Source organism: Chiloscyllium punctatum, chromosome 5 (assembly GCF_047496795.1).
Source record: "Chiloscyllium punctatum isolate Juve2018m chromosome 5, sChiPun1.3, whole genome shotgun sequence".
Lineage (NCBI taxonomy): Eukaryota > Metazoa > Chordata > Chondrichthyes > Orectolobiformes > Hemiscylliidae > Chiloscyllium > Chiloscyllium punctatum.
In genome coordinates, this window is record NC_092743.1 from 118,336,340 (window position 1) to 118,480,518 (window position 144,179).

At 40.8% G+C, this 144,179-nt stretch overlaps 2 protein-coding genes across 6 annotated transcripts in view; one reads left to right on the plus strand and one right to left on the minus strand.

Annotated features, from left to right (window-relative positions):
* Nucleotides 1-10,802: 10,802 nt before the first annotated feature.
* deptor (DEP domain containing MTOR-interacting protein) lies at nt 10,803-87,787 on the minus strand. 4 transcript variants are annotated; one of them, XM_072571200.1, is made up of 10 exons: nt 87,626-87,787; nt 86,691-86,804; nt 53,684-53,862; nt 51,406-51,529; nt 44,950-45,128; nt 40,145-40,327; nt 34,153-34,290; nt 28,360-28,430; nt 27,876-27,980; nt 10,803-13,391 (listed from the first exon to the last, which is right to left on the minus strand). In XM_072571200.1, the coding sequence occupies exons 2-10, from the start codon at nt 86,774-86,776 to the stop codon at nt 13,263-13,265; spliced, it is 1,194 nt and encodes a 397-aa protein (XP_072427301.1). In that variant the 5' UTR covers nt 86,777-86,804; nt 87,626-87,787; the 3' UTR covers nt 10,803-13,262. The 4 variants fall into 4 exon arrangements, with proteins under 4 accessions (XP_072427301.1, XP_072427302.1, XP_072427303.1 ...); XM_072571201.1 differs by having other exon boundaries at nt 87,491-87,626; XM_072571202.1 differs by lacking the exon at nt 87,626-87,787 and adding an exon at nt 87,398-87,445.
* A 17,220-nt stretch (nt 87,788-105,007) lies between these two features.
* The window catches only part of dscc1 (DNA replication and sister chromatid cohesion 1), a 40,445-nt gene continuing 1,273 nt past the window's right edge, over nt 105,008-144,179 (plus strand). The window contains exons 1-9 of one of the 2 annotated variants that reach the window (XM_072571206.1): nt 105,008-105,774; nt 112,304-112,472; nt 114,576-114,710; nt 116,208-116,298; nt 119,501-119,639; nt 126,418-126,470; nt 129,955-130,109; nt 134,609-134,757; nt 143,335-144,179. The exon at nt 143,335-144,179 is cut by the window's right edge and continues 1,273 nt beyond it. In XM_072571206.1, coding sequence (XP_072427307.1) covers nt 105,581-105,774; nt 112,304-112,472; nt 114,576-114,710; nt 116,208-116,298; nt 119,501-119,639; nt 126,418-126,470; nt 129,955-130,109; nt 134,609-134,757; nt 143,335-143,440 — 1,191 coding nt within the window. In that variant the 5' untranslated portion in view covers nt 105,008-105,580 and the 3' untranslated portion in view covers nt 143,441-144,179. Of the gene's footprint in view, nt 105,775-112,303; nt 112,473-114,575; nt 114,711-116,207; nt 116,299-119,500; nt 119,640-126,417; nt 126,471-129,951; nt 130,110-134,608; nt 134,758-143,334 lie in introns of both variants that reach the window. The other variant, XM_072571205.1, reaches the window with a different exon arrangement.

Here is a 144,179-nt window from a genome sequence, read left to right on the forward strand (position 1 = left end):
AATCTATGGTGGAATTGTAGAAAGTGGCCATGGTGCAACATACAGTTAGGATCTCCTTTCTTGCCTGTGCCGAATTTCCAGAATAAATTACTGAGTGATTTTAATGTAATTATGGCACTGCATGATGTTAAACCTTAGCTGAGCTCAGTTACAAAGCCTGTTCACAATCCAACTTCTGTTCCCATTCTATAAATCATGTCATACATTCAGCATACAATAATCAACCTTGCCTTAAAACGGCGGTGCTTGGACCCGACGTAGTGCACCAGTTGGAGGACGCTCAGGTGTGCGGTGGGATCCCATCCGCCCTCACCCCGGCCCGGACGGAATTTCACATTGGCCCCAAGGTCCCGTACTTCCCACGGGAGCCTGTGCCCCACAACCTGAGCTGCCTCCGGAATTTTAATTTTGTTTCTTTCAAAGATGTAAAAAGGAAGGCCCTGTATAGACTGCTGCTGCACACCGTCCACCTCTTCTCCCTCATCCACCGTCCGGACACGCCTTGGCGTGCCCATTTGCCACTGGGCGGTGGGGATCCCTAGTGGAGGGCTCTCTACGTGGGAGTCCTCCCCCTTACTCTCGGGGATCTGGGGTGGAGAGCGCTGCACGCAGCAGTCCCCTGTAACCGCAGATTGCGGTGGTTCACGGACTCCCAGCCCAACTGCTTGTTTTGTGGTGCTGTGGAGTCTGTGGACCATGTCTATATTGGGTGTGGGCGTTTGCACTCCCTTTTTGATTTTCTGAAAAACCTTCTCCACTTCAGTCCCACGTTCCTGATCTTCGGGCACCCGGTACGGAGGAGGGAGGGCAGGTCCGAAGACCTCCTCGTGGGTCTGCTCCTGGGCCTGGCCAAACTGGCCATCAACAGGTCCAGGCAGCAGGCCGTGGAGGGGGTCGTTAGGGCCGACTGCCTGCCCCTCTTCCGGGGTTACGTTAGAGCCCGGGTGTCCTTGGAGAAGGAGCACGCGGTGTCCACCAACACCCTGGAGTCGTTCAGGAAGAGGTGGGCGCCGCAGGGAGTGGAGTGCATTATTTCCCCATTCAACTCTATTTTGATTTAGTCCCTACCCTCCCCTTCACTGTTTTGATCACGCAGCATTGCCCTTTGATGTGAAGGGCAGTGCTTGTCACTGGCCACTCGGGTGTTTTTCATATCTTCCTGGTGGTGGCAATTGAATACAGATTCGTGCACTTTGTGTCTTTCACTGTGTCTCACATCTACACACACACACACACACACCATGGGTGCTGGGGAAAAATATGCACTACCGCAGTTAGGCGGTAGTATGGGGGTTAAAATAAAAAAAAACAGAAGATTTTGGAAAAAAAAGGAAAAATACAATAATCAACCTTCACACGATATATCAAAGGATACGCTTTTCAGCGATTCTGAATTTATGGTTTATCGGTAAATCTGAATAGACCATCATATTGGCCCCAAATTTGTTTGAAACAAAAGGTGAAATGTTCCCAATGTCCGTGAATGTGTTTGGTCAAGTGACATTATTAGCATATGGTCTTCCATCGCTCAGAATGAATTTTTCACACAATCTTCTGTTCTTCACCTCAATAACTGGAACTGAGCTTTTTTTGAGCACCTTGCTAGGGGAAATCATGCAGCTGGAAGCACTCACTGATGCCAAGATGTTCCCATTTTCACTTCTCGGCCACCATTCTTAAAGTCCACCCAGCGGTGCACCACTTCTGATACAGCAAGCCAGGAATGTCACCTCAGGTCATGGTGCTCAATTGTTATCACTGGGGACATGACTCAGATGAAAGGAAAAGTCAATCACCACTTTGCAGACAGAGACCTAGAGGTCTTGATGGTGGAGGTGGTGGATAGAACAATCTTTTTTTCTGTGGACTGCCACAGGAGGCTGCACCACCAGACCAAGGGAGCCTGGATCCAATGCTATGTGCAGTGTGAAGCAGGATGTCCATCAGGACAGGAATGTCATCAATGATCTTCTGCATTTCCGAGGATAAGTGCCAACATCATCTCACTGCTACCTCACACTTTTAGGACCACCACCCTTTCTAACTCTGCCACCGCACAGATAGCTCACCGAGACTCTCAGACGACAGCTCTCAGTATTACATGCATCATGGTAAAAACAATGACTGCAGATGCTGAAAACCAAATACTGGATTAGTGGTGCAGGAAGAGCACAGCAGTTCAGGCAGCATCCAACAAGCAGCGAAATCGACATTTCGGGCAAAAGCCCTTCAATCAGGAATAAAGGCAGTGAGCCTGAAGCGTGGAGAGATAAGCTAGAGGAGGGTGGGGGTGGGGAGAGAGTAGCATAGAGTACAATGGGTGAGTGGGGGAGGAGATGAAGGTGATAGGTCAAGGAGGAGAGGGTGGAGTGGATAGGTGGAAAAAAAGATAGGCAGGTCGGACAAGTCCGGACAAGTCAAGGAGACAGTTACTGAGCTGGAAGTTTGAAACTAGGGTGAGGTGGGGGAAGGGGAAATGAGGAAACTGTTGAAGTCCACATTGATGCCCTGGGGTTGAAGTGTTCCGAGGCGGAAGATGAGGCGTTCTTCCTCCAGGCGTCTGGTGGTGAGGGAGCGGCGGTGAAGGAGGCCCAGGACCTCCATGTCCTCGGCAGAGTGGGAGGGGGAGTTGAAATGTTGGGCCACGGGGCGGTGTGGTTGATTGGTGCGGGTGTCTCAGAGATGTTCCCTAAAGCGCTCTGCTAGGAGGCGCCCAGTCTCCCCAATGTAGAGGAGACCACATCGGGAGCAACGGATACAATAAATGATATTGGTGGATGTGCAGGTGAAACTTTGATGGATGTGGAAGGCTGCTTTAGGACCTTGGATAGAGGTGAGGGAGGAGGTGTGGGTGCAGGTTTTACAGTTCCTGCGGTGGCAGGGGAAAGTGCCAGAATGGGAAGGTGGGTCATAGTGGGGTGTGGACCTGACCAAGTAGTCACGGAGGGAACGGTCTTTGCAGAAGGCGGAAAGGGGTGGGGAGGGAAATATATCCCTGGTGGTGGGGTCTTTTTGGAGGTGGCAGAAATGTCAGTGGATGATTTGGTTGATGCGAAGGTTTGAAGAGTGGAAGGTGAGCACCAGGGGCATTCTGTCCTTGTTACGGTTGGAGGGGTGGGGTCTGAGGGCGGAGGTGCGGGATGTGGACGAGATGCGTTGGAGGGCATCTTTAACCACGTGGGAAGGGAAATTACGGTCTCTAAAGAAGGAGGCCATCTGGTGTGTCCTATGGTGCAAATGGTCCTCCTGGGAGCAGATACGGCGGAGGTGGAGAAATTGGGAATACGGGATGGCATTTTTGCAAGAGATAGGGTGGGAAGAGGTGTAATCCAGGTAGCTATGGGAGTCGGTGGGTTTGTAAAAAATGTCAGTGTCAAGTCGGTCGTCACTAATGGAGATGGAGAGGTCGAGGAAGGGGAGCGAGGTGTCAGAGATAGTCCAGGTAAATTTAAGGTCAGGGTGGAATGTGTTGGTGAAGTTGATGAATTGCTCAACCTCCTCGCGGGACCACGAGGTGGCGCCAATGCAGTCATCAATGTAGCGGAGGAAGAGGTAGGGAGTGGTGCCGGTGTAATTACGGAAGATCAACTGTTCTACATAGCCAACAAAGAAACAGGCATAGCTGGGGCCCATACATATGCCCATGGCTACGCCTTTGGTCTGGAGGAAGTGGGAGGATTCAAAGGAGAAATTGTTAAGGGTGAGGACCAGTTCGGCCAAACGAATGAGAGTGTCAGTGGCAGGGTACTGTTGGGGACGGCTGGAGAGGAAAAAACGGAGGGCTTGGAGGGTCTGGTCATGGCGAATGGAGGTGTAGAGGGATTGGATATCCATGGTGAAGATTAGGCGTTGGGGGCCGGGGAAACGGAAGTCTTGGAGGAGGTGGAGGGCGTGGGTGGTGTCTCGAACGTATGTGGGGAGTTCCTGGACTAGGGGGGATAGGACAGTGTCAAGGTAGGTAGAGATGAGTTCAGTGGGGCAGGAGCATGCTGAGACAATGGGTCGGCCAGGATGGTCAGGCTTGTGGATCTTGGGAAGGAGGTTGAACCGGGCAGTGCGGGGTTCCCGGACTATGAGGTTGGAAGCTGTGGGTGGGAGATCTCCTGAGGTGATGAGGTTCTATATGGTCTGGGAGATGATGGTTTGGTGATGGGGGGTGGGGTCATGGTCAAGGGGGCAGTAGGAAGAGGTGTCCTCGAGCTGGCGTTGGGCTTCAGCGGTGTAGAGGTCAGTGTGCCAGACTACCACTGCGCCCCCTTTATCCGCTGGCTTAATAGTGAGGTTGGGATTGGAGCAGAGGGATTGGAGGGCTGCGCGTTGTGAGGGTGAGAGGTTGGAGTGGGGGAGGGGGGACAACAGGTTGAGGCGGTTAATGTTCCGGCGGCAGTTGGAAATGAAGAGGTCGAGGGCGGGGTGTCCAGGTGGATGCAGTGTGTTGGAGGTGGGCGAAGGTGTCCTCGGAAGGTGGGCGGGAGTCCTGATTGTGAAAGTAAGCTCGGAGGCGGAGGCGACGGAAGAATTGTTCGATGTCGCGTCATGTATTAAATTCATTGATGCGTGGACGGAGGGGGATGAAGGTGAGTCCTTTGCTGAGGACAGATCATTCGTCCTCAGTGAGTGGGAGGTCTGGAGGGATGGTGAAAACTCGGCAGGGATCTGGTGTGGGTGTGGAGCTGGGATTGGGGTCGGAGCCAGTACCTGGAGTGGGTGTGATGGTGGGGGGGGAATGGGGGTGGAGGCATGAGCAGGGGTAATGTTGCCCTCGGGGTTCTGGGGTGTGGGGATAGTGACAGTGGGGTCTATGGGGGCCGTGTCAGCAGAATGCAGGTGAGTGGCGCTGGTGGGGGCGGAAGTGGTGGTGATCATGGCAGTAGGGGTGGCGGAAGTCACTGAGCGTGTGGCATCAGCGATGATGTGAGGGCCGGAAGTGGCTGTGGGAGTGGCCATGATGTGGGCGGAAGTGACATCATCACTCAGCGTGGGGGTGGTAGCTGCGTCAGCCGCATGGCTAATGGCGTTTCCGAGGCCAGGGGAATCCTCTGGAATGTTTGAGGAGCGCTGGTTATGGAGGTGGGTGGATAACAGTTTGTTGTACTTCCAGTTTTTGATGTTTGAGATGGAATTGAAATACTGTTTGTTGAGAGTATGAATTACATGCATCATGTCCACTCACCATTCTCATCTATCTCCTCCACCAAAACTACTAACCGTTCCTGCCCTCTGAGCTTCCAACTCACTCACTGGGTATGGCACAGTACCTCTGCTGCCCTTGGCCACCACTCAATGCCTCACTTTTTTTCAGAGCAGGAAGTATAGGCCAAAACCATGTATTGCTGCCTCCACAACATCTAGCTGACCTACCTGTAATCTCTGGAATGGTTACACATGACCTAGAGGACTGCCCTGGCCCACTCTCTGGACTACACCGACATGGATCCCCAGAGCAAGCAAGTGACTGCTCCTGGTTAACCTTTAATCTGACAAGTCCCTTGACTGACTGCAGTGGCATATCCACACTGACTGTAGTCCTCTTGATTCCAATAAAGACTGCTCCCAGTTGACTTTCACATCTCGCTATTTGGTTGAAACACATGCAATGAAATACATGTTTCAGGGGTGACAGTAAGGTAGCACAGTGCTATACAGTGACATGTCCATCTCTTGGTAAATCAGTGCTTTCCATCATGACAAGCTGTCTGCCTTTTGTTCTACAGTACAAGTCCATGCAAGTCAGAGAGGCTGGCAGCCTGTAACTGTGCACAGAAGACCCTATGCACTAAGAAAGCAAGCCACAAGATAAAATCCGCGTCGCTTTGCAAAAGCAGTCCCTTGATGTTAAATTTCTCGAGTTTTAAGAACATGCTGCATTTTCATAGTAAAATGATTTAAATCGTGCAGAAATATAAATGCAACATTTCATGATGGAATTCATCTGTCACTGGTGATATTTATGATTCAACATTGCCAATAAAACCTCAGAGATCCAGAAAATGAAAAATCAAAACTGAAAATCTCTTCCAATAATAAACTGTACATGGTTTTTAAAAATTTTAATTATTTTTTATATGAACTCACCCTTAATGCTGACCATCTGTTTATTGCTCACTTTTTCTAATTTGACTCTAATTCACCCAAATTTCTTCTCTATCATACTTGCCGTTACTTTCTCTACTCTTAAGAGTATTGGTTATGGAGGTGTCTTAGTCCCATTGCTCACTCCGGTGTAAGACGTTTTCCACACCGTGTTAACACCTTCTGCAACTCCAGTAATGTATAGTCTAGACATGTTTGAACTGAAGGGTGTGGGAAAAATCCAACTCATGCAGCAAATTGTAAGATATCAGTGCTGCAGCAAATTCTAGCCCAAAAATGACAGTTTACCATTGTCCAGGAACCTGCATTTTACAGTTGTATTAAAACTTATATTCTATCCATTTAACATGACTTTTTTTGCTGATAGAATGCTCTTATTTTGAGGTAACCATACATTATGTCCACGATATGCACCCTCTTGAGTAGCTTTCCCAATCCTACCCTGACTAACATCATGATGTTCTCAATGATGGAATCACACATATCTGGAAATTACAACCAAGTTTAAGCTACACATTACAATATAAATAAAGTCAAATATGTGCCACATTGGGATGATTGTATGCCCTTCTGAAAATATTTATGAGTGCTAGTATCTGTAGTTGACTTCCTGGGGAAGTTACTGATTTCTCTGCCCCGTGGCCTTTGATAAGCATAGGGGCAATTCTGTTAGATGCTGCAGGGCTTTGGGGCCAAAGGCAATTAGTATGCATCTCAACCAATTATATCAAGTCACTGGCAGAGGTCATGAAGGTCTCCCTCAGAGTGCCCTGAGAGAAACTCCTCACGTTTTACACTTAAAAGCTCCTCATTCATCTTGGTGCAGTGGTATATCCTTGCTTCTTGCAGATGGAGGTGCCCCTGGACAGATGTTCAGGTGTACTATCCACCTCTCACTGACTTACTACCACATTGTGATGATCTCCAGATTCATATAAACAACATGTACCCCACTTTGTGGTCTCCAGGGGGTTTCTCCATTCATCAAGCCCTCCATGGAAGGAGGAATGCATTCATAACATAGCAAAGATTTTGGCCCAGGTGGAGTCCTCCATCATAGACACATGCCTGCTCAATCTGTGGGAGAACACTCCCAACTTTGGCTCCAAATCCCAAAATGTTAATAAGGAGAACTCTGCAGGCTCATTAGAACGGATTTTGCCATTGTCATTTCCAACTTTTGGGTCAATGCCAAGTGGTCCCATCTAAATTAATTTTTTGAGCCATTTTTAGCAGTTTAATGCAACTAAATAAATTGCTAAGCCATGTCCAAGCAGAGTTAAGAGCCAACTACATTGCTATGTTTGTGGAGTCAGATATAAGCCATATTAAGTAGTGACAGCAGATAATAGGAGGGATGTGATAGCACTGGAGAGGGTGCAAAGAAGACTTACCAGGATGTTGCCTGGACTGGAGAGTTTCAGTTATGGAGAGATTGGACAGACTGGGTTTTGTTTTCTTAGAACAGAGGTGATTGAGAGAGAACGCAACTGAGACATATAAAGTTAAGAGGGGCATAGATAGGGTAGACAGGAAAAAATGTTTCCCCTTGATGGAGGGATCAATGACTGGGGCATAGATTTAAAGGTTGGGGGTCGACGATTTGGAGATGAGAGGAAAAACTTTTTTACCCAGACTGTGTGGGAATCTGGAACTCACTGTCTGTAGGGATGATAAGAGGCAGATACCCCCATAACATTTAAGAAGTATTTAGATGTAGGTTTGCCATGCCAAAGCATACAAGGCTATGGTCCAAGAGCTGGACAATGGCATTCGAATAGTTAGATATTTGTTTTTTGACCAGCATGGACACAATGGGCCAAAAGGCCTTTTTCAACACTGTAGATCTTCATGACTGTATCATTGCCTTCCCTAAAGTAGATGCTTAGAGCTGTTTCTCTTGGATGATAGTCGAGAATGAGGGATCAACAGATATGGAGAGATGTCTTCGCTCAGACGGGCTATAAATCCATGAAATTCTCTTCTGCAGAGCCTATATGTGCTCAGTTGATCAATGTACTCAAGACCAAGATTAAAAGATTTTTGAACACTATCATAATCAAGAAATACAGGAATTACACAAAAAAGTGAAACTGAAATCATAAGTGAAGCTTTGTTGCCCAGCCTCTATTGCAACTATATCTTTCCTTAGGTAAGGAGACCTAAACTGTCTACAATACTTCATTATTGTGGTCCTGATCAGGTCTCGTCAAGGCTGCATACAATTTCAGCAAGACATCTTTTTGTCCTGTAATCAAATTCTTTTACAATAAAAGCCAACATACCATTTGTTTTCATCATTGCTTGCTGCACTGTTGTTAGCCTTTATTGACTCATGAATAAAGACACCCAAGTCCCTTCAGACATCAAACGTTGCCAATCTTTCACCATTTAAGAAATTCTCTGCAGTTTTATTTTAATCTATCAATTTGAATAACCCCACATTTTTCCAAATTATAGTCCATCTGCCCCCCTCACTTAGCTGATCAAGATCACCTTGACAGCTCACTGCATCCTTCCCACAACTCCTATTCTCATTTAGCTTTGTGTCATTAGCAAACTTGTTACCATTAGATCATTCAAAGTATTAAATTATTCTTTATGTGAAAGAATGCTTCCTAACAGCACCTTTGAACAAATCTTTGGCCAGTTTATGGCACTTAGTTTACAGCTTTACACTAAATATTGTCATGAGTCATGTCTCCTAACAAATGACTTCTTTTCGAACTTTAACAATCTGCGATTCTGAACAATTATGCATTGGAAACACAGTATTGAGATAACTTTGACTTTAGGCGATATCAGATTCACCACATTTTATGTCTCTCTCCTGTGATCTGATATCCTTTATGTCAAAGCCAAACTAACCACAAAATATAACCAATGTGCAGAGAGAATTAAAGATTGCTTCAAATCAAAAAGTGCTGACTTGAATTGCTACATTTAGAACACAAACAGAGCCAGCTAGTTTATCTGCAACCAGCTTTCTGCAGTGAAAGCATGTCACATTGGAACAAGAATAGATCTTTCCAAGAACTGATTAGCACACAGATTTATTTCACATTTTTCACTACAACGGTTTGTGATGACATACATTTGATACAGTTAATATCAGCTGATAAAAAGCCACATATCCATATACAAAAATAAACTTGTATCTAAACTCTGATTAATCCTTTGTAAAAAGACAGGCATTACTATCAGTCGGAGCTAAGGTTAAACATTTGTGGGTATTTTTCAAGTCAATTCTAGACATAGCCACAAAATATTTAAACGGAATCTTAAAACTTTAGAAATAACCTGTAGAGGAGACTTGCTTCTTACATGCAGATATGGAAATAACAAAGTTGGAAAATATTTCAGCAATGAGAATGAGGTTTAATTTACATTAGTGCATTGAGTCTAATGAAAATTTAGAATTAGGAGTAATTGCTTCTGCAGTCCCTGAATTCCTAATGTTATTCAAAATCCTAGCTTTAGACTTACCAGAAAAGAATTGATGTGAACATGCATGGAAAGATTCAAATTCAACTGGTTTCATAAATCAGATTAATAAACACCTCAGGAGGCTTATAATTAGCACCAGCACAAAGGATTCTGATTTAAGTTTTAAGTATTTAAAAAGAAGCGTAAACATTTCTTATACATACTTAGTCATCTTTACACAAGTTGCCAACAAGTTATTTTACATAAGCCTACTCATGAGTGAAATATTTTCCTACCAGATAGAATTTCCTGAAATATAAGGCTGGAAGCATTAAGCCTGTAAAATATCCCACATATCAGATCATACTTAGCATGTGATTAACTTAAGTAGGTGTAATTTAAACGGCATCCAATAGGTTAAAGTAATATATCAGACAAAGTTTGCCATACAGTCCTCCAGGACTTTACTTGATTGACTGGAATTGTCAGAGTTCAAAACAATATAAGATTTATGAAACCAGCCTCACATTTTGTTTAAAATCTAAACAGAAATAAAAGTTCTCAAGTAACATTACAGAATTTATTTTGAGATAGACACCGGTTGAATAATGAATTAATTCACCCTGTTATAGGATTATCTCTGGTACTCTCAAATTTATCTCATTGATTTGAAATCTAATGCCCAACAAAAGGCACCATCTAACTTATCAGCTGTATCGTAGACATAACGTACCAGGATATACTTAATCACGTCCATTATCTATCTCAATAATATTAAATCATAGGTAGCACTACTTTATAATTCTTAATCCTCTAATGCTTCTGTTGTTTCTTAATTTAGTCCTCAAGCTTGAACATCTACTTGTTATTTTGTGTCATGTTATATCCTGTGGTGACTAGAAATACCTATTCAAACCAGGATACCTTGATTTTCCATTTTGTGCTTGAATGCAAAACTAAAAACTTTTAACATCACAAAAATATTGACCCTTTCCTTTCCCAGTAGAACAGAGCCAACGAGGTAGATAGATGCGTTATGTAAAGATTGCAGAGAAAACTTCAGAACATTCATGTTTCAGTCCTTGTTCATTACATACATGCCTCATCTGTAACGTGAGCTTGACAAAATTTTAGATAAATTTAAGTCTCAAGATGTGACATTTAATTCACTTTTAAAAGGGAGTAATTTGGACGAAATTTAGCAAACCAAGGTATAAAGAAAGAAAATAAACAGAAAAGCCAACTGAAAATATTAAACATAAAAACTCTGGTACCAATGAACATGTTGTACCAAACTGTGTTTAATCCTGCAGTTCAATGTAATTTTAAACTCATATACAAATATTGTTTCCTCTACTTTTCATCAAAGCCAGCAGATAACAGGACTGACACCTCCATCTACATGGTAAGGTTACTTGTTGGTCCGCTAATACGTTTCTTACAGCAGACTTTAACAGATCTAGAGTGTTTATTCAAGATTGCAGGCAATCCACAAATTAATTCAACTGGAGTTTAATTCAGCGTTCTTTCAATAAAAATATTATAGGTAAGATCCAATGCAAATATGATTTGCTTTATTCCATTTTTTGAAGCTGAACAATGCAATGTCCTTGGATTCACTCAATTTTTCCAATAAGTAAAATGAGTCATATTCAGAAGAGTTTAAATTTGACATTCTGTTTACATTAAACATTTTTTGTTATTCATGCCCTGTTCGTTTGGAGTTTAGACACTGTCTCGGGACATATTGATACTTGAGAGTGACCTGTTGACTTATTAAAAAAGAAAACTTTGCTAAAATGTTATTTTCCAATACATTGAAATTACATCAATACAAAAAAAAAGTGGCAGATGTAGGAAACTGTAGATTTTTCACCAAGAGAAAGTGGGCAGAATGGCCCCAAACCCAAACAACCCTTTGAATGGAAAGTCTACCAGATCACCTGCCTAGTGAACACTTCAGGATTACCTGATAGGGTGTCAGGTGGGATCACTTCCCAGGGCAGCAGTATCCCACCCCACATGAGTGGTGGCCAATCCGAGGCTGGAAGCTGCTTGTGAAAGAGTTAACCAGATGGTTGCACTTCAGTCCCATACTCCTGATCTTTGGACACCCGGTACAGAGGAGGGAGGGCAGGTCTGAAGACCTCCTCGTGGGTCTGCTCCTGGGCCTGGCCAAACTGGCCATAAACAGGTCCAGGCAGCGGGCCGTGGAGGGGGTCGTTAGGGCCGACTGCCTGCCCCTCTTCCGCAGTAACGTTAAAGCCCGGGTGTCTCTGGAGAAGGAGCACACGGTGTCCACCGACACCCTGGAGTTGTTCAGGGAGAGGTGGGCGCCGCAGGGAGTGGAGTGCATTACTTCCCCCTCCAACTCTATTTTGATTTAGTCCCTGCCCTCCCCTTCACTGTTTGATCACACAGCATTGCCCTTGAGGTGAAGGGCACTGCTTGTCATTGGCCACTCGGGTGTGTCCTTTCTTCAGTTTCCACCACCAGAAGATTCATGCACCTTGAGTCTTTCACAGTGTCTCACACCTGCTCACACACAACATGGGTGCTGGGGAAAAAATAAGCACTACCACATTTAGGTGGTAGTGTGGAAAAAAAAGAAAAAAAAAGTTAACCAGAAGTGCAGGAGCAGCAGGAAAGAAAGGGGTCAATGAGGGAGATGGGTCTATAGGGAAGGGGAGCTTAGAATCAAGGGCAGGACTGTGGCTTTCACAGCCATACCCTTGGCTATATTCACTATTCCGCCCCACAGCCGACCATTTCAAATTGGGGCAGATTGAGGATGCACAAACCCAGCAGGCGGACCACTCCATTCTAGTATTTGGGAAACCTGCCAGGAGTCTCAGCTTTGGGAAATGTTGTCGCTTTATAGTGGCTGAAAAGGCCCTTAAGTGTTTGTTAATTGACCACTTTGGAGTCCCAGTTGGTGGCAGGGTGGGAAGGAATTGCTCAGCAGAACCCAATCCTATGCTGGTCGGAAGATGACAAGGATCGCCCTGATGTCAATCCGTCCAATTATCTTCCCCTCTACTTTTCAGGAGAGGGAAATTCTGGGCAGTGTTTACTTCTTTTGTAATCAATATCACATTGTACAACAATAATTTTGATGTTATGAAACCTCATTTTTTTCTAAGACCCTGTTTTACATATAAGAGTGACATTTATAAGTTCTCAACTAACTCTTGATATAGATCACACTCAAAAAATTTGTACATATTTATTTACTTACAGTGAAAGAATAAAAAAGACCAACAAGGGACAACTCAAAACTATTTGCTTTTTTTGGTTTTCAAACTATTAACAGGAATCTACGTTTTCAAGTGTTGAGGTATTTCTTCCACATGTATGATACAACTCATCTAATTATACCCTACCTCCCATGAGTAATGGGAAATGTCCATTTAGAGAGACAAAATGTGTAGGCCACTATAAAATGCACCAGCAGAAGTCACTTAGTGCATTCAAGTGTCAGTTCATTACTGCAACACAAATTGTATACCACACAGCTCATATTCCAGTGTCAATAAAACTTTAAACATTTATGCACTGAGGCAATTGTAAGCAAATTAAATCATATACAAACAAGGCAATGTTTTAACACCTGAAGCAAAGAGCTATGTTGTGCATTCTCTTATTCTGGCATACAAAAGAACAGGTGCGTATTTCCAAATTCTTTTTTTACCTTCCAGTCCAATGCATGATTAGTAGCATGCATTCAAACGACCATTTCTTTTTCAGAAGTTAATTTCCTCCATGACTTCCATTACAATGGTACGTTGGCCAGTTAGAATAAGATTGCTTACAGTTCTATAATCTACATGAAGAACATTCAGGCCATTCACAGAGACTACAACTTGTCGAACCTAAAAATGAGAATCAAAATAGTTATCATCAAATGTCAATTCAATATCTTGTGGAGTTTAGGACTTCATAAAATCTTTGGAAGAACAGATTCACAAGTTCTAATTTTCTACTTCATGAAAAGTAAGCCTTAAACAACAATTTTCTTTAAAATCCAAATGTGAGATCATACAGCAATGTACGTCATTTTCATTATTCATTTTGGTTTACTTATAGATTGAGTTGGAATATGCAAACAATTTCACCACCATCTTATTCAAGAACAGTTAGGGATGGGTAATAAATGCCACCCTTGCCAGAGACTCTCCTATCCAATGAAAGAGATAAATGAGTCATTCAAACCCAGAAGGTGATTCATAAATGGAAAATGTGTTGGACAATTGCAGCTGAAATAGCTGCCACATCCTAACTCTTCAATGTAAAGTTCTAAGGTGAAACAAATCGGTCTTGGGGAGTTCTCAAATGTTTGTGCTGTTGTGATTGACTTGATGCTCCCCTGCTGGTGAGTTGGAAGGTGTGGTGAGGCATAAAAATCCAATGGACAACCTATCCGCTCCCCACCTGCTGGCTCCTGCTGAAATGTTGACCAGGTCCATCTCCCTCGCAGCTCTGTGACTTTCACAGTTCCTTATATTTGTTTGTTAACTCTTTCATGGAAATGTAACATTACTGGCAGGGTCAGCATCTGTTCCCCATTCCTAACTTCCATTTGAACTGAAAAACTCTCCAAGCTATTTTGGAGGACAGTTAAGACTGAGCCACATTATTATAGGGTTGGAGTCACATGTCGGCCAGAATAGGTAAGGATGGTATACAATGTCCTCCTCTAAAGGTCTTCAGTAAACTGAATACATTTTTTACAATCAATGAATGTTTCATAGTCATCTTTACCCAAACTTTACATTCCAGGCTTATGAGTTGATTTTAAAATCTCATCAGCTGTTGCGGTAAGATTTGAACCAGTTTCTCCACTGGTCTGGCCTCTGGATTATGAATTCATTGGCATTACCACCACACCATCATCTTCCCTAACGTCCTCAATATTTCCCCTGACCTTATGTAAAGTGAATTGAATTGGCTGAAGACTGACATCAGTGATGCTGCTAATCTCAGGAGTAGGTCGGGCTAGTTGTTTGGGTAATATATCAATCTGCAACCTCAGGGCCAGCACATTCCTACTCTAGCACTGCCATCAAGTCAGAGGATCATAGAAGAGTGCAGAAGGGCATACCAGGCCAGGGCAGCTCCAGACGTACCTAAAAGTAAGGCGTCCAGCAGTATATAACACAGGACTACCTATGTATCAATCGGCAGAAGCAAGAAGTGATAGACATTCATTAATTAAAAGCAAAGTACTGCAAATGCAAGGAATCTGAAATAATCGCAATGTACTAGAGAAACTCAGCAGGTCTGGCAGCATCTGTGGAGAGAGAAACAGTTAACATTTTATGTCCTGTATTATTCTTCTTCACAGCATCTTCTACTCAACTTAAAATATTAATTCTGTTTCTCTCTTCACAGATACTGACACACCTGCTGAGTTTCTCCAGAATTTTCTGTATTTGTTGTTGATAAATATTTCTTAGCGATTCCATGATTAGAGGATCTGATTTAAGCTCCACAGTCCTGCCACATCTCGTCAGGAATAGTGGTGTGGAAGGTAGAGGACAATTATACAATATACCAGAGGAGGCTCCACAAATATCCTCATCTTCAGTGATGAGTGTCTAGAACATCAGTGTAAGAGATGAAACTAAAGCATTTGAAACACTCTTCAGCCAGAAGTGCCAAGTGGATTAACCATCCCAGTCTCCTCCAGAGGTCCCTAGTGTCACTGATACCAATCTTCAGCCAATTTGATTCACTCCACATGATACGAAGAGGCACTGGATACTACAAAGGCGATTGGACCTGACAACATTTTAAGCAATTGTACTGAAGATGTGTGCTACAGACTTGGTGTTCCCAGAGCCAAGCTATTCCATACATCTACAGCACTGATATCCAGTCAACAACTTGGAAAATTGCCCAGATATGACCTGTACACAATAGCAGGACAATTTCAACCCAGCTAATTACTGTCCCATCAGTCTACTCTTTATCAATAGTAAATTGGCAAAGGGGTCATCAATAGTGTTATCAAGTAGTACTTGTTTCACAATAATCTGCTTACTAATGTAGTAAATAATGGATCAGCTAGTGATGCCCACATCCCAACAATGAATTTGTATAAACTGGTTGGTGTTGAAGCCTTTTCTATAAATGGTTTTGGTTCCTAATAGGCTCATACCATGCTCTTGGTGATGCACATTGAACACCCCTGTCAAAATCCACTCGGTGCCCTTGTTTGTTCTCCTCAATGCTTCTTCTAATTGATCTTCAACATGGACCTCTCCATTAGCTAAAACAGTAATCAGCAAGAGCTTTTCTTGACCGTGTTTAATATGGTGCCATGAGACATCATGGGACCCAGAAAACTCTGGAGTCCTGGGGCAATTCCCTCCTGGGTATAAACCACTGTGTCACATACTATGGTAGATACAGATGTCACTGAGACAAGACGTACTCAGGGATAGTGATGATGGAGTCTGGGACAGGTATGATTTGGTGATTATGGCTATGTCAGACTGTTGTTTGACTTAGCCACTGGGATTGTTGTTCCAGTTTTGTGACACAAGTTCCCAGACATACAACCAAGTTACATGCTAGTCGAGAGTGTGGTGCTGGAAAAGCACAGCAGGTCAGCTAGGAGCAGCAGAACTGACATTTCGGGCATAAGCCCTTCATCAGGAACATGAGTGACATGCTAGCCATTTCAGAGGACACATAAGAGTCACCACATTGCTTGGGTGTGCAAGCCTTTGTAGGCCAGGTCTCATAAGGTCAACAGAATGCTTTCTCTAAAAGATGTTAATGAAAGATGTGGGGATTTCCAAAGATCTGCTGGTCATTTTCACCATTACTGGGACTAGTTTTCAATGGCAGATTTATTAACTAATTGAATTTAATTTCCACCAACTGCCATGGAGTTAACCCCATTATTTGAGGGAGTTGTGCGAGAGAGGGGAAGAGAAAGAGAAAGAGAAAGAGAAAGAGAGAGGATCTGCGATCCAGTATTTTGAGGGATGTTAGTGAAGTCTATCATTTGGAGCAAAGTGAGTCAGCATTTGCTGAAGGCTGACATGGATTTATTAAGGGTGTGTCTTGTGTAATCAGTCTAATTGATTGAAAACTAAACAGTAGAACTAGACAGAGGAATGCCTTTAGATGTTGATTGAATCGACATCCAAAGGCTCTTGATAATCAACTCCGCATAACAGACTTAGAACCAAAATTAAAGTTCATGAAATTGAGACATACAAGATAGTCAGAGGGTTAGATAGGGTGGACAGGGAGAGCCTTTTTCCAAGTATGGGGACGGCAAACACAAGGGGACACAACTATAAAGTGAGGGGAGATAGGTATAAGACAGATGTCAGAGGTAGTTTCTTTACTCAGAGAGTAGTAAGGGTATGGAATGCTTTGCCTGCAGCAGTAATAGATTCACCAAGTTTCAGTGCATTTAAGTTGTCATTGGATAGGCATAAGGCCGTACATGGAATAGTGTAGGTGGGTTGGGCTTCAGATTAGTATGACAGGGCGGTGCAACATTGAGGACTGAAGGGCCTGTACTGCGCTGTAATGTTCTATGAAGGAAACTGTACAGTAGAAAACAAGAGAGTAGGAACAGTATATACATGAGTTGTGTTCTTTGGAAGATCCTGTGCTGGGTCTTCAATATCTCAATAAACTAAAGAATGAAAGAACAGAGCAGAGAGCCATAATTTTGTACCCAGTAGTGGCAATGTCGACAAGTCTGATCAGAACACACAGTTTTGTCCATCAGTTCTCAAGTTCAGCACTTTGAAAAGACACAGTCTTGTAAGGGATGCATTGCAAATTCACCAAAACTTCATGGGTTGGATTATGATGGGAGATTTCACAGACTGGGCTTCAATTCCCTGGACTGTAGGTATAGGAGGATTTGATTATGGCTCATTGGATTTTGAAAGGAATGAAGAATGGATAGAGTACAGAGTGAAACATTTCTCACTGATAAAGTCTAGCACAAGGGGATACAAGTTTTCAAAATCAAAGCCAGGGCATTTAGGAGAGAAGTTAGGAAATCATTCTTTGTCCCAAAAAACAGTAAGGTGCGGTTCAATTAATTGTAATTTAATCAATTATAATACTGTAATTTTAAATCTGACATTGTTGTTGAAGTTTGGTTAGTAAAGAACATTAAAGAATATGGAACCAAGGCAGGTGAATGGAGTTAAGGTACAGATCACCCATGGTCTTATTGAATGGCTAGAGGAGCTGAATGGTCTACTCCTGTTCACAAATGTTGACAAGACAATGTTGAAAACCTAAGAAAGGTGAAAAAGAATTACCTATAAACAGTCTTGAATAAAACCTGTGCACTAAAATCCACTCTACACACTGGAATCAAACTGAAGCAGAAAAACTAATGGCCTGGATAGGATTAAGAAGCAGGACGAGCTTACCTTTGTTCAAACAGGAGGCCACTGCCAACAGTGCAAGTGTGCAAAAGAGTCTTTCAGAAAGATTAATGCTAGGGAAAGTAAAGCCAGCCCAGATCACCGTTCCAAATTTCATCTCGAGGCTCCAGTGCAAGTGACTGCTGCTATCAAGGGCAGGGTAATACTAGTTACAATGACCGGCACTGAATAGCCTGAAGACAGAATCTGTCAAAGACTATGAAACATGGCTACTGAGTGCAGTACTGAAAGTTTGAATTGATGATCACGACTATCACTTAGAAGTGACAATGTAGATAAAGACAATTCATTTTAATTCCAGTCTTTGTCAATCAGACAGGAATTTTGGTCTGCTTTCAGTTGCAGAAAAAATGAAATTCACGACAGCAATGTTGACTGATTTCTCTCCACAGATGCTGCCTGACCTGCTGAGCTTTTCCAGCAATTTTGGGTGCTTGACTTTAATTAAGTTCAATTTTATAATATTTTCGGCAGTTATATACTCTTTATATACTCATTGTATTGTGTACCGGCATTTGTTTCAATGCATGTATTGGTGGGCTTGAAGAACAGTGAAAAGTGAAAGTTTTTATGATAGTGCGGTTCTGGAGTTCAGGAGAATGGACACTAAGGGAAGGAAGGTGTTGACCAGATTAGGAATAGATGTTGATGCAGAGTGACTTGCGGGATTGATTTTCAAGGTCAGGTTGGCATGAGTGAATGATTGTAATTAGATTAGATTAGATTACTTACCCTTCGGCCCAACAAGTCCACACCGCCCCACCAAAGCGCAACCCACCCATACCCCTACATTTACCCCTTACCTAACACTATGGGCAATTTAGCGTGGCCAATTCACCTGACCTGCACATCTTTGAACTGTGGGAGGAAACCGGAGCACCCGGAGGAAACCCACGCAGACACGGGGAGAACGTGCAAACTCCACACAGTCAGTCACCTGAGGCGGGAATTGAACCCAGGTCTCTGGCGCTGTGAGGCAGCAGTGCTAACCACTGTGCCACCTCTCTTGTGATGATCCACCCACATCATCAAAATCTGGGGTGAACTGCTGATGCAGCCATATCCTGATGGAGTTTTATTTGATGTGTAATGTGAGTTGTTCAATCACAGTCTATGACTCATATTTATCCTGTTAATTCTGGGTGTGTCAGTACAAGTCAGACATGTGTTGCAGATCGTCTTCATGTTCTAATGTTGCATAGCGAAGTTTATTGCTCTTATTGTGGCTTTATTCTCTTCGTACGTCTCTTGGATCTCTCACTTGTCAAATTGTCAAAAAATGGGTACTGTCAGAAAGTTTGTAACATAAAATTGGATGGTCTAGACTGGATCACTACAAGTATTTTAATGTGTTTTGTTTTTAAAACAAAATTTTTGTGAAACAACAATTCTGAATGCTCCTAAGGCATAATAAAAAGGTTTTAAAAGTTTTTGGGGGACAGGGCTCAGATGCATGCAGATAAATAACTAACAGCACATAAACAAGGTGCAAGATTCATCCTGAAATGCCCAAAATAGCCAGCCTGATATTGTGTCTTGCAATTGCTTTCAATGATAAGAGATGAACAGTTACAGTCAATGGTCCAATATTGCAGGCTGCTGATGAAAGATAAGTATGTGTAATGTAAGTGTGTTGGTATCAATGAGAACCTCACTTACAGCCAATGTCACTTAGTCTGACCTGCCTGAAAATGCTGACCAACTCTATGTTACTGCTATTCCAGATACTCCATACAGGCTACAACAGTGCCAAATGTGTTTGACTGAAGCAGTTAACACAAATAATTGAAAGATAACATGGAAGAAACAAGAAAACATGCACCAATTTTGGACATAAATCTAGCTTGTCAGGAACATAAAATATAGAACAGTACAGCATAGGAGCAGGCTCTTCAGCTCACTATGCCAACCATGATGTCATTCAAAACTAATCTCATGTGCTCGGTATCCTTCCATCCTTTACCTGTTCATGTGTCTGAGAATGCCTCTTAAACATTGATGCATTTGGTTCTGCCACTTCCCCTGGCAGCATGTACCAGGCACCTTCCACCCACTGTGTGAGAAAAGTTTTTCTTACACATCTCCTTTAAATGCCTGACCTATGTCCCCCTTGAATATAACATTTTCAGCTTGGAAAAAAGGACTCCAACTACATACCCTATTTGTACCTTATAATTTTATATTATTTTATCAGATCGCTCCTCAGCCTCGGACAGTCTAACCTCTCCTTGTAGCCAATACATTCCAATCCAGGCAACATCCTGGTAAACCTCTCTTGCACCCTCTCCAAAGTCTCCACCTCCTTAGGCTGTGGTGACCAGGACAGCACATAATACCCACAATGGGACCTAACTGAAGTCTTATAAAGCTGCTAGGAGAAAGTGAGGACTGCAGATGCTAGAGATCAGAGCTGAAAAATATGTTGCTGGAAAAGCGCAGCAGGTGAGGCAGCATCCAAGGAGCAGGAAAATCGATGTTTCGGGCATAAGCCCTTCCTGACCTGCTGCGCTTTTCCAGCAACACATTTTTCAGCTCTTATAAAGCTGCAACATGATTTGCCAACTTTTATACTCAATGCCAGAGCGATGAAGGGTCACAAAGTGTGGCGCTGGAAAAGCGCATCAGGTCAAACAAAATCCGAGGAGCAGGAGAATCAGCATTTTGGGCATAAGCCCTTCATCAGGAATGTGGAATATGCCCAAAACCTCAACTGTCCTGCTCCTCGGATACTGCCTGACCTGCTGTGCTTTTCCAGTGCCACACTTCGGACTCTAATCTCGAGCATCTGCAGCCCTCACTTTCTTCTAGCCTGACTGATTAAGGCAAGCATGCTGTAACCCTTCTTTACCATCTTACCCATTTGTGGTATGAACATCAATCAATCACGAGGATTATACAATTAGATAGTACAATTTGACATTAATATGTTTTGATACAGTTTTTAGCTCCACTTGAATATCCAATTTGCTGGAGAAATTGGGTTAATAATTTATCCTATCTACGACCCAGGAGAAGACATTACTGCTATCTGGACCCACTTATGTCAGGTGGCAAATTATTCGTGTATAATAGCAACTGTCGGCAGGCAATGCGACTATAGTTAAAACAGATAATGTTCTTATTTGTAGCCTACAATTGTCCACTGTCTTCGGTCACTGACAGGAAAGAGAAAAATCAGCCTTGCTAATTAAGGGTACTGGGCCCCATCATAACATTTTCCTGTAGCATTTCCTGCAAATTTCACACTTCCTTTTTAAAATAATAAAACAGAAATTCTGGAAAAATTCAGCAGATCCAGCAATATCTGTCCAATACAACCTCTTCTGTAAATTGAGGGTGAGGTAGAACAATAGGGAAGGTCAGAGATCGAGGGTGAGAGAGATTAAATACCAAAAATGTTGCAGAATCAAAGGCAAATGGAATGGTAATGGTAGCAGTAAAGAAACAAAGCGTTCATCTATACACTCCGTTAATAGTGCAATGATTCTTTTTCTTATTCTTCCACAGCATTTAGTCATTGCCGGCTTGACCAACATTTTGCTGCCCATCCCAAATTACATGTGAGGAGATGAAGAAGAGGTGTTTGTTCATAACTACTTCTCATGCCTACTTCATTCAAAGTTGCTGATCATAGCTTTGCAAGCATTAAACTTGCCTTTTCATTTTAATCCATCTCTGATTTAATCCTGAAAGTCTCCCAAAGTTAGTTTTACCAGGGTTCTTGGTATAATAATCTACAAAACAGATTACGAGCCTTCACAGTGCCTCCTATGAAGAAAACAGGAACAAGAGGAAGCCATTTCGACACTCCTGCCTGTTTCATCTTTCAACTGGATCATCACTGATTTGCTCCCAAAACCTCGCCCTCTTTCGTGAACAAAGCTAAATGAGCCTCAGATTAAAAAAAATAGCAATTGCCATTGTTGAAAAAGGTCAAATTTCCATCACCCTTTGTATGTGGAAATGTTCTCTAATTTTACTTCTGAAAGGTCTGGTTCTAAATTTTAGACAATCCCTCTAATCCGAGATGTACCAACCAGCAGAAATTGTTTCTCTCTGTCTACCCTATTTATCTCTAATAATATCTCAAAACTTCAACCAAGTAACTGTACTTCATGGAATTTTGGACAATCAGAGTTCATGTAATCTCTCCTTGTAAACTTATTCTTGGAGTCCAGGTATCATTCTACTACATTGAACTTGCTCCAAATCCAACATACCCTTGCTAAGGTTGAGTACTCACAACTGCTCTCAAGGCTCCAGCAACAGTCTAACTAGGATTAACATAGCTGCATGACTTATACTCCTCCCTTGTTTTTTAGTCATCGGGAACATTGGAAGTAGGAGCAGAAACTGGCCATTTTGCCAATCAAACCTATTCCTGGTTGATCCTGCTGCCTCAATGCCATTTTCCCACATTATGTCCATATATCTTGGTATCTTTACTATCCAGATATCTTTTGACTTTTGTCTTGAACATACTCAATGACTGAAACTGCACAACCCTCTGGGGTGGAGATCAGAATTAGCTTTACTGTCACATGCACTCAAAGGAGTACAGTGAAAAGTTTACAAGCCACCGCTGATGGCATTATCTTAGGTCAGAATTCAAGATTATGAAGATTCAAGAGAAATTCATCCTTATGGTCTGTCTGTCGTGTCTATCTCTTATTCTGAGACTATGGCCCCAATCAGGAGTATGGTCTATCCAGCGACTGCCTGTGAAGCCTTTGAAGAATTCTGAGTTTTAGGAGATAAGGTTTGATACTTAAAGCATAGGTTTTATGTTAAACTCTCTTCGTGGCAAGTATATGTCCCCTGAAGTAAGGAGACCAAAACCAAAGCACAGTCTCAATGAGGAGGAATTTCTTCAGCCACACAGTGGTTAATCTCTGAATCTCATTGATACAGAGGGCTGTGGAGGCCAAGCCACTGAGTATATTTCAGACATAGATAGATAGGTTCTTGATTGGTAAGGGGATTAAGGGTTATGGGGAGAAGACAGGTGAATGAAGTTGAAAAATGTATCAACCATGATCGAATGGCAGAGTAGACTTGATGGGCTGAATGGTCTAATTCTGCTCCTACGTCTTATGGTCTTATAATTAGAGTGCACAGGTGCAGCTGGGGTCGTCTTTGTAATGGAGAGAATTTGTTGTGCTCTGGATTAAAAGGGATACTGAAGTTCCAAACCGTCTGCTGCAGCCTCAACAGTGACCAGGGAAGAGAACTCAAGTCAGTAACAAGGTTACAGAGTTTGTGATGTAAGCTGAAGGCAGCATTTAGCTACAGAAAATAGAGATTCAAAAACTCCACATCTGATAAAAACAGAAGCAATGTTAGGGCTGAGAAAGATCGTGGAAAGATACAGCTGGCTATCAAAAGTATGTGTGGAAGGGCTGTTTCAATGTCAGGAGAGATGATGTTCTGAAGGGGCAAAAAAATTATTCACTTCATTGTAATTAGTTATTCCTTCCCCCATTATTAATTTATCTTATGCCACCATTTCATATTTCACTTTTCTCTTGATTCCTCACTAGTAAGTTGATGATTAACTAAGGTGGTGTCTGAAAATAACTAATCTCCCCCTCAACACATTTCTCTTTCCAATTTAAATCTTAGCCATGGCACCAGACAGACATTTAGAACACTTCCATCTTGACAGGAAAAGGATATGCTCTCAATCTGCATCACCACAGAACATCTGGCAGGAATACCAAGTGTTCAAGTGTCACACAATGGTTAAAATCTGTACCAATTTCAAAATATGTGCAATTTTGTCTGAGGCCTGAATGATAATTTGCAAATTTTTCCATCCAATTACTCATCAAATAAGACTTTGTGAGCTTGAGGCAACACAGCTTCAAAATACAAATCGAATAATGCATTGTGTTATATGGCATAGTATTTTATACAGCAGTGCACTGACCCTGAGCAATACAAAGCAAAAACACTAGTTACATTAGGTACAAGATGCCTAGCATATATTGTCTGTGCATGATAGATAGTGTGAAGAAAATAAAGCATTCTTCATGAACGTAGTTATTATGGTTCCAAAGTTTTCTTAGCTGGCATTTGAATGAACTCACCCACTATTTACTTAATAATATTCCCAATTTGTAGTGTTCAAATGAAACATTTACTTTCTATGATATAATGTTATAAAACAGCATCTTTTGATCTATTAATGCATTTTCTAGGAAGAACATTGACAGACAATATAACTCAAAGGTACAATTCTAAAGCGTGTGCAGGAGCAGAGGGACTTGGGTATATATGTGCGCAAATCACTGAAGGGGCAACACAGGTGGAGAGAGCAGTTAATAAAACATACTAATCAACCCAAGGATGCTGTAAGGGCTAACAGGACAAGAACAAGGAAGTAAAGCTGAACTGGCATAATAAACTGGTTAGTAAATAGAGTACTGTGTACAGTCCTGTGCGCCATACTACAGGAAGGATATGAACACTTTGAAGAGCATGCAGAAGAGATTCACAAGAATAGTGGAAAGTGAGGACTGTAGATGCTGGAGGTCAGAGTTGGAGAGTGTGGTGCTGGAAAAGCACAGCAGGTCAGACAGCTTCCGTGGAGCAGAAGAGTCGACATTTTGAGCATAAGCCCTGACTTGCTGCGCTTTTCCAGTGCCACACTTTGACTTACAAGAATAGTTCCAATGAGAAACTACAGCTATGAGGATAAATTGAAAAGTGTGGAACCATTGTCCTGGGAGAGAGAGGATAGATTGGGTCATTCTCCTTGGACAGAAGAACAGCTAACAAGAAATCAGATAGAAGTTTGCAAAATCATGAAGGGTTGAATAGAGTAGACAAGGAGAAACTGTTCCCACTTCTAAAAAGGTGCAGAATAAGAGGGCATTTACAGTCATTTGCAAAAGAATCAAATCCAAGGCAAGCAAAAGGCTTTCACCCAGAGTGATTCAGACCTTGAATGCACGGCCTAGGAGGGCGGTGGAGACAGGTTCAATTGAGACATTCAAAAGAGCATTGCTCTACGTAAGTAATTACCCAATGTGCAAAGCTTGGGGAAAAAGACAAGAGAATAAGTCATGGTAGTCATTTGGAGTGCCAGTACAGAAACAATGGGCTGAATGGCATCCTTCTATACTGTAACAGTTCTGTGATTTATTGAGAACGCAGTGCATTGAAGAATACATAAAAACAATATTCTTTAATGACAAACCTTGATCATTTGGCCAGGACCTACATTATACATAAAATATTTACTTTCATTTTACTCTTTGATGGAGTGAGCGAGTCATCAGCAAGGCCAGCACTTACAACCCATCCTTCAACTGCCTTGCGGAGCTACTGTAAGTCTGCATAATTCGAGGGCATACATGGTTACATAACATCATAGAATTCCTACAGCGTGGAAACAGGCCATTCGGCCCATTGCGTCCACACTGACCCTCCAAAAAGCAACTCACTCAGACCTACCCAGGTAACCCTGTAATTCCCATGGCTAATTCACCTCGCCTGCATATCCCTGGATACTCAGTAATTTAACATGGCCAATCTACCTGACCTGCACAACTTTGGACTATGAGAGGAAACTCACACAGATACAGGGAACAGTGCAAACGCTACACAGATAGACACCAGAGAGTGGAATCAAACCTGGGTCCCTGTAAGGCAGTAATGCTAACCACTGAACCCCAGTGCCACCCTATTTGTGCCCATTTATTTTATCAAACTATTTGCAATAGAAACCTTACTTACAAAGATTCATGAGATTACTCAAAAAAGATATGTCGGCCAAAAAAAATCTCTACACATAACAAATTATGCTGAGATGCATGGAGAAAAATATTGGTTGGATAGCTGTGGATTAGCTCAATTGTTTGGCAGGCTTCTCAAGTATCATTATTTCAAAAGCACATTCCACTCAACTTTAGTTCCATTCAGTCAATCTGTAAAATGTATTTTAGATTTAATTTGAAACAAACTATAATGACAGTGTTACAATAGTAAAGGAAACTGCTGATAATCTCAAGAATGTTACTGATGAGTAAAGTCCTACATTACATCCTTGTTGTGCTGAATTAGATGCTTTTGATTTCGGTGCTGTTAGGGGCACAATAGTTGGCCATTGCAACAATTTTTTTTGGTGGGGTGGAGAGACTGGGTGGGGGGGTGGGGAAGAAACCCACAGAAATGCAGCAGAGTGGCTCAGTGGTTAGTACTGCTGCTTAACAGTGCCAGTGACCCAGGTTTGATTCCAACCTCGGGCAACTAGCTGTGTAGAGTTTGCACATTCTCCCTGTGGCTGCGTGGGTTTCCTTCAGATGCTCCAGTTTCCTTCCACAGTCCAACGATGTGCAGGTTAGGTGGACTGGCCATGCTAAATTGTCAATAGTATCCATGGATGTGCAGGTAATGTGGATTAGCTGTGGGAAAATGCAGGATTATAGGGTAGAGGGATGAGTCTAGGCAAGATGCTGTTCAGAGAGTTGGTGTGGACTTGATGGGCTGAGTGGACTGCTTCCACACTGTAGGGATTCCATGATTTAAATGAAAATAAAGATGTAAAAGTTAGGTCATTATCCAACAACAATTACAAGCAGAGCTGCTGGTGGAGTAAGTTCATTGCTACCTCAGGATTGCCAATATTAGCTCCATGGTTGAACATTTCATTGACCATGCTCTGACAAATCAAGGCCACTCAGACAAGGTATCAGAATGCAACCGGTTCCATGGGAATGATCATGCAGTTAGCACCTCAGTAGGAAGCAAAGACAAACTGAAAAATGTAACTTGTATACTTCTAGCAATGAGTTTGGACATGTGTAAGTAATGAACTTGCACCAATTCAAAATGTTATATCATAAACAAAGCTATTAGTTAGAATTAATTTTATTCATCCAGTTGACAGATGAGAAGCATAAGGATATTGTGAAATTTGAAAGGGTTCAGAAAACATTTACAAGGATGTTGCCAGGGTTGGAGGGTTTGAGCTATAGGGAGAGGCTGAACATTCTGGGGTGGTTTTCCCTGGAGCGTCGCAGGCTGAGGTGTCACCTTACAGATGTTTATAAAATCATGAAAGGCATGGGCAGGGTAAATAGACAAGGTCAATTCCCTGGAGTGGGGGAGTCCAGAACGAGAGGGCATAGGTTCAGGGTGTGACGGGAAAAATTTAAAAGGGGCAACTTTTTCATGCAGAGGTGGTGGAGGCTGATACAATTACAACATTTAAAAGGCATCTGAATAGCAAGAGCTTAAAGGAATATGGGCCAAGTGCTGATAAATGGGACTAGGTTAGGTTGTGATATCTGGTCGGCATGGACGACTTGGACCGAAGGGTCTGTTTCCGTGCTGTACATCTCTATCACTATGAATGATGAGCAGAAATGATTTATCTGAGCATCTTTATTTGAAACCCAAAAACTCAATGTCATAAGTATAATAGAAAATCATCTGGAAAGCTGAATTCTAATTGCCATGCTGTCAATCTGAAAAGGTATTTCAGTCAACAGCTCTTAAATCAAAACTTACTTTATACGGCAATGATAAATGGCCAATTACACGTGTTCACGAGAAACATTGATTGACTGCAGCCAAGAATTAACCAAGACATGAAAATGGGTTGCCATAACTTCCTTGATTCTCATTCTCCAGTTCTATCTACACAGCAAAGGATTTTGTACATTTCTTTAAAAGTCTTATTTACTTGCTCTGCAGCTCTAAAGATCTGCATATATGAACATCCAAATGGCTGAGTTTCTGAACTCCTTGAAAATTGTACCATACAATTGTACATGTTGAACTTTACGAAAGATTTGAGCTGAAGCTAAAACCTTAAACGAAAGAGCACAAACATGGAAAGAAATAGCCATATACTTGATGAAATGAGTCAACATTTGGCCATCTGTATTTAATGTGCTTTACAGAGAAAAATATTACCTTCATTCCAGCTACAGCAGCAGGGCCACTGGGATCCACTGCTTGAATATGGCATGGTTTATTTCCACGTACGACAAATCCCCAGCCAACTGCATCACCCACAATCTGAAAATAAGCCAGTTTTGCAAAACTTTAAAATAAACAGGCATATTAAAAATGCATCGAAAGTCAGCTTCCAAAAAACAAATTTCCAATGTTTAATATGGCTTCTGTACTCACAAAATGCTTATTTTTGAATGCAATGACCATCTTTGCAATAAACTAAGCATAAATGTTAAAAGTCCGGTTTGATGAGCCTCTTAGTATTTTCAAAATGGACAAATGACTCATGTGTAGATTGGGCCTTTAATAAGCATTTCAAGAATGCAACACTACTCAAATGTAACAAAGTGAAACTATATCATACCTCTGAACCAGCACCTGATTAATCATTGCAAGGTGCAATAGATTGGGGAGTTGTACACCATTTAAAGCATGGACTTACTGTAAGCGTCTTCTTCGTATAGGGTGCCCCAGGAGCTAAGAGCTCCTCTGTTGTCACTGGTCTTTTTAACACTGAAACAAAACACAGAATTCTTAAGCTGTACATGTGATTCATTGCCCACTGTCTTCAATTCATTCCAGCTCAGTTCAGCCACTTTTACACTTAAATTACAATTAGAACAATTCTTTAGTCAGGATTATGAGAGGAAATCAGTCTTTTTTTTATTATTATTTAAGTAGTATTTAGACATTACTGTAATGCAGCAACAATTAACACTTCAATTGTACCTTTAACGTAATGAAACGTCCCAGGCATTGCACAAGGGATTAGAAGAGAAACATTAGTTCCGCTGAACAAAAAAATCTGGTAACAGTGTGCACTTTCAGAAGTGCTTTAAAGATGGCAAGCAAGGGGGAAAGGTGTACTGAGGGAATTCCAAGGCTTCTGGCCTTGGCAACTGAAGACACAGCCACGAATGGTGGAGAAATTAAAATCAGAATTAAAAGGAACTCAGATAACTCAGAGGGCTGAGTGGTTGGAGGAGATCACACAGAGTTGGGGAGGCACAGAGTCCTAGTGGGATTTAAAATGAGGAAGTAAAATTTTGAAATGAAAATATTGCTTGATCGAGATCTAGTTCAAGTCAACACACTCAGACGGTAGGGAAACAGGACTTGCTGCCAATTAAGATTCTGACAGAACTTAGAAGATCTCAAACTTACGGATGATAGAATGTGGGAGACAATCCAGGAATTTGTTGGTACAGTCACATCTGGAGGAGACAAAGACTTCGATAGCAGGCGAGGTGAGACGGAGGCAAAAATCAAGCAGTATTAAAGGCGGCAATGGCAAGTCGTAGTGATGTTGTGGGTGCATGTTTGGAGACTGATCAAGACAAAATATGACACCAAGGCTGTACAAACAGATTATATGTAACTTCATCTCAGAGCAGGAGCAGAATGGGCGAGACAAAGGCTCAGTGGTTCGCACTGCTGCATCACAGCACCAGAGACCCAGGTTCAATTCCAGCCTTGGGCAACTGTCTGTGTAGAGTTTGCAGATTCTCTCCATGTCTGCATGGGTTTCCTCCAACAATCCAGAGATGTGCAAACGAGGCGAATTGACCATTCTAAATTGTTGGTGGCATTCAGGGATGTGTAGGTTAGGTGCATTAGTCAGGGGTATATATAGGGTAGGGGAATTGGTCTGGATGGGTTGCTCGTTGGAGGATCAGTGTGGGCTTGTTGGGCCGAAGGGCACTGTAGGAATTGTGTGATAGAACTGGAGTCAGTGACCAGGGGAAAGTAATTTGGACTGGGTACCAAAAACAATTATTTCAGTTTATAAAATCTTTACTTGGAGGAAGTTTCTGCTCATCTTGGACTGAGTGTTGAATTGTCAACAGTAGAGTAGTTGAGAGATGTGCTGATGAGGTCGAACTGGGTGTCATCAGCATACCTGCAAAAAAACCAGCAATCTATCTTTGGATGATGTTGTCAAATGCAAGCATCTAAATGTGAAATAGGAGGGGAATAAGGACCTATCCTGCAGGGACAGAGTACCATGAACAGAAGCTTTGTAAGTGATTAAAAAACTGAAAGAAGTGCAGACGCTGAAAATCTGAAACAACAACAGAAACTGCTGGACAATCTCAACAGGGCTGGCAGCATCGGTGTAGAATAAGCAGAGTTGACCAGTGACATTTCTTTGTAAGTGATTCTCTGCTTACAATTAGATAAGCATGGAACTAGATGAAAGCAGTCCTCCCCAATGGAGGAAGGGGTTACAGTCACCATGTCAAAGGCGGCACAACAGCTTGAAGGATGTGGAGGAAAGCTTAACTTTGTCACAGTCACATAGGATGTCATTTTTAAACTCTGATTACAGCAGTCTCCATACTATTATAGGGTGGAGACCTGACTGGACTGGAGGGATTCAAACACAGTTCTTGGAACGATAGGAGTTGATTTGGGAGGCGATAACATGTCCAGAAATTTAGGGATTGGGATCAGAGTATGGAAGGATGCAAGGGTGAAGTGAGGTTTTGTTTGAGGATGGGGATACTTCACAATTAAAAGAAAAAAAAGGGACAACACTTGAAGAGAGCGAATAGTTTACTGTATTGGCGAACATGGTGATCGGAATATAAATTGGATGATCGGAAGTGTAATGGGAATAGGATCAATGGAACAGGAGATGGGTCTTATGGACTGGTTGGGCTCAGAGATGTCATGTGGGGAGAAAGCAGAAAGACTGGAGAGAGAAGTGAGTCCAGGGATAGGGCAGGTTGTGCAATAAAAAAGTATAGCCAGGCAGGCTAGTGGAAGGGAGTGACATAGCAAAGGCAGCTTATCGTAATACCTCGGATTTCGTAACAAAGCAGTCCATGAGTTGCTTCCAGCAGGAAGTGCAAACACAAGTGGAGGATGGCAGAGAGATGGGTTTAAGAAGATGGTTTTAAAGTGGCTTATATTATAATGAAAAGATTCATTAGAATCATTCATTAGATTTTATACTAAATGTTACAATGTATTACCTGAAAAAATTACACTTCAAAAATACAAATGCTCAATTTAAAAAAAATGAAAATAAATGCTAATGGTGCCCAAGACCTTTTGTATTGAACAGGCTTATACAAGGCACAACAAACAAAACTGGACAAAATCAAATAAAAAGATAACAATAAATGACCAAATGTTTTCCAAGAAATGGAGTATTTTAGAAGTGGAGACAGAAATGGAGACAAAGAGATTGTGGGGAGGAAATTGCAGAGCTATGGGCTAAGGCAGCTGAAGGAGGATCTTTAAAATGAATTCGAATTGGGAACCATTGTAAGTCAGTGAGTAGTGGGTGACTTGCCTCTTCCTCCGCTACATTGATGATTGCATTGGCGCCACCTCGTGCTCCCACGAGGAGGCGGAGCAATTTATCAACTTCACCAACACATTCCATCCTGACCTTAAATTTACCTGGACTATCTCTGACACCTCCCTCCCCTTCCTGAACCTCTCCATCTCCATTAACAACGACCGACTTGACACTGACATTTTTTACAAACCCACCAATTCCCACAGCTACCTGGATTACACCTCTTCCCACCCTACTTCTTGCAAAAATGCCATTCCATATTCCCAATTCCTCCGCCTCCGCCATATCTGCTCCCAGGAGGACCAGTTCCACCACAGAACACACCAGATGGCCTCCTTCTTGAGAGACCGCAATTTCCCTTCCCACGTGGTTAAAGATGCCCTCCAATGCATCTCGTCCACATCCCGCACCTCCGCCCTCATACCCCACCCCTCCAACCGTAACAAGGACAGAACGCCCCTGGTGCTCACCTTACACCCTACCAACCTTTGCATAAACCAAATCATCCGCTGACATTTCCGCGACCTCCAAAAAGACCCCACCACCAGGGATATATTTCCCTCCCCACCCCTTTCCGCCTTCCGCAAAGACCATTCCCTCCGTGACTACCTGGTCAAGTCCACGCCCCCCCTACAACCCACCCTCCCATCCTGGCACCTTCCCCTGCCACCGCAGAAACTGTAAAACCTGCGCCCACACCTCCTCCCTCACCTCTATCCAAGGCCCTAAAGGAGCCTTCCACATCCATCAAAGTTTTACTTGCACATCCACCAATATCATTTATTGTATCCGTTGCTCCCGATGCGGTCTCCTCTACATTGGGGAGACTGGGCGCCTCCTAGAAGAGCGCTTTAGGGAAAATCTCCGGGACACCCGCACCAATCAACTACCTCGCCCCGTGGCCCAACATTTCAACTCCCCCTCCCACTCTGCTGAGGACACGGAGGTCCTGGGCCTCCTTCACCGCCGCTCCCTCACCACCAGACGCCTGGAGGAAGAACGCCTCGTCTTCCACCTCGGAACACTTCAACCCCAGGGCATCAATGTGGACTTCAACAGTTTCCTCATTTCCCCTTCCCCCACCTCACCCTAGTTCCAAACTTCCAACTCAGCACTGTCCCCATGACTTGTCCGGACTTGTCCTACCTGCCTATCTCCTTTTCCACCTATCCACTCCACCCTCTCCTCCCTGACCTATCACCTTCACCCCCTCCTCCACTCACCTATTGTACTCTATGCTACTCTCTCCCCCCACCCCCACCCTCTTCTAGCTTATCGCTCCACGCTTCAGGCTCACTGCCTTTATTCCTGATGAAGGGCTTTTGCCAGAAACGTCGATTTCACTGCTCCTTGGATGCTGCCTGAATTGCTGTGCTCTTCCAGCACCACTAATCCAGAATCTGGTTTCCAGCAACTGCAGTCATTGTTTTTACCTGGTTAAATCTTTCTGCAGCCTCCCCGCCTCCTTAGTATTACCTGCCTGTCCACCTAACTTTGTATCACTGGCAAACTTCACCAGAGTGCCCCCATTTTTTCTCAATGTTAGGCTGGAAGAAATTTTTGCACATTCAGTTCCAGATGTTGGACAAGCAGCCTGACAATTTACAAATAGCACAAGAGTCAATAGAAGTGGTGGATGAAATACAATTGGACATTGTCAGCCTTTGAGAAGAAACTAAAGTTTCATTTTAGCAAGAACAGCAGGTGAATGAGAAAGAGGAGGGGCCCAAGGATAGATCCTTGAATGAATGTGGGAAGTAATGGTGACAAAAGGAAATAGGTTGTCAAAGAACAGAATTCTACCAGAAAAACAAATAATCTTGGTTCAAGATTAAAACAAATCATATTAGAGCAAGCAGCAGTTAATAATAAAGCTTTTCAAATGTGAGCTGTTGAGATTAAATAATTCAAAAACAGGCACTTGTTGCATAATAGATTTAACATTGAACCAGTCAGATTGCATTGTTTCAAATTCTGGAGAGATTAGGGACATTTAAGCAACTACTGGACAAGCACATGGATGGCAGTAAATTGAGGGGTGTGTTGGTTAGGTTGATCTTAGGTTGAGATAAATGCTCGGCATGACACTGTGGGTTGAAGGGCCTGTACTGTGCTGTACTGTTCTCTGTTCAATGAGATACTGATAATGGCATGCTGATGTATCCTCTGGTATTTTCGTGAAAAAGTATGGACTATATTTAGAACAATATGATAGTTGTAAATGGATTGATTCAATTTAGCATCTGTAGCAATGGATACAGTGGAACCATTGACGCCCTTTATATACTTATCCCTCAGGAAACAAATTAACTTTTCTAATTTTAAATGTTTAATGTTATCAATTAATTGGATGGCGAATAAGCAAGTTGAGTTTCACATCATTACTTTTCAACTGATTTTTTAAAAATTCAAAAGAAAATCTTTGGTAATGATGTGCAGACGTGTTGGAACGGTGTCGATGAGATGGTGAGATTGTTTCTCAGACATGTTCTTTCAAGTTGGTGGTGATGCAATGTTCCAGACATTATTATGGGAGCATTAACTGCCTTCCTTTTTAAAAACCTTTAGATCCTTCTGGCTGAATGCTTACTGTTTTAATCACTGACATCCACTTGGGTCAAAATACAAAGCAAAACACTTTCCTACATTAAGTTCTATCTGCCAAGTTTACAATTCTGTGGTGTGGGATGAATTGGCACTTGTACCATTCAATACAAAGAATGGAAGAACAGGGAAAAAAAACAACTTAATCATTAGAAGACTCAACATTTCACTATAATCATACACACAGAGAAGGTTAACAAATCACAGACCGTGTCATGCGCTTCATCCCCCTTAAAAACTACAACTGCGAATCAAAGAAATCTGTGATTTGTAGCTTCTCACATCGTGCTATCAGCAACTTCACATGGTCACAGCGCTTACCAGATTTGGGGTTGGACAACACAGGAGGGCTGCTGCTGGGAGTGGGGCTGCTGCTGTAATAACCACTGCTACCACAGCTGCTGCTCATGCTACACCGTCGAACCGCAGAAACAATCTTGATTTCCTTTGTTGGGCTCACTGCACGAGAGAAATCAAATGTCAAGTTAAACAATAGAGTTTTCGTGGAACTTTACCAAGTTGACAAGTAGGAAAAAAAAAATGCTGGCTATTCTGTATCAATTCAGTAGGGCATTCTAGTTTGTTTAAGTTACAAGATCATATATGTTTCAGTGAACTATTTAGCATGTTCTCAAACTCAAATTATTCAGCTTGATAATCAAACCAGACCAAAAAAAAAATCACAAGTTCAAATTTCAGTCCATACCAGGGTGGAAGATTCCAATCTAATTCAACTGCAAGAAGTAGTGTCACAGCATGGGGCTGTGGAAATGGTTAAGAGTTCACAATCTTTTTAAAACAATGCAGTTCTAATTGTAGATGTCACTCTACAGTCTGGAACGTACTTCTGTCTCCAGCTGTTCCCAAGAACGTGGGAACAGGGATAGGCGATTTAGCCCCTTAACCTTCTTCTCTTTGCCTGACCAAATGTGATCATGGCTGATCTGTGACTTAGCTCCTTTGCATCATATTGTGGTTTAGAAAATAAATTTTAAATATTAAATACTAAACTGATGAACCATTGACTGCAACTTGCGGAAGCTGGCTCCAAACACTTATTACACCATGCCTGTAGAAGTACTTAATAATTTTGCAACTTAAAAATCTGGTTCTAATTTTTAAGATAATTCTTGATGCACCAACAAGCACAAATAGTTCCTTCTATCCATTCCATCTATTCCCCTTGATATCCTGAAAACTTCTATCAGCATTTAGTACTGACCATCTTAATGTTGTATCTCAATAGTGTTACCACGCCATAGTCTCCAATTGAGTTTGCACCCGGTAAGTTTGCAGATGACAACAAAATTGAAGGTGTACTGGACAGTGAAGAAGGTTATCTGAAAGTGCAATGGGAGCTTGATCAGAAAGGCCAATCGGCCGAGGAATGGCTGATGGAGTTTAATTTAGATAAACGTGAGGTGTTGCATTTTGGGAAGGCAAACCAGAGCAGGACTAATGGCAGGGTCCTGGAGAATGTTGCTACACAAAGAGACCTTGGGGTGAAGATTTACAGTTCCTGTCGGTAGAGTCACAGGTACACAGGATAGTAAAGGCAGCATTTGGCACACTTGCCTTTATTGGTCAGTGCAATGAATATAGGTGTTGGGAGGTCATGTACAGGACATTGGTTAGGCCACTTTTAGAATACTTCATTCAATTCTTATCTCCCTGCTATGGGAAAGAAGTTGCTAAACTTTCACAGGTGCAGAAGAGATTTCCAAGGATGCTGCCAGGGTTAGAGGGTTTGAGCTATAGGGAAAGGCTCAATAGCTGAGACTAAAGCAGAGACTGAGGAGTGACCTTATAGAAGTTTGCAGAATCATGATGGGCATAAATAGGGTCAATAGCCAAGGTCTTTTCCCCAGGGTCGGGGGGCCAAAACTTGAGGACAAAGGTTTAAGGTGAGGGGGAAAGATTTAAAAGGGACCTGAGAAGCAACTTTTTCACACAGTGTATGTGTATGTGTATGGAATGAGTTGCCAAAGAAAGCGGAGGAGACTGGTACAATTACAACATTTGAAAGGCATCTGAATGGGAACATAAATAGGAAGGGTTTGGATGGACATAGGCCAAATGCTGGCAAATAAGATGGGATTAATTTAGGATATCTGGTTGGCATGGACAAAATAGACTGAAGGGTCTGTTTCTGTGCTGTACAACTGTATGACTCGAACTTGTTCCTTACATACTAACTGTTTGCTTAAGTACACCTATTTGATTTATAGGAGAAGAAGGAGGACTACAGATGCGGGAGATCAGGGTCAAAAAGTGTGGTGCTGGTCAGGCAGCATCCGAGGATCAGGAGAGTCGATATTTCAAGCTTAACACTCTTGAAGAAGAGAGTGTATGCTCAAAATGTTGACTCTCCTGCACCTTGGATACTACCTGACTGGCTATGCTTTTCCAACACCACACTATTTGGCTTATATACTTGAACACATCCTTAAATCGGTCATGTTTCATTCACATGTTGTCTCTGGTTGAATCACTTGAAGATTTTCGTGTAGTGCCTGAAGCACAATATTTGATTACTATTCTTTTTGTTTTTGAACTATTATCTTGACTAACCTTTCAAACATCTTTTTTAACTAATTTCAGTGATCGAGCCTCCATGATATTGTTGGTAGAGAATTTCAGGCATTCACTACTCTCTGGGATAAGAGATTCTTTTAGGTCTAAGTTTTAAATATATTTCTTCTTACTCTGTAACCATGACACCAAGTGGAAATATCTTCTCACATCTACTCTGTCAAGCCCTCTCAAAATATTCAAAATGTTTCAATCAGATCACTCTTATGGATCAGGCCAGGCCCCCTTGAAATATTTTAAGAAGGTAGCCTAGACCCTCACTTTCTCTTGTTTTAAAGCCAGATGTGAAGTGGAAACACCAGGTGTGATGCAGCTGGTTAAAACACTTGGCTTTAAGCAAAAAAGAATTTGTTTAAACACTACAGTTGAAACACAAACAAAAGAAAACAGAGATTAGAATAACAACTATTGGAAGACTTAACCGACCTGATATAGTAACTTAACTAAGGAACTGTTCCAATCCAATAACGTCCCATAAACACACTCCTACGCAAAACGCAAATTGAAATACAGATTCTTACAGGCAAGAAGGAAGAATTTCCGTACAGATTTCAGAGAGAAAAGTCAGAAAAGAATCTTAACTGAAGCTTGGAACTTTCCCTGGACTCCAGCATCTTCCGACTGCTACAGCTAAACCAAACTAGAAAGTACCTGAACTGGTTGACCTGGCAACTCCCCTATCATTATTAAACTAGATAAATTCTACCTTTACAAACTCTCTTCAAAAAATCAAGGTCAAAATAATCTTTTTAAAGTGACAATTACAATCACCCCTCTCATTCCTCTAAACTCTAACGAATAAAAGGACAAGCCTGATTAAGCATTCTTGATAAATCAACCTTTTCATCTCATGAATTAGCTGAGTGAATTTCTTTTGAACTGCCAGTACATCCTTCCTTAAATTCATTCACCAAAGCTGGACACAGTACTCCAGGCACAGTCTCACCAACATCCTGTACAATAGTAACAAAACTTCCCTTTTTTTAAACTCCAATATCACCATCTCCCCAGCAATAAAGACCAAAATTCTACTTGCTGCACCTGCATGTTAACGCTTTGCATTTCATACACTAGAACACCCAGATCCCTCTACACTGCAACCCTTTTGGGTCTGTCCCCATTTAAGTAATAGTTTGCCTTTGATTCTCCTTCCCAAAGTTTTAATTGTTCTACCTGCACTTTTCTATATGAAACTCCATCTGCCAAGCTTAACCCCATTCACTCAACTGATCTATATGCTCCTACAGATTCCTTATATACACACATCACAATGTGCCCGCCCATCTTTATACTATCAGCAAATCTGGAGACATTACACTCTCCAAGTTAAGAATATTGATGGTAAATAGTGGAGGCCCTATGACTAGGGTCTTTGGACTTTCACTGGTTACAACCTTCCAACCTGAATCATACTCATTGATCCCAACTCATTACTTTCTGTGTGTTAACCAATCCACAATCCATGCTAATACCGGATTTCCAAAACTGTCAACTCCTATCTTGTGCCTTTTGTGTCGCACCTTATTGAATGCCTTCTGAAATTCCAAATACACTACACTTACTGGTTCCCCTTTATCTACTCTGCTTGTTGTAGCCTCAAAGAACTCCAGAAAATGTGTCATACATGCTTTCCCTTTCATAATACTATTTCGAGTCTGTTTGATTGCTTTAATCTTTTCTCTATGTACTTTAATTTCTTCCTTAATAATGGACTCAAGCATTCTACCAATGGCAGATATTAGGCTAACTGTCATACAGTTTCCTATTTTATGTCTCACTTCCTTCTTGAACAGAGGTATCATATTAGCAATATTCCAATTCGAAACTTCTGGAATCCAGTGTGTTCTGGAATATCAATGCCTCCAAATCCGCTGCAACCACTTCTTTTAGAACCCGGGATGCATCAAGTCCTGGCAACTTGTCTGCATTTAGTCCAATTAGTTTGTCAAACACTTTTTCCTTTGTGAAAGAGAGTGTAACATAACCTTTCCTAACATTAGCACCTTGCTTATCCGATATCTTTGGGATGTTTACAATGTCATCCAGATAAAGACGGATGCAAAATATTGGTTTAAGTTAGCTCCAATTTCCTGATCCCTGTTATCAATTCCCCGATCACATTCTCCGGTGGTCCCACATGTACTTCAGCTGCTCTCTTTCTATCTATCCAATAGAAACACCTGCTTTTTAAAAAGATTTCTTGCTAATTTACTTTCATTTGCAATTTCCTCCCCTTTTTCAAAAGCTTTTTAGTTATCTGTTGCTGGCTCCTAAAATATCACAACCCTCTGGATTTCCCCCTAGTTTTGCCTCTTTAATGACCAGCTGCCATCCTTGAGATTAATGTGCTTTTTCACGTGGACCATTTTGAACCAATGACTCTTAACAAACAGCAATACAGGTTTAGGTTGGAATATTGTGTAACTTAGACGTTGTAGAAACCCTAGATATTCACCCTTTCCTTAAAGTAGAGACATCAAGGGTAATAATAACATCCATGTACCAAATAAGATGAAGATCTGGTCAATACAGTTCAGAGCAGTAAACGTATACATGGAATTCAGATGCAGCGTAGGGCTGGGCTAGTGTGGTTGCATTAGCTTCACTGCTCCCTTGATTCATTTGGCAGCTCACTCCAGAGATCATTTTGCAATTGTCTGAAGTTAAAGAACATTTACTAAAGCTGGATAAGTGGAAAGTGAGAGGCCAGAGAAGAACTACATCAATGCCAAGTATTCTTTCTGCTGCCAGACTACAAAAAAAATTCCATTTTTCTAATCAATCTTGTAATCAGCTATTCACAGATGCTTTTTAGATTTGTTCAATTAACATTTTGGACATTGCACTATAGTAGATTCTGACCGTGAAAAGCAATGGACCTGGGTGGGTTAAATGGCACTTCTCTTCATGTTTTCTTATGGGGGATGTTACTGCCATTCTCACAACAAAGACCAAATATATTTTCAAACATAGATGTACAAAAATGAAGGAAAGAATGCTTCAGTAAACTTAAATTCATGAAAGCAACAATTAAGAAAACACTCCTTACAAATTTAAGTTCACAAAAGCAACAATTGTAGATGAGAAATTATTAGACAGTCACTAGTCCAACTGTCAACCAGAATGTGACTTAAAAGAAAATTTAATTTTATTAACGCATCAATCATTCTAATACAAGATTTATTTACCACAAGAAATTTCAAGTGAGTGATCGATGCTGAATCTGGGATATCTTTCCACAAACATTTACAATGTGCATGACACACTTAACAGCTGCTTTCCACACCAAAACCATAGTAGTCCATGCCTTCTTTGTGTGTAAGTTCATCCGCATAAAAGACAAATGTTACTTTCGGAACTAAAATCTTGCACCTGTTTCAGAAGATGCAGCTCAGTTTCTTCATTTTCCAGAATAGCAGACAGCACTGTGTTTTATCATAGTGCATTGTGGGAGGGGAGGTCCCAGGGAGCGAGTAGGGTGGTTATGCAAAAGGAGCAAAAAACGGAGGGAGAAAAAAATCATGGAAGTGAATGGTACAGCTTTTATACCTGCAGGTATTTTGAAAGCCCAACTGATCTGCAACTTCATGAAAGTGACCACTTGTCTAAATCAGCCTCCCAAATGTAGAAGATAGTAGACAGCAGGCCTCAAAGCATTTATTGTAAAACACCAAACAGAACAATAAAATCATAGAGGAAATTTAGAGTAAATAGTTTTTACCTGAGAGGAAGCTGGTGTTAGGATTGTCAGAATTCTGTTTTCGTAAACAGAAAGGGCTTTCATGACTGTCAGGTGCCAAAGACACACTCCCATTCAGCAGCTCCACCAGTCTTCGCCTTCTGCGAAAGTTCATGCGGAACTGGTACAAGAGGTTACCATCCACAAAGTGATGTTTGTTGGCCACTGTGTGCAGAATAATGGGAGAGGGTGAAAGTGGTAGAATTAATTGCACTGGTAATACACAGGCTGTTTGTCAAAGCAACACAACACAATTTGAACTCTGAAAGGACAGTTAATACAAAGCAACAGCCACAAAGGCACAATGGGAGAAAAATATTAAAATGACTCTTTTTATGAAAGCTGCTGTTGTTCAGTAGTTCTGGACTGAACATCATCGTTATGGAAATTGCTTGATAAAATTTAGACAATGCCAGTTAATTATACCGTATACCTTATTTCTCCTATTACACGTGACCATGTAAACATTTCAAGTACTTAGAGACACACATTGCACAATTGAGACTAAATGCCTGAAATTCAAAAGGCTGTGTCGTCAAAAAATTATTTCAAAACCAAATGAATTTAAGACCGAATCATAACTTTTTGTTAGGTTGAAAACAGCAATATTTATACGTGTATGTACAGTAGAACCCCCATATCTGTGGTTTCAGTTATCCATGGTTTATTGCAACCCGAAAATATTATATGGAACATTCCAGAAATAATTCTGGTGGGGAAATAAATTTCCCATTTAAATGGGCGGGTTTGCTGCTATCTGCAGTTTCGGGCATCAACGGTAGGTCTTGAAAAGTATCACCCGCTTCAATGATTTAGAAAATAATCTTTTTCAACTCTGATGCCTGACCTAAATGTTCTTCTCCCTCTAATTCAATCAAGCTGGAGTCAGCTTTCTACACACATCCCCATCTCTGACAGTTGCATAAAATCATCTTTTTGCACATGAATGGCTAATTGTAGCAGATTCTCCAGAAATGCATCCACACTCCCACCCCCCCCACCTCTTCCCACCCAATCCTGATTAAAATTCACCAAAATTCCGACATGAAAAAATATCACAATTGCAGCTGCAAATTTTAATTTAAGCTGCTTTAAAAGAATATAAACTGGACTTCTGTTTACTGTAATCAATGTTCTAAAGAGAAAGGCATTTGATAACAATTTCAGGGATAACTATTCTGAGAACATATGGCACATTATTTTCCACCTGTACCACTGTTTATATTCCTATAAAACTCTGACTCGAACAGCAAGTGAATTACAAGTTGAATCACTGTCTCAAATAGTTTGTGCATGAGCAGTTAAAAAATGGACAATGGAAGTGAATGGGTCCTTTCCCAAGACAAGAGTAGGCTGTTTAGAAGATAAAAAGGCCTGGCATTTTAGTTCAGTCAGCCAATCATGGATGGATTGCAGTAGGATGCTATGTTAATCTTAGCATTGGAAGGGGGAAGTAACAGCCCCCAAGTTCCTGCTCACTAGCCTGCAGCTGCTCCTCTCATATATAGATAAATATCAGGCTTAGCTGTGAAACATTCCAAGCCTTTGCCAATTGGCACATACCAACTGATACATTGTAAGGTTACATTGTTCACAAGTGAACTCTTACAACGTATTGTGATGGTACATGTGGAAACACCAATACCAAGCAAACAAATCTCCAGCCCCAGCTGAAAGACTGAATCACATCTCTGGGAAACATTGTAAAATAAAATGGATTTGGCCAGCAAATAACAGTTATGAAGAAAACAAATAATATCTTAGACCAATGCGGAAGTTGGGATACAGGGAGGCGGAAGGAGTAAACATAGATGGAGATGGACCACAAAATAAAAACCACATCCACAAAACTGACCCTGAACTTCCTGGTTTGCTGCCACTTCAACGTACCATTGTGTTCCCAGCCAACATCTCTGTCTCAGGCCTGCTGCAGTGCTCCAGTGAAGCTCAGTGCAAGCTGGAAGAACAGCACCTTCTTTTCCACTTGGGGACCCTGCAGGCATCAATGTCGATTTCAAATAATTTTAGGGTCTGAGCACGTTCTCCCATGTCCTTAACCCAACCAGGCTTTGCTGTGACATGGGCTGCTACCACAAACAACCCATTATCAGCCACTTATGGTAACCATTATAAGCTATACATTCTCCCATTGCTTCATCTGGCCAACTCTTTTCCTATCTTTGGGCTCCATCTCCGCTACCATTTACTAGGCCCCACCTATCTTCAGCGTATATACTAACCTTTTCCTAGCTAAAATCAGGACTGAAGGAGGGTCAGTGGACCCAATACATTAACTTTACTTTATTTTTTCCACAGTTACCAAAATTCGAAGTGCCTTATATTGTTTATCATGTGTTTAGATTGCTGTTTGATCTACGGAAAGGCTTGTGAAGTATTGTTGTAAGATTAAGAAAAAGAACCGCGGATGTTGGAAATCAGAAACAAATATAGAGATTGCGATAAAAACTCAGCAGGCTTGGCAGCAACTGTGGAGAAAATTACTTTTTAAGAATGGACACAGCGGGCAGACTGACAGCATTTCCCTGGGTGACAGTCTGCCAAGTAATTAAAGAAGTAAACAAAACAGCTCTTCAGATTACATTTGCACAGTAGCACAATAAATGCCTGGAATTGGCTGCGAGAACTGAAGCACAGAGGGCAACAAATGTGCTAACAACACAAAATCAAAAGACTGCAGATGCTGAAAATCTGAAATAGAAACAGGAAATGCTGGAAATCTTAGCAAGCAGGACTGAGCAGCTGTAAAAGGAAACAGCATCTATTTCAGGCCAATTTAAAAGTGAGTACCGAGGATACTTGAAGTCTGAAATAACAAAGAAAACCTTGGAGAAACTCAGCAGGTCAGGCAGCACCTGTGGAGAGAGAAACAAAGTTAATATTTTGAATCCCATGATTCTTCTTTGGAACAGTTTCAGGTTGATGATTCTTCATTTGGACTCACATAAATAGCCATGCAATTTGTTTTTGAGCAAGTTAAGGGGCAGGTATTGGCAATAAATGCTGCTGTGCTAATGCTCTCTATATCTCAAAAACAAATACAAGAGGGTGCGTAAATTGGATATGCTGTAGCAACACCAGCGTAAATGTTAGATACAATATTGCAAATTAACTCATGAGACTCAATCTTGGGAAAGCAAGTAAAACCAGAAAAAAAAAGTAACTGCACAAACCTGGAATTGAGCCACTACTTAGGAAGTTGTCAACTGTTTGGAAGCAGCTCTTAGGCTGTATCCCTGTCAGGGGTACAGAGTCCAAAACAGGCCTGGGTGCCGCAACAGTCAGACTACCCTGTCGCCCTATTCCTACCTCAATGTGCGTTGCATGGCTGAAAAACCAATTTCTTTTTACTTCAAATATTCGAAACATTGGTGCCTCCATCTGACACAACTGTCATTGCAGGCTGCCGCTTCCTTGGAGTTGGAAGACATCTGATTAACTCACTAGCTTTGAGGGCCTACCCACTGTCCTCCAACTGGATTACAAACCTTGCCCTTTGACTGTCTCAGAAATGCAAAACCTGTCATTTCCCACAGTGTGGAGTTCTAACGCACATGTCAATCGCGGATTGGGTTGCAAAGCCCATAGGGAAACCCCTGCCCTTGATTCCAGCGATGACCACCATGTTGATGTCAAACCTCAAGTGGCTGAGTTCAGGAGAAGAAAATGAGCCAATGAGTTTGCTCCCAATTATTATTGATTCTCATGAATATAGTTGCAATCTTTAGGCATATTTATAATCTCTTCATTTACGACACAAGTATTTCACTTTCAACTTGCTGCTCTGTAACAACCCTTTTGAATGCCCAGGAAATGGTCTTCAGATGATCAACTGATTCACTGCACAATGATGAAAAATAGTAGTGTGTGATTTTTTTAATTGAAGGAACCAATTTAGAGCCACAATATCCATGGCAGTGTAATCCAAGCCATGCTAAGACATTACTATTGAATCACCATCTGCAAATCTTGCCGACACTTATCTCTGCAAGTGACTAGGAGGCAACATTTTAGACTTGCAAAGTTGTGCAAAGGATTATATAGTATATCTGAAGTTTTGTGAACAATTTTCTGCACGTTACATTGCTTACATTGTTTTACTGCAATTAAAATCCTATGAAGTACAAAATACAACAAAGATTTATTCAAAATAAAAACGTCTTCCAGGCGTAAATGTGGCTATTTGACTCAAAGGTGGTGTGAAGAACATATACCAGTCAACACACTCCAACAGTTTTCTTGTTTTTCTGTTTACGTATTACCCTGAAAATATTAATTCATGGTTCAGAACTTATGTTCTGCACATCCTAGCATATTCTCAATATATTACAGAAGGCAAAGAGGCAATGACCTCTTCACTAAATATCCACACATTTCAGTTGTGTGAAGCAGAAATTGGAAGGAGGAATCCTGGATGAATTTCTGCTTGGAAGCCTTGGGACTCCTTGGTAAATTGCAATAGCACACCAGGTTGAGATCAAAGTCAAGCTGGGCTTCCTCATCATTTAAACAGAGAGCTTTTGTGAAACTATTATACATCAACCAGCAGATAAAGGCCAGGCCAGGGTTGGGGCAGCTCACAGGTAAGAGACAACTTGGTCTAACTCCTTCTAATCGACTTGTTCAGAGGTGTTATTACACACCTCTGGAGCAGGTGGGACTTGAACCAGGCTTCTCTGGCCCAGGGGCAGGGACACTAGCACTGTGCCATACGGGGGGAGAACTGCTTTCCATTGCATGTCAAAAAGAGTAATTAACCAATTTCTCACCATGTTGAATAATGCCATGTTCCAGCAGTCTACAACAAAGCTGTTCCCCTTCACTCCTTAACGCAACCTCTCCTTCTTGTATCAGCCAGTCGATAAATTCACTTGCTACAAAAGCACGTTGATATTTCACTCCTTCTTCCTCCCTTGTCTGCAGCAGATAGTTCTCAGTGGTCATCAACCTGTCATGACAAAGTTACAAATACAAGTCTTGGTTTTAAAAAGCTGTGCCTTTGCAAACAGAGAGGAGAGACTAATGCGCTTCAATCTAAGCCAAAACTTAAATCTGCATAGAATTTTCAGGATGCCACAATAAATTGTTCTGGAGTACGGTGATACACTTAGTCCATGAGTTGGTGTGGCAATTAGTCGAAAAAAAAGGGGACACATTTATAATCTCTTGGCTTAGAAAACCTGGATGGAAGCTCTGGTTACAAGGAGATGTATGATGAAATGCTTTTGATTAAATAAAAAAGTACAAACAACATTTTAAAGCTTCAATTTATTGATTTCATGCACAGGCACCTAAAATTTTACTTTCTTAAAAAACACAGGCAATTTCAGACTTCACATGCAGGAATTTGCAAAGAGAGACCCCTGCTAATTTTCCTCACCTTTGCTTGTACTATCAAAATGAATTTTGACAAGGGACAAAAACAAAAGAGGAAAAGGAGGAGAAAGAGAAAGGAAAATTTATAAAGTACAGGACATCAGCACAGAAATAAACTCCTAAACCAAATAAACTAAAAGAATACTGTTCACATTCATGACAATTGTGAAAAATGCTTCCACTTTTCCACCAAAAGCAGTCTGTACTTTCTTTCATTTACGGAAAATGGAAATTGTTGTTAAAATGAAACTTATTGCACCCTCACTAACAAAGTCAGAAAGGAGACTATATTTTTAAAAAATTTTCAAATCATTCAGAACAGAAAAGTCAAACTAAGCTCATTTGTTAATACCACAATTCAGTAGCTCAGAGCTTTTTGGGACTGATGAATAAGGTTTTATTTACAATTCAGATGGTCGACTGTTTTCAGATTTAACTTGGGTTCGGCCCATATCTTCCTAAAGAATGGGATAATCTTCATTGTTTTAGAATAGACATGAATTGCGAATCAAGACATATGGACTTCTGACACAGTTGACTCTATAGGAGGTGCCCTGGAAATTGAAATATCTGACAGGCAATTACCCAGTATTTGGAATCCTACAAGAATGTTCCCTCCTTAACTCACTGCTGACCAGCTAGCTTCTAGCCCACTAACCATCCATAGATACCTTCAACTCCCCCTCCCACTCTGCCGAGGACATGCAGGTCCTGGGCCTCCTCCACTGCTGCTCCCTCATCGCCCGACGCCTGGAGGAAGAACGCCTCATCTTCCGCCTCAGAACACTTCAATCCCAGGGCATCAATGTGGAATTCACCAGTTTCCTCATTTCCCCTCCCCCCACCTTACCCCAGTTCCAACCTTCCAGCTCAGCACTATACCCATGACCTGTCCTACCTGCCAATCATCCTTCCCACCTATCCGCTCCACCCTCCTCTTCAATCCCCTTCACCTTCATCCCCACCTCAATCCACCTATTGCCCTCTTAGCTACCTTCTCCCCAGCTCTACCCCTCTCCCATTTATCTCTCCACCCCCGGAGCTTCCCAGCCTCATTCCTGATGAAGGGCTTTTGCCTGAAACGTTGAATTTCCTACTCCTCAGGTGCTGCCTGACCTGCTGTGCTTTTCCAGCACCACTCTAGATTAGATTAGATTACAGTGTGGAAACAGGCCCTTCGGCCCAACAAGTCCATACCGACCCGCCGAAGCGAAACCCATCCAGACCCATTCTGCTACATTTACCCCTTCACCTAACACTACGGGCAATTTAGCTTGGTCAATTCACCTAACCTGCACTTTTTTTTGGATTGTGGGAGGAAACCGGAGCACCCGGAGGAAACCCACGCAGACACGGGGAGAATGTGCAAACTCCACACAGAATTGCCCGAGGCGGGAATTGAACCCGGGTCTCTGGTGCTGTGAGGCAGCAGTGCTAACCACTGAGCCACCGTGCCGCCACAATCTTGGCTCTGATCTCCAGCACCCCCCTTCCTCCTGAAGAAAATTAATGCATTCCCCACTCTGACCTGACTCAACTCTACCTCCCCATCCTGACCCTGTCCCAACTGCTCCACCACACTCTTCCATATTGCAAACAGGATCCTGTCCTCTTCCCCATACTATCCCATGTCTTTATTTAATTACTTACCACCTTAGCCATCCTCTAGCCTCCCTGCCTTACCCATATACCTGGCTCACTGATCCTTCACTCCATCACCTTAACTCACCCTCTTAGCCACTTACCTCATCCAACCTTTGGAAAACATCAACATTGAACACCGATTTTTAATTAGCGACTGTTAAAAGGGTTATGAAGAGCAAAGTGGAGTTGAGGCTGAGATGAGATCAGCCATTATTGTACTAAATGACAGAGCAAACTTGGAGGGGCAAAATTGCTCACTCGGTTTCTCATACTTACGTTACATTCTTAAGGTATGAAACAAGGGCTCATTGAAACTTCTACCAGTCTTTCAGAACAAAACAGGATTTCACTGTGGTGTCTAGCTTGTTTCCAAACTTTATGGCGCACAATGGATTGCAACATTTTCTTATCCTGTTTTTTTCCCCCAATAGAATGAGTTTGAATGCAGGGTTATTTAAAAATCTTTAATGTTTTTCCAATTGTATTAAAATGATTTTCAATGCCATTGCATGGCTGCTGAGAATTACAATCGGGGAAACTAGGTGGATGGCAACAGATGATACATGGGGGAATGAGGTGACATTGGGGAAGTGAGAGTTTGGAGACATTTATGATGCCTTTAAAACAATGCTGCCTTCGAAATAATGCTTCTAAATCCACATTGACCTTATTTTTTTAAGCAATCTTCCAATGACCCGTGTTACTAATTACTGACTCCAGATTGAAAATCAAGCACTTAATTTACTCTGCGTGTGTAATGTACTTGATAGTTAATTAACCTCACAACAGAAACACTTTCACAAACAGGTCACCAACATGGAACAGTAACTCGGATTCTCTTTTCAGGGATACTGCCTGACCTTCTGAATACTTCCAACATTTTTAATTTGCCCCAAAAAAAAATTCAGAGCTGAATGTTATATTTTTTTGGCTAAGTCTGAGTTGCATTTAGTTTTCACGTGATTTTTCATTGTGAGGTCCAGCAAGTTTTCTCATCCTACCTTGTCAAACTTGTTCATTAAATTGCCTACCCCATCCTACAGAGTCTCTCACATCCAATTCCCGTCCTAACTTACCACAACTCAGAAAAAACTACTCAGCAGATATCCAGCCGAAGACTGGGGGGGGGGGACAATGTCAGCTACAGTCAGTGGAAACAGTATGTGCACATGGGCTTGGTGTACTACTTGCACATTTGGCCCTGCTGGATGACAATTCCTATTGTTTAGATCCCTCTGAGAACTAAGGTATATCTCATTTCAGTCATAGAGGTCTACTGTAAGGAAATAGGCCCTTCAGCCCAACTTGCCCAAGCAATCCAGTTTTCACAATTTAATTAGTCCCATTTGTCTGCATTTGGCCCATATTCCTCCATCCTATCCCATCCATGTAGCTGTCTAAACCTTTCTTACATGATGAAATTGTACTCACTTCCACTGTTACCTCTGGCAGCCCATTCCAGACATTCACCACCATCCGTGTGAAAAAATTGTCCCTCTGGACTCTTTTGTAACTCTCCCTTTTCACCTTAAACCTATGCTCTCCAGTTTTAGACTCCCCTACCATCGGGAAAAGCTCTTTGCCATCTACCTTATCAACGCCTCTTATGATTTTATAGACCTCTGTAAAGGTCACCACTCAGTCTCCCACATTCCAGGGAAAAAGATGCAGCCTATCAAACCTCTCTTTGTAACTCAAATCTTCCAGTCTGGGAAGCATTCTAGTAAATCTTTTCTGTACTCTTTCTAGTTTAATAATATCTTGTCGATAGTAGAGCATCCAGAATTGCAGGCAGTACTCCAAATGTGGCCGCATCAATGTCTTGTACAGTCCTTCAATAAAGGTGCCCCAACTTCTGTACTCAGTGCTCTGACTGATGAAACTAAGAATGCTGAAAGCCTTCTTCATCGTTGTGTCCACCTTTCATTCTACTTTCAAGGTGCTATGAACCTGTATCCCTAGATCTCTTTGTTCAATAACACACCCAGAGCTTTACCTTTGTGGAAATCCTGCCCTGTTTTGACCCACACCTCGCATTTACCCAACTTAAACTCCATCTGCCATTCCTCAGCCCACTGGCCCAGTAAGAGAGTCATAGAGATGTACAGCACAGAAACAGACCCTTCGGTCCAACCAGTCCATGCTGACCAGCTATCCTAACCCAATCTAGTCCCATTTGCCAGCACCTAGCCCAAATCCCTCTAAACCCTTCCTATTCATATACCCATCCAGATGCCTTCTAGCCTCCACCACTTCCTCTGGCAGCTCATTCCATACACACACCACCCTCTGTGTGAAAAGATTATCCCTTATGTCACTTTTAAATCTTTCCCCTTTCACCCTAAACCTATGCCCTCTCGTTCTGGACTCCCCCACTCCAGGGAAAATACTTTGTCTATTTATCCTATCCATGCCCCTCATGATTTTATAAACCTCGATGAGATCACCCATCGGGCTTCGATGCTCCAGGGAAAACAGCCCCAGCCTACTCGGCCTCTCCCAATAGCTCAAATCCTCCAACCCTGGCAACATCCTTGTAAATCTTTTCTGAACCATTTCTGGTTTCACAACATCCTTTCGATAGGAAGGAGACCAGAAGTGCACGCAATATTCCAACAGTGGTCTAACCAATATCCTGTACAGCCGCAACATGACCTCCCAACTCCTGTACTCAATCCTCTGACCAACAAAGGAAAGCATATCAAACGCCTTCTTCATTATCCTATCTACCTGCGACTCCACTTTCAAGGAGCTATGAACCTGCACTCCAAGGTCTTTTTGTTCAGCAACACTCCCTAGGACCTTACCATTAAGTGTATAAGTCCTGCTAAGATTTGCTTTCCCAAAATGCAGCACCTCGCATTTATCTAAATTAAACTCCAACTGCCATTCCTCAGCCCATTGGCCCATTTGGTCCAGATCCTGTTGTAATCTGAGGTAACCCTCTTCACGGTCCACAACACCCTCATCAAAATCTCACTGCATTCCCAGATAACCTTCTTCACTGTCCACTACAGCACCAAAATTAGTGTCATCTGCAAACTTACTAACTATTCCCCTTAAGTTCTCATTCAAATCATTTATATAATTGACAAATAATGGATCCACAGATTTTACTGAGGAGACTACCCCCTCCTCCCAACCCCCTTTTTACTTCATCTGCTTGCTGTATGTGGTGTTTGCGCTTCATAAGGATCTGGTACATTGTACAGCTGCAAGATTAATGCAGCACACACACTACCTTACAGCAAGCTGTCCACTACCAACCAACACCTCCCCCCAACCAACCCACCCTCCCAGACTGAGGACTGCTGACTAGCAATTCAAGCTGCTTGATTGTATAAGAGCATTAATTGGCACAGCACAGCAAGTAGGACAAAGCAAGGAAGAGATGTTGTGAATAAGCAGGTAGGCGCCAAGTGTGTGAGAGTCGAGAGTGTGGTGCTGAAAAAGCACAGGTCAGGCAGCATCCAAGAAGCAGGAGAATTGACATTTCAGGCAAAAGCTCCTCATCAGGAATGAGGCTAAATGATCCAGCAAACAGCCCTGGGATCCAGCCCAGTCCAGTCTGCAAACTGGGAGCCTGATCGTGTGCACAAAATGTACCTGCTACAGCCTTTCAAATGTTAGTTGTCAATGTGCCATGTAATGTAGCCATGTGCTTGCAGATTGCACTGCCAGCATCTCAAACAAATGCAAAGACAGCAATGTCCACGGAGGAGGGCTGAGTGCAGCCATGGATCTTACCCAGTGCTGCAGTTTGATCACAGGCAACATGGAGGTTACTCAGAGCACGTGCTGAACTGAATCGGTCAGGTACCAGCTCATTGAGTTTTCCCCAATGTCTAGCTTGTTTCAGTAAAATGGGATTCTGAATATTAATGTGAAGTTAACAAGGCATTTAACAAGTGGTAATCCCTGTCATCTGGTTCTCCCCACAGCATAGTGTGAATCTTGTCAGGCTGCTTGTGAGAAACGTAAAACATGGTGTGAGATGATTTTGACTTCTCACCATTTCTGCAACACTTCTCGCCATAGCCCAGACTCCTATCAGATTCTGCCCTCAGTCACCCTCCAAATCCATCAGGATACAATATTTAAAAGGAGAGAAGATTGAGAGTACTGCTGTTGATAAAGTGGTATCAATTATTATGAGGGAATAAAAAAAGAGTCCAAAAGGTCCACCTGAAACAGAATCCACCTACTTTTCATATATCCTTTGGCCCCTTGCGAAAACCTTCACTTCACTATCCAATGGGAAAGTGCCATCATCTTTTCTGAAGCGGTAGAAGAGTTTGGCATCCTTAAATTCCTTAAGTTCATCACACACTAAAAAGAAGGCACAGAAAAGTACAGGTTAATATATTTTGGAGCACAGGTCAGAGCCATCACATGAGATAACGTGGGGCTATATTTTTCAGGGAGTGACAATTGCTCATAACTTGCCTCTCTGCTCCTTTTTTTTAATAGAACAGAAGAGCTCCATATTTCTGACAGCAGATTCCGATTAGGACTCCTTCAAATGCATGGAGCCATACTTCAATTCTTATACTTCCCTTACAGTGCTGAACATTGTGGGGAGGACAAACCATGCCGATTTGTCAGTTGCTTTATGCTGAAATCTAAAAATGGCCCAGGTCTAATGATGGTAGCTGGGATTGGGGCAGAGAAGGCTGGAGCAGGTGGAAGAGGTCAGGTCTCGTAGCGGGCTGAGACTTGGGGGGGCATGGTTAAGTATCTGTGGGAATGTAGTGAGGGATATGCTTGGAAATTTGGGAGTCAGTCTAACTCCGAGTAGTGATCCAACTATGTATTTTAAAATCTTACATTCTATGAGTAATTATTGCCTTAATTTCCTTGAAACCCTTCACAGTCTACAATTTAAATGGATACTTTCAGAATGTTCCCGGCACAGAGGAACTGCCAGCGCTCTCCAGGTTTCATTTTCCCCAGAAATTCCTTTGACATCTTCTATAATGGGGATTCCACAGGGTCCCTAAATGCCAATCGGAAAGTCCAGGCCATTGTGCTAGGGATGCTTCAGGAATGACTTATTATATGTAACACAATATTACATCAGCAGCAATCTATAGGAGATTCTTATCAATTCTCTACTTTATCCTATCAATCCTGCTTTCCAATTAACCATAGCCAGATCACAGTCGTCACCAACAGGAACAATGAGAACTAAGAGCAAATTAGTGCAGATGCTGGGATCTGTACCAAAAACAAAAAAACGCTGGAGATTACAGCATCCATGAAGAGAAACATTAGGTTGACTTTCTCTCCATGAATGCTGTCTGACCCACTGTGACGTCCAGCATTTTTTGATTTCAGGAACGATGAGGTTTGGGGTGGGGGAGTTATTTATACATTGTTTAAATGAAGAAAACAGTACAGGAACCATCTTTGGGTTGGTTTAATTTGACAACATTGTAATGTTAAATTGGCAACAGATTAACCATGTGATGAGGTAGCATTTTACCTGAGTAAGCCACATTTAACAAGTTTAAGAAAATCTGATGTTTTTCTCACTGTAGATGTAATGCACATCTTTATAGAATCCAACTCAAGCAAGTAAGTTTGTTTGGAAGTAAGAAAGGTATGTATTGAGAAAGACATGTACTTCTTTTAACAATATGAACAATTATGTCTTTTGCATCACTTACTTGATTCTATAGCTATTTTAACTAACCACCACTTTAGAGTAACTTAATTATTTACAGATACTTAACTATTCATTCCATTCAGGCAAAATTGATAGCAATCTAAACATTTGTCACCTTTTATTAAATCCCAGCCTGAGTAATGTGTGAAATGGGATTTCCTGAGCTATCTTCACAAATGTTGGCTGTGACCCCAACATGGGGCTAGGTTTGGTGGAGCAAGGTAAAAAGCTGAAGATAGCAAATGGAATTCTTTTTCCCTGGAGCAGGAGTGGATGGAGCAGGAAGTAATCAGATTCCCACATTGCTCAAATGTATTTGAGATGGAGCAGCATCAACAGGGAAATGATAAATACTGGAGTCTGCATGTATTATCAGCATTTATTTTATTTGACTTGCAGCAATCTGTAAAACTGTATTATAAACATTTGAATATTTCCATGTTGAAGCACTGTGTGACAACACATCAGCACCCTGCCAGGCCGTATCACATAGAACAGGGGGAGAGTCTGACTTTGCATACTTTACAAATATATAAGGTAAAGTCATTTTGTTTAACATTAGTGTAAACCTTGCTGTACAATCCACTTATTAGTGCATCTGGATCTAGATTATTTACATCAAAATATTAACTGCTTGGAATGGCAAACATTCTGAGAAATGAAAAAAGGAAGGATATGGAAAAAGCAAGAAGTAAAGTTTGGGCTTCCTCACAATCATATCCGCCAATCTACATGTAACTTTTTATTGTAGGAAGCACAGTCATTGACATAAAAATAATGATCTTTTGAATGGTTTGATATTGATGCGAACATACCATGATGGATGACACCATGGTCCAATAGTTTCTGCACCAACTTGATTGCCATATTCCTGTCAGCAGCATCTTTGTGATCTAGCAGCCAATCGATTAATTCTTTAGCCACAAAACAATTTGGATAGGTTCTTAGGTGATATCGACGATCCTTGATGATCTTTTCTTCATGAAGCCTGAGCCTGAAAGTACAATTGCAATAATTTATTTAAGATAAAAATAACATTTCAACACTAAAACATTCTCTAAACAGTCACCAAAGGTTTCCAAGCAAATGAAATTCAAAATATTGTTGATTCAAAACACCCAGTGATTCATCTTTACTGGCAGAGTATGAAAGAATTCAGAATTCAGTAACAGATTAGATTCCCTACAGTGTGGAAACAGGCCCTTTGACCCAACAAGTCCACACCGTCCCTCCGAAGAGTAACCCACCCAGACCCATTTCCCTCTGACTGATTGACTTAACACTATGGAAAATTTAGCATGGCCAATTCATCTAACCTGCACACTTTGGATTGTGGGAGGAAACTGGAGCACCCAGAGGAAACCCATGCAGACACGGGGAGAATGTACAAACTCCACACAGACAGCCAGCCAAGGCTAGAACCGAACCTGGGATCCTGGTGTTGTGAAGCAGCAGTGCTAACCACTGAGCCACCATGCTGTCCCCTATAGGTTGTAAAAGTACAATAAAGAAAGCTACAGAAAAAAGTAATAAGAGGTGAGAATATTTCAAATAAAGAAACACCAAGTACAAGAAACCAAATAAATTGAAACAATGGACAGATAAAGCAAAATTACATTGAATGGAGGAAAACATACAAGAAAATGAGATTGGTAAAGGATCGATTACAGGCTACAATACAGTTCAGACAGCTAGCTCACTGAAGTTAGCAATGCAGTAATTGAAGTTAATCAGGTCTGGGGATACACAGCCAGATCAAGAAGAAAATCCCCAAGAAATGACAACAACAAGGCTATGCCCCATTGCTGGGAAATGGGTTAAGAACAGTTAGGTGTGTTGTCTTGACTGGCGCAGACTCGATGAGCCAACTAACCTTTTTTTCTGCGCTGTAGACCTCATAACAGTGACATGCCTGCATGCCAAGTCTAACTTGATCAATACATTACAGCAAGATTTTGCAAGTACTCATGGTAGTACAAAAAATACAATCAAACCAATACCAAGTTTAAGAAACCTTGTCTGTGATGAAAGGTTAAAGATCTGAGGATGGGTTGCTCTGAAGAATACAGTACTCTGGAGAAATACTTTACAGAAAACTTCAACGAACTGTGATGTATTGGAGAGTGCCAAAAACTAGAAACATGCAATGCAAGCTCAAATTTAGAAAAGTCCATGAATTTAGGTTTGCCTCATTTATAAGAAGGATTCGCAACCAAACAAAAAGACTGAACAGACAGCAAAAGACAGCCTGGGAGGCAAATGCGACTAAACTAGTAACCACTCAACATCCCTTTCTGGACTTCCGTGTTAGCTAATATACTGCTCCTTTCCAAATGTGCTGTCACCTTCTCTTTCAAAAATCTATCCTTGAACGTTTTGCTACCTTCCCTATTCTTATCTCCATTTCACGACTCCACATTTGAAGTTTTCCAAACAGTGCCTGAAAGAGCCTTTGATGTTAGAAATTACATTCCATGAGATTGTGACCATAATACAGAAACTCCACCCCCCTCATCCTTCAGCACTTGTCTGCAGCTTTTGACTAACTGACAAAACCATTCTCCCCATTTTCCAGCTCAGTAGCACTGCCCCTGCATGTTCCCACTCTATTCTCCCGAGTAAGAGTGAGAGAATCCCTTATGATTTCTCTTACACAAACTGCCCAAAAGCAATATCATCCAAAAGGGCATCAGGTTCTGCACGCACACTGACACCTCTTTTGACCTTGATACTGTCTCTAATTTGTCATTCTGATTGTCCAACTTCCAACACAAGAACTTTCCTCTAATTAAAGATTGGAAAGACTGAAACCTGTACCTTTGGTGCTGACAAAACCCCAACTTTCATCCAGTTGCCGTGACTAAACTCGGTTGGTGTAAATGACCCCAGCCAATGCTCTGACTTCTTACCTTCTCAATCACCATGTCCACACAATTCCATTATGTAACATCACCAACGGACCCTTACCTCAGACCTCAACCATGAAACCTTTGTTCCTTCAGATTTGACTTTTCTATTGCTCCCCTCCTCAGTCTCCCACACTGCATTATTAGGAAATTTGAACTTATCTAAAATAAATGTTGCTGCCATATCCTAACTCAAACTCACCATTACTCATGAGCTCACGAACCAAAATAAGTGACCAACCCTTCAAATTGAAAAAAAATCTCTAACATGTTCAGATCCCTCCAGGCCTCATCCTTCTCTATTAGTAATTCTGCTGTTTCTCAATGAAAGTGGTAGGCCTCTTCTGTTGGAGATAGTTGGACTTGTGATGACGCTACCCCTTTAACAACGTTATGTTGTCCTTGGGTTTTTTCAAGATGGGGTTGTAAAGGCCGAGGTTCCATTAGGTCTGGATATGGTTACTTGAAAACAAGTGGCCACTTCTTCCATAGAGTCATTGAAATGTACAGCACGGAAACAGATCCTTTGGTCCAACCCGTCCATGCCGGCCAGATATCTCAACCCAATCTAGTCCCACCTGCCAGCACCCAGCCCATATCCCTTCAAACACTTCCTATTCATATAGCCATTCAAATGCCTCTTAAATGTTGCAATTGTACCAACCTCCACCACTTCCTCGGCAGCTCATTCCATACATGTACTACCCTCTGTGGGAAAGAGTTGCCTTTTAGGTCTCATTTATATCTTTCCCCTCACTAAATCAATGCCCCCTAGTTCTGGACTGCAGGGATTGGAACAGCTGCATTAAGTTGCGATGGTGTTGGCTGGGTTTTCAAATAGTAGTATTCTTCTAAATTCTGTTTTCTTTTGTTCGTTTTTCAATGGTAGTATTAAAATAAATTCTGTTTTATTTAATGGAGAGTGGTTTGACCAGCTACATCACACCTGGAGTATCTACTTTACGCCTGCCCTTAAAATAAGAAAAAGTGAGGGTCTAGGCTGGCTTCTTATAATATTTTGAGGGGGTCTGGCCTGGTCCATAACACACTTGCATGGTCACTTGCCACTTAGCAGTGCCAGGTGGAATGTTGTCCAATTCTTGATTGAAATGAAATGGTGCACTGGAATCAATAATATTAGAAGGCAGGAGGTCTTTGATGAAGCAGCTGAAAATGGTCTCGGTCCTGAGGAAATTCCTGCAGAGATCTCCTGTGGTTGAGAACTTGTCCAGTAATTGTGTAGGTTATGACACCAGCGACAATTTTCCATCTTGATTCACAGTGACTCTAGTTTCCACGATATTCCTTCGCGCCTCTCAGTCAGAATGCTGTTGTGATGTGCAAATAAATAACTGTCCCTCGACTCTGGAATTTAGCATTTTGTTCATGTTTTCACCAAAACACCAATGGGATCTGGAGTGGAATGACCCTGGTGAAACCTAACTTAAGCATCACTGCTCAGTATATTCGTGTTGGCACTGTGGGTGACACCTTTCATCACATTAATGATGATTTGACAAGTAAGCTAATGAAGCAATAATAGGCCAAATTTGGATTTATCCTGTTCACACTGGACAGGACAAAACTAGGCAAATTTCAAATTGGTCAGAGGTCAGTAACTCTACTGGGCCAGCTTGGCTAGAGGTGAGACTAGTTTCAGAGAATTTTGCACTACAGCGGAAATGGTATGGCCCATAACCTTTCATTTGTCTAACATGGTCAACTGTATCATGATGTCAAGTGGAAGGAATTAAATGGGCTGAAGACTGGCACTGCGATGATATTGACCTCAGATGGAAGTTCAGATGCATGATCAATTCCTAATCAAAGACCCCTCCCACCCATTATACTCTCTTCCACCCTCTTCCGTTGGGCAGAAGAATGTTTGAACATGTGTATGAACAGATTCAGGAACAGCTTCTTTCCTACTGTTATCAGACTTTTGAATAGATTTCACAAATGTTCATTCTGATCTCTCTCTCTGCGATTGTAACACTATTCGGCACTCTTCTTCTGCCCTGATGCACTTTGTACGTGCCTGTGCAGCATGCAAAACAACACTGTTCACTGTATCTTGGTGCACGTGACAACAATAAAATCAATCAACACCTCAGGCTCAAGATGGTTGTGAATGCTTCTGCCTAATCTTTAACATTTGTGCTGGCTCTAACATTGTGAGGATGGGAATGGAGCTTCTTCATATTAGTTTTTAATCCTCCATTACTATTCAAGATTGGATATGCACAGACAGCACATCATTAATCTGGCCATCAGTCATGAGATCACTTCACCATGAAAAGCATGCTGCTTTTTTTGTTTTAACTCAACTCGGCAACTAGGCAACTAGGCTATTAAGGGAAGCTAGGACTGAGATAGCTTAAGCTCTGATTACAATCTTTAAACATCCTTTATATTTCTGTGACATCAGAAAACTCAAGAATTGTAAGTGTTAACATTCGAAGGAATACCATAAACCTGTTAACAAAAGCCCAGTTGAATGTCAATAGTGGGACCACCATCCAGAAGAAAATTAAATTCTCACCTGGAGAAGTATGGGTAAAAACGGGCAGGCTCGTTAAAGACAAATCATGTCTGTTTAACTGATTAAATTTTTTGATGACATAGTGGAAAGAATTATCGAAAGTAGAGTTGATGCTGATCTTAAGAATTTGAAAAAATTATTTGATATAAGTACCAAAATAGGAACTTCTTTGGAAAATACATGGACCATGACTTTAAGAGACTTTGTAATAAGTTAGCTCAGGAATTGGAGGGAGAGTAATGCTGAGTGAATTTTTCAGACTGGAATGAAGCTTGCAAAGGGATCCTGCAGGTTTCAGTATGAATAGCACAGATGAGAATGAACTCACACCTGGTATCAAATTTTCCTTTCATCTTCTGATCGTCAAAGAGAATTATCATATTTTCTCTAGTCTCTCAACACAACTGAAGTCTTTCCTACCCCACCAGTACCATTCTAGCAAATCTCCTAGCTTGTGCTCCTACCATTCTAGCAAGACTCTCACCAAGGCCTTGACAGCTTTAGTAACAAAATACATGCGACAATAAATAAATCAAATCAATTTAAATCCTTTCAAAGTGTGTTGCCCCCACCCCACCCCCCCAAGTGACAACAATTCTCCAAATGAGCCCTCAACATTGTTTTATAGAGTTTTGCATAAATTCTTGCTTATGTGATCGATGCTTCAATTTATGAAACCAAGGAACCTTTTTGATGAATCTTCCCTACTCAGCTTATCATATTCAAAGATGCGAGTACATAAAGCAAGTGCGTGAAATCTTACTGAAGCCTGTATTGAGAGCTATGGTCAGATTTGTAGCAGAATTATTGAGAAGTCTGGTGGTGGCCTATTCCAAAGACTGCACATCTCTCCAACTTATATGCGTAGCAGAGTCAAGTCCTGAGTTGACAGCAGGAAGTTGCCAATTAAGGGTGATTATTGCTTGTTAAATGATTATGAGTGGCACAACTCACCTTATTAATATTCAGCTTCTTATCTTAACAAATTTACTGAACAAACTAGACTCAAGAATTCTCAACATGCAAGTCAGAGTGGGTCACTGGCCACTTGCTTACTTCAAAAGATGTTTAATATTGAGCATCAACATCTCAGTACTCGTTGAGAATGTGGTGCTGAAAAAGCACAGCAGATCAGACAGCATCTGAGGAGCAGGAGAATTGATGTTTCGGGCATAAGCTCTTCATCAGTCATTCCTGAAGGGCTTATGCCCGAAATATCAACTAGCCTACTCCTCGGATGTTGCCTGACCGGCTGTGCTTTTCCAGCACCACACTCTCGACTCTGACCGGCTGTGCTAATTTTGTCAGTATGACTGCCTTGCCATGCTATTAGTGCAGACACAAAGCCAGGAAACTAACCATGGTTGTCAGTAAGCCTCAGCCAAGTCAATGGAGATAGCCTTTTCTCAGAAGGTCCCAGTATATATGCCACAGGCACCTTCCAGTTCCACAGGGGGTTGGACACAGTCAGTCACTCAGTCAGGAGGAGAAAGTGAGGACTGCAGATGCTGGAGATCAGAGTTGAGAGTGTGGTGCTGGAAAAGCACAGCAGGTCAGGCAGCATCTGTGGAGCAGGAGAATCGATGTTTCGGGCATAAGCCCTTCATCACATGCCTCATTCCTGATGAAGGGCTTATGCCCAAAAGGTTGATTTTCAGTCTCAGTCAGTCAGTCAGGATCCACTCATAAGGAATGAGGAACCAAATTTGGGCAGGCTACCACCATCATGCCTTTTTCTGCTCCATTGCGGCCATTTTCTCTTGACAGGAGAGAGAAAAACAGGTCCTAAAGGAGATGTACGTATGTGACACGGCTGCTATTTCTTGTGCAGTGAGTAGACAGCACTGAGGACATGCAGAGCTATTGATGCTACAGATTTGGAATGAGCGAGGGTGAACTGGGAAAAACGTTTCAAACTTTAGAAAAAGACTGAATGTGAGGAAGAGAGTGAAGATAGTGGCACTTACACTGACGGAGTGGAGAAGATCACTGACCTTCTTCTGACATTGCCGCACATTCCTCCAGATGGTCGAGAATGCACTGACCCAAATGGCAACCTCAGACCAAGCTGGCATGGTCTGGTATTGTGGCCTTCTCTCGTTGTACCAGGGGAAGAGGATATTTCACCTTTGCACCACCCCTTTTGGGTGACTACAATCACGCAACAGGGACAACATAGGGGTGGGATAGGTAGGCTATAAAAGGTGAGATGGCTAAGATATGACTAAACAATGCGAGGTCTCGCAGCCAAAGATTATCCAAAACACTCAACACAGCTTGCATTTCGTCAAAAGGTTGTAAGATTCAGTTTCAAGTCTTTGCCCTTCTGCATCTCTTTAAAAGAAAATTGTAGCATTTAGCTTTGAAACAGGCCCTTCGACCCCCATTTCTGTGCTGACGTTCAAACACCAAACTACACTAATCTCATTTATCTGCACTTGCCTATAGCCTGTGAAGGAGCAGTGCTCCAAAAGCTTGTGCTTCCAAATAAACCTTTTTGACTATAACCTGGTGTTGGTGATTTTCAACTTTGTCCACCCCAGTCCAACACCAGTTCCTCCACATCACCTTACCTTTCAGACCAACCTTCTACGTTGGACCTTGACAAATGCCTTCCTGAAGTCCACGTAAACCACATCAACTGCTTCAGATTTTTGTATCCACTTTAGCCACAGGCCAAAGACGACTGTGGAGTCACTAAATGTTTCTTTAAATGTTTCAGAAGGGTAAAATGGACAATCCAGGAAATTATAGACCAGTAAGCCTTACATCACTGGTGGAGAAATTCTTCGGGACAGGATTTACTTGCACTTGGAAAAGAATGGAATTATTAGAAACAGTCAGCATGGTTTTGTGCAGGAAGATCTTGTCTCACGGGTTTGATTGAGTTTTTTGAAGAATTGATGAAGGGAGGGTAGTGGATATCATCCACGTGGATTTTACGAAAGCATTTGAAGACAGATGAACAGGCAGGGAATAGACTGATACAGACCATATGCAGGCAGATGGAATTAGTTTAGAATGGCGTCATGTTTGGCATAGACATGGTGGGCTGAAGGGCCTGTTCCTGTGCTGCATTGTTTCATATTCTACATTCTTGTTCTTAATTAGCAAAGTGATAGTAGAATCAGAAACAATGACACCCAGTAACATCTCCACACCACTGTGCTGTTCACCAACGTTAACTCTGACCCTTGAAAGCTGTGACCTGCCATGGCCCTCTCTCTGATGCTTAAATTTTGCAAATCCACAGGATTGTCAACTGTTTTATATAATTTGAGCCAAGTTGTTTCAGTGAGGCAGATGCCATTCAATGAGGTGGGGTGAAGTAAAAGTTATTACAAGTGATGTCAGTTGCAGAACTAGAGATGCCAAGAGTAATTTCATTCAGAGGCCTGCTTCAAGCACAAAATGACAGCATATGGAAGAGTCAATACTGCTAATCACTATCAAATTAAACAGGCTGGGTGAGAGCTGCAGTGACTGATGGAGTATTGAATGAGGGTCACAGCCAAGTATATTTATTTGAATGTCTAAGGACTGGGGCTGGTTCAGGAGGTTCATGTGTAAATGTTATAGGAACATACAAACAGGAAGACCAATCTGTCCCTCACATCTGTTCCACCATTCAGTGATATCGCTGCTAACCTGTTATTTCAATTTTAAAAATAGGATAGATAAACAATCGTCATTTACACAAGAGGTTGCCCAAGCTTTTACCACTCTTTGCATGAAGTGCTGTTTCAGAATTTTCATCAGGAAAAGTATCTGGCTTTAAGTTTTTTTAGACAATGACCACTAGACTGCTCAACTGGTGAAAATTGCTTTGTCTATCTGCCATATATTGAATATTATCAACACTTGTTCAATAGCCCACTAACCTTCCAAAAGAACCAGTTTGTGTCTTCTTTCCTCAGCTTTATTCTTGATTCCAATATGTCTATATGTCACTTCCTCAAAAAGATGATATGGTTTGGTGCCCAGGACTGTTCACAGTACTGCCGCCTAATAAAACCAGGGCTGAAACATGACTCACATCCCCTTGTATTCTAGCCTTCTAAATATAAAATGCAGCATCCCAACAGAACTTTTGATTACTTTCTGCACTTGCTTGTGGCATTTTCATGATCCACGTGCGTAGTCCCTCAACACTCTGGCCTCGCGGTTTCCTGTTTTACACAATTTAGCAAGTTCCTCATTGGATCGTTGACAAATACAAGGTGGATGACCTCTACACTGAAATCCATTTACCACAGTTTTGTCCATCCCCTTAAATTTATTCATATATATCATTTCTTTGCTTTAATTCACTGTTTGCCTTCTAAAAGAGATCTTTGCACCTTTTCAGCTCTGATGAATGGCCAAAATAGCAACACTTCCTTTTCTGGATATCACTTTACAGAATGAATTTTGCTATAATGAATTCAAAAAGTCCGCAGGTCTAGCAGCATCAATGGAGACAGAAACAAAAAGAGATTGCTCAGAGTCCATTATAAGTTTTCTTCACAACTTCACATTCCATCACTTTATTCACTGCTTATTAATGAGTTGTTGAGGCCACATTATGTTTGCCATTTGTTCTTGCTGAACAATTTTTGTCATTTGCTGCTGAAACCTACCCATTATCATTACTCTGTCTGCAACTCAGCTGATTTCTCAGCCAGGTCAGTAACTCGTGTTCATTATCATGGAATTCAAATTAGCTAACAGTCCCTCAGGACGGAATTTTTCAGTGGCATACTGTGGTACACCAAGGTATACATGCATGCACACATAAGCTTATGGTCAAAAGTGTCCAGGCTCTGGGTGGGGATGTGCAAGATCATGATGCATGTGTAAATGGAATGAGGAGGAACATGTTCAAGATGTAACAGGGTTGAGGGCGAAGAATGTGGTGAGACTTTTCATCAGGACCATGTTCTCACTCTCTCATTCCATGTCTTATGATCAGAGGTCACATTTTATCCTGCCCGCAGTTCTCCACAGTGTTATACCCCTTCCATTGCCTCCCATCTCTTTTACCCTCACATTTCCCTTCTTACTGTCCTTAAACTCCCCCCACTCCCCTCCCAACCAGGCATCTCCCTCTTTCCCTCCCAACTATAACATCGCCTCCATCACTCTTCCAATTCTTCTCTCCACAGAGAGAGAGAGATTTGTAATAGAGAAGCCTGGAGAGAAAAGACACAGAAGGGACAATTGTGCAATTGTTGGTGACAATGAAACAAAGAAGGAAATTTAAAAAATATATATGTATCTGGCTATTCACAGCTGCTCTGACCAGGAAATCTACCATAATGGTAAATCGCACTTGTCTGTCTTGCGCCTTCCACGCACATCCATTGGGGTTTGCCCGGAATCACTGTTCATCCATCATCCTACTAGGCTTAGGTCAAGTCTCGTTCTGTCAACATCCACCTTTGCCTTCCAGAATAGATGACTGTGGCCATCAATCAGAGTTGGAAAGCTAATGTAGCAAAATTCTCTTTTTTGGATATCACCTTATAGAATGTATTTTGCTACGGTGACTTTACACACCTCTATCTGTCATACAGGACTTTTTAAACAGCATCAATTCTCTCTGCTGATCTTCATCTTTTGTGCAAGTGCCTGATACATACAGGAAAGTGGATACAATTTACCACCTTTTCTTTTCTTCCTCATTACAAGCTTCAATTTACATTTTGCTAATAAATCACTCACCTTCCCAAAATTACTTCTGACCATGTCTATCCTCTCCTTACTTTAGCATCACATTTACTATGTTATCATTTGTCTTAAATAGGCAGACATATTTAATTATTCCAGGGTTACACCATCGACCTCAATGTTCACTCATTTCTTTTAACGTATTCCTTCTAAAGGTCATTGACTTTGTCTTTTTGTGGTTCATAGTCAATCCATATTCTAAACCTCTTCTGATTCTGCAAGTCATGTTGTGCCATCAGTGTACCACATGTTTGTTCTTTTCTTGCCTCCAATTTTCATCCCTGGAAGTACATGCTCTTCTTGAATATTTGTTCCGGGTACAGACTGAAATATTTTGGTGGGACACAGTGTTGCCATATTCTTCCTTTCCCCATTTGATTGTCCCTTTTCTAGCCTAATGCTCGTTATTTAGCTGCAACATAGGCTCTAGATAAATCTAAACCTCTACTAGGAGAAAGTGAGGACTGCAGATGCTGGAGATCAGAGTCAAGAGTGTGGTGCTGGAAAAGCACAGCTGGTCAGGCAGCAACTGAGGAGCAGCAGAGTAGATGTTTCAAGCTTAACATTCCTGATGAAGGGCTTATGCCCAAATCATCAATTCTCCTGCTCCTTGGATGCTGCCTAAGCAGCTGTGCTTTCCCAGCACCACACTCTTCGACTTAGATCTCAACTGTCAATGACACATTTTAGTAACACTTCTATTATCTTGTGGCACTAAACAGTACTGATCCCTTTTCACTGTACAATATATGATGCACACGTACTTGGTCTTGTTTATTTCTAGGCATTTATTGAAGAGTGTAACCCAGTCTGCATTTCATTAATTTCGGCTTCAAAATGAGGTATTGATTCTTTCTTATGATTTTAAGAGTCTTTTTAAGAGACAATTCATTAGGCATACAGTTCTAAAATGATTGCACATCATTGTTTTAGGTTTCTAAGGCATCTTAATGATAATGATGGTCTCAAATTTCATTAAGAATATATCATTTGGTATATATGATATCACAAATCTCTTATCACTTACATTTCTGTTTATGCAAAGGCTTTGAAAAACGTTCTCTTCTTACATCATCTAAACCTGAATATTTTCCTGTACAATGCATTCTTTACCTTCAATATCATAATGTTTGGTCCATCGTTTGCCTCTTTATCTTGAGGGATCCCAGCATTAGTAGAACCATTATCAGCACCTGCTCTCTGAAAGAAATGGGTGTGGTGGTTATGATCTATATTGTTGAACTCAGCATCGAGTCCATAAAATTGTAAAGTGAAAATCTATCAATATCAGTGCTAATGGTTCAGAGTCAAACTGCCTACTAACAATTATTGCTGGAGTTCACACACTTATTATAAGGGATGCAGTAGCAATACAAATTCTACAACAAAAGTACAACAAACAAGTAAATGTTCAATCAATTCAATGCCATTTTAGAAGAAGATTTGACAGCTACCTTACAACACTTACTGCTTGATAAGTGGAAGCTAATTATGTTGCAAAATTTCATGTCTCCCTTGGTTTTTCTTCTTCCCTGTTAAGGGTGCTTATTGATTCAAGATGACTCAACATAACAATGCATCAACATTACTGTACACAAATTCCTCATGCCATTAATTGCGCAGTAGGTGAAAGTGAGGACTGAATGCTGGAGATCAGAGTCAAGATTAGAGTGGAAATGCACAGCAGGTCAGGCAACATCTGAGAAGCAGGAAAATTGATGTTTCAGGCAGGAGTCCTTCATCAGGAATGAGGCTAGAAGCCTCTGGGGTAGAGAAATAAATGAGAGAGGGGTGGACTGGGGAGAAGATAGATAAGACTGCAATAGGTGGATGGAGGTGGGGATGAAGGTGATAGGTCAGAGAGGAAGGTGGAGCAGATAGGTGGGAGGGAAGATTGACAGGTCGGACAGGTCATGAGGATGGTGCTGAACTGGCAGGTTGGAACTGGGGTAAGGTGTGGGGAGGGGAAATGAGGAAACTGGTGAAGTCCACTTGATGCCCTGGGGTTGAGGGGTTCTGAGGTGGAAGATGAGGCATTCTTTCCCCAGGCCTTGGGTGGTGAGGGAGTGGCGGTGGAGGAAGCCCAGGGCCTGCATGTCCTAGGCAGAGTGGGGGGGGGGCTAGAGTTGAAATGTTCAGCCACGGGTGGTGGGTTAATTGGTGTGGGTGTCCCGGACATGTTCCCTAAAGCACTCTGCGAGAAGGCATCCAGTCTCCCCAATGTACAGAAGATCGCATCGGGAGCAACACATACAATAAATGACATTTGTGGAAGTGCAGGTGAACCTTTGATGAATGTGGAAGGCTCCTTTGGGGCCTTGGATGGAGGTGAGAAGGGACGTGTGGGCACAGGTGACCATCTTGAAGCTAATTCAACTTTGAATGCATATTTGTGGTATGTGTTTTACAGCTGACTCCATGAAACCATATTATCCATTAACCATCCTCACTAAAGGAAACATAGGAATGGCTTATTTAGTACAGTATATATTCACAACCCAATACCATACTAGCTCCTCTTTGCCATCCCATCAAATTCCAGTCATCAGATTTTATACCTCACTGCAAACATAATCTGAACTGGCACTTCAGCACAGCACTGGGGCAACCGAAACAGACATTAACTCGGGCACAGTCTGTTACTGGTGGGATACAGAATTTAAAAAAGAACAATTCTCCCAACATCAACAAGTCAATGCCAAGATTTATTCATGAACGAAAAGCAGTTGGCTGGGCAATAATCTCATTACTGATTTTGGACATTGTTGTGAATAAATTGACTGCTTTACTTACCTGCATAAAAACAACAATAGCTCGGGTTCAGTAAGTCTTTCATTGAAAAATAAATTCTTCATAATGTCTTGAGATTGGAGATGGCAGTAAATACATGCAAATTCTTTGCGATATAGGGGGTGGTATGGTGGATCAGTGGTTAGCACTGCTGCCTCACAGTACCAGGGTAGACAGGCAAGAGGCTGGAAGAACGGATTCAATTCCATTCTCAGGTGACGTGTGTGGAGTTTGCACATTCTCCCCGTATCTGCATGGGTTTCTCCCAGATGTTCTGTTTTCTTTCCACAGTCCAAAGATGTGCAGGTTAGGTAGATTAGCCATGAGAAATGTGGTGTTACAGGATATAGTGGGATTTGGGTCTATGTGGGATGCTCTCAGGGGTCAGTGCAGACTTAATGGGCTGAATGGTCTCCTTCTGTATTGTAGGGATTCAACGTTCCATGACCTTTTCCTTCAGAGATGGAGTAACACAAGAAGTGCATCATGGTCACTAGGCAGAATAAGTATTGTAGTTCCCTCATTGTTAGGATTCAAAATACAATTTTTTGATTTGCTGGTTACACCAAACTGGGTGTCGCCAACAGTGAGGAAGACTGAGAAAGCAGAGGTGGACACATTCTTGCTATGAACAGGGTGATAGCTTATCAGAGGTTTGCAGGAACATGGAATTAGGATTACAATCACATCAGCCATGATCTTTTTATTTGGTGGAACAGGCTCAAAGACCTATTCTTGCTCCTAACTCAAATGACAATTACGAGACAGTTAATGAACTTGCAAAATGGGCAAATGATTGGTGAATGAAATGTGACATTTTACAGTTTTCGAAAAACAAGATGGTCACCTATTATTTGGAAAATAAGAAGACAGATGGAGCAGGGGAGCAGACGGATCAGGAAAACAAATTTTCAAGATCACTGAAAGCAGCAAAGCTAATCAGCCCATTTACGAAAGGAGGAAACCAAAGACTAAGGTTTAGTTCTGGAGGGACAGAATTGAAGACCAGAGAAAATCGCGCTCAATACAAATCTAACCATGAATGGAATATTATGGATAGCTTTTGTCACCATGATGTAAAAACAATTCAGAGACACTGGAGAGGTTATAAAAATAGATTTAGAAGATTAAAATCAGAACTGCAAAATTAAACCAATTAGGAGAGGATAAACAGGCTAGCTCTCTTTTCTCGAGGGGTGAAAAGGCAGAAAGATCTTCAAAATTATGAATGATTTTGATAGAAGTAGATGTAGACATTCCAAGAAATTAAACAGAAAATTGTGAAAAAAAAAGATTTCTCAATCTAGCATTATAAGAATGTGGCATTTACTGCCACTGGAAATTACTGAGATGCACAGCATTTAAGCAAAAGCTAGATAAGCAGATGAGGGAAGAGATTATACAGGTAGATGACCAAATTGGAAAAATATTTGAGTGGCATAAAAATGCAGGGGTGGATTAGTTCAGTTGGCTGTACCACTTCTGTGCTGTAAATTCTATGGAACTCTGCATAACCTGCAATTCAATCTTATCAAGTCACGCCACAAAAATGGTGTTGCTCACATCCTTCTAATAAATCCTTTCTCCAGTCTCTCTCTCTGGCCTGAAATTTTTCCTAAAATGTGGAACTCAGAGTCAAGCATAATTCTCTATCTGAGCCTGAAACAAAGGTTTAACATGAACTTTTTTTTTGCCTCCGATTATAAAAGGTCAAGGATGCTGAATGCCTTTTTAAACAGCCTTCATGATTTGCTCTGCCAACTTCAAATGATTTTTTTTATGCACACCCAAGTTGGGTTTGTTCAATAAAATAGTTTTGAAAATTATGACTTTCATTCTCTCTTCGTTCTTCCAACCAACAGGATCACTGCATATTTAGCGGAGATAAATTTCATCTCACATGCATCTGCCTATCGCAGTTGATGTCCGTATCCTCATAAAGTGTGTCATTATCCTCTCATTATTTCCGACAGTTAAAGTTGTTTCATCGCAATATTTTATACTATACCCTGTGATACCAAAGTCAAAGTCAAGGACATTGATATACATCAAAAGGAGCAAAAATATTGATCTCCATGTATTTCCCTCAGTCTGAAAGATGACAATTTTTCTGTTCCACTGCCAGTTTTATTTCCATGCAACATCTTTAATCTCATGAGTTCCAAATCTGTTACATGGCATTTTGTCAAATGCCTTTGAAAGACCAACCACAACACCCTCTTTCACTTGAGTGATTGTTTTTAATAGATAATAAAACACCATTCAGATTAATGGAATGATTATTACACAGAAAGAGACCATTTGACTCATTGTGACCATATTGGCACTTTTCAAGAGCAATTCACTCTGAGGAAACCGGGTCCATCCTCAAACCCTGTATCACTCTAATAATTACCCAAATCCTGTTTGAAAGCCACCATCGAATCTGCCTCCACCACACTCTCAATCAATGCACTCCAGACCCTAAACATATTCCTTATCTCACCATTGCTTCTTTTGTCAATTGCCACAAATGTGTGCCCTCTGATTCTTGATCCTTTCACTCATGAAAGATTTTTGCCCTATCTACACTGAGCAGTTCCTCTATGATTATGAATATGTCTATCAAATCTGTTTTCTACCTTCTCTCTAACAACAGTCCCAGGACAAGTATTTTAGTGGTTCCCAAACTGTGGCTTGCAATGGGGATATGGGAGCAACAGCGTGAGTTCCCTCTCTTCCAAGGCAGTATTTGTGCACCAACTGTGCTCAAGCAAAACAGGCAAGAGAAATCAGTCACTGCAGAATCAAAACAGGAGATCATCTGTCTGACCTTGAAAGGATTGGCATAGATTTCAAACTTGATTATGATTCTGCTCCTTTCTGTCCACTGTATCAGACACTTAGCCTGGACTTGCAACTTTGCCTCACAGACACCTGTAACAAGACCAAAAGGAGGGTGGCAGCAGTAAGTAGCTGTGGAAGTGGGTGGAGGGGAAAGAGGCTCTTCAGCCCATCTTCTGCCACCAGTAAATGCACAGAGGGAAGTCCTACATGAGTACATAAAATAACATTGTTACAAAGGAGTTTTTAAAAATTCAGATCTATAAATACAAACTTTAATAATTATATACTGAAGTGTTACTCTGTTTGGTTTATGGTGACTTCTTGGTAATATTAATTTTAAAGTCTTAAAGCGGGCTCATATTTGAAAACCGATAATTCAGCACTTCCTATGCTAACTTACTCAAATTTTCAGTACCCTTATTCATTTAGCCTTTACTCCCCTCATGCAAGTATGTCTACTCTGCACCCAAACGATACCTACTTTGAAGGTCTCTCCGTTTTGAATTGCAGTTTAGCATATCAATACTTAATTCTAATCCACTTTGCCAGATCTTTTTTTCAACTTACTGAAGTTATCCAGACCAGCTCATTTTGGAAATGAGATTCTGATTAACGGATCATGGTACTGTGCGCTTTACTGTTTGTTAAACATTTACCAGTTAAGTTCACAATATTATATGTGATCAGCATCAGATTAGATTCCCTACAGTGTGGAAACAGGCCCTTTGGCTCAAGTCCACCCCAACCTTCCGAAGAGTAACCCACCCCTCTCTGACTAATGCACCTAACACGGTGGACAATTTAGCATGGTCAATTCACGTGACCTGCACATCTTTGGATTGTGGGAGGAAACCGGAGCACCCGGAGGAAACCCACGCAGACACAGTGAGAATGTGCAAACTCCATACAGACAATTGCCCGAGGCTGGAATTGAACCTGGGACCCAGGTGCTGTGAGGCAGCAATGCTAACCACTGAGCCACCATGCCACACGTCACTTTATATCTTACATATAAAGCTTGTTGAATGGCTTCTGCTACTCTGGAACATGTACCTGATAGCTTGCAGAATGGTGATGCTCATGTGGTTTCAGAAACATGTGAAGTGTATGTTTGGGGTCGTAACAACAGTCATCAATTAGTTGAGGGAACACAGTAAAACATTCTGCTGCCAAGATTAGCTTCCAGTTCCGCTGATGCTCAGATTGAAAGCATAATAATATTTATGCAATTCCATTTTATGCTTTCTCAAGTTGACAGATGTTGTTATAATGATAGATGTGCTTTGTAAAACTGAGGAAACTAGCAGCTGTCTATCGGTATAGCTCCTGTTTCGATGACAGAGCTCAGTGAACTTAACCGCATTTCATGTGCTTTAGTGGTTGGGATATCGAGAAGAAAAGGTGATCATCTGCATGAAGAAATACTGTAGTAAGAACATTTCACAAGCCAGTTGTTTTACATAAGTTTTAATATTAAGTTACTCAATTCAAATTATTTTGTGGCCACACTGCTATTGCAGTCATTGGTAATGTTTCAGGTGATATTCATTATCTCCTTTGTTGAAATGCAGTCTTTACTATCTGCAGATATTAAATTCGTAATCACCAGAGTTCATTTTTTAATGACAAGTTATAGTTTTATAGTTGCATATAGAGTTTAAGAGCAGGGAAGGTATCGCTGGAAATATGTGAAATATGCACACAGTGTTATGGAATCCACGTTACAGGTGGGATTTGACTGTACTGGACAGGGTGCAGAAGAGATTTACTAGGATGTTGCCTGGGCTACCAAATTTTAGTTATGAGGGGGATGGATAGTCTGGGGTTGCTTTCTTTGGAGTAGTGGAGACTGATCTGATTGAGTTGTATAAAATTATTGGGGGGGAGGGGGGGGGGGATGGGGGTGTAGCTCAAAAGAAACTTTTACCCTTAACAGAGCGCTCAATAACAAGGGGCATAGAGTTAGAGTTAGAGTTAGAGTTAATGTAAAGGGAAGGAGGTTCAGAGGGATTGTGAAGAAACATTTTTTTCATCCAGATGGTGGTGGGAATCTGGAACAAACTGCCTGTAAGAGTGATAGAGGCAGAAACTGCCATAACATTAAAATGTATTTAGATGTGCAATTGTGATAATGCTATTAGCATTAGCAGTGACTGAACCAATGAGGTGTTCCTGAAAAGGACTCATGGCAGCATCAGGAGTAGAGTTTGAGCCGGTGCAGTACCCAGCAGCATCGGCGGTTTTTGCATTGGCAAGATCCATCGAGGAACTATAGACCAGTGAGCCTGATGTCAGTGGTGGGAAAGTTGTTGAGGGAGTCCTGACGGACAGGATTTACACATATTTGGAAAAGCAAGGACTGATTTAGGGATAGTCAACCTGGCTTTGTGCGTGGGAAATCATGTCTCACGAACTTGATTGAGTTTTTTGAAAAAGTAACAAAGAGGATCGATAAGGGCAGAGCAGTGAATGTGATCTCTTTGGACTACACTCAGGTGTTCGACAAGTTCCCCATGGGAGACTGATTAGCAAGGTTCGATCTCATGGAATACAGGGAGAACTAGCCACTTGGATACAGAACTGGCTCGGAAGTAGATGTCAGAGGGTGGTGGTGGAGGGTTGTTTTTCAGACTGGATGCCTGTGACCAGTGGTGTGCCATAAGGATTGGTGCTGGGTCCTCTACTTTTCATCATTTATATAAAGGATTTGGATATGAACATAGGAGGTATAGTTACTAAGTTTGCAAATGACACCAAAATTGGAAGTGTAGTGGACAGCTAGTAAGGTTACCTCGGATAACAATGGGATCTTGATCAGATGGGCCAATGGGCTGAGGAGTGGCAGATGGAGTTTAATTTAGATAAGTGTGAGGTGCTCCATTTTGGGAAAGCAGATCTGAGCAGGACTTATACACCTAATGGTAAGGTCCTGGGGAGTGTTGCTGAACAAAGAGCGCAGGCTCATAGCTCCTTGAAAGTAAAGTCACAGGTAGATAGGGTAATGAAGAAGGCATTTGGTATGCTTTCCTTTATTGGTCAGAGTATTGAGTATAGGAGTTGAGAGGTCACGTTACAGCAGTGCAGGACGCTGGTTCAGCCACTTTTGGAATATTGCACACAATTCTGGTCTCCTTCCTATCAGAAGGATGTTGTGAAACTTGAAAGGGTTCAGAAAAGATTTACAAGGATGTTGCCAGGGTTGGAGGGTTTGAGCTACAGGGAGAGGCTGAATAGACTGAAGCCGTTTCCCTGGAGTGTTGAAGGCTGAGGGGTGACCTTATAGAGGTTTATAAAATCATGAGGGGCATGGATACGATAAATAGACAAAGTCTTTTCCCTGGGGTGGGGGAAGTGCAGAACCAGAGTGCATAGGTATAGGGTGAAGGGGGAAAGATATAAAAGGGAACTAAGAGGCAACTTTTTCATGCCACAGCTGCCAGAGAAAGTGGTGAAGGCAGGCACAATTGCAACATTTAAAAGGCATCTGGATGGGTATTTCAATAGGAAGGGTTTAGAAGGATATGGGTGGGTGCTGGCAGATGGGACTAGATTAGGTTGGGATATCTGGTCGGCATGGATGTTGGACCGAACGGCCTGTTTTTGTGCTGTACATCTCTGTGACTGTATGATGCTGTATGAGGAGCAGTTGAGTGCAATGCAAGAATAAACATTCCACTTTCTCCAATCTGGTCATAACACAACACCCACTTCAAACAAACAAACAAACATGCTGTCGGTGTTGATTCCTGTTGCTGAGAAGTGATCTTTGCAGGAAGGTTATTATTGCAATTGTTCCACATTTTCACAGTTTTCATTGTTTTTCCCACCAGCTAGAGCAGGGATACTTTGTTTTTCAGAAGAAATTATGGATAGAGTCCCAGAAACCCTTCAACAACAAATTGTATCTAATTTCTGGTGGACCTTTCAACAGAAGACACAAAAGGATAAAGCAATGGTAATAAACTTTAACTCTGCAAACGGAAAATTCTTCTTCCCTAAGGGAAGGTACAAATAATTATTTGTGACCACACCCCAAACACTCAAATATAAGCTAGAAAAAAGGACTTATTTTTGCTCCCAACAGCCTCAAAGTAGTTCTGCTCCTTTGCTGGTTGCTTTGTGGATTATGAGTCTTTGTATTTAATTTATTTCTACAATGTCGCACAAATTTAAAATGCTTACATCGAAGAGAAAGTGGGCGAGCAGGAGAAAAGTGACGGAAAAGCAAACTCAATTCACAGCTACTGCAAAGTAATTTGGCCAACAGAAAGAGAAAGAAGGAAACAGAAATAGCACATGAGAAATGAAAAAGAGAGTGAGGTAAAAAGCGAGGGTGAAAGAGAATGAGAGACTCACATTTATAAGCTCCAGTTAAAGAGTTACAAATCTTACAGACAAATATAGTCTGGACATCTGCACCAAATCACTGAGTTCAAACATCTGGATGTTCTACTAAAAGGGACTGGATTGTTTGGAATTAAAAGTTAACAGTAAACACATATGCAAAAGACTTGTAACTAAACATTTCGAATCAAAGTAATCGCAACTTTTCGAGCAGAAGTTCAAATTCAAAATTTGCATTTACAAAGCTTAGTAACATAAAGATCAATAAGGACGGCAGACTGTGTGTGGGGGAGCAAATCCTGGCAAAATGAATGGAACACGGCAGATACACATTTATTACAGATACTTAGGAAGTGAAGCATATTGCAAAGAGTAACATAAAAAGCAGTATCTTCGAAAAGGCACTGCTTTGAGAAAGGTACAACAGTAGAAGGACCAATGTACAAATCTTTGAAGGTAGTCAGGCAAATTGGCAAGCTGGTTAAGAAAGCACAAGGTATACTTGTCTTTATAAATAGGAGCTTTGAATGCAAAAACACGAGGAATTCATAATAAAACCTAATAAATCACTGATTATGCTTCAACTGGATTATTGCAGACAACTCTGACCAATATACTCGAAAATGGTTAAAGGTCTTGGAGAGGATGAAAGGAAGTTTACTAAAATAACAACAGGGAGGCAAGATTTCAGTTATCTGGAGAGATTGGAGAAACTGGATTGTTTTCCATTGAGTAAGAGAAAATTAAAAGACGACTCAATGGAACTCCAGTACTGCAAATTCTTAAACGTTTGACAGAGAAAATTGGAAGAGGTTAATAAATGGTTTGATAACTAAAAGCATATAGAATTAAGAAAATTGCAAAGACACCTGGAGGGGAAATGGGTCGACATTACTTTCCCCCAAACAGAATTGTTATGAACTGTACCATACTCACTTAAAAGGGTGAAGGAAGCAAATACCAAATGAAATTCAAAAGCAGATTAGTGTGAAGAGTGGGGGGAGAATTTGCAGAGTTGAGTGGAGAAGTCTACAGAACTAAATTGGACAGCTCAGCATGGATATGACTGACCAGACAGCCTTCTTCTGTAACGTAAAACTCAACCATTTTTTTACTTATAAAGAATCGTAATTGGCAAAACAGATAAAATCATATTTATTAAACTGAGGCAGTGATTGAAGTTTGTTACCAATTAAATAATGGTTTGAATTAAATGAAAAAATGCATCAAGCATTGCAGTTAACAAAATTAGTGACCCAATCTTGTCTACCTGAACTGCAAAGTATTCTGGGATTTATGTCTGATAGAATTTGGAACACCAAGTAGTTCCTCATGGGACACTGGTTAGCAAGGTTAGATCTCATGTAATACAGGGAGAACTAGCCATTTGGGAACAGAACTGGCTTGAATGTTGAAGACGGAGTAGTAGTGGAGGGATGCTTTTCAGACTGGAGGCCTGTGACCAGTGGTGTGTCACATGGATCGGTTCTGGGTCCACGACTTTTCGTTATTTATATAAATGATTTGGATTTGAACATAGGAGATATTGTTAGTAAGTTTGCAGATTACACCAAAATTGGGAGGTGTAGTGGACAGCGAAGAAGGTTACCTCAGATTACAATGGAATCTTGATCAGATGGGCCAATGGGTGGAGGAGTGGCAGACAGATTTTAGTTTAGATAAATACAAGGTGGTGCATTTTGGAAAAGCAAATCAGAACAGGATTTATACACTGAATGGGAAGGTCCTGGGGACTGTTGCTGAACAAAGAGACCTTGGAGTGCAGGTTCATAGCTCCTTGAAAGTATAGGCACAGGTAGATAGGATAGTGAAGAAGGCTTTCCTTTATTGGTCAGAGCATGGAGTATAGGATTTGGGAGGTCATGTTGCGGCTGTACACGACATTGGTTAGGCCACTTTTGGAACATTGCGTGCAATTCTGGTCTCCTTCATTCTGAGGGGCATGGATAGGATAAACAGGCAAGGTCTTTTCCCTGGGTTAGGAAGTCCAGAACTAGACAGCATAGGTTCAAGGTGAGAGGGGAAAGATATAAAAGCAACCTAAGGGGCACCTTTTTCATGCAGAGGATGGTGCATGTATGGAATGAGCTGCCAGAGGAAGTGGTGGGGGCTGGGACAATTACAGCATTTAAAAAGTATCTGGATGGGTATATGAAAAGAAAGGGTTTAGACGGATATGGGCCACATGCTGGCAAATGGGACTAGATTAGGTTGGGATTCCTGGTCAGCATGGACGAGCTGGACCAAAGGGTCTGTTTCTGTGCCGTACATCTCTAAGACTCTAAGTGGGGCATTACAAAGTCGGAGCTGAAGTAGGCCATTCATCTCTCCAAGCTTGCTCTGCTAATCAGTACAGAATTGTGGGTAATCTGATTCTAAATTCTACAGTCCCATGTAGACCTGATAAGCCTGAACACATCATCAAACAAGAAGCTCTCTATCTTGACCTTAAAAATATTCAATAATCTGCCTCCTGAGGCAAAGTTCCAATGTCTTGCTGCACTGTCAGCAAAACAAAATCCTCTCATCTCTGTCTGAAAGAGAGAAACTCTAACCCTAAAAACAAAGAACTGTGGATGCTGGAGATCTGAAACAAAAACAAAAAAATGCTGGAGAAGCTCAGCAGGTCTGGCAGTATCTGTGGAGAGAGAAACAGGGATAACGTTTTGAGTCCAGTGCTGCCAGACCTGGTCTTGAAATGTCGACCTTGCTTTCTCTCCACAGCTTTCAGACTTGCAGGGTTTCTCCAATTCTTTCGGTGTTTGTTGTAAAACAATATACTCTAGTTCTGGTCTCCTCACAACAGCAAGCATCATTTCCATGTTCACCTTGTCAAGGCCATTCAGGAACTGAAACTTCAAATAAATCACACCTCACTCTTCCAAATTCTACTGTAAACAAACCTAGTCTATCTAAGCTTTCTAATAAGCAGCCAGCTCATTTCAAGTCATGGAAATGTGCAGCACGGAAACAGACCCTTGGTCCAACCTGTCCATGCCGACCAGATATCCCAACCCAATCTAGTCCCACCTACCAGCACCCAGCCCATATCCCTCCAAATCTTTCCTATTCATATACCCATCCAGATGCCTCTTAAATGTTGCAATTGTACCAGCCTCCACCACTTCCTCTGGCAGCTCATTCCATACATTTACAACACTGCGAAAACGTTGCCCTTCGGGTCTCTTTTATATCTTTCCCCTCTCACCCTAAACCTATGCCTTCTAGTTCTGGACTCTCCCACCCCAGGGAAAAGACTTTTTCTATTTATCCTATCCATGTCCCTCATAATTTTATAAACCTCTAGAAATGTCACCCCTCAGCCTCCGACACTCCAGGGAAAACAGCCCCAGCCTGTTCAGCCTCTCCCTATAGCTAAAATCCTCCAAACCTGGCAACATCCTTGTAAATCTTTTCTGAACCCTTTCAAGTTTCACAACATCTTTCCGATAGGAAGGAGACCAGAAGTGCACGCAATATTTCAACAGTGGCCTAACCAATGTTCTGTACAGTTGCAACATGACCTCCCAACTCCTGCACTCAATACTCTGACCAATAAAGGAAAGCATACCAAACGCCTTCTTCACTATCCTGTTTACGTGCAACTCCACTTTCAAGGAGCTATGAACCTGCACTCCAAGGTCTTTTTGGTCAGCAACACTTCTTCAGACCTTACCATTAAGTGTACAAGTGCTGCTAAGATTTGTTTTTCCAAAATGCAGCACCTCCCATTTATCTGAATTAAACTCAATCTGACACTTCTCAGCCCATTGGCCCATCTGATCAAGATCCCATTGTAATCAGAGGTAACTTTCTTTGCTGTCCACTACACCTCAATTTTGGTTGAAACTGTGTTGCTGGAAAAGCACAGCAGGTCAGGCAGCCTCCAAGGAGTAGGTGAATCGATGTTTCAGGCATGAGCCCTTCTCATTCCTCATTCCTGAAGAAGGGCTCATGCCCGAAACGCCGATTCTCCTGCTCCTTGGATGCTGCCTGACCTGCTGCGCTTTTCCAGCAACACATTTTCAGCTCTGATCTCCAGCATCCGCAGTCCTCACTTTCACCTCAATTTTGGTGCCATCTACAAACTTTCTAACAATACCTCTTATGCTCAAATCCAAATCATTTATATAAATGAAAGGAAGAGGACCCAGCACCGATCCTTGTGGCATTCCACTGTTCGCAGGTCTCCAGTCTGAAAAACAACCCTCCATCATCACCCTCTTTCTTCTACCTTTGAGCCAGTTCTGTATCCAGATGGTGAGTTCTCCCTGTATTTCATGAGATCTAACCTTGCTAATCAGTCTCCCATGGGGAACATTGTCAAACACTGAACTGAAGTCCATATAGATCACATCTACTGCTCTGCCCACGTCGATCCTCTGTTACTTCTACAAAAAAACTCAATCAAGTTTGTGAGACATGATTTCCCATGCACAAAGCCATGCTGACTATCCCTAATCAGTCCTTGCCTTTCCAAATACATGTACATCCTGTCCCTCAGGATCCCCTCCAACAGCTTGTCCACCACCGATGTCAGGTTCATTGGTCGATGGTTCCCTGGTTTGTCCTTACCACCTTGTTTAAACAGTGTTGCACCACGTTAGCCAACCTCCAGGTCTGGTTGGCCTGCTCTTTGGAGGGTTGGTGTGCGCTCAACTGGCCAAATGGCCTGCTCCCACACTATAGTGATTCTACAAAAGTGATTAATTTAAATTGGAAAATGTTGACAGCCTTGCATTAACCCCTGCAGGACTCAACTGGTCACATCCTGCTGATCTGAAGGAAAAATATTTATGTATACTCTGCCTGCTTAGCAGAAAACAATCTTCTATCCATGTTACTCCAGTGTCTGAAATCTATAAAATTTAAGCTTGGATAAGAATACAAATGAAAGCATGTAACATCAGTAATGGACTTAACTGTAGCTCTTACATTTTAAGGTCTGCTTCTGATATCTTGAAAAACCCTTGGCTCCTTCAAGTTGCAATTTGGTAACAACTGACGTTGAATAAAGTTGTTCAGGTTACATTGAGTTGTGTTACAAAACATTAGCAATCATATACCCCTTTTAAGCAATAAGACTTCCCAAAATACTGAACAAGTGGCCTTTTGGCAAGAAATCCAGCAACAGACAGCCATGTCAAGATTTGAACATGGAATCTGGGTAGTCCTTATGGGCTAAGTACTACATCTCTTAATATAGTTATTCACACAACTACTGAGTAGAAAACATATCAATGATTTTTGTTAAATCTAATGCAAATAAAAGTAATTTCAAGATGGGTTACGTTGTTAACAAAATGCTTAACTGTGTGTTCAATATTTAGGATGTGTCATTAAAAAATAATGACTAAAATGCTTCTTACCATATCTTCAAATATCACAGGTCGGCAACATTTTAAGGCCAAGGGAAAAAAAAAAATCACAGGATCAGCCACACCCACATTATACTTAATGGCAAGTTATAACAGAGGACTTGCCATTGAAAATCTTATGGCTCAGCAGATTATTCAAACTCCCTTTGTCTTGGTCAAGCTTCTATTTCTTTCTTATGTGCTTATCTAACTTCCTTTCAAATACATTTCTGTTATTTGCCTCAATTACCAGGCTTCTGGTAGCACATGATTTAGAGGATTAAAGTGTTTGCCCTGAATTCTCTATTTGATTTAGTAATGACTTTCTTCATAATTATGAGTCATAGTTTTAACATTTTTTGCAAGTTGAATGATTTTCCCCAAGTCTATTCTATTAAACACTTCCACTAAAGTGATTAGGCCTCCCCTCTAAGTTCTTAAAAGACTGAGCTGCAACTGTCAGTTTTACCTGACAGGCTCCTTGGATGCTGCCTGAATTGCTGTGCTCTTCCAGCATCACTAATCCAGAATCTGGTTTCAAGCACTGCAGTCATTGTTTTTACCTAGTTTTACTTTATAGCCCCATTCTCTTATTATCTTCTAGATTCTATCAAAACTATTCTTGCGTCTTTTCCAAAACCTTTTTATAATATGGAGATTAGAAATGTGCACAGTATTCCAAATATGCTTTAACCAGTGATGGATAGGAGGTTAACATTTCTTTTCTGCTTCTGAATTTTATCCCTCTAGAAATAAATCTCAATGCTTTTTTTTAAATTATGACTTTATCAACCACTGGTGCCATTTTCTGTGATTTTTACATACCTACCTCCATTTCATTTAGCTCCTTTACCCAATTTAGATTATTATCCAGCTGTATCTGGCCTCCATGTTCGTGTCGACCAAATGCAATACCTCGCACTTATCTACAATGGAATTAATTTGGCAATCACACATCATTTTGCAAGCTTACTAATATCCTCCTATATTTTGTCAATTTCTTGCTTCGTATAGCTTTATCTTCCAATTTGTTGTTCAGAAATTGTACGTTTGATTTCAGAGTCCAAATTGCTGAGCTAAATAGTGAACACTGGTTCCAATGTCAATCCTTGTGAAACACGGTTTGCCATTTTTGTAGCCCCATGTTGATTTTCTCTTTGGTAGCCAGCTTGTAACCCATTTTTCATCTGATCCTGTTCTCCACATATTTTGACCTTTTAACAAATCTACAGAGGAATATCTCCAAAGAGGTTTTTTGTAAATCCAAATATGTTACATTACATTGTTTATGTTTGTTAAAGTCTTTAAAAGAATGCAACATTGCTCCCTCAACACTTTGTTTCTAGATTTCTGACAGGGCATCTTCGAGAAAAGATTGCATCAATTTTAACACCTAGTGACTAATTCCCTGGATTTGCTTTATCTTACTTTTTAACAACAGGATTCTGATTGGCTAACTTGTCCTCTGACACTAGTCTCTTTTCTAATAGATTGTTATTTACACATACGAGTGCCACTTATCTCTTCCAATGAGACAAGGAGTCTTATCTTCTCCAAGTTTATTTATTTTACTAATTATTTCCTCTTTTCTAATTAAAGTATCCTTGTATCATTATTTGATTTCATGCCCATTTTGTAAGTTTCCCTGATGAATACATAACAGTAGAAATCAAGGAGAAATCACTCGTTATATACACACACAATTCCTGCAGCCAATTTGAAATCCATCAAACAAGATGAATGTCTAATTTCAGTAGTGTTCATTAAGAAGAAGGTGTTAAACCACAACAATGGGGATATACCAGGATAACTCCCTTCTCTTCCTAGATCTTCATAGATGGAATAAATGTTGGTTTCATGTCTCAACACATCAGAAGTCCCTATCACATATAGGAGGTTAATTTACGCAATTACGATTCATCTGCTTAACTTGGCAGACAAGATCCTGCAATTGGCAGGCAATGCAGCTCAGGATCCATGCTATTTTCATGGACTAGGGACCTTCAGGCCAATATTGGGATTACTTTCCATTAACTTATTTTCGTTGGTATGACTTTTACTACTTCCTAACATGAACTGAAAACACAATCCTGACAAGTGTTATTACTTTGAAAATCACTTCGTCACAATTTACTAAATGTTTTAAAGAGGCACGTACACATTATGTATCCTTATTTGTTTTTTTTAATTCAGCAAATTATAAACAATTAATGACAGTGCACTATGCAATTCTAAAGAGATGTTTGATGTAGCAAAATCGAATCTTTTGAATGCAGACAGATGGTTAAAAAACTGAATTGAGTTAAACATTGTAATTTAAATCTGATGATGAATTGGCATTTCAGAAACAAAATAATAAAATGTAATTAGTGAGCATACAGAGCGGATTCTGCCATGAGGTATTTAAATTACCACAAATGGCAATTTTGCATTTGATGTCAGTGCAACTGGGTAAAAATTATCAATTTCAGGCTGATACAAATTATATCCATTTGAAATACAGATGTTTTAAGTGGCGGCAACTGCACCCCTGACATTTCTTGTGAATCTAATTGCTATCGAGAGGCAGTGTTTCTATTGCTGATTGTTATTCAATGACCCTGTTTCAAAATACATGATTCAGTAGAGAAGAGAGCCAAAAATAGGATGTTTAATTGTAATGCAGTTGGCATACAACTTGGCAAAACCTAACCACTATGTTGGCAAGAAAGTTATATACACTCATTGTGCTAATATTTTGGAAGTAGCATTAAAAAAATGAAGAACGTGACATTATGATTGTAAATCAGAGGATACTCCTATATAAGGATGGAGTATTGTGCAATGCATCCTATAATTTATAGAAGCATAAAGCTAAGTTTAACTTTGCCACAATGTCTAATTGCCAAACATTTCAAAGGCCAGAATGAGACTAATAGCTCCTACATATACCTCACAGCCAAACAGAAGACAAAGAATAATAGAAAGTGACTGATGCCTTTTTCAATGTGTGATTTTAAATCTGAAACATGGTACCTGAATTAACATATCTCAAAAAATCATCAAAACTTGACTCGACTACATTGAGAGTTAAAAGATACATACAGCAGTGCTGTCAATAGGAACCCTTGCAACAGAATGCAGCCCATTTTATATTATATGCTTAAAAGTCATGGATATTCAATGTTTCTCTTTAGTCAGTAACTATATGAAGATACATATACACCAGTTTGTCAAGGTATTGTGAGGTTGTCACCATCAGGAAACCAATTTTCTCCCCAAGATGCTGGAAATACAGGCAAAATATATTACAGCTAGATAAGCCCTATATTACAAGCTTATATATGAAGGCTCACCACTTCAGTGAGATACTAGAGAGATGCAAGCTCAATGACTTTACAAGAAAACAATTTAAACAGAAATTACAAACTTTTTAAGTATTCATCTACTTTGATTATTTAATACTGTATGATCTATTTACTGTGATTTTACATAGTATGTTTTAAGCTAGTGCAGAGGATATGTCCCTAATGTTTTGCAACTCATATGGATGGCCATACATCTGAAGCATTAAAAGCTTCTCTCTCCACAAATGCTGCCTCCTGTGTTCATTATTTCCAGTTTTATTTTTGTTTTTCTTTATATTATATGTTCAGCATCTGCTTTATATGACCTTTTCAGAGTTAAAACTGGTTACCTAAATACCAATATCCAGACAATACACTGACAATATTTCCACCAGAATACAGAGTATTTTTGTCCATTAAAATTTACTCTAACCTTGTCTGCCATGCCTGGAACAGAGGCACATTTACAGTCAGTAGCAGTGTGAGAAACAAAGGTGTTGCAAATGATTTCCACAAGGGTATGGTTAACCATGCAAATTCATACAACAATTTGATACTTAGTGTTGCTTCATGAACCCCCAACAAAGATACTAATTTAAATATCGGGGATAGTGAAAGCAAAAACACCAGATACATTGAACATCGTATTACAAAATTAAAGAAATGAAAGGAAGAACTTTAAAGGCCAAAGCCTGTTTTACTTTTGGCTCCTGATAATTTTATTTATATTACACAGGTACCAGCCGTCAATCCAAAAGCAATCCAAAAACGTGAAACAATAGGTTACATTAAAACTGAGTAATTTAGTTTAGCCCTCCAGCAAGAGAAGAAAGGTCATGAATGACAACAGACATAAAATATTTTGTGTAAACCAGCTGCCAAATCTGGTACAAAAGCAAAATTCTATGGATTCTGGAAATCTGAAATAAAAACAAAATGTAGGAAAACCTGAAAAACAAAAACAAAAATTGCTCGAAAATCTCAGCTGGTCTAGCAACACCTGTGCGGGTAAAACTCTGGCAAAAATAGTTAATATTTTGAACACAAAATGATTCCTCTTCAGTTCCAAAACATTAAAAAACTTTTTAAAAAATCAATAAATCATTATGACAGATTTCCAGCATTAGACTCAGAAACAGTAATGTATTATGTAGCGTCAGAATATGGAGGAATGCAACAAGATGTAAATTAGGCTAAAGTCCATATCCCAATGTAAGTGCTCAGAATCCGACAAATAGATTTGTGGAGCTGGAGGTGCAGATTGCCAGGGACTATAGTGGTGTGATAACTTAAACTAGGTTCAAATAAGATAGCACTAGGATCCAAATACTGCTGGATACTTGGTTTTCAGGCAAGGAATTTGTATTGAATATGGGAAATAATACAGTGCTGGAGAGAGTAAGAGCACATCCTGGGCAGGTCAATGGCAAAATCACTTTTGCTAGAGTTAATAAACAAAGATGCCATTACACCCTTAGATGCATTTTGTATGCCACAGAATTTTGGGAAAGAAACAATGGGGCAAATTTGCAGAGGAATCGCAGAGAGATGGAAAAAACTATGCAATACTGATAATGTGGGACTTTAATTGTCCTAATATAGACTAAGAAAATTACATTATAAAAGGCAGAGAGGATAAAGAGTTTTCATGGTATGTTCAAGTGAACCTTCTCTACCAATGCTGGCCCAATGAGTAAAGAAGCATTACTGAATTGGTTCTTGGGAATGAGGTGAGTCAAGTGGATCAACTACTAGTAGGAGAGCATTGAGGACAAATAACCATTGTCTCATAACATCTGGGTTATATTCGGTAAGATAAGGAAATTTCCTGATGAAGGGCTTTTGCCCGAAACATCAATTTTCCTGCTCCTCAGATGATGCCTGACCTGCTATGCTTTTCCATCACAACTCTCTTAGCTCTACTTCCAGCATCTGCAGCACTCACTTTTACCTAAATATGGAAAACTACAACAGCAATCCAAAGTAAAAGTATATAATTGATGGATGGCTAATTTCAGTAGGTCCAGGTAAATTGACTGGCAAGTAAAATTGTAATAGATCAATGGTTTGCCTTTAAAGAAATGACGTTTTCAATTTATAATAGTTTCACAAGGGGGCAAAGCCAACAAAATCAACTTCCTATCTTATTAAAGAGATAAAGAGCAAAATGAAACAAATAAAGGCTGTTTAATATAATACAAGTGGTAACCAGGCTAAATACAGAAAGGAAATAAGAGAAGCAAAGGCAAAGAGACAGGGCAAGAGACTGGCAGCTAACACAGAAGAGAATCTAAAAACTTGTTTTTGGCATAAAAATATTTGTATCAAGTGGGCCAATAGAGAACTTAAGACAATCTACACTTGAAAGCAAAGTGCATTGCTGAGATAGTAAGCGAGTACTCTGCATTTGCTTTTAAGCAGGAAATTGATGCTGCCCAAGTTCAACACTGCATAGATGAAACATTTTTAAAGAGATATTCAAAAGGCTGGATAAGCCATCAATCTGAATCGGATGGATTCAGGGATATGGAGAGAAGGAAGGGAGGAAACTGTAAATTCAGAAAAGGCACAAATTTTAAACAAAAATACATCAGATGACATTATCTAGAAATTATTACCAATGACGTGCTCAAAATATCTTGAGGCAGCATCATATTGTAAAGTTCCAGTCAGGTGCATCAGATACTGTTTTTAGTAGCTTATTTTTGTTTCTTTTGCTTACAGTGAATAGTGATGTAATTAAAAAGGGATCACTGCATTAAAAGGAATTGCAAACTGGTTATTTTCCATTACGATCAAAATATACCAAATAGAATAGAAATATACCAAGATTTGAGGGACTAGGAAAAAATTTAAAATGTATTTCTATTCATTTCAGGTTCTTCAAGATGTATGCGATTGTACAATGTTCTTCACCATTTATAACTCCTCAGATACTGAATAAATATCCACTTTTGGGCTGACAACTGGCAAGCAACATTTGTGCAAAGAAGTGCCAGGTAATGACAATACACAACAAAAAAGATACTAACCATCTTTCCTTGATGATCAATATCATGGGGGTTACCATTTACCAGAAACGGAATTAGACAAGCCATGTAAATACTGTAGCCACAAGAGCAGGTCAGAGATTAGGAATCTTGGAATGCATAACTGACCTCCTGACTCCCCAAAGCCAATCTACCACAAAGCACAACTCATGAGTGTGATGGAATGCTCCCCACTTGGTTGGATGAATGCAGCTCCATCATTCCTCAGGAAGTTTGACGCCATAGAGATACTCCAGTGCATGCGATTGTCACCACATGCACAAAACATTCACATCGGCCACCGCTGACACACAATGACAGTAGTGTTTACCCTCTGCAAAGTGCACTGCTTAAATGCACAGATGCTCCTTGGACAACAAATATATGGGAATACCACAACCTGCAAGTTCCAGCTCTAAACAGATTTGGAAATAAATCATCCTTCCTTCACTGTCACTGGGTCAAAACCCCAGGACTCCGTCTCTAACAGCATTGTGGACCTATCTATACCAAAGAGAGGTTCAAAAAGACAAGTCACAACCACCTTCTCAAGGGCAATGAGGAATGAGCAATAAATAGAGGTCTTCTTTTTAAATGGAGATGAAAAAAGCTACAAATTACAAAATAATGTATTTGACAAATGATAATACATTTCATGTTAAGATAAAAGCACTGTGATAGAGGGGTCACAAAAAAGCTATTTTTCTTAAAATTTCCGAGTAAAGAAACAAGAAAGAAGGCATTAACTTGGTTTCATCTGTGTAGGTTAGACATTATCCCCGTTCCACAGGCCTTTTACTACAAGTACGCTTCTCATAAGGAAAACATTGCGGTTGCACTCCGAAGTAATCAGAAAGACAAACCGGCGACAGTAAAAAGTATAGCAGTGAATAATGTAAAGCTGCAATATTTTGCTTCGATTCGAAAGGATGGAAGAGACACTGGAAACCATCCACAAACAAGTAACCCTACCGGAGCTGCTCCCCCGTGATTAAAACCTCCGCCATGTGCTCAAGATCAGCAGTTTTCTTCTGCACCGCGTTCCCGAGCCCTTCCATTTCGAGGAATTTTCTGGGAATGCAGCGCCTTGTGGAAACGAAAATAAACTGTTTTATGTTCCAGCTTAAGAAGCGACCAAAAAAGCTTTGTTGCCAACACTTCCACCACGAATGAGTTCAACGACAAAAACTCTTCAATATCACGCAGTACAGTTACAACATTGTCGGAGAATTGCGGGGCGCTCTTGTTACAGAATATCGATTTGGTTTTAACTCGAACAAATGTTTACACAGACACCAACAAAGGAAATCGTGCCACACGTTTCTCAACTGCACGGAGCCGCAATTTTCGCGTAAACACTCCCGAAAGCTCAATTAACCCCTCGCCACCGAGAATCAACCCCTTGTGTTGAAACAACTGGTCAGATCAGCAAGAACTTTCCTCCTCCGAGGCCTATTAGTCACTGCAGTAGTTCCATTTGGTGTTAAGCTTGCCCTGAAGAAGCGTCCGAAGAAACGTTAATGACATTCCGGACTTCATGGAACAATCCAGGGACAATGAAACACTCAAATAAACAGAGACAGAGCCCAACTGCAACGGATGCACGTTGGCGAATCCTCCATAAAGTAACTAATCCATCACACTCCAAATTCCACAACATAAAACCAACATGCAAATACCCTCATCCTTATATATCCCGAAGTCAAGTCAAGTAATGCTTTTAGTACAAAGGTTGACGGGTGCACTTTGGCACATCCAATGCCAATTCTCACCTATGTCTGTATTCATCCCTCGGCTGTCAGCGTGCCCCCACCCCTTTTCTCCTGCAGTCTGAAATCAAAACACATTCAGGACATTCTCGCCTTCATGCTAATTCATTTCGAGCCTGGCTCTGCTTTTTTTTTTACCTTCTGCTGGAATGAAGGAAATGGGCTTGCAATCTTTGTGCTATCTCTCAGATGGAAGTTTTCGAGAAGCCAGTGCCCGCCTCTCACTCTCCACGACCAGGGTCCACTCCAGCGGCGCGATCCGAGCCACATATTGGCAACTGCCCGGGAGCTGCGTCAGCTGCCCGCTGAGGGCGGGGTGCGAGCTTTCTGAACCTCTCCCCCGCCCCGCCGAAACGTTGGATCCAGATTGTTAGGTGTGAGTGCAGTGTCATCAGGAGAAAAGAAAATTGTAGCCAAGCCGTATGCCACCCCAAATGTCAATGAGCGTTGATACAAATTGACAGTCACTGATCCGATTTATTGTCGTCTCTATCCACTGATACAGCCAAAATGATTTCCTCCAGCATCATTGTTTTTACTTATATTGCACATTATAAGAAAATGTGTCGAGAATTATGTTGCATTTTGCGCAATTATTAGAGATTATGGGTATCATTGATTTTAGAGGTTGTATGTGTGTCTTTATTTGTTTGTGGGATGCAGAAGTCGCTGGCTGGTCAGCATTTAATGCCCGTTCTTAGTTACTCTTGAGAAGGTGGTGTTGAGCTTCCTTCTTGAACCTCATCAGTCCACCTGCGGGTGAGTTGGCCCACAATGCCATTAGGGAGGGAATTTGACCCAGCGACAGAGGAGGAACGGCAACATATTTCCAAGTCAGGATAGTGAGTGGCTTGGAGAGGATCTTGAAGGTGGTGATGTTCCCTTGTGTTTGCTGCCATTGTCTTTCTAGATGGAAGTGTTAGTAGGTCTGGAAACTGCTGTCTGAGGACTTTTGGTGAATTTCTTTGGTGTGTGTTAATTTTCTTTACTTTTCACTCTGATGTGATTTTGGTGACATTGATTGGAGGTGCCAGTTCTCCGTCTGGAATAAGGTTCCTCACCAAGTTATCAATTCCATAAACTTGAACTCATCCAAAATTTTGCCCAACGTTCCACAATTCCTTCAGCCACTGACCTCCCTGGGTTCGGAGTCCAACTCATCTCATATTTACAATCCCAATCTTCACAGATTTGCTCAACGAGGGTAACCCTACAAGAATCTGCACACAGCCTCCAACATTGGGAGCCATGCTTTCCATTCAGCTGTCTGGATCCTAAACTTTGGAATTCCATCTCTGAAACTTACCACTGCTCCATTTCTCTCCCCTCATTTAAAATACTCAATATACTCCAGTTCTTTGATTAAGTTTTTTGTCATCTGTTCATCTCATTCTTTGAATTAGTGCTGTCTTTTATGTAATTACAGTCATGTAAAGCCATTTGGGACATTTTCCCATGTTAAAGGCTCTATATAAATGGAAGTTGTTGGTGTTAAATGTGGAAAACATTACAAGTCAAATCTGAACTTTCTCTCACATGTCAAAACACTTCACTTCTTTGTGAACATATAAATTAGGATTAGGAGAATTCCGTTTGACCCATCAAACTGATGAGGTTATAGTTAATCTTCCTGAAGCCTCAACTGCACTCTCCTGCCTACCCTTTGTACCCTTGGACCCCAATCAAGAATCTAACTCAGGCTTAAAAAGTATTCAGTAATCCAGCCTCCACTGATCTTTTGGGTAGAGAATTCCAAAGACCCTCTTAAAAAAATGATTTATTCTCATCTCTGCTTTAAATGGAAGCCCCCTTATTTTTAAACAGGATCACTGAGTTCCAGTCTCTCCCATAAGAAGTAGCCTCACAATATTCACCTTGTCAATTTCCTTCATTTAAAATCTAAATTTGGAAAGGTAAGGAATACTGAGCAGCCCTCCTTCACCTTGGAATACAAAGGTTAATGGGAACACCTTCACCATGACTCGAGTCTTCTGATCTATTTTCTCAGTGCTGCCTTCTCATACTACACCTCCTCTTAGATCATTGTTTGGCACCAGGAGGGAAGTTGACATTTCATTATTAATTTAGTTATATTAATTGATTAATCTAATCTTATTCAACTTAATTATAACCGATGTAGATTCAGTACTTTAGTATCATGCCAGTCTGCTCAGTGTTATTTGACAAAGAAATGCACCACAAGATTACAAACAGAATGGAGGTAATACAGAAATATTTCAGAATTACAGGACAATTGGTGGGAGGCCCCTCTTCAACTCATTTCCATTATCAGACCAAAATTGTGAGAATGCCTGAACTTCAAAGTTGAATAAGAAAAATTAGCATCCTTTCACCCCTTTCAATTCTTCATCGTTTCTAGTTCTGGTGAAGTGTCACTGGATCCAAGATGTTAACTCTACTTTAACTCCACAAATGCTGTCAGACCTCCTGAGTTTCCCCAGCAATTTCTGTTTTTGTTTACATTAGTAATTTGTGATCTTCTGCATAAGGTTTATTTCGTCTTGAAACTATAAGCAAACTTTCTCACTATATGCTTTAAATGTTAAAATTAAGTCATAAAAAATCATTCCACACATCCACAACCACAGAAACAAAACAAAAAAACCAAACAAATGGCCGCCTAAGAAAATTATCAGTGACATGTATCTGATTTCATGGGAACTTGCACTCATAAAGTGAAAGCTGAGATGATGAGCTCGAGTGTCGATCATTCAGTCCTCATTTCAAACATCTCCCTTTTCCCAAACAAATAAACAAAGAAACTATCATAAATTATCCTCTTATCTAAGCAATGAGTCATAAAAGTGACAATAACATACTGTAATGAAAAGGATGGGTCTATGGATACTTTACACCTTAAGTAACCAGTCAGGAGATACTGGGAGGAAGCATTAGTCAATATTCATCACCCTTAGCCAATTAGAGATTGATCACCTATCTCTTAAACCAATTACCAATGGGCCTTGACGCAGAATACAATGAAAGGTCAGTTATGGCTTAGACAGAGTTATTAAGCAGCAGCTTTGAGTAACCATGGTGCACACTAAGTTTGAAAATACTGAATTGGAAGCAGAAGATACAGATGTTTTGGAGAGACCCTGAAATGGTATATCCATCCTTCACCTTAAGCTGAATCGGAAAGCAAAGTTTGGAGTAAGCTTGTGAAATCGCTGTCCTATTTTGATAAGTATAAGTCAAGTAAAGTTTTCAGAGTTACTCCACCAGACTGTCTCCTTTCTGTTATTAGTTAACGTCTCAAATGAACAAATATTGAGATGTGAGTTTAAATTATAACCCAGCATTTACAATTAGGGGAGCCAAGTACATGTAAAGGAAATAAAAAAGTTGTTGAAAATATAACAAAAGGAGCATGAAATTAACAAAAGAAAGACAAAAAGTCAGTAAAATGAAGTTATACATTTCATTGAAAAAAGAGGGATTTTTATGCCTCTTCTTGAGCATAGTGTACTTCAAGCTAATTAATCCAATTAAGGAGGTTCTAATCTTCAAAAATAGAGTCATAGGGATATACAGCATGGAAACAGACCCTTCGGTCCAATCCGTCCATGCCGACCAGATATTCCAACCCAATCTAGTCCCACCTGCCAGCACCCGGCCCGTATCCCTCCAAACCATTCCTATTCATATACCATCCAAATGCCTTTTAAATGTTGCAATTGTACCAGCCTCCACCACTTCCTCTGGCAGCTCATTCCATACACATACCACCCTCTGCGTGAAAAGGTTGCCCCTTAGGTCTCTTTTATATCTTTCCCCTCTCACTCTAAACCTATGCCCTCTAGTTCTGGACTCCCCAACCCCAGGGAAAAGACTTTGTCTATTTATCCTATCCATGCCCCTCAAAATTTTGTAAACCTCTATAAGCTCACCACTCAGCCACCAACGCTCCAGGGAAAACAGCCCGAGCCTGTTCAGCCTCTCCCTATAGCTCAAATCCTCCAACCCTGGCAACATCCTTGTAAATCTTTTCTGAACCCTTTCAAGTTTCACAACATCTTTCCAATAGGAAGGAGACCAGAATTGCACGCAATATTCCAACAGTGGCCTAACCAATGTCCTGTACAGCTGCAAAATGACCTCCCAACTCCTGTATACTCAATACTCTGACCAATAAAGGAAAGCATACCAAACGCCTTCTTGACTATCCTATCTACCTGCGACTCCACTTTCAAGGAGCTCTGAACCTGCGCTCCAAGGTCTCTTTAAATCACAGAAGAAAGCCTCGTAACTAAAGCAAAATTTGACTCAATTTCCAGACTTTTCATTTCTATAATTGAAGCAATTTTAGTAATAAAGTTGCTAGATTTCATACTTAAACTAAATTCTGTACTACATATTTAATCACAAAAGATGCATTGGTTACAGTTACAGAATAAATCGTCAAGGGGCCTGTAGATATTTCATTGGAATTTTAAGAGTTGCTCCAACAACAACTATTAGATAAGCCTTAAATGGTTATTTACCAATATTAATATGCCTGTGAGCAAAATTGGCATACACCTCAGTTTGATAAACTAATACTGCTTAACTTAAGAGACATCAATATTGTAGGAGATATGACATTGAATCACTAAAAGTGTTGATTTTCCAATTTTTTGGAGCTTCTCCAACAAGTACCATTTAAGCCCAAGAATAACTTGGCAACTGATATGATCCCATGAGTAATTCTAACTATGATATTACTTGATAATAATTGTTTATATTTGTCAAAATTATTATTGCCCTTGCAATCTCCCCCCATCCCCAACTAGCTTGAGCTCTTCATTAGATTTTCAGTTTTGCTAATTGGCTAAAAGTTCTGTCATAACCTTCTGGCCTGGTTGGGCTGTGGGAGAGTATATTTGTGCTCCAAGAACAAGTTTCAAAGAGCTGAACAACAGTTGGATGCATATAATAAGATGCAGAAGTTCTGCCACAGATGTGTCTGAAGCAAAAGATGAACTGGTGCAGTGTTCTAAATGGAACCACAAACATTTCGTGTTAACTTGGTTAAGAACTGAAAGTGGTTGTGGTAAATATTGTACAGACTGTATGTTAAATTCATGATGTCTGTTATTTTATTTGATGACAGTGTTCAATTAGAGCTACCTGCTTTTGACTACATGCATCAGCACCAACCTTGATGTGGCAGAGACGTAGTGCAATGTAAAAATATCCGGCACCTCTTGAATAGGACATGAACTGTTGCTGGGAGAAGTGACATGACTTCATTGTGAACTGAATCTATGCTGTAAAACACTGGAGACCTTGGGAGAGGAGGAAAAGAAGAGAGGTGCTTTGTATTCACAGAGAGGTAAGGTGTTGTTCAGACATGTGCTCAGGAGTAACATTCCTTGTAACATTTTTTTCTGTGCTGCCACCACACTGGCAGAGGAAGTTGGCACTACTGACATCAGCATTGTCAGCTTAAAGCCAGACACTGATGCCAACTCCCACCTGCATTACCCTACCATAAGGAACTGCATTACTCACCCCTAAGGAACCCTTATTACTGTTCAATCCACTTGGCACCTTGCTCTCCAATTCACTTGATATTCTTGGCACCTGGCTGTGCTGATTCTCTTGGACTCCTACTGCCTTGCCACTTCAATGACTGCCATTCTCCCCTCTTTAGTGCTCTGATTGACACCTTAACTTGCTATCTCCCTGGTCGCTCCACTACCAACAACCTCACTGCATCTCCCCCACTTGTTGCCTTGCTTCCTCATTCCTGGGTGAACAGCAACACAGCACAGCTCAAAGTGGGTGGCAGCCAGAAAGCTGTCAAGAGTTGGGCACACATCTGTTTGGAGTGAAGCAGTGAGAAACTCACCACCCCAGGATTTGAATTCCTTCAAAACATTTGCAAAACATTCATGCTATTACTCCAATTTTTAAATTTAGGCACCTGGTTGTTGTATTACTGGCAGTGATATTATAGGTACCTTGATTGGGTGGGTGAAGTGTGCAACCCCTGCAGTTTTGATGGTAATACATTAAATGTTTAAATCAATGTCCCCTTAAATTAATTTGATTTAAATTAATATGTGCTTAGTAAGTTAAGAAGGCCAACTTGTGCACAGCATGCATGGAGATTTTCATGTTGTTGTGCGGCTGCCCAAACTTGCAGAAAACATTACTCAGGAGGCATTGGGAAGATGTCGTGAACTTACATTGCAAAAAGGAGACAAGAAGTTGTGGGTTTTCATCTTGCACTCTTCAGAACCAGGACACAAGCAGCAGATTTAAACAAAGGGACACCAGTTTATTTGGCAGAGGAAGTAGCTGCTGATTGATTGGGTCATCTTTAGTATGAAGAATGTAATGAGGATATAAGTAATGAAGACCGGGAGAGTTTTGGATGTAGGTTTGATCGCTGAGCTCAAAGGTTCATTTCCAGATGTTTCATTGCCTTACTAGGTAACATCTTCAGTGGACCTCATGCGAAGCAATGCTGAAAATTCCTGCTTTCTATTTATATGTTTGGGTTTCTTTGGATTGGTGATGTCATTTCCTGTGGTGATGCTATTTCCTGTGGTGAAGTCACTTCCTATTTCTTTTCTCAGAAGGTGGTAGATGGGGTCTAACTCGACGTGTTTGTTGATAGAGTTCAGGTTGGAATGCCATGCTGTAGGAATTCTCGTGCGTGTCTTTCTTTGGCTTGTCCTAGGATGGATGTATTGTCCCAGTTGAAGTGGTGTCCTTCCTCATCCATATGTGAGGAAGGTACTAGTGAGAGAGGGTTATGTCTTTTTGTGGCTAGTTGGTGTTCATGTATCCTGGTGGCTAGGTTTCTGCCTGTTTGTCAACGAGCCAACACATACTGCAGCACAGAGGAACAACGCAGAGCAGATGAAAATCACCTATACAATGTATTCAAAAAGAATGGGTACCCAATGAACACAGACCACCGATTTCTCAGCAACAAACCCAAACAAGCAGACAAAACCCATCCAGAAACCCTAACCACTCTCCCCTACATCAAAGACATCTCAGAAATGACTGCCAGACTACTTAGACCCCTTGGCATCATGGTAGCCCACAAACCCACCAACACACTAAAACAGCAGCTAATGAACTTGAAAGGCCCAACACAGACAACAAGCAAAACTAACGTCATACACAAAATACTGTGCAAGGGCTGTAACAAACACTACATTGGACCAACAGGCAGAAGACTAGCCACCAAGATACATGAACACCAACTAGCCACAAAAAGACATGACCCTCTCTCACTAGTATCCTCACATATGGATCAGGAAGGAACCACTTCGACTGGGACAATACATCCATCCTAGGACAAGCCAAACAAAGACATACACGAGAATTCCTAGAAGCATGGTAATCCAACTGGAACTCTATCAACAAGCACATTGAGTTAGACCCCATCTACCACCCCCTGAGAAAAGGAACAGGAAATAACATCACCACCGGAAATGACATCACCAGCCCAAAGAAACCCAAACATATAAATACAAAGCAGGAATTTTCAGTATTGCTTCACATGAGGTCCACTGAAGATGTTACCTAGTAAGGTAACAAAACATCTGGAAATGAATCTTTGAGCTCAGCGAGCGAACCTACATCCAAAACCTCAACCTGAGCAACAAATGTTCTCAAAAACTCACCGGGAGAGTTGTTCTCAGAAGGCAGTACCATGCAGAACTTTAATGACCTCCAATCAGTTGTCAAGTGAGTGATTTCATCTTCAAATGGAATATCCTTCTCATCACTTTATTAGCCTCATCCATTGCTCAGTTCACTTAACTCCAAAATATCTGTCAACAATCTTGATCAATCAGGAGGCAGTCCTAACATTTACTTTGCAAGCCTCACAACCCCAACTTACCCATAGCCCTCCACCCACCCCAACCCCTTTACACAACTCGCAGCTGTTCTGACATAACATCCACATCCATCAAGTGTATTGGAGGACACTCACTGACACACTTTCCTATTTATTTCAGGAGCTAGTGCCTATCACATTCCAATTTTAATTCCTGCTTGGGAACCATAAGATACCAAAAAAGTAAAGATTTATAGAATTGTAGAAATGGTCAACATGGAAGAAGAAGACCATTCAGCACACTTTAAATGCACCAGCTCTTTGATTGCGCAATCCAATACTAATCCCACCTTGAACCAGAGAATGATATATCAAAGACATTTTTTGGCACATTGGCTCTTTGCTCAAGCCATTCAATTTATCTAACTCCGAGTTCCTTCCCTGTAGTCAGGTTATTTTGTTCGTTCAAGTATTCAGCCTTTTCCTTTGAAAAAGAATGTATTTTGATCATCTTTTCATACAGTGCATTCTAGATCAATATAACTCATGTTAGAAATTTTTTTTTCATGTTGTTCTGGTTCTTTCATTATTTTATCTTCATGATAAAAGGCTTGATTTTTGAGCATCTCTATTAAATATCCTCTTTACGTTCTCTGCTCTATGAACAAATTGTTACTCCAATCTTTCCATAAAAGTAAAATACCTCCCTCCTCGCAACATTCTCATTGACTTCTTCCATATCCTCTCTCAGGTCTTGATATCCTTCCCAGCGGTATGACTCCCAAATTGAAGATGGGACTCTGGTTGAGACCCATCCAGTGTTTTATAATGCTTTAGCATAACATCCTTGTTTTTGTATTCTGTGTCTCCAGTAATGAAACCAATTATTACCAATACTTTTTAACATGCTCTCAATGTGTCCTGCTACCATGAAAAAAACATGCGCATAGGTTTCTAGATTTCTCTGTTTCTGTTTCCATGTTAACATTATATTTTTTTAGTTTGTTATGCCTCCTCATTTTTCCTACCAAAGTATGCAACTTCGCACTTCTTTAAATGCATTTAATCTCCCTTAAGTTTTCCCTTTCATCATTCTATGTCTTTTTGAAATCTATGACAATCCTCCTTATTGTCATCTGCAAACTTGAAATTATCTTCTGTAAACTCAAGTCCAGATCATTAATTTATCAGAGAAGAATGGTCTCTACATGGACTCCTGGAGAAGTGTATTCTTTCCTCCTATCAGAGGAACAAGTATTCCCAATACTCTCTGCTTTTTATCTTTTCAGTGGCTTCATATCCATCCTATCACTGATACTATAATTTTGTAGGCTTTAATTTTGCGAACAAGTCTATTACGTGGCACTTTATCAAATACATTCTGAAATCCATATACAAAAACCACCCTCATCAACTCTCTTCTTTACTTCATCATAGAATTTCACAAGTCAGCAAAGAAGGTTATTTCAGAGTACAACGGGAGCTTGTTTAGATGGGCCAATGGGCTGAGGAGTGGCAGATGAAGTTTAATTTAGATAAATGTGAGATGCTGTATTTGGGAAAGGCAACTCAGGGCAGGCTTTATACACTTGATAGTAAGGTGGTGGGGAATATTGCTGAACAAAGAGACCTTGGAGTGCAGGTTCATAATTCCTTGAAAGTGGAATCACAGGTCAACGGGATAGTGAAGAAAGCATTTGGTATGTTTGCCTTTATTGGTCAGTGCATTGAGTATGGGGGTTGGAGGTCATGTTGTGGTTGTACAATACATTAGTTAGGCCATTTTTGGAATACTGCATGCAATTCTGGTCTCCCTGCTATAGGAAGGATGTTATGAAACTTTTCTGAAATGGTTCAGAAAATATTTACAAGGATGTTGCCAGGGTTGGAGGATTTGAGCTATCGGGAGAGGCTGACAGGCTGGGCTATTTTCCTTGGAGCATTGGAGGCTTAGGGGTTACCCTATAGAGGTTTATAAAATCATGCAGGGCATGCATAGGGTGAATAAGCAAGGTTTTTTTCCCTGGGGTGGGGTAGCCCAAAACTAGAGGGCATAATTTAAGGTGAGAGGAGAAAGACTTAAAAAAGACCCAGGGCAACATTTTCATGCAGAGGCTGGTGTGTGTATGGAATGAGCTGCCAGAGGAAGTGGTAGAGGCTGGTACAATTACAACATTTAAGGGGCATCTGATTGGGTCTATGAATAGGAAGAGTTTAGAGAGATATGGGCCAAATACTGGCAAATGGGACCAGATTAATTTAGGATATTGGGTTGGCATGGATGAGTCTGTATGCATTCTGGGGATAAAGCTCAATGACTCTATGGCCAAGTTAGTCAACCAGGAAAGGCAGCACAGATTTGTTAAGGGCAAATTGTGTTTACTCACCTTGCTAGAGTTGTCTAATGAGATCATAAAGATTGGTGAAGGTTGGTGTGGTGTACACGGACTTGCAAAAGGTATATGATAAAGTGCTGCACAACAAGCTTAAGAACTAAGTTGAAATCCATGGAATAAAAGGAACAGAGTGGATACATAACTGGCTGAGCGACAGGAAACAAAGAATAGTGGTGGTGAGCAGATTTTCAGACAGAGGGAAGAAGGTGGCATTCCCCAAGGGTCAGTGTTAGGATCACTGCTTCTTGGTCAATATTCAGCCCATTGTGTCTGTACTGGTTTTCTGAAGAGCAATTTATCTAATCCCAATAGCCTGATTTTCACCATGCCTTAAAACATTTTGCTTCACTTCAGTTTATTTTTCAATTTTCATTTGAAAGTCATGATTGAATGTACCTTCAGTAGCCTCTCCAGCAGTGGATTCCAGATCCTGACCACTCACTGCATAAAAATTAGCTTTTTGACATGTTGCTACTTCTTCTTTTGCCAATTGTCTTAAATTGGTGTCCCTTGGTTTTTGATTAGTCAATCAAGGAAAAAAGTTTCCTATTGACTTGGAGAAATCTCGTGATTTTGCAGACCTCTGTCAAATGTTCTCTCAATCTTTACTTCTCCAAGATCAGCTGCAGCTTCTCCCATCTACCAACACAGCTGAAGTTCCTCATCCCTGTACTAAAGCTTGTGAATCTTTTCTGTGGTCTGTTTAATACCTCTCCATTCTTCCTGCAGATTGGTGCCCAGGATCCGAAGGGATTCTTCAGTTGAGGCTACGTGAATACCTCATAAAAGCTTGCCATAACATCATTGTTGTTGTACTCTACTCCTGTACATGTAAAATCCAGGATCCTGAATGCCTCATTCCCAGAACCTTCGCTCAAAGTAAAAGTTTGGAAGTGTAAGCAAGAGAGGTGGAGAGCATGAATTTCAGCAGGAGAGAGGGTCGGGGCAAGAGGCCTTGGTTCAGTAGTAAGATCAGGGATTGACAAAGGCTGTGAGCAGAGAAGATGACAAGAGGAAGGGCCCGTCACCACTGGGAGAAGCCAGGGAGAAGGAGCTACCATGAGCTGGACAGTCAGTGAGATGGAAGGAAGAGGGGAGGCAAGTACAAAGTTAGCATATTTCTTGTACATTTCAAAGTTTATTCATTTTAATAGTGATTTCATTCACATGGGAATTCATAAAATCCCTATGATTCAATAAATGGCATTTTAATTTACAGCTGTAATGCTTTAATGTTTTTCTCCAGTGAGAAAAATCCAGAAGCTGCCATTAATGGGGAAAATCTGGTTTAACTAAGGTTGTTTTACTAAAATTTGCTCTTTTCAGGAATGCAACCGGAAGTGAAAACCTGCTGTATCCCTTATCTGCTTGTCACATTTTCATGTACTAGACCAAATAATTGTCCATTTCTCCCTCAGAGCTGATATTCAAAACAAAAGAATTGAAAAATCTCTTGAAGACATTCAATGATGCGTTAGACTGAAATATTCTGATGTTTTAACATCCTTTTAAGGACACCCTTGGCAAAGGCAAATTCAGTCAATAGATTGTCTCCCATGCAATCCAGGAGGAACCAATATCAACAGAAAAAGGTGTGTGTCCCCATCTGCCTGCCCACTGAGGGCAAACTACTACAGTCCATAGCTTTTCCTCCCACCAAGTTCCTCCATCGTCCTTTAACAAAGTCACAGCAACGTCTTGGCAATTACAGTCTCTTGCCCTGACACATGTTTGATTTTTAACTTAAATGGCTGTAAAAATAAGCTCCCATCTAAACACTACTAGCAGGATAAGTGTTGAAATGTTACAATACTAGCATTATACTTAAGATCTCCTGCATTTTGGAACATTTTTGGTTATGATAATTCAACTATCTGGAAAAAAAACACCCATTACATCTTTCTACCTTCTATCTTGCAACATACAGCAGAAATACCCATGTCACTTACATTGATATCTACCTTGAATGGTTTTGTGTAATTAGATGTAGCTATAACAGGTTTCAGGTTATGATATTCCCCGTCTGCTGAAATTTTCTATAGTTCTTCATCAAGTCAGTGGAGCAACAACATTGGAAGTTCATACCAAATTTTAACAATCAAAACCACTCAGTCCCAGGAATTGTAGTACTTTAGTATGGGGAAAGTCCCCAGTAATCTGTTTTCACATCCCATGGGGCCATTTGTCCATGTTAGATTAGATTACATTACATTACAGTGTGGAAACAGGCCCTTCGGCCCAACAAGTTGGAAGATATAGACTGTAGGGAAATAGATGGTGACATCTTGCAAAATGTCCATATTACAGAGGAGGAAGTACTGGATGTCTTGAAACGGTTAAAGGTGGATAAATCCCCTGGACCTGATCAGGTAAACCATTGAACTCTATGGGAAGCTAGAAAAGTGATTGCTGGGCCTCTTGGTGAGATATTTGTATCATCGATAGTCACAGGTGAGGTGCAGGAAGACTGGAGGTTGGCAAACGTGGTGCCACTGTTTAAGAAGGGTGGTAAGGACAAGCCAGGGAACTAGAGACCTGTGAGCCTGACGTCGGTTGCGGGCAAGTTGTTGGAAGGAATCCTGAGGGACAGGATGTACATGTATTTGGAAAGGTAAGGACTGATTAGGGATAGTCAATATAGCTTTGTGCGTGGGAAATCATGTCTCACAAACTTGATTGAGTTTTTTCTGTGGAAGTAACAAAGAGGATTGATGAGGGCAGAGTGGTAGATGTGATCTATGGACTTCAGTAAGGCGTTCGAAAAGGTTCCCCATAGGAGATTGATTAGCAAGGTTAGATCTCATGGAATACAGGGAGAACTAGCCATTTGGATACAGAACTGGCTCAAAGGTAGAAGACAGAGGGTGGTGGTGGAGGCTTGTTTTTCAGACTGGAGGCCTGTAACCAGTGGAGTGCCACAAGGATTGGTGCTGGGTCCTCTACTTTTTGTCATTTACATAAATGATTTGGATGCGAGCATATGAGGTACAGTTAGTAAATTTGCAGATGACACCAAAATTGGAGGTGCAGTGGACAGAGAAGAAGGTTACCTCAGATTACAACAGGATCTTGACCAGATGGACCAATGGGCTGAGAAGTGGCAGATGGAAATTAATTCAGATAAATGCGAGGTGCTGCATTTTGGGAAAGCAAATCTTAGCAGGACTTATACACTTAATAGTAATGTCCTGGGGAGTGTTGCTGAACAAAGAGACCTTGGAGTGCAGGTTCATAGCTCCTTCAAAGTGGAGTCGCAGATAGATAGGATAATAAAGAAGATGTTTGGTATGTTTTCTTTTATTGGTCAGAGTATTGAGTACAGGAGTTGGGAGGTCATGTCGCGACTGTACAGGACATTGGTTAGGCCACTGTTGGAATATTGCGTGCAATTCTTGTCTCCTTCCTATCAGAAAGATGTCGTGAAACTTGAAAGGGTTCAGAAAATATTTACAAAGATGTTGCCAGGGTTGGAGGATTTGAGCTATAGGGAGAGGCTGAACAGGCTGGGGTTGTTTTCCCTGGAGCGTCAGAGGCTGAGGGGTGACCTTACAGAGATTTACAAAATTATGAGGGGCATGGATAGGATAAATAGACAAAGTCTTTTCCCTGGGGTCGGGGAGTCCAGAACTGGAGGACATAGGTTTAGAGTGAGAGGGGAAAGATATAAAAGAGACCTAAGGGGTAACTTTTTCACGCAGAGGGTGTTACGTGTATGGAGCGAGCTGCCAGAGGATGTGGTGGAGGCTAGTACAATTGCAACATTTAAGTGGCATTTGGATGGGTATATGAATAGGAAGGGTTTGGAGGGATATGGGCCGTGTGCTGGCAGGTTGGACTAGATTGGGTTGGGATATCTGTTCGGCATGGACAGGTTGGACCGAAGGGTCTGTTTCCATGCTGTACATCTCCGACTCTATGAGTCTATGTCCAACGACTTGATCCAGGGACATGAATTGAGCTTTTGCGAACTCACTCTTAGTCAAATTTGTTACCAAACCTGTTTCCTGAAGTTGATTGAACAATTCCAGTAGATCTTTTCAAGTGTGGAATCCAAATTCATATCCAGCCTCAGTGAAATAAAATGGAACTGGGATTCTGTCATGTGTGATAACAAAAACTCCAGAATCAGAAACAAATTGAAAAATATCATAACTATGAAGGAAGGACAATTTGATTTCAGCCCCACATTCTTCCATATACCATTATTCTTGTATTGTCCATCATACTGTTTTCCAGTACTGAAGATTATTGTCACTGCTTTTCTTTGCCTGCATAAAATGTCATTGTACTTCAATGTGATGTAGATGTGTAAATCCAGCTTAAGGAATATGATATAGCAGTTATCATTGACAATTATTTACAAAATGTGAGATCAATATTCCAGGTTATAATTGGAAAATGAGAAGGCAGAGCAATGTTCATTTTGAACACATATTACAGCATTAGAATGAATATCAGTAAAGGTGATCAGGTAGCAGCTTTTTGATGGGTGGAACTGAGGAACATAAACAATGTCATACTTTGGAGCAATTTGTTCATTGACATTTTGACCATAATAATAGAGCAGTAGACAATATCAGGACAAGGTTGAGAGAAGATTATTCCAGCTATAGTGTTGTTATAATGGGAGATTTTAATTTTCACATAGTCTGTGAATTTCTTCAGTGTATTTGAAGACATGTTTCTGGAATAGAATGTTCTGGGACTACAAGCACACAGATCATGACAAAATTAGTCAGTCTTGACCTGAGATGAATCCACTGAACACTGTGTGGACCCATACCTCTGCTCATATTCATACCCACAATGTATGAATTGTGACTAATCCTGTGGCTGGTCTTAAGCTTGGTTTAGAAATGGAAGATGCAGAAATGGAGGCTGCTGCAGAGCTTGAGGAATCCCTCCCTCTGCATCTCTGTGGAAAAGAAAAAGGAAGTTCTTCACCAGAATCTGATTTACTTTGAGACAGTTAGAGTCATAGAGATGTACAGCACGGAAACAGACCCTTTGGTCCAACTTATCCATTCTGTTCAGATATCCTAACCGTATCTAGTCCCATTCGCCAGCACTTGGCCCATTTCCCTCTAAACCCTTCCTATTCATATACCCAACCAGATGCCTTTTAAATGCTGCAATTGTATCAGCCTCCACCACTTCCTCTGGCACCTCATTTTATTCACGAATCACCCTCTGCATGAAAAAGCTGCCCATTCGTTCCCTTTTATACCTTTCCCCTCTTACCCTAAATCTATTCCCTCTAGTTCTGGACTCCCCCACACTAGGGAAAAGACTTTGTCTGTTTATCCTATCCATGCCCCTCATAATTTTATAAACCTCTATAAGATCACCCCTCAGCCTCTGACGCTCTAGGAAAAACAGCCCCAGCCTGTTCAAACTCTCCTGTAGCTCAAATCCTCCTTGTAAATCTTTTCTGAACCCTTTCAAGTTTCACAACATCCTTCCAATAGGAAGGAGATCAGAATTGCATGCAATATTCCAAAAGTGGCCTAACCAATGTCTTGTACAGCCACAATATGACTTCACAACTCCTATACGGAATGCTCTGACCAAAAAAGGAAAGCATACCAAACGCCGTCTTCACTATCCTATGTACCTGCGGCTCTACTTTCAAGGAGCTATGAAACTGCATACCAAAGTCTCTTTGTTCAGCAACACTCCCTAGGACCTTACCATTAAGTGTATAAATCCTTTTCTGATTTGCTTTTCCAATAAGCAGCACCTTGCATTTATCTAATTAAACTCATCTGCCACTCCTCAGCCCATTGGATCATCTGATCAGGATCCCGTTGTAATCTGAGGGTAACCTTCTTAGCTGTCCACTACATTTCCAGTTTGGTGTCATCTGCAAACTTACTAACTATAATCTCCTAATTTCACATCCAAATCACTTACAGAAATGACAAAAAGTAGAGGACCCAGCACCGATCCTTGTGGCACTCTATTGGTCACAGGCTCCAGTCTGAAAAGCACCCTCCACCATCACCCTCTGTCTTCTATCTTCAAGCCAGTTCTGTATCCAAATGGTTAGTTCTCCCTGTATTCCATGAGATCTAACCTTGCTCACCAGTCACCCTGTTTGAATGCATCTTTTTTATATCCAGAAGTGCTCTTACACAAACTGACTGTTTTCTTCCCCATCGCCAAATCACCCATGGTATTTACCTATTAACCACTACCAGTAAATTGCCCATGTTATCTAATTGATTAATTTATGTGCAAAGTCAGCTAAGGGCAATGCAGACCATCAAAAGTGAGGGGTAGGGAGGGGCTGAATCAAAATGGAGTTGGAAGGAGAAATAAAGCACTCTTCCTCCCTGTGGCATCCACCTGTCTCACTAAAGGCATCAAAATTATTCGTGGCACTCCCTTTCCAAGGACCAGAAACTGATCACACTGGAAGACATGTGCCTTCAGCTGCATCCAGTAGCATCCATCCTCAGGAGCTGCTATTCAAGAATTTACAAGGATGTTGGTGGACTGAGCTGGATATTACGGAGGCTCTGTGACTGTGAGTTTCCTGATATCTGGTCAGTGACTGAAAACTCTGGGCATGAGCAGATAGACTCAACCCCGTTTAAGATAATTAAGAAGAATTGACAGAAACTATACCTGCTCATGGGGGCACAATCCACAGTCAAGCAGAATAACTTTGAAACTCTGTACGCCAGTAAAGACTGATGTCAGGTAATATTTCTAAACACAAAGGGAATTTGAGAATTATTTACACACTCCCCCAGAGCATTACTGAGGCTAGATCGACAGGAAATCTTAAAACTAAGATTGATTTTTTGTTAGAAAAGCATATTAAGGACTGTGAAACTATGGCTATGTGTATGGTAGTGTGGACAGCCATAACCTAATGAATTTGAGGTTCTGAAGAAGGGTCACTGAACTCGAAACATGAACAATGTTTTCACTCCACAGGGCATTGTTGTGTGATTTTTAACTTTGTACACCCCCGTCCAATATCGGCATCTCAAATCATGTCTCTCCACAGACACGGTCAGATCTGCTGTCATAAGTTCCTCCAGCGATTTCTGTTTTTGTTTCATAATCTTATGCATAACTGAACAGGCCGGAGGATCTGCATGCCCTCCTATTCCTGTGTTCCAAGTCAGTGTGTCAATCACTTTGGGATATTGTTGCAAAGTGAGACATAAATGAAACTCTTCTTCCGGCTCTTGTTTCAGTTCTGCTGAATGTCATTGGATATTAGATCTCTTTGCCCCTCCGCTGAGACCAGTATTTATTTAAAATTTCCGGCATGTCGTATGTTGATTTGGAAGACGGAAAGGGCAGAATTTTCGCAGCTTTGTGGAGGAAAGCTTTGAGGACAACAGGATCAGAACAAAACCCTCGGGGATAGGAAGCGGGATATAAGGGACAGGATAAAACCACCCAAGCAGCAATAACAATAATTACAGTCTGCTCCCCCAAACAGCTTCTGGAACTATCCTAGGAAACCCTTTCTTCACGCTTTTTTCTGTCAGCCTAACAGCAACATCCCATCCATTATTAAAAAAACCCCGAAAGAACTGAGGATGCTGGCAATCAGAAATTGCTGGAAAAGCTCAGCAGGTCTGTGGAGAGAAATCAGAGTTAACATTTCGCGTCCAGTGACCTCTTCGTTCCTGTCTTTGTTTCCCATTCATTTTATCTGTATTTAAAACTGTTGGTATTGATCAGGCAGACCTCGGATCACAGTTGGGCAGCTTTAAACAGAAGTGGCGCGATGTTTCTTTTTTTGAGGAAATAGGCATTCTCCCGCCTTCGGCTTGGATTGGATACAGTATCTTATTGCTGAAGGTTCCGGTAGCCGGCTCCTCTCTCTTGGTTCCCTGCTCTGTCAATCAGTCCCCCTCTGTCAACATGGCACAGCGCGGTGTTCAATGTGAGAGAACTCTGCCGCAGATTCACGCTACTTTACAAGTCGCCAAATTGGACCCGTCCGAGTTAAAACCAACAGTCCAATGCCTATCCTTCAGCGAGAGATTCAGTTCGGAGGATTACTGTCTCATGGAAGTGGACGAGACGCTCTGTAAACACATCGAGTCCGGGCAGAGGTAGGGTTCCTGCTGTGACACAGCTCAGCTGTGCAGTTTTGTCTTTTTGCCTTGAAATAAAACCAGAAAGTGCCCTAGAAACTCAACAGCGTCTGTGGAGAAGGAGAGAGATTGAACTTTTGGAGTTTGGAGATGCCAGTGTTGGACTGGGGTGTACAAAGTTAAAAATCACACAACGCCAGGTTGTCGTCCAACAGGTTTATTTGGAAGCACTAGCTTTAGGAGCGCTGCTCCTTCAGCCACAACCACCTGATGAAGGAGCAGTGCTCGGAAAGGTAGTGCTTCCAAATAGACCTGTTGGTGTATAACTTGGTGTTGTGTGACTTTTAACTTTGTTTCAAGTCCAGTGTGACTTCTCTTCGTATCAAATATGAACAGGAATGAACTGCAGATGTTGGAAATCAGAAGCAAAAATTGCTGGACAAGCTCAGCGAGTTAACTTTAACTCTGTTTCTCTCTCCAAGATGTTACTAGACCTGTTGAGCTTCTCAAGCATCCATAGGACTTTGCTTTTGTGTGTCTCTTGACCTTTTCACCGGCAACAATCTAAAGCAGGAAAATTCAAACTTTCTTTGCCTCTCTAGAAAATGACCATGTACGCAATGCCAACTCCAGGGACCACACGTGTAAAGTTCAAATACATAGCCTCCAATGAGGTGTTTTATTTTAAAACAGCTTTAACAATTGGTGTCTTTTTCATTCAACATGGGAAATACTGTGCTAAAGAATAAAATCAAATTCAGCCTCAGAGATGAATGAAAATGTAACTGAGAGCGTTGTGTTGTGTTGATGGTGGACAGGCTTTGGGACGAAGGAATCTACAAGATCCTTACCCTCCAATCTGCGCTTATAGCCACAGTGTTTATATGGCAATTTCATGGAGTCATACAGCATGGAAATGGACCTTTCGGTCCAATTCACCCATGCTAACCAAATTGCCCAAACTAAACTAGTCCCACTTGCCTGTGTTTGGCTCATGTCCCTCTAAACCTTTCCTGTTAATATACCTATTCAAATGCTTTTTAAATGCTGTAACTACCTGTATCTACCACTTTCTCTGTTCCTGGTCCTTCTTAAGCCCCATATACCGAGGGAATTCAGTGAAGGTAATGCCAATGAACACCAAGGAGTGATGGTTGGATTCTCTCTTGTTGGATATGGTCATTGCCTGGCACCTGTGAGGCACAAATGTTACTTGGCACTTGTCAGCCTAAACCTGGACATGGTCCAGATCATGCTGGACATATACACATTCTGCTTCAGTATCTCAGAAGTCAGGGTGGCATGGTGGCTCAGTGGTTAGCACTGCTACCTCACAGCACCAGGGTCCCAGGTTTGATTCCAGTCATGGGCGACTATCTGTGTGGAGTTTGCACATTCTCCCTGTTAAGTGCCCAATCCAATCTTCTTTCGAAACCATTAGTCATTGCTGTTTCCATCATACTTACAGCAGAAGGTTCTATGTTATTCCCACGTGTTGCAAAATAAGTTCTACCTCACATTCTTTCTGCGTCTATTGCCCAAGATCTTCAATCTGTGCCCCCTGAGTTCTTGTATCATTAGTCACTGGGAACAGCTTTTTCTTGTGAACCTTATTCATACTTGTTCGAACCTTGCAAACCTGAACTAGTTCCACCCCCTCCTCAATATCCTTTGTGTTCGCAAGGTTTGTGAAGGTTTGTAGCTCAGGTTGAGGTTTAGGGTGTAGGTTTCCTCACTGAGCTGTAGGTTTGATATCCAGACATTTCATTACCTGGCTAGGTAACATCATCAGTGGCGACCTCCAAGTGAAGCGAAGCTGTTGTCTCCTGCTTTCTATTTCTATCTTTCTCCTGGATGGGGTTCCTGGGGTTTGTGGTGATGTAATTTCCTGTTTGTTTTCTGAGGGGTTGATATATGGTATCTAGATCTATGTGTTTGTTTATGGCGTTGTGGTTGGAGTGCCAGGCCTCTAGGAATTCTCTGGCATGTCTTTGCTTAGCCTGGCCCAGGATAGATGTGTTGTCCCAGTCGAATTGGTGGTTTTTTTCATCCGTGTGTAGGGCTATGAGGGAGAGGGGGTTGTGTCTTTTTGTGGCTAGCTGGTGTTCATGAATCCTGGTGGCTAACTTTCTTCCTGTTTGTCCTATGTAGTGTTTGTGGCAGTCCTTGCATGGAATTTTGTAGATGACGTTGGTTTTGTCCATCAACAAGTTCCCCTGTAAATTCTCAAGAGTCCTCAAATCATTCCTCAAGCATGGCGACTGGTTCTGGTTTTCATACTCCGGTGTGGCCTAACCAGAGTTTTAAGAAAGGTCAGCATCACTTTTCTGCCTTTGAACACAATATCTCTTTGAAGCCCAAAATCCCATGTGGTTTGCTGGCCACTCGCATTATTTCTTGCCATCTTCGAAGACCTGTGCTTTGCTCATGTCCCATCCGGCACAATTTTGATAATCAATTTTTTATGTGAGCTCAGTTGGTTGAATGGCTGGTTTGCGATGCAGAGCGGATTCGATTACCACACTGACTGAGGTTGCCATTAATGACTCTCCTGCTCAATCGTTTCTGTTGCCTGAGGCACGCTGACAATTGTTAAGATCCAATTGTATTGTGATACGATGCAGTTGTATCTCTCTAATGAGAGAGCAGCCCTATGGCCCAGTAAGACAATGCCAACTTTACCTTCACCTTTCAACCTTTTCTTAACATTTAGACAACACCCAGTGCACTCCCTTTGCCATTATTTAATCAAAGGTTAAAATGAGCACTGGGATACGATCTGCCTTTTCCAAACATGCTGGTTCTCCTTAATTAATTCACACTTTGACACCCCCCCCTCCCCTTCCAGTTGTTACTTCTAAAATCTTACTCATCACTGATTGGCCTTTAGTTTTAGGACTGTTACATATTTTCTAGAATCAGGCTGTCACTCTCCGATAATCCAGCACTTCTTTGTATTTAGAGAAGACTACGGCAAACCCTTCAGCCATGTCCACCACCACCCCAAGATATCAATTAAGTGTTCTAGCTGTGCCATGTTCCATTAAGTTTACATTAACTTTCTGGCCCATATTAGGACTTGCTCCAAGCCTTACCACCTGCTTTGGATTTACTTGCGAGAAGAGGATTTTCAAGTGACCTTTTCTGTTGTCTGTCATTCTATCCTTCACCGCATTTTCCAGTTATATCTTCTTCTTCACTTTCCCTCTCAATCTATTGTTGTTAACCTAGTTCTTCTTAAATAATTCAATTCACATGTATCATAAAGTCTAATTTTTTTTTGGCTTCATCATATTCTCTCTCCCTGATCATCCAAGGTACTTTGATATTGCTTCTCCTACCATTTGCCCTTATTAGAATATATCTAGTCAATACTTGAAGCATCCCCTCCTTACAGTTCACCCAAGGGCCAATTACAATAGATTTTGTAAATCTTTTGTACTATTTTACTCTGACTAAATCTTTTCTCATCGTTAAAAGTGCACAATACCCCATCTGCCTTGGTTACCCAAATGTACATCCACTGACACTCGGCCCATCTGTTTCCCCAGCAATTCCTCTTTTCAAACTGGAAAGAGACAATATGTGCCAGGCAAGTTCTTCTGCACGCATTTCACAAATTCCCTGCCCCCTTACCCATTTACTCTCACAGTATTCCAAATGATACAGTAAATTAAAGCCCCACAGTATCATCACCCAACTGTTCTGGCATATCTTTGATTTCTCTGCAGATTTGGTCCTCTATCTTTCTCTCGCTATTTGGAGGCTGATAGGACACTTGAGCAGCATATCATACCAATTTTGCTTCTCAGCCTGAACCAGATTCTGTCTTTGCCCCTTTTAGGATATCTTCTCTTTCCAACACTATAATGTCTTCTTTAATCAGTACTCCAATACATCTCCCTTTTTCCCACCCTGTCTTTTTTGAACATTTTATATTCTTGATAGCCCTCACCATTTTAACCCACTTTTCCACTATTGTTGCTACACAATATTTTCATGTGACTATTTGTGCTTCATCAGTCTTGGTTCATCACACTTTGTGCATTTATATCCATGCTGTAAACTTATCGTTGTATGCCACATAGTCCTTCTTAGTTCACTCCTATGGGGTGCAGTATGTCTCCCTTCTCCATTACTGGCTGACGTTTTCACTTTACACTTGTATGCTTAAGCTAAATCTTCCAATTTAGTTTAGATTCTCCTCAACCACGTTAGTGAACCATCCCACGCAGACTTTGGCTGTGGCCTTGTTGATATGTTACCCACCCTTTGATAGGAATTGGTGACTCCTGCCCCAGAACTAGTCTCAATGTCCAAAGAATCTGAAGCTCTCCCTCCTGCACCATGCCTTAAGCTATGCGTTGGTCCTCTGTTTTTCCCATTTCTCCCCTCAATTGCTGCAAAATACTCATTGTGCTAATTTTTAATATCCTCCCTCAATTTTGAAATCTAACTGTCGGGCCTCAATATCTGGCTGTTGTTGGCTTACTCCCTTCCTTCGACAGAATAACTTTTACTCATTCATGTGATATTCTTTATTCTGGCACGAGGGAGGCAATGTATGATGCAGGACTCATAGTGATTATGATCACAGCTGATGGTAATACTGGACAAGTTAGGCCCCAGGGTGAGAGCTGGCTGTATAGACTGTATGTTTATTTTTGCTATCTGTTTACTCTAGTGGTTAGTCACTGAATATATTCAAGCGGCTCATATTCAATGTCCTTATAATAAAAGGACATCAAAGTTTATTATACACAAAAGGAAAAAAAAAATCCCAAATTATAATATACTATACAAGAACTACTTTAAATTGATTACAGATTTATCACAAATCTCAGAAATAAAGATTGAACCCTCTTATCCTCAATAACTTTACAGATATTCAAACCTCGGTAAAGTGTCATCCCAACCTCACTTTTAAAGGTCCTTGTTTAGTTGACATGTTTGTAATTGGTTTCTGGAGCTTTCTTCTTAATGACTTCTGAACACTTTCAGAGCAAACACATGGAATTTCTGTGTCTCAGCTTTGAGCAGTTTCCTGGCTAGTCTTTTTATGAGGTTAGCACTTCAGCCTCCATTGTCTCCTATCGACAGACTGAAACTCTCAGAATCTTGGGATGTTTTTCTCTTACGCAACCCAAGACTTTTTCCTCAGCCCTGACTGTTGGGAAACTGCTAAAACATCAGCATCTTCTTGCTTTGACTGAACCTTCTGACTGGTTCTGGCTTTTCTATGATTCTGGATTCCTGTGATGATTCTGTGGTTTTAACAGCTTTTCATTTTATCTTTTTCTCTCCTTTATGAATTATTCACCTTAAGATATACTCCACTGTGTGAATCCTCATGCAAAATGCACATACCAACAAATTTCCAACATCATTCATGGAACATCTAAAATGAAACTAAAACCACATCTTCTCCTTAATACACACAGTATAGAAATACAAGTCAAACTTAAAGCTATATATAGCTCTATCAATTAATAACGCAAATTTCCAAACAATAATAATAACATAATATGAGGCCTCAACACATAATGATGGTTACAGAAATACCTCTCTGTCATCCTGACTATGGAATCTCCTTTCATAATTGTTTTTCTGTGTTCTTCTCTGTTCCCTCCTGTGCAGTTACTTGCCCATTGGTGCCATGGATTAACCTGCAATATTTCTAAGTATTATTTCCAGCACTCTCCAGTTTGAGTACCTGTTTGAACTACATTATTATACTTTGTTTTTGAATAAGTATTTTTCTATTTTTACTATTTTTGAACTCTCATCCCTTCAGATGCTCATCATTCCTCAGATGTTGTGTTGAGGTTTCCAGAATACACAGGAATTGGAAGAAACAAGTTCTAGCTCCCATGTCCTAAAATAAAATCTGTTCCTTGTTTCGCAGGCTAGTTGGACCTTGTTTTAAGTATTAAATTTAATTAAAGGCTCTAGACCTGTTCCATACTCATATTCTTATTCAGTCAGTTATTGTCATGTTTATGTTAATTGATGCTTCTAATTACTGAGCTCCTAACTTGAATTAAAAGTCATTTTCTACGGGTTGAGAAAGAGAAATACTCACCAATCAATCATTTCACTGCTTTCCTGAGACAGCACACTATTTTTATTGAATGCAGTTAGTTGGCTCTGAACCAGCTAGCTTTTTATATTCGCTGACCTATCCCACTGTGCACTTATTCTCAATATTACTGTTGCCTGTCTTTTACTCTCCTGCCTGGTCTCACTCTAACCTCCTGCTTGATGCTGCCACTTGGTGCTGTTTTACCTTTCCACTGGTTTCACTGTGCACTCACACTCACTGCTGCTACTGTCTCTCTCTCACTGTGCACTCATTCTCTGTTATCCTTCTATAGATTTTGTTGTGCTCTTGCTCATGTGGTAATATAAGGTTCTTAGGCTTCTATTGACTTGGAGATTTGAGTGTTTTGTTTTTAATGTTTTGACATTTTCAGATTGAGGAGTTATAATTTTAGCCTTATTAATTAATGCTTAAATAGCATTCAGTATGTTAATTTTTTGCTTTCAGCTTGATTATTCGAGGTGATATGGATGAACATGCTGTGCTGTGCAGTGAAGATAAAACGTATGATTTGAAGATTGCTGATACATCAAACATGTTGCTCATCATACCTGACTGCAAAACCCCTGATCAGCTTGGATCTGAATCAAGCTCAGGACATTTGATACATTGTCAGGTGAAGTCTTTATGTAAACAAGGATTTCTTGAAGGGATAATTATCTTTCTGCACATAATTATTTATTGAGATACAATGGTTTAAAAGTAAAATCTCCAAATGTGACTACTGCTGACATGGCCATCATGTATTGTCTGTTCTTCGTTGTCATGAGAAAATGATGGGCTGATGTTTTGAACTGGTGCAAATAATTTGCTGCAACTAAATGGCTTGCTGGGCCTTTCAGAGCACAGATAAGAGCTAAGTACATTGGTATCTTACTGGAATCATGTATGAGTCAAGATTAGAGTGGTCCTGGAAAAGCACAGCAGGCCCTGGAATCATGTATGAGTGAGGTTGAGTTAGGATGGATCCTATTTCCTTCAGTTAGTGTGAATTAGTCTGCCATTGGTGGCTTAATGATAATTTGCTGTGTTGGTTCCTTCCGTCACCATTGGCTTAGAGGCTAATTGCCTAATAAAGTCCCATAAATTAATTCCCTGATCTAGGCTGAGAATCGTCGCAGGAGTGTCTTCAGATGGGGGAATTTCAGAATTGTGACCCAGCAACAATTCATCTTTAAGATTCTCCATAAAATTTTCCTGCATGAGCAAATTCTTAATCAGTTTCTTAATGTCTACTTTAAACAAAACTAAAAGAACTGAGGATGTCATAAATCAGAAACAAAACCAGAGATTGGTGGAAAAGGGTAGCAGGTCTGACAGCATCCGTGAAGAGAAATTAGGGTTAACCTTTCAGATCTGGTGACCCTTCCTTAGAACTGGTTTTGGTTCTTAATATTTATTCTTTGACCCTGTCAGTCTTTGACTGTATTTGTGTGAAAGCAGTTTTGACCACTTTTCCACATGAAGGCCATATATAAATAGAAGTTTTGTGTTATGATATTCCATGATATTGTCACTGATTCTCAGTAGTAAAGGTTGAAAGGCTATAAGGTTCTGTTCCCTTAAACCTGATGAGTTGCTGCAAGTGGATCCTATGGGTAACACAGTTATACTCACTGTGACAACAATGTGACAATGCTGCAAGAATTTACCTGTAATCTGGTGGCAGGGAGAGCAATCTTGTGGATTGCTTATGTTTTTTGATGGAACAACAGCATCCTTTATCACAATGAAAACTTGAGCTTCTTTGATGGTGGACAGACTTAGTTGTATTTTGGTGTTTACTAGTTATTGAAAGCAGCAGTTCAAATCAGCAACCAATAAAGAAAATAATAGGATGTAGGACAAGTGATTTGGAATATTTAAGCTCAGATGTATTGTAAATCTATAAGACCTGCTGAGATCATGCTTGGAGTATTATTTGCAGTTCTGGATGCTATTCTATAGGAAGGATGTGAAGGAGGACAAGAAAGTATAATATAAACAAGATTATTGCTTGAAACATGGACTAATTTCTTTGGAACAGGAAATCATAGGTGGTTTAATAGTGATTTCAAATTGTGAAGGGACGGAACAGATTAAGTTTAAAACAGTATGGTTTTGTGGATGTTGGAAATCTGAAATAGAAGAATGATGAAATAGTCAACAAGTGAGGTGGTATCTATGGAGAGGGAAACGGAATTAACACTTAGGCTGCTGGCCTTTCATCAGGACTGGAAACTGTTAGATATGAACAGGTTTGATGCAGAAAAGGGACTGGAATACAACCAAGGGGAGAACATTGTGATTGGCTAGAGTTGCAGGGATGACTGGAAAAAAAATGATGGCAGTGTAAGATTTAAAGAAGAGAGGTGTGGAAACAAAAGATTGGTTTGGAATAAGTTTAAGTGGTTGAACAGAATAGTGGAGAGGAAAAGAAGCCCTGGAAATTTGACAGAGGATAAAGTTTGTGGGACCCAGGAATAAGGCTGTGGAAACATTTTTGAGTAAATGAAACAGTGTAACATGCAGGTTATGTACAAAGGGTAAGATAATTATTTGGAGTTAAATGAGAAGTATAAGATTCTTTGCTATCAATTTGAATATAAGCTGCAGAAATAATACACTTCACCTTCAAAACGAACTGAGATTGCATCATTCATCCTCAATGAACAGTTATTCATATTTCCAATAATCTAGTAGTGTTTGTTTTAATTTAAAAATTCTTTGATTTGGACAGATTTATGGTTTTGCTAAAAGCTACTGGGAATTAAAAAGAACCCGACCCAAATTGAAGAAGTTGAAGAAACTTCTAATGGAAAACCAATATGAGGGGCCTTCGAGTGAGAAAGAAAGAAATTCAACGTATTCAAAGGTATTGTCAGTGTATATTTTTCCTTTCAGACTATTCTATCCAAACTATAGAAGAGTGCATCACAAATCTTATCCCACAGAGACTCCATTTTGAGCTTTGAAAATTACTATGACACCTCAATGAGAAGTATGAGTGTTAGGGCAGAGAGATGTCGGAGTCATGAGCTGCGGGGTGCTAGAAGCAAGGTGCTTAACCTTCAGGAATTTTTAACAACCTACTTTTCCATTGCCCCTTTGGAGCAGGACTCAAAGATCATGCCCAACATTTTATTAAAAAGCACCTCACGGCTGTGAAACCTCAGTTGGAGGTCTACGACACCCATTTCTGACTTGTACTCTCCACTGGGTTATGATCCACTGTTTGGGAAGTCCTGAGATAAAATATATTTTAACTCTGTGTTTTGAACTCGAACTTATTGTTGATTTTATGAATTCCTCAAACTAATAATGCTTAGGATGATTGTAACTGCCATCAGACTGTCTAGCTTGAAATCAATGACCTCAGCATAAACCATGAATTAAGTGAAGAACTATTCTGGTTTTATGGTCAAATTTGCTGAAGTATGAAGAGTAACTTTTGGCTCAGTTGATAGCATTCCTGTTCTTGAGTCTGAATGCTATGTGTTAACATACACAGTAGAGACTTGAGCACAAGAATTTAGGCATTGAAACACAGAAGGAATGTTATACTGCCTGAGGTGCTGTCTTCTATACTAGATATTAAAAACAAAGACACCAGCTGCTTTCCAAGGTGGATGGGTGGATGTAAATGATCCCATGGCTTTATTTCACACAAGTTCAGAGTAATTTTCCCAAGTATCTGTGCCAGTAGTTATCCCTTGATTAATGTAATTAACACAGAATAATTCGCCTTCATCACATCGCTGTTTGTGATATCCTGCTCACTTTGATTACACATTTTCTATACTGCAACAGTGACACATCAAAAGCACTGAGTTTTGACACATCGTGAGAGGCATTATACAAATGCATTACATTCTTCTTTCTATCTTGTGTGAAAAGCTGCATAATTTGAAGAATAATTTAGTGGGGAAGAATATCTCCAACACAGAAAATAATAGTTACATTTCCAAGTTTATAATAAGTTCATGTGATCTTATGAGGGAGAATTTTATTGAAGATGTCAATCTTCATTCCAAGCCCCTCATTTTTCAGGATGTTTATCTGGGACCAACACAACAATTGATTTGCTGGGTGAGCAGTAAATGGCTGTCAGGATTTATACTGAAATTTTAGGTGACAACTGAGTGGGGAGTGAAAGCCAACAATAGGATGGTTCTTTCTTTGATTGTTAAGTTACACACAGTGTCAGTTCACAGGTCCACTCCAACTCCTGAGATAAATTAAAACTGCAACCTGCCACACTGTGAAGCATCATGTGCCTTTCCTTCAATGTGTTGCTTTGCCAAAATTTACTAAATTTAACTTCTGATATGTTTGTCTTTTAATTGAAACTGCTGTTTCCTTTGCATTGCAGTATACAAAGGAAGATTTAATGGAAAGGATTCAAGCCAGTGAACAGGAAATAATGCAGCAATTACAACAGATACATGCATGCAGGATTGAAGGTAAATTTAAAGTGTCGAGTATAACTCATGGTGTTGAATTTCCACAGCAGTTTCTCTTACCCATCTGATTTGCTGTAGAACGACAAAAACAGTGTAAACACCATTTATTTTGTATTTACACAACCTTGTATTGAGATTATTGTGAATGAGTAGAAGAAACATCTGCAGAAATTCAATCTTGGTGTCTTCAATTCACCAGATGAGATGACATGTCCTTTACTAGACTAATAGGTCAATGCAGAATATTGCTAAGATATAAATAGCAGAAGGTTCCCAGTTCCCATGGTCAACCATTATTTATTTCAGTCCAGGTGACCTTAAGCAGCAGCTGAGTGGGCTGATCACAGCAAAAGCTGTGGGCCTGGACAGAATCCAAGCTGTAAGGTCTTGTATCAAGAGCGGTACTGATGGATTCTTTGATAATTGCATTGCATCTTACAATACTGATCCATTGAAATTGTAAAGGTCCCAGACACAAGCCATTGTCATGTCAGCCTACAGTAAGGATGGTGGTGAAGTGTTAGCCACACCATCTCTTCTGCTCACTATTATGTGATTCCTGCGGGAAAATGTGTGGTGTGAGGTTGAGATGGCTCTGTTCTCTTTACTCCCCACAGTAGAATTAACAGAAAATATTTACTAGACAGTATTCATCAGGTTAAGTGGCTGGGAAGTTGCCCTTACTTTTGGAGATATACCCATGAGTTGTTAACATTTAGAATGGACCAATTAGGGCACCTAACTGAGAAACCAAATGGTGTTGTTAAACTGAGCTTTGTGAATATAGTTTAATGTTACCCAGCTATCTGTGGTATTGTGTATTCCGAGCCAAAACCTTTAGTTCGGCCTAACACAAAAATTAATCTCAAGTTGTTCGTTATAGTGTGTATGATATTCAGTTCACAGTACGCAGAATAATTATGTTAGTAAATGAAAAAAGCCCTGGTCAATTTCTTTGGTCAGTTAATTCTTCACTGTTGAAGGGTGTTATAACACCTTGACACATGAAGGACCCATAATGCTCTTGTTGATTTAAATACTCTTCTAAGGTCATGACTGATTTCTTCTTGAAAATATTTATTTGAACTATCATTCTTTAATAAATTATTTGCAGGGAAAGCAACATCATTGAAGAGAGTTGGGCTTTGCTTTGCTGAAGCATTGCTATTTTTTGTCTATGATACCTGAGCTGCCGGGTTCATGTGATTCCATCGACAAATATTCATCACTGTTGCAGTAGCTCCGGGGATAAGTTTCATTGGTGCGTTAATGCTTTCTGGAAAAGACTGCACTCATGCTGTTGTATCTCATCCTCTTTAAAACAAACAGCTTCACTGATTGATGTGGTGTCTGTTACTGCTGGGGAGCCAGAATAATATTTATGAGGGTTAAGTTAAAATAGCAAGCTGTGCATTTTTATTCTTCTTTACTAACTCTCTGGAGTCGCAGGCTGGAAATTAAACCCAGCTATTCCTGGAGTTGACACAAAGGTACAGAATTTATAAAGCACATAAAGGTCCCCAATTTACTTACCTTTCAAAGCCACATTGTTAGAAAGAATGACCCCAGTTTCAGTATTGAACAAGAATTACAATTTATTAAAAGTAATTAGACTCCAGCCACAGGTAGCAGTCCAGGATGGTGGCTGGTGAGGGATAAGCCATCTTAGAGCAATGGCTGCCACGGGGAAGCTGAGCCAAAGCAACGGCCAATGTGGGAGAAGCAGACCTGGATGGAGGCTGGCACAGGGGAAGCTGTCCTTGGAGCAGCTGAGAACCAGTGCAGAGTAGGGAGGGTTGTTGGACTGGGTTCTGGCATGGGCAGTCAGACCATGTGGGGAAGCCCCTGCATTGAGCTGCTGCAATGTAATGTTTATGTGGAATTTTTTTAAATCTGACTGTAATGTCATTCCTTTGACTTTGTCTTATTTCTAACTTATTCTTTAAACTCTATAAAGTAATGCAGCTACTTTTCTTTTCATTCCTCTTCTGTATCTAAGATTTGTACCTAAGTCCAAGATGGTGCCTTAAAGAGGTGACATTGCAAAACTTTTCACTATACTCCTGCGCTTCTGTAGTGGAATACATGTGACAATCAAGGATATTCTATTCTATTTTAAAGTTATAAACTATCAATGTATAATACTTTTAATAAAACTCAAATCCTTTTTAAAATTCCCCCTCATGCACACACGGGCAAATAGACTGGGTTTAATAGGTTATGGACAAGAGGGGATAGATTGGAAAAAACAGTTCAGTTCCCAGGTTTTATTCTTGAAATAATCTTTATCACTTCTGCTGGTCAGTACCTTGCTTCAGTCATCTTTCTCCAGCGTGAAAGTGAGAGACAGAAACTGATTAGTTCACTTACAACAAGTCTCTCACAGCTTACAATGACTTTTGCAGGAAAGATAAACTTTTTTTTAGGTTTACAGTGAGTTTTGATTAAAGAGAACACAGAGAAACTGCTCCTGAGCTTGGGAATACTGAACACTTTTCTCTATTTCTAACTTGCTGTTCGCTCCAAGCTACGCAGTTATCTGAGAACCAATCTGTTGTGATTGGAATAAGCTGGATCTTATTGACTCTGAGATCCTTGATTGGGGTTGTTAATCTGGGCTAATCAGAAAAGCTCTGGCTAACCAATATAAACAGGAAAACTGCTTGAATGGTAGCGTGTGGGCCTGGCTTTGCCATTCCTTTCCCTTGTAAAATTGCTGTTTTTCTGTATACAGCTGTTAATTGTTTTGTAAACTATGTGTTGTCTAATAAAATTTAAAAAAACAGGAAATTAGAATCTCCTCAGCCAGTGTACTGTGCACAAGCAAATAAAGGCAGAAACTTGGTGACAGGATACCAGCCTCTGTGCAGTTACTTCACAATCAACAGTTGTTGGCAGGCAAAAAAAAATGCCATTGATAACTTGTCACTAGTCCATAGACTGGCCAACTTCTTATTGGCACCAAAAACTGCATCAGTCCACCTTCTCAGGTCCAAATTGTCTCTGAACTGTTCAAACAGTTGTTTCCACGATGCAATGGGTATCAGGTTACTTTCTTGAAAAACCGCAGCCTCCTCTTTCAAATACTGGTTTTTAAACCCACTTTTTCTTGTTTCAGTACTTAATTTTGATAAAGACACTAAATTAAAAGATTTGGTCCATACAGTTTTACCATACCCCTTCATTTCCCTTTGCTAATTAGGGTATTGGAGAATTTTGGAATTTGAATATGAAATGAAGCTGCTGAGCCATGTGACCCAGTTGGTTGATTCTGAGTCATGGTCTTTCAGTAAGATTCCTCTCGCTATTTGTCTACAAGAACTGGAAATTCTTGAACCCAGGTGAGTGACACAGTGCAAATAAACCATTGCTGCTGGTGACTGAAACTCACTTTACTGTTGTTGAAAGGCGATGTGATTTTGTTTCTGGTCATAAACTTTGACACAGAATAAAGGTGTCTTTCAGGTTATTCTGAAAAATGCCTTGTCCTTGATTTTTAATTAGACAGTGGTAAACTTGATAATGTTTAACTGATTGTTGGTAAGTGTTCATATTTTGTTTGTATCTTTGATGATGTACTGAGGGGAGTCTTGATGGTAAAAACAGATAAATCTAATTTCTCTCAGCATATCACAGTTCATGGGATAGTTTTCAAACTCTTCCAAAGCAGTAATGCAAATTTCAGTTTTAATTGGTCATTAAAGTCATGATTAGACTTGGAAGAGTTCACAGAATCATGGAATAGATATAGCACAGAGGGAGGCCATTCGACTTGTCACATTCATGCCTCAAAAACAACAAACCTTTCGGACAACCTCCACTTCCTACGTAGACTTGGAAATTTTCTTCAACTGCTTATCTAATTCCTGATTGAAAGCCACAGTTGACTGTCTCCGTTATATTCCCAGGCAGTCCATTCCAGATCATAATTGCGAATTCTGTAAAAAGATTTACTTCATGTCTCCAAAGTTTTTTTTGCTAATCTTTTCAAATCATTGTCCTCTGGTCTTTGAACCTTCAGCCACTGGGAACAGCATCTTTTATTGTCACTGTTTAGATCCCCATTACGTAAAACATCTCTCTAAAATCTACTCTCACCCTTCACTAATCCCAGCTTCTCCAATGCACCCACGTTAGTGAACTCCTCCAGAACAATTCTCTTCGTTGAATTACAGATTTGTTACAGTGCAGAAGGAATCTATTCAGTCGATTAAGTCAGCTCTGCAAGCATTTCGACCAAGTGTAAAACTCTTATCTTTTCCCCATAACCCTGCATGTTAATATTCTACTTAAATAATCATTCGGGCCTTAAATGAATGCCTCAAGTCTCGACCTCACTTCCTGGCAGTGCGTTCCAAATGAGCCACTTGTATTAGAAAGTCTTTTTCTCACCTTGCATTTATTTCTTCTGCAAAACACTTTTAAAACAATGCCTTCTGGTTCTTGATCCTTTTGTGAGTGGGAACAGTTTCTCTCTGTCTAAACTGTCAAGACTGCCATGATTTTGAAAACTTTCCATCAGATTTTCCCTCCGTCTGCTTCTCTCCAAATTTCAACTTCTCTAATCTACTTTCATAATTGAAGTTTCTCATCCTTGGATCCATTCTCACAAACTTCTTCTGTGCTGTCTCTCTGATGATTCACATCCCTCCTCAAGTGTAACACCAAGTACTGTACACAATACTGCAGGAGAGGTCTAAGCAGTGTCCAGTTTAAGTTCAATATCACTTCCCTCTGTATCCAAGCCTCTGTTAATGAAGCCAAGAATACTGTATGCCTTTTTACCACCTCTGTCTACCTATCCTGCCAAGTTTAATGACTTATACACCAAAACACCCAGGTCTCTCTGCACCTGCACACCCTTTATAATAGTACTCTTTATTTCATACTGTCTCTGTGTTCTTTGTACCAATGTGCATCATCTTGAACTTCTCTGCATTGAACTTCATCTGCTACTTAACCACCAATTCCACCAGATTGTCAGTGTTCAAAAGGAGCTCTGCACTGTCCTGCTTACAATTGTTCCAAAGTTTGTTGTTCTAGGAGCACAGGAAAAAGAGTTGGCCACTCAGCCCCTCAAGCCTGTTCCATCATTCAGTGAGATCACAGCTGATCTGTGGTCTAACTCAGTTTCTCTGCCTTTGTTCCATATCCCTTGCTTAACAAAAATGTATCTATTTCAGATTTAACATTAATAACTAATTCAGCAGCCATTGCTTTTTGTTTGGAAGAGATTTCCAAACATCTACCACCCTTTGTGTGTCGAAGTGCTTCCTAACGTCTCTCCTGAATCGTCTGGCCCTAATTTGAGGACTCTGCCCTCTAGTTCTAGAATCCCAACAAGTAGAAATAGTTTATCTTTATCTACTCAGTCTTTTCCTCTTAATACCTTGAAGACTTTGATCAGATCATACCTTAACTTTCTAAATTCTAAAGAAATCGGGCCTAATTTGTATAATCTCTCCTCATAACTTAACACCTGAAATCCATGTATCATTCTTGTCAACTCCAAGATGACCCTATCCTTCCCATGTGTTGGTGTGAAGATCTGTCCACAGTACTCCAAGTGGGATCAAACCAGGATTGTGTATAACTGCAGCATAATGTTTGCATCCTTGCAATCCAATCCTCGAGATACAAAAGCCAGCATTCCATTAGCTTACTTGACTACCTTCTGCACCTTTTCATGACATTAAAGAGATATGTATGTGGACCCTCAAGTCTCTTTGGACATCCACCGCATTTGACTTCATACCATCTAGAAAGTATCATGATCTATCCTTTTTCTAGTCCAAAATGGAGAACCTCACACTTACTTACACTGAATTTCATCTGCCACAGTTTTGTCCATTTACCTAGTGTATCAATGTCCCTTTGTAATTCTATGTTTTCATCTACATTGTTGACAATACTACCAAACCTTGTGTCATCAGCAAATTGAATATCTGACTTTCTATGTAATTATCCAAGTCATTAATAATGTGAATAATTAAGGCCCTATCACAGACCCATGTGGGACCCTACTGGTCATGTTCTGCCAATTTGCATACCTATCCATTATCTTTACTTTCTACCTGCTATTTGACAAATTTCCCAGCCATGTCTGTAATTTGCCCTCGATTCCATGGGTATCTAATTTAGTTGATAAAATCCCACGTAAGAGACTATCACTGTTTTCTGGAACTCCAGATAAACAACATTCATAGACATTCCTCTGTTCACTACCTTAGTCACCTCTTCAAAGACATAAGGGAGGAGCTGGCCAGAGTTCATTGGAAGGGGAGCCTAGCAGTGAAGACAGTGGAGCAGTAATGGCAGGAGTTTCTGGTGGTAATTCAGGAGGTACAGCAGAAATTCATCCCAAAGAAGAAGAACGATACGAAGGGGAGGACAAGGCAACTATGACTGACAAGGGAAATCAGGGGCAGTATAAAAGGAAAAGAAAAAGCAGACAATGTGATGATTAGTGGGAAGCCAAAGGGTTAGGAAGCCTTTACAAACAGCGGAGGGAACAATGCAAAAGGCAGGAAATTTTCAGCTTGTTAGCCTGACATTCGTCATTGGAAAGATTTTAGAATCCATTATGGGGTGGCACGGTGGGACAGTGGTTAGCTGTCTGTCTGTGTGGAGTTTGCACATCTCCCTGTGTCTGCGTGGGTTTCCTCCGGGTGCTCCTGTTTCCTCCCACAGTCCAAAGATGTGCAGGTTAGGTGAATTGGCCATGCTGAATTGCCTGTTGTGTTAGGTGCATTAGTCAGGGGTAAATTTAGGGGAATGAATCTGGGTGGGTTGCTCTTTGGAGGGTCAGTGTGGACTTGTTGGGCTGAAGAGCCTGTTTCCACACTGTAGGAAATCTAATCTAATTTAAAAATTAAGGATGACATTGCAGAGAATTTGGTATTGTTTAGGAAAATAGGACTTAGTCAGCATGGCTTCATCAACAGGAGGTTAAGCCTGACAAATCCATAAGAATTCTTTGAGGAGCTAACAAGCAAGTTCGACAAAAAAAGAGCCAATAGATGAGGCCTGTTTATATATCTAGAAGGTCTTTGACAAGATGCTGCACAGGAGGCTGCCAAATAAAATAAGAGCCCATAGTGATAGGGGCAAGGTACTGGCATGGTTAGAAGATTGGCTGACTGGCAGAAAACAAAGAATAGGGATAAAGGGGTTTTAGATTAGATTGGGCGGAGGTGGGTACTGCAGATGCTGGAGATTAGAGTCAAGATTAGAGTAGTGCTGGGAAAGCACAGCAGGTCAGACAGCATCCGTGGAGCAGGAAAATCGATGCTTCAGGCAAAAGCCCTTCATCAGGAATGAGACTCATTTTGCCCGAAAGGTCGATTTTCCTGCTCCTCAGATGCTGCCTGACCTGCTGTGCTTTTCCAGCACTACTCTTTGATTAGGTTGCGTACAGTGTGGAAACAGGCCCTTTAGCCCAATAAGTCCACACCAACCCTCTAAAGAGTAACCTACTCTTTCCCGACATTTCCCGACATTTATCCCTGACGAACGCACCGAACACTATGGGCAATTTAGTATGGGCAATTCACCTAACCTGCACGTCTTTTGGACTGTGGGAGCACCTGGAGAAAACCCACGTAGACACCAGGAGAATGTGTAAACTCCACACAGACAGTTGTCCGAGGTGGGAATCAAACCCAGGTCCCTGGCGCTGTGAGGCAACAGTGCTATCCACTTTTTCAGGATGGCAGCCAGTGACTAGTTGAATTCTGCAGGTTTCGGTGTTGGGACCACAACCTTTCACTGTTAACAATCTGGACAAAGGAATTGAGGGTTTATTGCTAGGTTTACAGGTGACATAAAGATATTTGGAGGGGCAGGTAGTGTTGAGGAAGTGGGGAAGTTGCAGAAGGTCTTGTAGAGATTAGGGGTGTGGGCAAAGAAATAGAAGATGGCATACAATGAGAAAAAGTGTGAGGTTATGCACTTTGGTAGGAAGAATAGAGGTATAGTCTGAATGGGGAAACACTTTATAAATCTGAAGCACAGAGGAATTTGGGAGCTCTAGTTCAGGATTCTCTTAAGGTTAATGTGCAAGTCCAGTTGGTGGTTAGGATAGCAAATACAGTGTTAGCATTCGTTTTGAGCAGGTTATAATACAAGAGCAGCCATCTAATGCTGAGACTGTATAAAGCTCTGGTCAGATCACATTTGGAATATTATGAGCAATTTTGGGCCCTGTATCGAAGGAAGAATGTGCTGGCATTGGAGCAAGTGCACAAGAATGAATCCTGGGAATGAATCCTATGATAAATATGAAATGTTTTTGATTTTGTATCAAAAACCTAATTAATAATCAAAAAAGTATACACAAGGGATTAAGCTTTACTATTGGCACTGCTTCTGTAATTTGTATATCATTTACATTGCAGTTTGCAAATATTTGAGACATAAATATTTTTCAGGAAGACTTTTTTTCAGTTATTCATCTACCCCTACAGGAATTAGCAATTCAAAATATTTGGCGCATGTAACCAAACAGTTAGGTTCCAAACATCCTATGTGTTGGATGTTCCGAGGTAGATGCTGCATTTTGAATGAATATGTGTCAGGGACAGTGATTCCTTGGTTTGCCTTTCAGTTTTGTCAATGGTAGGCTAGTTGGGTACTGCTGATCAATCAGTCTTCATGTATGACAGAAGTGGACTAAATTGCTGACTGTTTAGTGTTTTATCATGGACCAGGTTTTGAAAGTTATTGTAAAATATTAGTGGCTCTGATGCTTCAGGGAGAACTGCAGATTGTAGTTGCTGTAAATAAATTCTATGTGTTGAATGCTGTCATTTGCCTAATTAATGTAAGCTAGTTGGTTAGAACTGATAGGCAGGTAAACGTACACTATCAAACACAGAATTATGTACATGAGTCAGTAACGACATTAATAAAAACAGAAATTGCTGGAAAAGCTTTGCAAGTCTGGCAGCATCTGTGAAGAGACATCAGCATTAATGTTTTGGCTCTGGTGACCCTTCCGCAGAACTCTTCACAGATTCTGTCAGACCTACTGAACGTTTCCAGCAATTTCTGTTTTTGTTTCTGATTTACAGCTTCCACAGTTCTTTCAGTTTTTATTAAGTAATAAGCTTCTTCTACCTGAGAATTGGCACATAAAGGAACTGGAGTGTGTAGCAGTTGTGAAGTTCACTTCTGTGAGCAGCCATAATACTAAATTGACTTTTTAAGTTATGATTATTTAGGTTTGCAGCAAGGGAGAGTAGTCTCATTGGGCTCCTGTGAGATAGCGCACTTTCTCTAGCTTCAGAATCATCTTTCTTAATCCTTAGATTTTAGCCAACCAACAATCTATCCATGCAATCATTATCCTTGTCAGGTGCTCCTTATCTGTTATCTTATGAAATGCCTTTAAAATTAGATGTACCATATGCTGTGCATTGTCTTTGTCAACCTGTTTTTCTCAATCCCTCATGGAATTCTATATATGTTGACAACATGATCTCTGTTGCAGAGATGTATGCTTACCGACTTTGAATAACTTGTGTTTGTCCAAGTGCTCAGCAGTGTCTTCATGTCGTATTGAACAACAGCTGACCTAGAAATCGTGGCCTTTTTTTTTGTTTCATAAGAGTGATGTCACAGTTTCTACCCTTCTGTCCTCTTGTACACTTCTAAAAGGATTTTGGAAAATTACGATTCGACTATCTGTTATTTCTTCCTTTGTTTCCCTTTAAGGGCTCTCGGGTAGAATTCATTTTCCAGTCATTTATCCACCTTTAAGTTTAAGTAATTATTTTCTCTATAAATAATAAGCTCCATTCACATCACAGTTTTTTTTTGCTGCACAATCCCATTTAACCAATGCAAATTTGCTTTGTGCAGCTTTCCTGTATTCTTTATATTTCTGCTGGTTTTCTCTCTTATGATTCAATCTGAAACTATCAAATGCTGCTTTATTTCAAATCTGATCTCATCTCCCTCACCAATTTTGAAAACTCAGTATAAAATTTACTCCCTTTCTACCTTAACTTGATTTATTCTATTTTATTTCCTTTTAAATATTTCCCAACTGTTGATGTACAGTTCTTTAGTCGGTTTGTTTCTCATATTAAACTATGTGCTTGTGCCTTTTTCCTTTAGGGAGATGATAGAACATTGCCTTAATTGTTATGGCAAAAGATACACAAATGAAGGTAAGTGATATGTACAACTCGATTGATTGATTAAATTTCATCGATTAAAGTGGAAGTTTATAGTTGGGTATATGTTCGCCATGTTGTTGCGTTGTGATGTATGTGGCAGAGTTGTGGAGCAGTGATGTGATCCATTGACTGTAGGATCATTGATCTTGATTTATAGCATGTCGCTATTGCTGTTCAGCTCATACATTTTCAGTGTTCCAGCTTGGGCAGGTAAGCACCTCAATTTCAAGGACATCTGGTGCTTTTGCTGGTATGCTCTTCTTTGCTCCTTATTGAATTATATTTTGTCATTTGGCATGTTGATGGAGTATTGAAGAATATGGTAGGGTAATGAAAGTGCAGATTGCTGCTGACTTAGAATTCTGCCATTGCTGACAGCCCTCAGGACATCATGGATGCGCAGTGTTGAGGTGCTGAACCTGTTCTTAATCAATCCCATTTACTATGGTTTTAATGTCACAGAATGATGGAAGGTGGCATCAGTGTGAGGTTGGGACTTGGTCTCCAAAACGTTACTCCTAATACTGTCATGGACAGACACACCAACAGGAAGATTGATGGTCATTAAGGCAAGCCAGTTCTCTTAACATTAATGATTCAAGTCCAGGGACAAATAGATACTTCAGAGTTTTGTCGATAGTGGTGCTTCTTGGTGATGGCAATTGAAGGCAGTTCAGTGTCCTCATTCCCCTAAGTGGCTTCCACTGAATTTTGTTTGTAGTGGAATAGCATTGATTCACCAGCTAAAGGATGGTGATAGTGGGTATTCAGCTTGAGGTTTTCTTGACCAACTTCCTTGACATTGATTCCATCAATTCTTATAGTCAATGTTATAAACTTTCAAGACCATTCCTTCCTGACTGTGGATCGTTATGCCATTACCTCTGTTGGGAGCAGAAATTCTCCAGCAAGTGAGGAGCATATAATCCAACATGGAAACGCTGAAAATGCCCCATAAATTAGCTCAATCTCTTCTTTGCCAGAGTCATCAAAAATAAAACCATAGTTATAATAATGAAGCAACGATTTATTATCTTTGTTGCCTCTTGACTTGACAATCCCAACTCATCCAGCTGGTCTCCCATATTCTTCCCTATGTTAGGAGGCAGGGGTTTCAGTGGTTAGCATTGTTGCCTCACATCACCACTGACCCGGGTTCTTGGGCTGGAATCTGTGCGAAGTTTGCATCTTCTCCCCGTATCTGCATGAGTTTTCTCCGAGTACTCCAGTTTCTTCCCACAGTCAAAAGATGTGCAGGTTAAGTTGATTAGCCATGCTAAACTGTCCAGGGATGCGCAGGCGAGATGCGTTAGCCATGGCAAATGAGGGGTTATGGAATAGGGTGGGGTCTGGGTGTGATGCTGATTGGAGGGTCAATGCAGACTCGATAGGCTAAATGGGATTCTATGATTCTAAACCTGTGGTCATTTGCAACTCTGCTGTCACTGCAAATCCTGTTCGCCCATCAACTCTGTGCTAACTGATTTGCCGTAGCTCCCAGTCAAGCAATGCACCAATGTTAAAATTTTCATCTTTCTCTCCACAGCTTCACTGTTCCCTATCTCTGTAACCTCTTCCCACCCCACAAACCTCCAGGATATGTGCATTCCTGTAGTTTGGGCTCCTTCAACATCCCAGATTTTAATTAGCCTTGCACTAATCGTGGCCATGTTTTCATGAGAGCAGCCCCTAAAATACACTTCCTAATGCTCTCCAACCCTCTATCTCTCTTTCCCGTTTTAAGATACTTCTGAAAACCTTGTTTTGGCCAAGTGTTTGCTCATCTGGCCGAATATCTCTTCATGTAGCTTAGTTGAATAGTGTGGCACTGGAAAAGCACAGCTGGACAGGCAGCATCCGAGGAGCAAGAGAGTTGACGTTTCGGGCTTCAGTTCTTCGTCAGGATGTGACCTGACCGGCTGTACTTTTCCAGCACCACACTCTTTGACTCTGATCTCCAGCATCTGCAGTCCTCACTTTCTCCTTATGTAGCTTTGTGTCATATTTTCCTATACAATGCTTCACTGTAGGACTTTGTGATCATTTTATTACTTTAAAAGAATTATACAAATAAAATTTGTTGCTATGTTGCAGTGAACAGATTGGGTGTGTCGTCCCATGGTCACAGGTGATGCCTGCAAGATTGCTGTTTACCTGTTTCTGTTCCTTGTAAGGCTAACCTTGCACTTTGCTCTGTATTGATACAGCTATGATTATTTATCTTCTTTCCTTTGTTCACAGGGACTTGGACGGAAGGGCTTAAATTGTTTACTTGCATGCTTGAATCCAACTAGGATTCTTAAATCATTCAACCCTCATGCTTTTAACTCCGTAGACATGTCCTGTGACCTATTCTGAAGTTTTACTGGATGTTTCCAGACATCTTCAGGTGCCCTTCTGCTGCTGAAACTTCTTTTTGGTTGTAAGAAAAGGGTAAAAGTTTTCTCTTGAGATAGTGAACACCGTTTTATAGCTCAGAACGGATTGACATTTTCTACAATTTGCTGTAACATGTTAAAGGCAAGTCCAATTCCGTCCCCTCATATGCAGTTGTAGAAAGTGGAGCCGCTTACTGCCCAGCAGATTGACATCAGCCAGTAGGGAACTTTCACTGGTCTGTATGTAATGTGGACAACATCACAGTCTACATTTACCCAGTGAAAGATGTTGTTGTGCATTTTGTGTCCTAAGTGGTATTTAACATTGTGGCATCATCAGTGAACATGCCCACTTATAACCTAATGATGGAGGGAAGGTCATTGATGCAGTGGGTCAACATGTTTGGAATGAGGACGGTATCCTGAGGAATGCCGATAATATTGTCCTAGATTGGGCTGATTGATCCCCAACAACCACAGCCATCTTCCTGTCTGCCAGATGGGACTTCAAAGAGCTGAGACTCCTCTCCCAATTCCTATTGAATCCAGGCTGCTTTTTGCCAAACTTAGTCAAATGCAACATGTTTTCAAGGGCAGTGACTCTCTCCTCACCTGTGGAGTTCAGCCCTTTTTTTTTGCTAAAGTGATGAAGGGGAACATTTCACGCAGACTAAATTGATTTTGAGGGAGGAGATGGGCAGAAGCAACTGAAGGAACTGTTCCCATTTTCAAGGAAGAATGTCATTTAAAATCTCTTGAGTTAGATTGAAATCAGTTAGATGTTGTGCGGAAAATTGTACATTTCCACAGAAGGACAAACTAGGACCAAATGGCAACTGCTTTGTCTCTTGGGTTCTTTGATAGTCTGGGTTCCAACCTCTACACTTGATCGTTCCAGTGTGTAAAATTGAAAAAAAAATCCTATTTTAAATGTATGTTGGATTTGTGTTGATTTATTTACTGTTCTGGTATCTAAACCATAACATTTTGTGGATAATGATGATTGTGAACCTGCCTGTCTGTTCTGTATGTGATTGTGGACTCTGTCTGAATGTATGTTTATAAGTTACCAAAGTGCTGCACTCCATTTTCAGCAGAAGAAGTATTTTATGCAATAAATGAGGATGAAGTTTGTAAGTCCATCGCACTGATGCTGTTAAGAAATGCTGTAAAATTCAATCTGTCTGAGTTTGAGGAGGTGTGGCAGCAAAGTGTACCTGAGGGCATGTCAACAAGGCTGGACCAACTCAAGGTACACATTTCTTGAATAGTCGGCATTCTGTTTATGTCCTAGTGGATGCTTTGTACTGCCCAGTATGAATACTGAAATAAGATAATATTTTATCTTGCTTATTATACTTTTAAGATACTTTGCTCCCTTACAGCTTTTTCCTCCCTTCTCACCTCCACCCACCTTATTATTCACCTACACCTGAGTAGACAATGAGAACAATGCCTTCTCCCATATTATTGCTAGTATCATTTGGTGTTTGTACTAAAGATTCAGGAATTGAATTCCTTGTCACTTCTTCTTCATTCTTTGTTAGTTCTCTGAAGCCATGGCTAATTCCTGCACTGTACCTCCTCTGATGAACAGGCCCATATCAGTATTGGACAACAGTGAGATTTAAAATAAAACCTGAGGCCAACCAGAGGAGATATTAAAAAATGGCAGATGGATTTGTGTCACTGCTTAGAAAATTCACTGGCATTTAATAATCACCCTGATTTTTCCATTTTGAAAACGAGATAGGAAAAGAGTAATAGATTTAATTAACAAAAATCACAATCAAATCTTTAAAAGACAAAAAACAAACAGCAACATTTTGGATAAACAACCATGCCCCATTCCTCTGGCCTGTAGTACAGTCCTTGCCTGGACTGCTGTTCTCACTCTCAGAATCCAAACCATTGTTCTCATATATTTCACAGTAGTACTAGCTGCTTTCTGTTTGATTCCCGTTTTCTACAAACAGCTAATGCAAACCACTGTAATACTGTACATATTCAATTTGATCAATATGTGCCTCCCTATTATCAGGAATTGGATGTTTTTTCACAAAATAAAAATACTGGAAATCTGAAATAAAACCAGTGTTGGAGAAATTTGGTGGGTCTGGCAGCATCTGTGGCGAGAGAGAAAAAAAACTGATGCTGTCAGACCTGCTGAGTTTTTTCAGTACTTTTTTAAAATTTCAATCTTTCTTCTTTGTCTACCCCATCCCCATCCTCAGTTTTATCCCAGACCCTGTGTCCAATCTTCTCCCTTAGCTCTGTGGTGAATTTCTGTACCATTGAAAGCACAGTTGTGAAGATTGATTCAGATATGGGATATTTCCAGGAACTAATGAGAATTTACTCTGTTCTTTTTCTGTCAAACTCAGTTGCACGTAGCTTAATAATTGCCTCAGTCATGTGTCACAATGTTGTGTGGCATGTCAGCCAGTAAATATTTGGAGCTGCTCCTGAACTGCATATGACAAAAAGCATTAGGCCCACCCAGAATAAAATTATGGTTCATTACTTATATCCCTTTCTAAGGTGATTTGGAAAATAAGATATCATCTATGGCCATCCCATCCATTTAAGTCCAGTAAACCTTCTCAGAACTGTTTTGAATTCATTTACATTCTGCCTTAAGTAGAAAGACTATTGTTGAATGCATTACTTCAGATGTGGCCTGGTAATTTGTGTGTTAGGACTAGAAAAATTACCATGAAAACTGTCTGAGACCCAAGAAAACTCAACTGGTTTATTCATGTCCTTCAAGAAAGGAAAAACATCTTGTTGACACTTTGTTCTTTGATATATCTTAACAAGTCATTCTGGACTCCTTCCTATCGGAAAGATGTTGTGAAACTTGAAAGGGTTCAGAAAAGATTTACAAGGATGTTGCCAGGGTTGGAGGATTTGAGCTATAGGGAGAGGCTGAACAGGCTGGGGCTGTTTTCAGGCAGGGTCGGAGGCTGAGGGGTGACCTTATAGAGGTTTACAAAATTATGAGGGGCATGGATAGGATAAATAGACAAGTCTTTTCCCTGGGGTCAGGGAGTCCAGAACTAGAGGGTATAGGTTTAGGATGAGAGGGGAAAGATATAAAAGAGACCTAAGGGGCAGCTTTTTCACGCAGAGGGTGGTACGTGTATGGAATGAGCTGCTAGAGGAAGTGGTGGAGGCTGGTACAATTGCAACATTTAAGAGGCATTTGGATGGGTATATGAATAGGAAGGGTTTGGAGGGATATGGGCCAGGTGCTGGTGGTTGGGATATCTGGTTGGCATGGACAGGTTGGACTGAAGGGTCTGTTTTCATGCTGTACATCTCTATGACTCTAAGTCACTTGGTGGCAACATCAGAGCACTGCTTGCTGAATGTGGGAGAACAAAGATTAAACCAAAGAGTAATTTAAAAGGAAGACATGTTAAGGATCCTCCTGTCTCTTTTTAAAAACTAGTTACAACTATTGTTTTCCTAAAACTAGAGGCCATTTGTTGAAAGTGAGAAGGGAAAGATTTAAAAGGGACTTGAGGACCAACAGAGGGTGTGTGTCTGTGGAAAGAGCTGCCAGAGGAAGTGGTAGAGGCAGGTACATATACAACATTTAAAAGGCATTTGGACAGATACATGGATAGGAAAGGTTTAGAGGAATATGGGCCAAATGCAAGTAAATGGGACTAGTTCAATTTAAGAAAGCTAGTCAGTATGGAGAGTTGGGCTGAAGGGCCTGTCCGTGCTGTATGCGTCTATGACTAACTCCTGTTAATCCTTGATTTCATGATATTTTGGCATGAGTGAGTTTAAATGTCCTTGAATTTCTGGACCTAGAAAGATGCTTTGTTTCAGTCATAGTAATTTCCCCACCCTCCTTCATTTCCCATTGCTCCATTTAGGGAATGTTATTTATGGCACATTCGTCAGTCAATGCACTGTTAAATTATTCCTTCTATGATTCAAAGTGAAAGGTAAAATGGCCATAGTGCTGCTGTCTCTTCAGAGAGAGGTGACTGGTAGCGGTTTAACCTGAGGATCACCATGCCTCAGGTGAGGGAAGAAGTTGAGAAGGTGGGATGTTCATGGTAACCTCAGTCAATGCAGGAGTTGAACCCACACTGTTGGTGTCACTCTGCATCACAAACCAGCCCTCCAGCCAACTGAGCTAACCTATCCCCTATGACTTGCAGCCTTAGTTTGAGGAATGGATCTTTTGATATGTGTAGCTCCCAAACAACGTAAGAAATAATTAACCAAAGGGAGAATGTGTTCATTTTCTTGAACCTTAGCAAGCACAACACCACCTATCCTCCAAGACATCATAGAAATGACTGGGTCCACAGCAAAACCCTGCAGCTCCTCTGCAGAGAGAGTACCTGCTGCTGTTCGAAATTGAGTCCTCTGGATTGGCATATTTGTTTGTTAGCAATTCCACATATATTGGATGTAGGATTGCTCGCTGAGCTGGAAAGTTCATTTCCAGACATTTTGTCACCCTTCTAGGTAACATCTTCAGTAGGTCTCCAGGCGAAGCACTGCTGATGATTCCTGCTTTCTATTTATATGTTTGGGTTTCTTTGGTTTGGTGATGTCATTTCCTGTGGTGATGTCGTTTCCTGTTCTTTTTCTCGGGGGAGGGAGATGGGGTCTAACTCGATGTGTTTGTTGATAGAGTTCCGATTGGAATGCCATGCTTCTAGGAATTCTTGTGCGTGTCTCTGTTTGGCTTGTCCTGGGATGGATGTGTTGTCCCAGTCAAAATGGTGTCCTTCCTTATCTGTATGTAAGGATACTAGTGAGAGAGGCAGTGCTTCATCTGCAGGCCCACTGAAGATGTTACCTAGTAGGGTGACGAAACATCTGGAAATGAACCTTCCAGCTCAGTGAGCAAACCTACATAGAGAACCTCAACCTGAGCTACAAGTCTTCTCAAAACTCACTAAGACCACATATACTCATTAATGTTGGCACTTTTTGTCCGATGAAATTACAGCTGAACAGTAAATAGAAAATGGACAGTGCAGTTATATTACTATTTTTGAAGCTGTGTTTCTTGTACCACCATGTATAAAATGTTCAAAGCAGAATTTTGTTAAATATCAGGAATTTGGAGCACTCATAAAACAACCTTGCATTAAAAAAAAATGGAAAAAAAGTCAAAAGCCTATCTTATGTTTTTTCCCCTTCTTCTCCTCTATCAAAGTCTCGATTGCATACTGAAATGCTGTGTTATGGCATGGCATTCTCTGCAGAAATTCAGATGTAATTCTTCATATGTACCCAAACTTCATGTTATGCAGTATCACAGGCGAGTCCATCCAGTTCCAGAAAGAAGTGAATTTACTTGTTTCACAAGTGGAAGCAGGCCATTTAGCCCATCAAGTCCACACCAACCCCCTGTAAAGCACCCCACATAGAATCTCCCACTCTATCCCAGAGCCAATCCGCCTAACCTGCGCAGAGATAGAATCAAACCCAGGTCCTTGGCACTGTGAGGTGGCAGTGCTAACCATTAAGCTACCATAGCACTCTTAGTAGCAGCCAATCATGGTCATTAAGAATGGAAACCTTAGTTTATTTCATCACCCTGGCCAAGTATGGTAGCACCGTTTCATTCCAGCCAGTGAACCTAACTTGAAGTTCTTTGTGCTTTGTTACTGGACATTTACTGTTGATTTGATAATTAATCAGTTGTTTCTTTCAGATTTCCTTTCACAATTTTGTGCTAAATGCATGCTTATATATTTTTCTACTGTACAGGGTATAGCTCTTGTAGATAGAAATTCAAGACCACAAGTGATTTTTCAACTAAATGTCGAGGATCTGCCAGAGAATATTCAGGAGCGTTTCAACAGCCTGTTTAGCATCCGAGCAAAGTGGACTGAGGAAGATATTGCTCCATATATTCAGTGGGTACCTTTAGCATTGAATTTGATCTGTCTGTTGATGTTCACTGTGAGTTACTGAATTCTTTGTTTTAAAAAGATTTTAAAAAAGTAGACCCAACAAACTTATGAGTTACACTTCATCAATTATACGTTGCCTGGTCTGGAGAGAAGGTCTTATGAGGAAAGGCTGAGAGACTTGGGTCTGTTCTCATTGGAAAGAAGGAGGCTAAGAGGGGATTTGATAGAGACATACAAGATGATCAGAGGATTAGATAGGGCAGACAGTGAAAGTCTTTTTCCGAGGATGATGACGTCAGCTTGTATGAGGGGGCATAGCTACAAATTGAGGGGTGATAGATTTAAGACAGATGTCAGAGGCAGGTTCTTTACACAGAGTGTGGTAATGGCATGGAATGCCCTACCTGCTAATGTAGTCAATGCAGCCACGTTAGGGAGATTTAAATAATCCTTAGATAAGCACATGAATGACTTTGGGGTAGTGTAGGGGGACGAGCTGGGAATAGTTCACAGGTCGGCGCAACATCGACGGCAGAAGGGCCTGTTCTGCGCTGTATTGTTCTATGTTCTATAAGTGATTTCAATGGACTGTAGGGATAAACATTTCATAGATTTCTTCCTATTGTAACAATTGTTTCACGCCTTGCCTATTTTCACTGCTTGTGCCTGGGGTTACTGCTGTTTAGAGATATCAAGAGTCCAGAGACAGTATGTTCCTTTTAGGGTGAAGGGCAGGGATGGTCAGTGTTAGGAATGTTGGATGACTAAAGAAATTGAGGTTTTGGTCAAGAAAAAGAAGGAAGCATATGTGAGGTATAGACAGCAGGGATCGAGTGAATCCCTAGAAAGTAGGGCAGTAGAAGTATACTTAAGAGGGAAATCAGGAGGCCAGTAGCTTTGGTTAATAGTGTTAAGGAGAATCCAAAGGGAGTCTACAAATACATTAAGGATAAAAGAGTAATTGGGGGAGAATAAAGATCAGCATGGCTGCTTATGTGGAGAACTGCAGGAGATGTGGGAGATAATAAATAAGTATTTTGTATCAGTGAAAGATATGAAAGTTAGAGAACTTGGGGAAATAAATAGCAACATCTTAAAGTATGCATATTACAAAGGAGGATGTCTTGGATGGCATAAAATATATAAAGGTGGATAAATCTCCAGGACCTGATCAGGTGTACCCGAGAACTTTGTGGGAAACTAGGGACATGATTGCTGGGCCCCTTGCTGAGATATTTGTATCTTTCATAGCTACTGATGAGGTGCTGACAGATTGCAGGTTCTCCAACGTGGTGCTTCTATTTAAGAAGGGTGGTAAGGAAAAGCAAGGGAATTATAGACTGGTGAGCCTGGCATCAGTGGTGGGCAAGTTGTTGGAGGGAATCCCGAGGAACCGGATTTACAGAGGAGCCTCGATTATCCGAAGGACACAGGCGGGGAGTATTTAATTTGGTTAAATGAATGCCAGATAATCGAATGCCGGATAACCTAGTTAGCCAAGCATTACCATCTTGTTCAGATAATCTGAACTTCGGTTAATCCAATGCCAGATAATCAAGGTTCCTCTGTACATGTATTTGGAAAGGCAAGGACTGATTAGGAATAGTCAATATGGCTTTGTGCATGGGAAATCATGTCTCACTAATTTGATTAAGTTTTTTGAAGAAATACCAAAGAGGGTTGATGAAGGTAGAATGGTGGATTTGATATCTTTGGAATTCAGTAAGACATTCGACAAGGTTCCCCATGGTAGACTGGTTAGATCACATGGAATACAGGGAGAACTAGCCATTTGGATACAGAGCTGGCTCGACAGTAGGAGACAGAGGGTGATAATGGAGATTTGCCTTTCAGACTGGAGGCCTGCGGAGAGCAGTGTACCTCATGGATCAGTACTAGGTCCATTGCTTTTTGTTATTTATATAAATGACTTGGCTGTGAACATAGGATGTATGGTTAGTTGGTTTGCAGATGACACCAAAATTAGTGGTGTAGTGGACAGCGAAGAAGATTACCTCAGCATACAACGGGACCTCAATCAGATGGTCCAATGGGTTAAGGATTGGCAGGTGGAGTTTAATTTAGATAAATGTGAGGTGCTGCATTTTAGACAGGCAAATCAAAGCAGCACTTATACACTTAGTGGTAAGGTGCTGGGGAGTGTTGCTGAACAAAGAGACCTTGGATTGCAAGTTCATATTTCTTTGAAAGTGGAGTCATAGGTAAATAGGACAGTGAAGAAGGCGTTTCGTATGCTTGCCTTTTATTGATCAGTGCATTGAGTATTGGAGTTGGGAGATCATGTTGTGGCTATCCAGGACATTGCCTAGGCCACTTTTGGGATACTGCTTGCAATTCTGGGCTCCCTGCTATTAGGATGTTGTGAAACTTGAAAGGGTTGAGAAAATATTTACAAGGATGTTGCTAGGGTTGGAGGGGTTGAACTATAAGAGACTGAATAGGCTGGGGCTATTTTCCCTGGAGCGTTGAAGGCTGAGGGGGTGACCTCAAAGAGGTTTATAAAATCATGAGGGGCATGGATAGGGTAAATAGCCAAGATCTTTTCCCCGGTGTAGGTGAGTCCAAAACTAGAGGGCATAGATTTAAGGTGAGAGGGAAAAGATTTAAAAGGGATCTAAGGGGCAAATGTTTCACGCAGTGGGTAATGTGTGAATGGAATGAGCTGCCAGAGTAAGTGGTGGTGGCTGGTACAATTACAATATTTTAAAAGGTACCTGGATGGGTATATCAATAGAAAGGATTTAGAGGGATATGGGACTAGATTAGGTTGGGATATCTGGTTGGCGTGGACGAGCTGGACCAAAGGGTCTAGAACATAGAACATAGAACATGGAACATTACAGCGCAGCACAGGCCCTTTGACCCTCGATGTTGCACCAACCTGTGAAATTTTCTGAAGCCCACTAACCTACATTATTCCATTCTCATCCATATACCTATCCATGACCATTTAAATGCCCTTAAAGTTGTCAAGTGTACAACTGTTGCAGGCAGCGCGTTCCACGTCCCTACTACTCTTTGAGTAAAGAAACTACCTCTGACATCTATCCTATATCTATCACCTCTCATTTTAAAGCTATGCCCCCTCATGCTAGCCATCACCATCCGAGGAAAAAGGCTCTCATTGTCCAACCTATCTAACCCTCTAATTACCTTATAAGTCTCAATTAAGTCACCTCTCAACCTTCTCTGTAATGAAAATAGCCTCAAATCCCTCAGCCTTTCCTCATAAGACCTTCCCTCCATACCAGGCAACATCATAGTAAATCTCCTCTGAACCCTTTCCAAAGCTTCCACATCCTTCCTGTAATGCGGTGACCAGAACTGTACGCAATACTCCAAGTGCGGCCACACCAGAGTTTTGTATGGCTGCAGCATGACCTCACAATTTAAAAACTCAACCCTTCTACCAATAAAAGCTAACACACCATATGCCTTCTTAACAACCCTATCAACCTGGGTGACAACTTTCAAGGATGTATGTACCTGGACCCCAAGATCTCTCTGCTCATCTACACGACCAAGAATCTTACCATTAGCCCAGGTACTCTGCATTCCTGTTACTCCTCCCAAAGTGGATCACCTCACATTTTTCTGCATTAAACTCCATCAGCCACCTCTGCAGCTTATCGATGTCCCTCTGTAATCTACATCTGTCATCACTATCCACAACTGTATCAACCTTAGTGTCATCTGCAAATTTACTAACCCACGGATCTGTTTCCATGTTGTACAGCTCACTGAATCTACTGTACGACTGTATTTCTCTGGGAATCTCGACCTTCCAATATTTTATCATTCTTCACTTTTGTGCTATCTAATATTTTTTTAAATTCAAGTGTAACCATTTGTTCCAATGTTCTGAGGATTAACAGAACAGGAACTTGGCCCATCTGTTACTCACTTCTCAACATTTGACTCCAAGCCTGGATTCTCACTTTAATAATCCAGGCCAGCAGTAACTTCAGACCCAAAGTACCGTTCTTCCATCCTACCCTTCTGCCACAACACTGATTTCACATTGAGGAGCAACACCAGCTGTACCTGCATATGAGGTGCCAACCTAGTAATGTTAAACACAGAATTACATGCAACTTACATATCAATGGCTATGGCTAGAGCTCAGCAATTCTACAACCAACCGGCTGGATCAAAGATCTGAAGCCCTGCTATATTCTGTCATAAATGGTCATTAATAAGAAGGTGTGAATTTAGCTCAGTCTGTAAGATCACTGTAAACTGTTGAAGTCATTGGATACAGCACTGACATATCACCAAACTCTCACTCCCATAATATCAATGCTGAGCATCCTGGTCCCCCTAATCTGAACATATCCATGCTGGACTGAGAATTGATTGAGGTCAAGTCTAGAATGAATAGGAAATGAATCGGGAACACTGAAACCATGTAAATTGGGAAATGAAATTACTTTAGACTTGAATATGTTTTGAATACGCCCAATGCTAGAAAGCAAGCCTTACTGTTGCATATATCTAGTCGGTAGTTCACTTGGAGATCTTCTGGTGCAGTGGTGGTGTCCCTATCTCTGTGCCATAAACTCTGGGTTCAGGTCTGACCTCAGGATTTGATGGCCACAGAAGGAGTTTTGTAACAAGGCCGATAGGTTGATTATCAACCTGTGCAGCCTTGGGATATGCGTGTGGCAGGCAGTAGGACTAGAAGAGTTTCCTGGTCAGTCAGACTTAAATGGTAACTGCAACACAATAGTCTCCTCATGTGAAAACAGTACATATGCAGGCACACAAGCATTAACCTTATTTCAAAGGATTAGAAACAATGTTTCAAGTTTTAATTGTAGAAAGTAGGCTCCCTGACTGAGAAACTAGGAAAAGCCAAACTTGAATAAGTGCAATTTTGAAAAAGGCTTAGAGTTAATTACATGTTAAAGGTGGAACAATGTTGACTTAAGAAGTTAACAGCTAGAAAAACAAGTTCATAAAACAGCACGTGGGCTCACTTAGGTAACAAACGAGAGGATTTACAATCTTTGTAAGCTGATAGCAGAAATTACTTAGGCCTGATGTTTGCAAGTAGCAGTCACTGAGAGAAGGGAGCCAAAATACTTAACAGTTAGTAGGCCTGTGCTGTAACTGGGTGGTTTTAAAAAAAAGCAAACTTCATTATTTGCTGCATGAATGCAGGTTGGGTTTAATGTCAATTGGTGTTGCTTGAAGGAAGCAAAACTGGAAGACAGCCAGATTGAGGCTACTGGAAGAACCTGCAGTGGACTTCATGGACTCGAGTAGCAAAACAAAGTGTCCAGATGAGCTTGGAATTATTGAGTAGACAACCAGAACATGAGAATGAGGTATCCCCAGTCATAGGGGTTTAGGGGAGGGGATGATTGGTGGGTCATGAAAGTCTTGCCTCAGAATAGCTGGAACTGAAGCAAATCAAAGTAGTTTTCAGAAGCTTCTGGCAAAAATTTGGATGGTCCTGATAGAAATAAATAACTCTGAAGATTTCAGAAAGTATAAGGGAATTCTTGGGGGAAATAAGAAGTAAGTGCGAATGCAAAACATCCACAGTTATAGATGACATTGTTAAATTAATTGTACTTATTTTGTTTAAATCTTGGATACAATAAAAAGTTTGCTTTTACTTAGAGGTATGAAATCTTGTGATGCAGTTCCATTGGTAAAACAAGGTGTTTGGATTTTTCTTCAGGTATTAATTATCCCGAACAGGGTTGTAATAATATATACTTGAAATGTGAAGGAAGTAAGCTCAAGGAGATGAGCAACACTACTTGAGCTCTGTGAGACATCACTTAAAAAAACACAATGGATTCTGTCAACCTCAGGCCAGGAATTAGAGAATTCCACTGAAAGTTTTGGTTCTGGGATGAATTGAACAAGTTAGAATTGAACTTTTCTTAGTTCATTCCTTAGCATATACTTTTGTTCCCTCTAAGGAATAAAGGGGAAGCATTGAAAGGATTAGCCAACTGATTATCAACATAGTGAACTAGTCATGATTTTCTCCCAAGGCCAACACATTCCAGAGTGGAATTTAAACCTTCTATCTCAGAGCTGTGGATGCTGCCCACTGAGTTATAAAACCTATTGGAATTAAATCGTTTGATGACAGAAAGTTGCACAAAGTGTCTATTCTTGATAAGACTTTACACTTTAATTGAATATAAACAATTGCTGCACCTTATCAACACCCTTCAATTTATGTAGTATTTTTAACATAGACAAACTTTCTGAAGTGCTCCACTGTGAAGAGTGAATATCAAACTTGGTTGAGGAGTTGTGACTGAAGGCTTCATCAGAGAAATGTGTTTGAAGGGAGTTCAAAGATTTACAAAGTTGGAGACGTCATGAGGTTTAAATGGGAAATTGAGACAGATAGGATCAGGGTGATTGGAAGAGTCTGCCACCACTGGCAGAGAGAGGGGAGAAGCAGAGAAGGGAGCATGGGAAGTGTTGTAAAGTTGGAGGAGATATAGTGAAATGACGTCAGTTAGGAATTTAAAAAGGTTTTGGGTGAGAAGTATCTTAATTGACATTGTGATTTTGGTTTAAGATTTTTTTGTTAATCACTGGCCTGATTGTAATTTCACGTTTTAACATTCTGACAGCCATTTCAAGAGGCAGTTGGCTAGTCACCATGGCATCTGCTTTGTGTTATTCAATTTCATCCAATCTACTCCTTTTAAAAGCATTCAACAAGGCTTTTTCAGTGCCTGGTAGACAGTTTTAGAAGAATAAAGTTCACTGCTTGCTGTCTTACACTCAAGTTGTTTATTTCAAACCTTATGTAGCAGTGTGCTGACTCTGTCTTCATACAAAAAATAGTTTTTGTTGAGCTATACATTTAAGAAGGAGTTCTCTCTGCTGGCTGAGTTCACAGGGCTAAATGAGCCAAAATCAGCTTACCTTCTCACTGCTGATCACAATATGATTTTTCCAAGTGTATGATTTGGAGATGAGGTCAACATAGCAGTGTCTATCTGTCTGGCAGCTGTGGATAGTCTGTTAAAGTCAATTAAATGTTGATTAAGTTTATGGTTAAGCCTTGGACTCTGTTGCTGTGGACGGAACTTTGGAAGCTTCTTTGACATGGTTCCTCAGTTGGCTGGATAGCTGGTTGGAAGGCAGAGTGATGCCAACAGCATGAGTTCAATTTCCACACAAGTTTAGGTTACCATGAAGGACTTTCATCCTAAATCTCTCTTTATCACAAGAGGCATGGTGACACTGACGATAAACCACCACCAGTCATGTCTCTAATAAGTCACAACAGGCTTAAACCTGTAAGATATGCTTGACATCACAACATGTTGTTCTGATATAAAGATGCAAGTCTCCCCTTCAATAGCTGTCTCTTATGCAGTCATTATATTCAATCAACTATCTGTGTGTGATGTAGCTAACATCAATAAGCAGAGAACCCAGTTTTCACATGTAAGTCTGACTTTGTAGTCTTGTATATAGTTAGTGTTGTAAGTAAAGTTCAGGATATTTGTTTCTCAAGAACCTAACTCTATGTGAACTATGTTGCACAGGTAACGTAGAATATCACATTGGCATCAATTGTTATGTAAGCACATGGATATCTCCTGTTAGATATGTAAGTTGCTGTTGAATGTACAAATTGATTCTGCTTGTTTACTTGTGAACAACTGTAATTACATTCAGAATTAATGAATTGACCATGAAGCACACATGAGGAAGATATCATAGAAATACAAACTTGTCACTGAATAATAGGACAGAAATTCTGTTTTGAATTCTTCGGCTTACCTGACTTATGTTTAAGTTGTGAAGTTTCAAATGGCCTTTCTACTCTGATTGATCGAATAGCTCTGGATATTAAGAAAATTACAAAGAGTTGCACATCTTTATTTGATACCAGCTGTTATAATAAACAACTCCTGAGTCTGTTCATACAGGCAGAAATAATCTTTTCACAAAATCTTCCTGGACGGAGGCTTTCACTTAATGATTTCAAATAGTTACCTGTTCTCTATTTTGTGTTTTTGCATACCATCAGTCATCAGGAGCATCTTTGGCTGATGGTTAATGTTTGTTGTAGGCAGCATTGCATCGAACCCAGAAAAACCTGTTCTCAAAAGACTCCCCTTTCCATATTGAGATTTGCACTAACTGAAATAGAATACGAATTAAGTATTGCTGCACAAACTTCCCACTGACGCCATCAGATCTCCCATCAGTGAAGCTGACTCTTAAGAACCAAATTTGCCAATTGCACAGAATACCAAAAACTTGGAAAATTAACAATATCTCGTTGGTAGATTTCTTATTCCAAGTAGGGATGAACTTTTCACTAAGATTTAGTAGATTTCTTATTCCAAGTAGGGATGAACTTTTCACTAAGATTTACTCTCCACGTTTTTTAAGCTTTAAACGTATTTGTTCCCTTCCCCAGAAGGATAAATGGAGTTCGTCTTAGTTAAACTTTTTTAAGAAAAAGCTGACTATTGAAAAACCTGTTAATATTATTTCATATATCTAACCTTGTATTTAAACCAACTTACAAGCTCTTTGATTAATCTCCCATTTTAACAGGGGTCTATGTGGAGAGAAGCAGACCATTGGAACTTTACTGACAAAATATGCTCGTTCATCGATGCAGAATGGTATGAAGGTGTTTAGCTCCAGAAGGCCCATCTAATGATGAATTTTAATGCTTGAAATCCAACAGAAGAATGTTTGCCTAAAAGATGTTCAATCCAAGTGCATGTTTGCCTCTCATTCCATCTCCCATTTTTGTCGATTTGAAATTGTCATGAAAGTATTTTTCAGAATCCACGTGGTATATCTTGGGTTTGTTAATAAAAATAAAATATATATTTCCTGGAATTGCACTGCTGTTAATTCTGTCAAAGGAATAGGCTTCTATAGTAGAATAAAGTCATAGAGATATACTGCAGGGAAACAGACCCTTCAGTCCAACTCGTCCAAGCCGACCAGATATCATCATATAAATCTAGTCCCATTTGCCAGCACTTGGTCTATATCCCTCTAAATACTTCCTATTTATGTACCATTCCAGATACCTTTTAAATGTTGTAATTGTACCAGCCCCCACCACTTCCTCTGGCAACTCATTCCATACATGCTCATTCTTCTGCATGAAAAAGTTGCCCCTTAGGTCCCTTTTAAATCTTTCCCCTTTCACATTAAATCTATACCCTCGAGTTTTAGACTCCCTCAAACTGGGGAAAAGTTGCATATTTACCCTCTCTGTGCCCCTCATGATTTTGTAAATCTCTATAAGGTCATCCCTCAGCTTCCGATGCTCCAAGGAATACAACCCCAGCCTATTCAGCCTCACCCTATAGCTTGAACCCTCAAACCCTGGCACCATTCTTGTAAATCTTTCCTGAACCCTTTCAAGTTTCACAACATCC

Excerpts from the sequence above, each read along its gene's own strand:
- deptor (XM_072571200.1), bottom strand. The coding sequence starts at position 86,776 with ATGGAAGGGCTCGGGAACGCGGTGCAGAAGAAAACTGCTGATCTTGAG. Across the intron at positions 53,863-86,690 it reads ATCACGGGGGAGCAGCTCCG|GCTCAGGCTTCATGAAGAAA; the intron begins GTAGGGTTACTT and ends TTGTACTTTCAG. Across the intron at positions 45,129-51,405 it reads GGCCAAAGGATATATGAAAA|GTTGATGACCACTGAGAACT; the intron begins GTAGGTGGATTC and ends TTGTCATGACAG.